This window comes from Panthera onca, chromosome C1, assembly GCF_046562875.1.
Source record: "Panthera onca isolate mPanOnc1 chromosome C1, mPanOnc1 haplotype 2, whole genome shotgun sequence".
In the NCBI taxonomy this organism is placed as follows: Eukaryota; Metazoa; Chordata; class Mammalia; order Carnivora; family Felidae; genus Panthera; species Panthera onca.
Window position 1 is genome coordinate 7,645,246 of NC_138346.1, and position 117,419 is coordinate 7,762,664.

General features: G+C 54.3%; 5 protein-coding genes, 5 long non-coding RNA genes and 1 other non-coding gene across 20 annotated transcripts; 3 read left to right on the top strand and 8 right to left on the bottom strand.

The window, feature by feature from the left end:
• Window positions 1-4,058: 4,058 nt before the first annotated feature.
• LOC132672299 (uncharacterized) lies at window positions 4,059-27,516 on the top strand. Of its 2 annotated transcripts, XR_013557150.2 has the most exons (3): window positions 4,059-4,268; window positions 18,947-21,515; window positions 27,460-27,516. It is a non-coding gene; the product is annotated as an uncharacterized LOC132672299 (long non-coding RNA). The 2 variants fall into 2 exon arrangements; XR_009607465.3 differs by lacking the exon at window positions 27,460-27,516 and having other exon boundaries at window positions 4,062-4,268; window positions 18,947-22,625.
• LOC132674011 (U6 spliceosomal RNA) lies at window positions 20,106-20,209 on the bottom strand. The gene has a single exon (XR_009608339.1). It is a non-coding gene; the product is annotated as a U6 spliceosomal RNA (small nuclear RNA).
• EIF4E2 (eukaryotic translation initiation factor 4E family member 2) lies at window positions 22,426-52,265 on the bottom strand. Of its 3 annotated transcripts, XM_078450781.1 has the most exons (8): window positions 52,143-52,265; window positions 45,265-45,379; window positions 43,186-43,320; window positions 39,469-39,573; window positions 37,912-38,064; window positions 37,678-37,814; window positions 30,926-31,003; window positions 22,426-25,040 (listed from the first exon to the last, which is right to left on the bottom strand). In XM_078450781.1, the coding sequence occupies exons 1-7, from the start codon at window positions 52,160-52,162 to the stop codon at window positions 30,958-30,960; spliced, it is 711 nt and encodes a 236-aa protein (XP_078306907.1). In that variant the 5' UTR covers window positions 52,163-52,265; the 3' UTR covers window positions 22,426-25,040; window positions 30,926-30,957. The 3 variants fall into 3 exon arrangements, with proteins under 3 accessions (XP_078306907.1, XP_078306908.1, XP_078306906.1); XM_078450782.1 differs by lacking the exon at window positions 30,926-31,003; XM_078450780.1 differs by lacking the exons at window positions 22,426-25,040; window positions 30,926-31,003 and adding an exon at window positions 35,674-35,939.
• Window positions 52,266-54,077: 1,812 nt separating this feature from the next.
• CHRNG (cholinergic receptor nicotinic gamma subunit) lies at window positions 54,078-59,745 on the bottom strand. The gene is made up of 12 exons (XM_060624165.3): window positions 59,423-59,745; window positions 59,082-59,221; window positions 58,776-58,820; window positions 58,505-58,614; window positions 57,887-58,042; window positions 56,986-57,083; window positions 56,459-56,659; window positions 56,164-56,278; window positions 55,836-55,950; window positions 54,875-55,091; window positions 54,525-54,658; window positions 54,078-54,251 (listed from the first exon to the last, which is right to left on the bottom strand). Exons 1-12 carry the CDS (start codon window positions 59,475-59,477, stop codon window positions 54,078-54,080), a joined length of 1,560 nt encoding a protein of 519 aa, XP_060480148.3. The 5' UTR covers window positions 59,478-59,745.
• A 64-nt stretch (window positions 59,746-59,809) lies between these two features.
• On the top strand, window positions 59,810-64,643 carry LOC132672296 (uncharacterized). Its single transcript, XR_009607464.3, has 3 exons — window positions 59,810-61,432; window positions 61,591-63,292; window positions 64,537-64,643. It is a non-coding gene; the product is annotated as an uncharacterized LOC132672296 (long non-coding RNA).
• On the bottom strand, window positions 64,362-72,109 carry CHRND (cholinergic receptor nicotinic delta subunit). Of its 2 annotated transcripts, XM_060624158.2 has the most exons (12): window positions 72,038-72,109; window positions 71,628-71,773; window positions 71,140-71,184; window positions 70,529-70,638; window positions 70,267-70,422; window positions 69,953-70,062; window positions 68,840-69,040; window positions 67,554-67,665; window positions 67,314-67,428; window positions 65,605-65,809; window positions 65,395-65,513; window positions 64,362-64,715 (listed from the first exon to the last, which is right to left on the bottom strand). In XM_060624158.2, exons 1-12 carry the CDS (start codon window positions 72,087-72,089, stop codon window positions 64,533-64,535), a joined length of 1,554 nt encoding a protein of 517 aa, XP_060480141.1. In that variant the 5' UTR covers window positions 72,090-72,109; the 3' UTR covers window positions 64,362-64,532. The 2 variants fall into 2 exon arrangements, with proteins under 2 accessions (XP_060480141.1, XP_060480140.2); XM_060624157.2 differs by having other exon boundaries at window positions 71,628-72,091.
• Window positions 72,110-72,483: 374 nt separating this feature from the next.
• On the bottom strand, window positions 72,484-79,359 carry PRSS56 (serine protease 56). 4 transcript variants are annotated; one of them, XM_060624153.3, is made up of 13 exons: window positions 76,877-77,378; window positions 76,479-76,526; window positions 76,173-76,362; window positions 75,686-75,785; window positions 75,438-75,597; window positions 75,054-75,196; window positions 74,654-74,816; window positions 74,290-74,466; window positions 74,039-74,203; window positions 73,895-73,957; window positions 73,422-73,528; window positions 72,836-73,047; window positions 72,484-72,592 (listed from the first exon to the last, which is right to left on the bottom strand). In XM_060624153.3, the coding sequence occupies exons 1-13, from the start codon at window positions 77,286-77,288 to the stop codon at window positions 72,589-72,591; spliced, it is 1,944 nt and encodes a 647-aa protein (XP_060480136.2). In that variant the 5' UTR covers window positions 77,289-77,378; the 3' UTR covers window positions 72,484-72,588. The 4 variants fall into 4 exon arrangements, with proteins under 4 accessions (XP_060480136.2, XP_060480137.1, XP_060480138.1 ...); XM_060624154.3 differs by lacking the exon at window positions 72,484-72,592 and adding an exon at window positions 77,643-79,358 and having other exon boundaries at window positions 72,602-73,047; window positions 76,877-77,014; XM_060624155.3 differs by lacking the exon at window positions 72,484-72,592 and adding an exon at window positions 77,643-79,357 and having other exon boundaries at window positions 72,602-73,047; window positions 76,479-76,523; window positions 76,877-77,014.
• Window positions 79,360-80,812: 1,453 nt separating this feature from the next.
• Window positions 80,813-84,533, bottom strand: LOC145715653 (uncharacterized). The gene is made up of 2 exons (XR_014138038.1): window positions 82,009-84,533; window positions 80,813-81,922 (listed from the first exon to the last, which is right to left on the bottom strand). It is a non-coding gene; the product is annotated as an uncharacterized LOC145715653 (long non-coding RNA).
• Window positions 84,534-84,916: 383 nt separating this feature from the next.
• LOC144617043 (uncharacterized) lies at window positions 84,917-92,617 on the bottom strand. The gene is made up of 3 exons (XR_013557034.2): window positions 92,307-92,617; window positions 90,908-91,263; window positions 84,917-84,965 (listed from the first exon to the last, which is right to left on the bottom strand). It is a non-coding gene; the product is annotated as an uncharacterized LOC144617043 (long non-coding RNA).
• A 12,721-nt stretch (window positions 92,618-105,338) lies between these two features.
• Window positions 105,339-107,306, bottom strand: LOC132673700 (uncharacterized). Its single transcript, XR_009608167.3, has 3 exons — window positions 106,504-107,306; window positions 106,292-106,401; window positions 105,339-106,047 (listed from the first exon to the last, which is right to left on the bottom strand). It is a non-coding gene; the product is annotated as an uncharacterized LOC132673700 (long non-coding RNA).
• A 537-nt stretch (window positions 107,307-107,843) lies between these two features.
• On the top strand, window positions 107,844-116,828 carry ECEL1 (endothelin converting enzyme like 1). 3 transcript variants are annotated; one of them, XM_060624151.3, is made up of 18 exons: window positions 107,844-108,095; window positions 109,301-110,186; window positions 110,795-110,863; window positions 110,978-111,088; window positions 111,264-111,356; window positions 111,546-111,670; window positions 112,331-112,553; window positions 113,007-113,105; window positions 113,325-113,399; window positions 113,603-113,706; window positions 114,018-114,076; window positions 114,152-114,203; window positions 114,777-114,844; window positions 115,023-115,147; window positions 115,439-115,504; window positions 115,878-115,973; window positions 116,194-116,270; window positions 116,401-116,828. In XM_060624151.3, exons 2-18 carry the CDS (start codon window positions 109,401-109,403, stop codon window positions 116,498-116,500), a joined length of 2,328 nt encoding a protein of 775 aa, XP_060480134.1. In that variant the 5' UTR covers window positions 107,844-108,095; window positions 109,301-109,400; the 3' UTR covers window positions 116,501-116,828. The 3 variants fall into 3 exon arrangements, with proteins under 3 accessions (XP_060480134.1, XP_060480135.1, XP_060480133.1); XM_060624152.3 differs by lacking the exon at window positions 107,844-108,095 and adding an exon at window positions 108,138-108,330 and having other exon boundaries at window positions 115,858-115,973; window positions 116,401-116,512; XM_060624150.3 differs by lacking the exon at window positions 107,844-108,095 and adding an exon at window positions 108,140-108,330.
• Window positions 116,829-117,419: the final 591 nt, after the last annotated feature.

The following is a 117,419-nucleotide window of genomic DNA, read 5'->3' on the forward strand; positions in this document are numbered from 1 at the left end:
GCACTTGATCTTCCTCCTGCCCTGACCTGCAGGCATGTTCACCTATGGACTCTTCTAGAATATTTAAGAAAAAAAAATTTTTTAACGTTTATTTATTTTTGAGAGATAGAGGCAGAGCATGAGCAGAGGAGGGGGAGAGAGAGACACACACACAGAATCCAAAGGAGGCTCCAGGCTCTGAGCTGTTTGTTAGCACAGAGCCTGATGCGGGGCCCAAACTCACGAACCACAAGACAATGACCTGAGCCAAAGTCGGATGCTCAACCGACTGAGCCACCCAGGTGCCCCCCTTCTAGAATATTTTTAAATGCAGAAGAGAAAGACAACCCACATAGAACTACAAAGGAAACCAATTTTATTGAAATACAATGATTAAAATATGTGAGAGTGTGTTATGTGGTGCTTCTTGGTTAATCCATTAGCAGCATAATAATGTCAGTATTTTCAAAACAGAGTAACATAGGGGTGCCTGGGTGGCTCAGTCGGTTGAGCATCTGACTTTGGCTCAGATCACGATCTCGCGGTTTGTGAGTTCGAGCCCCGCGTCGGGCTCTGTGCTGATGGCTCAGAGCCTGGAGCCTGTTTCACATTCTGTGTCTCCCTCTGTCTCTGTGCCTCCCTTGCTCATGCTCTGTCTCTCTCTGTCTCAAAAATAAATAAAACATTTTAAAAAAATTAAAAAACAAAACAAAACAAAAAACAGAGTAACATAAAAGGTATTTGCAGATCCCTGCAATGATTGCAAGGTGATACAATTCCTGCTAGGTTGCTGGCATACACAATTGAAGAAAACGCTAGATCTCCATTGGAAGTTAATGAAGACGAAGCTGTAATTTTTTTTCCAATCCAAGTTTACAACCCCCCTGGATTCTCTCCACAGCTGCCCGGGGGGCCCATGGACCCCAGGTTGAAACCCTGGCACAAAAGAAAAAGAGGGGCAAATCTGAGGACACAGCCATCACGCTGGTACAGACATGCAGCATGAAGGTTTCACTGCAAATCCTCCCTGGCGTCAGGCTCATTCCACAGAATTGGCCTCATGCATCTTGAAAGTCACCTGGCCAGGTGCACAGACATCAGGGGCCACAGATCAAGCCAGGCCAGACTGACAAGAGGCCAGCTTCCCTCGCTTCCTGCCTTCCCATAGGCAGTACCCTCCGTGAGGAGAGTCTGGGCCAAATCAAGTTCCCCAGGTGTTGGAGAACGCACCCTCTCTGACCTCCTATCGACCCTCATCCTGGATCCTGGTCCTCCCTCCTCCCATCCCCTCAAGACGGCCTCAGGGGCCTTTGGATTTCCGCCTGCATCTGCTCCCGGCCCTCTGCATTTCTAGGTCCGGATTTTGGGGTGAGGAAGGGCGTCCTCCTCTGCTGACAGCCCCCTCCTTCTCCTCCTCCTCTTCATTAAAATTTGTTGTTGTTGTTGTTAAAGTTTGTTTATTTATTTTGACAGAGAGAGAGCGGGAGGGGCAGGGAGAGAGGAGAGAGACAGGATCCCCAGCAGGTTCCACACTGTCAGCATGAGCCTGATGTGGGTTATCAAAATTTTAAAAAATATTTGTAAATGTATGTATGTATGTATTTATATTTGAGAGAGAAAGAGAGAGAGGGAGACACAGAATCCCAAGCAGGTTCCTTGCTGTCAGCACAGAGCCCGATTCAGGGCTCAAACCCACGAACCATGCGATCGTGGCCTGAGCTGAAAATAAGAGTCAGACGCTTAATTGATTGGGCCACCCAGGTGCCCCATCCTTTTCCTCTTCAGACCAGCACTTTTTTATTTTTTTAATTTTTAATTTTTATTTTTGAGAGACAGGGAGAGAGAGACAGAGTGTGAGCAGGGGAGGGGCAGAGAGAGAGAGGGAGACAGAATCCGAAGCAGGCTCCAGGCTCTGAGCTGTCAGCACAGAGCCTGACGTGGGGCTCGAACCACAAACTGTGAGATCATGACCTGAGCCAAAGTCGGACGCGCAACCAACTGAGCCACCCAAGTGCCTCCAGACCAGCATTTCCATGCTTAGTCACCACCAAGAGCTGATGGGCAGGCAGCAGGCAGATTCCTCTGGAGCCTCAGCCTAGCTGAACAATTGCCCTGTGGACATAAATGAACAGTGAGACACAAGCAAGCTTCAGTCTGAATTGTCCCCATTTCCCTGACCCTGGGGACTTTCGAGAAGTATTCCACAGGGACAAAATATCCCCTCTTGGCATGTGATGGGACCACGCTGCCCTGAGCCCTCGCCTTCCATCTTCAGGGATGTAAGGATTGGGACATGTAAGCCATTCTGGAAACTTTACCCCCAGAATTCTAGAGGGAGTTGACTACAACGACCTTGGTGAGTATCCAAAGCAAATGTCAGCACTTCTGTGTTTAGTCTCTTCTCAGATAAAGTGGACCTGGAGGGCCCTCAGCCACCCCTCACCTGGCCAGGTAACTGTAGACACTTCTTCGGTGCCCACCCAGAGAGCCCTTGTGTTGTTTACTTTTCTAGCTAAGCGGAAATGGCGAAAAGAGAAAGATTTATTGTGTATTACATTCAGCCACTGGAGGAAGTGGCCGGGGGCAGGGCCCACAACCACAGGTAGAGATTGTTTCCGGCTCGGGAGGGACAGGTGAGTCTTGCATCGAGGTAAATGCACAGCATGAAGGTGAAGGAGCAGGAGAGAGACACGGAACAGGTAGGCGTGACCCAGATGAGGAGAGCAAGCCTTCCTCCTCAGCTGCCCTTGGCTTTAACACCCATTAAGGTGGATGTAACCCCTGTTGTAATGAATACATCTCTCCTTCCCACTGGGGGGGGGGGTACCTGGGGGAGGCTTAGTCCATTCCTCTCTGGATCCCTGGTCCCCAAGACAGTGCCTGAGCCACTGTGGCGTTAAAAAAATAATAGTGATGATGGAGGAAAGAGAGGGAATCAATGAATAATTGAAGTGGAGTTTTATATTTCACTTAACCTTGCCTTCCCTGATCACAGCATGTTTACATATGACCTGTTCAACCTCGTTTTCATTTTAAGGGCCTTATGCTTCTCCTGCTTTTTAAAATTTATTTATTTTTAATGTTTATGAGACAGAGAGAGAGAGATGGGGGGAGGGGCAGAGAGAAAGGGAGACACAGAATCGAAGCAGGCTCCAGGCTCTGAGCTGTCAGCACAGAGCCCAAGGAGGGGCTTGAACTCACAAACCTGAGATCATGACCTGAGTCGAAGTCTGAGGCTTAACCGACTGAGCCATCCAGGAGCCCCCGCCCCCTTTTGAAAAAAACGTTGTCTTGTAACAGAAGAGTTAAACCTACGTAAATGCATTATGATAATGAATATGTTTGAAGTTACTTTGTCATTGTACTTCATGCTTCCCCCCGTTTTTCCTTTCCTCTCTTTTGCTATAAAAGTCAAGTGTTTGTTTTTTTTTTTTTCTTTTCCCCTAGCAATTGCAATGTTATTGCAATGTTATTCTACTGGTGGTTGCGTTAAATTTTTTTTTTTTTTTTTTAATTTTTTTTTTCAACGTTTTTTATTTTATTTTTGGGACAGAGAGAGACAGAGCATGAACTGGGGAGGGGCAGAGAGAGAGGGAGACACAGAATCGGAAACAGGCTCCAGGCTCCGAGCCATCAGCCCAGAGCCTGATGCGGGGCTCGAACTCACGGACCGCGAGATCGTGACCTGGCTGAAGTCGGACGCTTAACCGACTGCGCCACCCAGGCGCCCCGCGTTAAATTTTTAAAAAAGAAATAAAATATCTGAAAAAAATATATAAAGTTTATGCCCACCGTGGGGCTTAAACTCCCCACCCTGAGATCAAGAGTGGTTCAGCAGCCATTTATCGGGTGTCTACTCTGTGCTGACACAGTCCCAGGGGCTTGAACGGCTAACTGCTAACCCTGAAAATAATAAAAGCTCCCCTTTGACGGACACCCACTATGCGCTCGCCGCAAGCAGTGCTAAGACGCTCACACACAGGGCCTCGCTCCGCTTCCCCGGACTCCGGCAGACGGGGTGTGGTCTTCGTCTTCTCGGCAACCTCCGGCTGGAACCGGAATCTCCGGAGGCGGAGCCTGGGAACCTCTATTTTAGAAATAAGCTGTTCCGGGGTGTCTCCAGCCTGGGGTGCGCCCTAACTTAAAACACCGGGGTCAGTGCCGCGCGGAACGTGCGCGCAGCCCCTGTAGCCCCGCCCACCCTCCGCACGCGACCCGCCGGGTGAGCGCCGGGGAGGCCGCAGCCGAGGAGCCGCGCGGCGCGTCTCCCCCTCTCTCCGCCGTTCCAGGTGAGTGCGACTGCGGACGTCAACACCCCTGGCCCCCCGACTGCAGGAGGCCGTGGGGTCTGGCAAGCTTTCAGGTCCCGATTCTCTCTTCCGCCGGGACAAACCCGGCTTCAGCGGTAGAGGATTTCACACCTCGCGCCGGGCGGGGGACTTACAAGCCGCAGTGCCGCCTAGTGGTCGTGGTGAGGAATCCCCGCGTCCCTGCGCCCAACCGGAACAGAAATTGGGGGGTTAAATACCGTAAATGAAATTTGCTAAGGGAGCGGAACTTAAACGTTCTCACACACAAAGTAGGTAACACTTACGTGAGGTGACTGATGTGTTTAATTAACTAGGGGGAATTCTTTCACAATGTATACATATATCAAATAACCATGTGTGCTTGAAATATCTTACAGTTTTTAAAAAACGCACCTAGTAGGTGGCACCTGATATTCCTCTGTCCCACGACTGGTGGTAATAACAGTCCACTTGATAGAGGTGGTACTTGCCAGATTCTAACACTATAGAGTTTCTCTTATTCCCTATGCGTTTGACAAATGCTTGGTGGGGTGAAACTTTGAGACCATGTAAGATTCCCATTTCTTGCCCCCTTTTACTAGTTTTAGTGTGTACTTTCATAATGTTTCTTGCTAGCATTAATTGTTACTGTGGTGGCTGCCAGTGTTGTTCTTTTTCTTCTCTCTCTCTCTCTCTCTCTTTTTTTTTTTTTTTTTTTTTTTTTGATGTTTATTTTGAGAGAGAGAGCGAGAGAGCAGGGAAGGGGCAGGGAGGGAGAGAGAGAGAATCCTAAGCAGGCTCTGTACTGCCAGAGCCTCATGTGGGGCTTGAGCCCCTGAACCGTGAGATCATGACCTGAGCTGAAACCAAGAGTCAGAAGCTTAACCAACTGAGTCACCCAGGTGCCCCTCTTTTTTTTAAGATGAAAAAAAATGTTTTATTTATTTATTTAGAGAGAGAACGAGCAGGGGAGGGGCAGAGAGAGAGGGGGAAAGGGGATCTGAAGTGGCTCTGTGCTCACAGCAGAGAGCCTATGTGGTCTTGAACCCATGAACTATGAGTTCATGACCTGAGCAGATGATGGACACTTAACTGAGCCATCCAGGAGCCCCTACTTAAAGAATCATTTAAAAGCGGAAGAAGTTATTGCGGAGTTAGTCAATTTCTCCTCTGTTGAAAAGTAGTGGAAGATGAAGGAGACTTCTGGAAGGGGGAATGGGGAGGATGCGCTCCCTTTCAGACCTGTTTGATCTGGGGTGACATTAAAATCTCACGTCTAGCGGGAAGGTGGGAAGAGACGGGACCTGGACACTCCAGGTGACACCCATATAGCTCAAGCCCTGCCTATCCTCTCTCAGTGGCCCCCAGAGGCCATCCCCGCTGGATACAGGGTCCTGGGGTATCCGTGGCCTTGACTTGTTCTGTAGGTTTCCCTGAAGAGGGCCGAAATGCAGCAAAGGGGAGTGACCGCCAGATGGCGCTGCCGTGCCCCTTACATTCCTCTCTCCTGGGGCACAGGAACCATGGCCCCCACTTAGCTCCAACATTTATTGGTAATCGCTGCGGCTCATTGATCCCCACTCCGTCCCCGGCACTGCCCCGGCTTCTTCGGGACTTTACTTGATCCTAACGGAGCTTCAGGGGGTAGAGAATCACTACCTTCCCAGATGAGGACCTGAGGTCAGAGCTGCGTGAGGCCACATAGCTAGCAAGCTCCTGACCCCAAAGCCTGTGTCCACTCCACCTGTCCTGTACCGCTTGCCTCCAGGTATTAAACTTCCATGTTGAAGTTATTTTTCTAGATAATGGGGAGTCACAACAAGAAATCCCACCTCCCCAAAAGCCACCTTTCTATGGTAAAGGGGGGGCTGAGACTTTGGGGGCCACAGGATTTTGACAGCTTGGTCCTTTTCTATTTTTAAGATTTATTAGTCTATTCCATTCCATTCCATTCTATTCTATTCTATTCTATTCTATTCTATTCATAGGCTCCACACCCAACATGTGGATCTAACTCACAACCCTGAGACTGAGTCACATGCTCTACTGACTAAACTAGCCGGGTACCATCATTGATCACTTGGTCCTTAATTCCCTAACATCCCTCCAAGATCGGGGCTGTGGGTTAGTGTTTGGGTGTCTGACTTCATCACCAGCTGAGGAAGAAAATGGAGCAGGAGACAAACCAGACAGTGAGACATCCAGGGACCTGGGACAGACCCTGGAGGGAAGGGTCCGCTGAGGAAGGGGTGCCTGAGGCGTCCCCACCTCTTCTTAGCCTCCGAAATTACTGGATACCTGATCTGGTAAATTGCTTCCTTTCCTAAAGCCTCAGCTTCCTTATCTGTAAAATGGGATCACTGTTACCAGGCTCTCAGGGCTTGGAGGGACAGAATGAGAATATGTATCAAAGGCTCAACTACATAGTGACATCAGTGCTAGTAAGAGAGCTTTCCAGGCACCAAGGGGAAAGGGCAGCTATGAGAAGCGTGCCCAAGAAAATTAAGAGGACTTGCAAGAGCGACAGAGGGGTGCCACTGTTCCCGAGTCCAGGCCACGTGGGGTGACGGGTTCTTTCAGACCTGCAGAATATGGGGTGACAGTGACATCTCATGTCAAGCGGGCAGGTGGGGAGAGGAAGCAAGAGCCTGGACGTTAATCTGAGATCCTGTTGATGGTGGGAAGAGCCCAGAGAAAGAGGGGCAGAAGGGGAAGATTTGACTTGTGGTCCTGGGAGGAACAGAGAAGTGGGGGCAGGGAACCCGGGGCGGAGAAGCCCACCCAGAAAGCCGAGTGAGATGAGGTCACCCGAGGCCAGGGAGAATGCGGAGGGAGAATGCGGAGGACGGGAAGTGGCTTCTGGGCTTCGGGAGAGGGGGTGAGGTAGTGGTGCCTGCTGGCCTAGACCATTCATTTCAGAGGCTGGGAAGGGAAGGAGAGAGAGACAAAGGGTGGGGGCATGGGAAGTCGTTTTTAGTTGGGAAGAGACAAAGCAGTGCAGAAGAAGATAAATAAATGGAGAAGAGGAGGGGGAACCCTCGGAGCAGTCTGGCCGGGGGTGCTAATGCGTGCAGATGTTACCAAATCAAATCCTGCATTTGACCTCAGTAAGGAACCTTCACAACCGAGTAGCTTTGTTCTGGGAATGCAGACATGGTTCAAGATTCGATAACCTGTGGCCCCTGGGTGGCTGAGTCAGTTAAGCGTCTGGCTCTTGATCTTGGCTCAGGTCATGATCTCATGGTTCATGAGTTCGAGCCCCCTGTTAGGGTTTGCACAGACAGTGTGGAGCCTGCTTGGGATTCTCTGTCTCTCTTGCTCTCTCTGCCCCCCCCCCCCAATAAATAAATAAACAAACAGACTTAAAAAAATATTTATTCATTTTTGAGAGAGAGAGAGAGCATGAGCAGGGGAGGGACAGAGAGAGAGAGGGAGACACAGAATCCGAAGCAGGCTCCAGGGGCTCCAGGCTCTGAGCTGTCAGCACAGAGCCAAACATGGGGCTCAAACCCACGAACTGAGAGATCATGACCTGAACCAAAGTCAGACGCTTAACCGACTAAGCCACCCAGGCACCCCAATAAATAAATATATATTTTTTTAACATTTATTTATTTTTGAGACAGAGAGAGACAGAGCATGAATGGGGGAGGGTCAGAGAGAGGGAGACACAGAATCTGAAACAGGCTCCAGGCTCTGAGCTGTCAGCACAGAGCCCGACGCGGGGCTCGAACTCACGGACCGTGAGATCATGGCCTGAGCCGAAGTTGGCCGCTTAACCGACTGAGCCACCCAGGCGCCCCAATAAATAAATATTTTTTAAAAATTCGATAACCTATTCATGAATTTTGTTCCATTAATATAGCAAAGGAAAATAAAAGATCATTTGATATCTATGAAGAAGCATTTAATGAAAGTCAAACCACTCCCGATAGAAGCTTTTTTTTTAATGTTTATTTATTTTTGAGAGAGAGAAAGAGTATCAGCAGGGGAGGGACAGAGAGAGAAAGAGACACAGAGTCCAAAGCAGGCTTCAGGCTCTGAGCTATCAGCACAGAGCAGATGTGGGGCTCGAACCCATGGACTGCGAGATCATGACCTGAGCCAAAGTAGGAAGCCCAACCGACTGAGCCACTCAGGCGCCCCAATAGCTTATTTCTTTTTATCGCTGAATAATAACCAATTGTATGGATGCCCCACAGTTTATCAAATGAACATTTTAAATTTTACTTATTTTTAAAATGTATTTATTTATTTTTGAGAGAGAGTGAGTGAGCAGGGGAGGGGCAGAGAGAGAAGAGAGACAGGGACAGAGGAGCGAAAGCGGGCTCCGCGAGGACAGCAGAGAGCCTGATGTGGGGCTCAAACCCATGAACCGTGAGATCATGACCTGAGCCAAAGGCGGACGCCTAGCCGACTGAGCCACCCAGGTGCCCCCAAATGAGCATTTTTTTAAAAATAAGAAATCATTTAGAAAGAGGGATGAAGTGTATTTGGTAGAGATGAGGCAGGAAAAAGTGTGTGCGGAGAGGCATCTGATAATGGTGCTGTTGTCCGGTGAGAAGGGAGGCTTGAGCACAGGGGAGGGGCACCGGGTTGCCTGGAGGGGAGAAGGGCGGTGGAAGGAAGGGCACGACCAGGAGGTACTTAGTGAGCCCTGGGCCTCTGGGTCTTGGGAGAGAAGGCAGAGGCACGACAGGTGCAGGACCAGTTGATATCTCACGTCATGTTGACTTGTGTCTTGAGGAATTTCCTGTGTAGCTCACGGTGGGTCTCAGAGCACCCCTGTCTACCCCTTCCTGGCAGCTGCAGTCTGGAAAAACTTACCACTGAGCCATCATTTTATAAATAAGCCATGAGCATTTCCCAGTTGGCCCGGGGCTCAGAGCCTGGACATTTAGCACCTTCGGGGCCAAACTGGCAGGCTGCCCGTTGCCACCGGTGCCAGGGCAGCTCCAGAAGGCAGCAGAGGTCAGCCCATCGTCCTCAGTTCTGACTCCCAGATTCTATTACAGCCATCTGGTCTACCCTTGGGTTGACCCGTTTTCCAACAGAGAAGGCAGTTTGTTCTTCCCCTGTTAATGTCACACCATTTGCCCCCAGTTCCTTTTATGCTCTGATCATCAATCAGACGGTCTTTTATATGGCCTGTGGTGAGTTTTGCAAGCCTCAGCTCATTTTGGATTTACATCTTGCCAGTAGTTGTTCTAGAGACCCAGCTTAGTGTTGGTATGGTGCCCCTTTCCTGCCTGTTGGCCATGATTCGGTTGATCTGTGACCACCTTAGCATGCCTTAACCCGGGAGGGGACAGTCTGACTACTGGCCCATCAGTGACCCACAGCAGGTGGCAGTGCCTCCTTCATTTAGACTCCAGCGCTCTGACATGTGCAGACCACCCAGAGCCCACCCAGAGTGGGGGATCAGGAGGGGCTCCTTGATGGGCAAAGTGGGTTATCCTTCCTAGTCTTGGGGCTGCCCACCTGTCTCCTTTCTGCTGGTCCTTCGGGAGCTGTGTCTCCTCGTTGGGGTTTCTTTCTTTACCACCTGCCACTTGAGGTCCTAAACACTTTTCCTCCTGCTGTGGCCAGGGTGGGGGTGGGTCCTATTTGGCCTCATAAGCATGGTCTTTTTTTTTTTTTTTTAAGTCGCTTGGATCACTTAAAAAATATTATTATTATTATTATTATTATTATTATTATTATTATTGAGAGAGTCAGAGATAGTGTGAGTGGAAAAGGGACAGAGAGAAGGAGAGAGAATCCCAGGGAGGCTCCTCTGTGCCAGCGCAAACCACACCTGGGCTTGAACCCACAAAACCATGAGATTATGACCTGAGTCAAAACAAAGAGCTGGGCGCTCAACCAACTGAGCCACCCAGGTGCCCCTCATTCTTTTTTTTTTTTTTTAATGTTTATTTATTTTTGAGAGACAGAGGGAGAGAGAGCGTGAGTGGAGGACAGGCAGAGAGAGAGAGAGACAGACAGAGGATCCAAAGCAGGCCCTGCACTGACAGCACAGAGCCCGATGTGGGGCCCAAACTCACGAACTGTGAGATCATGACCTGAGCCGAAGTCAGACACTTAACCTTCCGAGCCACCCAGGTGCCCCTAGCGTGGTCTCTTTTGACCTGAGGTCACAAAATGTTTCCCTTGTACCAAGCGGGGCTCACATTCATTTCTTGTCGGGCTAAACTTGCCCAGTCAGAGCTGGGAACCAAAAGTGCTTGCAAGCTGTGTGCTGACTTAGGACAAGGATCAGGGTAGGGGAGCCTGGTGGGTAGAGTAAGAGGCCTGTCTGCCAATGCCCTGCTACTGACACTGATGGAGCCTCAGGAACTTGCTCTGGAGAAGCAGGATCCCAGGCCCCACCTTGGAGCAAGATGGAGGCATTGAAATCAAGAATCACCCCCCATGCAAGATTTTGGACTTCTTAAAAATAATTTTCTTAAGTTTATTTATTTATTATTGAGAGAGAGAGAGCACAAGCTGGGGAGAAGCAGAGAGAGAGGGAGACACCGAATCCGAAGCAGGCTCCAGGCTCTGAGCTGTCAGCACAGAGCCCGACATGGGGCTCGAACTCACGGACAGCGAGATCATGACCTGAGCCAAAGTCAGGTACTTAACCGACTGAGCCACCCAGGCGCCCCTTGGAGTTTTTAGTTTGAAATAGTTTTATTTTGTTTTTTTTAATTGTTTATTGTTTTAATTTGAGAGAGCGTGAATTAGGGAGATGGGCACGGGGTGGGGGGAGAGAGAGAGAGAGAGAGATTGAGAGAGAGAGAGAATCTTAAGCAGGCTCTACACTCTGCATGGAGCCCAACGTGGGGCTCGATCCCATGATCCTGGGATTGAAATCAAGAGTTGGACGCTGAATTGACTGAGCCACCCAGCCACCCCTATTGTGAAATAATTGTATAGATTTACACAACAGTTGCAAAGATAGTTCACAAAATTCCTATACACCCTTCACCCAGCTTCTCCTAATGTTACTATCTTCCATAACCACGGTACATTGATTAGAACGAAGAAATTAGCATTGGTACACTGCCACTAGCTAAACTTCAGACTTTATCCAGATTTCCCCAGGTTTTCCACTGGCATCCTTTTTCTGGTCCAGGATCCCATGTCACATCTAGTCGTCATGTCTCCTTGGTTTCTCCTAATCTGTAACAGTTTCCAGGTCTTTTCTGGTCTTTCATGACGTTGACACTTTTGAATAGCATTGAATATTACTAAATAGGTCAGGTGTTCGGGAATTTTGTAGACTATCCCTCATTGTGGGCTTTTCTGATCTTTTCTCATGAGGAAACAGACAGGTTGCGGATTTGGGGAAGAGGACCTCAGAGGTGAAGTGTCCTCGTCACACCCTGTCCGGGCACAGGATATCAGCAAGACCCGCCGATGCTGTATACACACAGCCTGTATCTATTGCGGTCTCTCTCTCTCTGTGTACATATGTGTGTGCAGTTAAGTAAACATAATCCCAGGCTGATATCTCTTCCTCTCACCCGGCACTGTAGGGTTCACTCCAGCAGCTCCTAGCATTTTCCCGGGCTCTTTGACGGCAGTAAGAAATGCTGCACGTTGCAGGAAGGCTTCCATAAGCTGAAGTTCTCGGAGACGCCGGCTTTCATCTGCAGGTGCCCTTGACCTGGCAGATGCTTTGCTACCACACATTGGAGTCCAGGTGAGCTGACACGCTGCTGCAGTGACACTTCTGAGCCCAGGCTGGAGCCTAGATCCGCCCTGAGGCTGCGCGGGATCTAAGGTGACCACTGCTCAGGGGACTGCTTGCTCTGCGCTCATTGAGGCCTCAGACAAAGGCTGTGAAATCAGGGGGCCAGGCTCAGAAGAGCCACGGGGGCTCCCTGTCTTGTTTAATTCATGCTCCCCCCTTCCCCCCACCCCCCCCCCCCCACCCCCGCCGCCTTCCGTATCAAGGAAAGTAACAGGGACTTAAGCTAGGACAGTGATTTGTTAGAATCTCGGGTGCCTGGGCTCAGATACCAGCGAGCAGGGCGCACGTTCAGGGACGAGGTGTGTCCAGTTAAGCGATGGTGTCGGCCAGCAGGCGAGCTTTACCGTGGCTGTGATCTCCCTTTGCGCTTCATCCTGTGTCGTCACCAGGGAAGACGTCTCTGCCCCCACACATCTCCCCTCGTGGGTCCTCGGCCTCCCCTCCGTCAGCCGCCTCTCCCTGCCCACCCTCCGGTCTCTGCCATCTCCTGGAACCGCTGTCTTGCCGATCACGTACAGGTGGCCCTTTCCTTCCAGTCTTTTTCTGAATCTCTTACTCTGTCTGCCCACCCTGTTGCTCTGCCATGAGTCACCTTCTTCCTGCCTCCTGTGGCCTCTCGGCCAATCGAGTTAGGTACCGGTTGCCAGCGCCCTTCTCTGGTCTGTGCTCTCCGGTTGCAACCTCACCAGCTTGGCCAGTTCCTGAACGTGGAGCCCCTGCCTGCACTTGCTCCTTCCTGGTTTGGGGCAGCAAGCCAGGCCCTCCTTGAAATTCCTTCTGTGGCGGTACGATTGGTTTCCATCTCTCCACCGCTGACCTGTGATTCTTTCAAACCTTTGCCTTTCTCTGTCAGTACATCTGGAGAAGCCTTTTCAAGTAGGATTCAAACTCCAGAAGTCATAAAAAGAAAGACTGGCCAACTTGAATAGATGGGAGCATCAGGCGCCTGGGTGGCTCAGTCGGTTAAGCGTCCGACTTCAGCTCAGGTCATGATCTCGTAGTTCATGGGTTCGAGCCCCACATCGGGCTCTGTGCTGATAGCTCGGAGCCTGGAGCCTGGAGCCTGCTTTGGATTCTCTCCCTCTCTCTGCCCCTCCCCCCTGCTCACGTGCACGCTATTGCTCTCTCTCTCCCAAAAATAAACATTAAGAAAAAGATAGCAGCAAGACTCTGGATGTGAAAACGTCTTGGGCACAACCAGACAATCTAGAAAAGAATACTTGTTCCTCTGCTGGTCTGTGATTTTTTTTGGGGGGGGGGGGCAGCAGATGAAAGCACTCGACAACCCGGCAGATCAGAGCGGAGGGCTGTCCATAGGAGACAGTGATTACTGGACAGAGAAAGGAACTAAGTGTGTCGACAAATCATGGCCAGAACCCTTGCTCACACTGTCCAGAGGTACAGGAGACAGCAGAGCAAGACCTATCAGCAGCTACCACAAGCAAGGCACATTGTAGCTCCTCCCACTGAGAGGATGGGGGGCAGAAATGCTCGCACTGCCCTCATGGCACCTTGTCTTCTTATACCCTAGATTCCACAGTAAGTTATGCCGGCAGCCACTTTAGGGCCAAGCTTACCTGCATAAACAGATTTTCTTGTTAAGAAGATACAATCCATCCTGGATTCTCTTGCCCATCCTCGGCCACCAACAGAATGGCGGCTTCATCTCATCACATCGGGTGAGCCTCCCTGGACTCCTTGCACGGGTCAAGCTCATATCACAAAGGGATGGTCTCCTTAATACACCAAGAACTACTAGAAGTCAGTAAGAAAAAGACGATCCATCAGTTTAATAGAAAAATGGTCAATATATGATTAGAAAAGCAAAAACAAATCGTTCTTAAATATATGAAAGAAACTCAATCTCACTCATAAGAATGACATGGAGCTATTTTTTGACTTATCAAAATTAGCGTAAATCAAAAAGTTTTATAGGATACACATTTGATAGGTATTTGTGTTTTGCTCCTAATTCCAGTGTGTGTGTGTGTGTGTGTGTGCGGGGCGGGGGGGGGGGGGGACCGGGAGCTCCCCAAGAGAGCAAGCAATGCTCAGACACCAGCTGGGTGTCCTACAATTCCACTCAGTTCTGACACTATGCACCCACAGGTGCAGGGTTCAGTCCTAGAAGACTCCCCTCCTCTTCAGACACCAATCACAAGCCCGGGTTGCTACCTATGCTTCTGACTGACTGGCTTTTAATCAGAGGTCCCTACTAACCCTTCCTTGAGTTCGATTCATTTGCTAGAATGGCTCACAGAACTCAGAAAACCTGTTAACTCACCAGATTATCGAGGAATTGAAGGATATGAATCAACAGCCAGATAACGAGATACGTAGGGCAAATTCTGTGCCAAAGGAGCTTCTGTCCCTGAGGAGTCTGGGACCGACATTCCTGGCTCCCCAGGAAGCATCCCCAGCTTGGAAACTTTCCAAAGCCCCACCTTTTTGGGGTTTATGGTGGCCTCCTACAGAGTTGCGATTGATCAAATCCTTGGCCTTTGGTGATCAGCCCCCAGCCTCTTTCCCTCCCTGGAGGCCACGTATTCACATTGGTTTCCCAGGCAACCAGCCCTCAGATTTAGGTGCTTTCCTAAAGCCGCTCATTAACATACCCCAGAAAAGGGTTTGTGAATAACAAGACACCCATTCACCTTTGTGGCTGTGAATAGATTTCAGGAACTGAGGACAAAGACTGAGGGTCATACCAAAAGATGCTCCCATCACTCTTACTGCTCAGCAAATTCCAAAGGTTTTGGGAGCTATGAGCCAAGAGCGAAACCCAAACATATATGCAAAATATGTTTTGGTTGTCTGAATGACCAAATATATATATATTTCTTATAAATCACAATATCATGGTGCGGCTGTGAGGAAACAGGCACATCACTGGTAAGCGTGTAAGCTGATGAGAAACTTGGCCTTGATTATCAAGTCCTTCTACTCTGACCCTGCCTAGCAGTTCCGCTCCCGGGGATTTATCCTGCAGAGACTGTACATGTGCAAAATGATAGAGATAGACGCAAGTTAGTTATTGCAGGTTTCTTCCGATTAGCAAAAGATTAGAAATAAACCAAATGTGCATTATATAAAGGGAACTGGCTAAAAGAATTGTACATCCATGTGAGAAGCAAGTGAGATGATTTATTTTCAGAAATACCAAATGAAAGTTGTGCTGTCTAGTTAACAGTAGGTTTACATATTGGAAATATGTATGAGCCCCCCTCCCCCACCTCAGTGGAGTCCCAAACCCTTAGACACTTCACTTCCTGGTTCTTCTTCCCCCTCTTCATTTAGTAGGCTTGTTTTTCGAGGGCTTTGCCTGAGTATGTGCCAAAGAACTGAAGTCTGTGCATCACCTCAAGGAATGTATTTTTGGCCTTACCTGGGCATAGGCTACTTCTGGGTAAGGCTGTAAGCTCTGTAGTACTCAGCCAATGAGGAATCAAGGGAGGGGCTTGCCTCTGTAATGCTCACCCAATGAGGACTCAGGGGAGGGACTTGCATGCTAGGCGATACATTGCCTGCTGTAATTTCCCTGAGTGTGCCTGTCCATCAGACACCCTCTCTTGCAAGAATGTTGAGTAAAGCCTGGCTTCACTGTATTCCGAGTCTCTGAATCCGCCTTTGATTGGGTCCGTGGGCCTATTTCTCACAATCCGTGCGCTCTGCCCTGCAACGTTTACACTTTTTGTTCTCTTCTTTAACAGGATTGAATATATCTTAGCTCCAAACTCAGAATGGTATTTAATGGAGACTGTTAGATGCATTCCCGCCAAGTCAGGAGCAAAAGCAAAAGCCCACTAGTAGCAATATGATTTAAGAATGTACTGGAGGGGCGCCTGGTTGGCTCAGTCGGTTAAGCGTCCGACTCTTGATTTCAGCTCAGGTCGTGATCTCATAGTTGTGGGATCGAGCCCTGTGTTGAGCTTCATGCTGGGCATGGAGGCTGCTTGGGATTCTCTCTTCTCTCTCTCTCTCTCTCTCTCTCTCTCTGTCTCTCTCTGTCTCTGTCTCTGTCTCTCTCTCTGCCTGTCCCTGGCTTGCTTGCACGTGTGTGCATGCTCTCTCGCAAAATAAATAGTTAAAAATAAAATATTAAGAAATAATAAAAATAAAATTCTTAAAAAAAGAAAAAGAATGTACTGTAGGTGCTAACCAATGCAATCTGGGAAGAGAAGAGAGGGATATACAAATCTGAAAGGAGAAAGGAACCCTTTCACTATTAGAAAATAAGATTATCCGCATCCCTGGAAAATCCAAGCGAATCATCCGAACAACTACTACAAGCAGCAAGAATTCATGAATCCCCAGTGTACAAAACTCAAACACAGAAATCAGCAGCCTCACGCCCCGCTTCAGGGTGGTGGCCCATCCACAAGACCAGGGAAGCCCTGTCGCACAATCCCCGTAGCTGCACTTCAGTTGCTGTAAAATGAGTTCTTTGGGCAGAAGCAGTGCTGTGCAGAATACCACCATGACTAAGGCATTTTGTTCATCTGCTTTTGGCAAAGGTTCTTTGGGCAGCCAGTATCTGTGGGTGTCCGCTCCAACTCAGCCCCTGAGACAAGGGAGTGGCCCCTGCTATCACAGAACCCACCCCCAGCAGGAGGAACAGACAAGGGCACTGGCATGTGCCCAGCGCTATAGGAATGCAAGGAGTCTGTAATTCAGGCGGGAGGGGACCAGGAGGGCTCCCTGGAGGAAGCAAAATCGGAAGGGTGATAGAGGTGGGCAAAGGGTGGAGGGGGGGTGGTTTCCAACAGCAGGCAGGAAGAACAAGGGTGTATCTGGGGCACCCTAGGAACTCAGTCTGGCCAAAATATGACCTAGGAGGGCACTAACTGAAGAAATACGGGCAGCCCTTCAGTCAGCAGTGTTGGGCTCAGTCGAGTTGATGTGAAATGTTGGGGTTCGAGAGTGAATGGTCAAGAAAGAATTCTTGAGGCATCTTTGGTGCAGAAAGGTGGATTAATTAAAGCACGGGGACAGGACCTGTGGCTACAGCTGCACTGGGGGCGTGACTGACTGTAAACTTTCAAGTGAGGACGGGTTTAGGGAGAGCGTTAAATCTCTAAGGCATTTGGAGGCAAGGTTTCCAGGACCTCGAGGGGCTGGCTTCTGTTAGGATACGGTTATTTACTCCTGTCTAGTAAAACCTCAGTCGTGAGACCCTGCAGGTGTGCATCAGTGGGCCATCTGTTTGGAGGGCTAGCATGTATCTGAGGGCGGGGGTAGAGATAAAGGAAGCTTTTATATATTATATGAAGTTATTATAGAAAAGTTTATGTATTTTTTTATGTATTAAAGAAGACTTAGAGGATCCTGGAGGTCGGGCCAATGGCGAGCTAAGGTTGCCTTTTGCCTCTGGCAAAGTATTAACTTGAGGCAGCTGCGTTCCCAGAGGAAGGCCACTCTGTCTCAGGCACTTGTCAGCCGGCTGCAAAGGGTATTTCTTTCTTTCTTTTCTTCTACATTTCTTTTACCTTGTTCTCCACATCAGAGCAAGCCACTATTTGGGGTGGGACTGTGGAGGCTTGGGGGGGGGGGGCGGTGGGAACACACTGATTACATGAGGGGAAGACACTGGGGGTGCTAGGGAGACGTCGGCAGGTGGGAAGGAGGGCAGGAGGCACCTCTGAGACTGTGGTCCCAACCTTGGCTGCCTGTTGAAAGTCTCCCAAGAAGCACCATGCTGGGGGGGGGGGGGGGGGCAGGGACCTCTGGCCATTCTGTCACATGGGAGGGGCCAGCCCCCTAGCTTTTGAAATGAAGGGGCTTGGAGGTCAAAAGGGCCAAGTGGGAACCATCAAGAGACAGAAGGTGTGCATGGGGTCGGGTGGGGGAAGAGTAAGGCATACACACAGCTGAATTAGTGACAGCAATGAGGGGGCCAGGACCACAGCCTGGGGGCGGGGGGGGGGGAGGGGGCAGGAGCTGGGCACGGCGGACACTTCAAGGAGGGAGAAGAGAACTGAGAAAACAGATCATGGGGGTGGGGGACCAGCATGTAGTCAGCCTCTGTAGGACTCCCACCACCTTCCAGGAACCTTCCTGAAGGGGAGCAAGAGTGGTCTGGGGAGGGCAGAATGAGGCCAAGGCTGAGACAGGCCTCTGGCTCTTGGGGCGTCAACGTTGGCCATCCTCCAGCCGGGGACAGGAGGAAGATCTGCCGGCTGCGGAACATCTGGTTGGTCCACCTGCCTTCTTGGGCTCGTGGTCTGGACCTCCTTGATTCAGGTTTCTCTGTCCGTTCGGGTTGCTGATTGAGAGTGTGGTCGGTGGAGGGGTGCTCTGAGCCCCTGCCTGCCCGGATGGAGGTCAAGGTAGCGATCAGGTCAGTCCCTGGGTACAAACCTCATTGTCTGGGTTTGCTGGCTGGGGTGATGTGTAGAGACTTGGACGCTTTGCTCTCAGGGTGGGAATTCGCTTCCTGCAAAGCCAGTGCAGAGGCTCTGACGAGGTGATGGGCTACTGTAGACAGAATAATCTGGGCAGATATTCGTGGTTGTGGAACCCGCATGGTGTGGTCTGGGGTTGGAAGGATGGCGGGGGATTAGGGGAAGGATATAAACGTCACCCCGCCAGCACACGACTATGCCCTCTTGCCCCTTACTGGGGCCTCAGGGGAAGCTACCCTGCTTGCTTTCTCTTGATTCTCTGTGGCCGGCTGGGTGGGCCTCTCCCCACGGGGACCACCCTGCAGCAGCAGGGGTCAGTATGTAGCCAGAGGGCCTGGGTCCACTCTGGGCACGACCGTGTGCCATCAATCCAAGGAAGGCCTGCACACTAGGTGAGCCACAGCCTCCCTGCATGAGGTTTGGAACTCGGGGCTCAGCCGGCCCAAGGTCAACCTCCATCTCTGTCCTTACAAGACACATGACTTTGTGCAAGTTGCTGTTTCATCTGTAAACAGGGGACCATAACAATCTCTCCACAGGGCCGCTGGGAGACTAAGCGAAGCGTGTGTATGAAGTGATCCCAGCGCCTCGCGCGACGAACTGTTCATCGACTGGGACCATTTACTGCACGCGGTGGCAGCCTCACCGCAGGAACGCCTCCGGCACGGAGCCCACCGCTCCCACGTCTGCCCTTGCAGAGTCCGGGTGAGAGAGGGTTACCTGCCCGCCGGCCCGGGGAACCCGCCGACTGCATTCGAGCCCCAAATCCTCCAGGAGGCCTTGCTTCTTCCCCGGCCTTCTTGGGACGCCACAGCCCCCCAGAGTGGCCCCACGGCACTCTGCACGCCTGCCTTTGCACCCCACTTGCTGTGTCCTGGGGCTTCTCCCCTGCCGACTGTGAGCTCCGGGAGGGAACCGCCTCAGGCTTCCTGTTCGTCTCTACCACGTGCACCGCACTGCTCAGGCTCCCAGGCAGGAGGCCAGTGTTGGAGGAACATTCTGAGGTCTGCAGAAGCCAACTGTGGACTCTGTTCTTTTGCAGCAGACACGTCAGAGAGCTGTACTTTTATGAGTTGCGGGGGTGGAGATGATTATTTGTCCGGGACATTTGAACCTGAGTCAGAATGGTCTTAGAGGGCAGTTCAGCATCAGGGTCATGTGGAACTAGGCCCGGGGGACACTTTCGACTGGCACCACACAGGACTGTAGCTCAGGGAAAGCGGACCCAGGGCCCAGGGGCAGAGACAAAGGGAGATGAGAAATACCCAAACGCAGAGGCCATCCAGGTGGCCAGGGGACGGAGCTCAAAGAAAAGCAAGACGGCTGGATTTAGTTCCATTGGCCTCTGGCAAACCGAGTAGATGCGTCTCCTGGATGTGGATTTGCACTCCCTGCCCGTAATGCGTTTCCCAGCACGGCTGTCCGTGGACTGATGGAATGCCTATTTACCAGCATGGCATCCTGCATAGTACTTTTAATTAAAAAAACTCATTTCACAGCAAATGAAGTCAGGCAATGGACTTGTGATCACGTAACTCACGGGTTTTTACCGCATCCCTCACCGCGCAGAAACAGCTGGATAAATAGAAGAGTGAAATGGCCCATGGAAGACTCAGCTACAATGCCATGGGGACACAACATCCTGAAAGGGCAGAGTTCTGCCTTTTTTTCCCTCCGAAGGTTTTTTTTTTGAGAGAGAGAAATCTGGAACACTTCACTAATTTGCGCGTCAGCCTCGCACAGGGCCCGTGCTCATCTCTGCATCGTTCCAATTTTAGGATAGGTGCTGCCGAAGCGAGCACAGGGCAGAGTTCTACCTTAAAGGCTGCGGTATATGCTTTGCCTTTACTACTCTCCCCCAACCAGAATTCATGGGTCCAGGAATCCAGGGATGGGAGTGGGAGTGGCTCCTCTCGCGGGTCCACTCAAAGTGGCTCTGCTGACTTGGAGATTTTGGTTTTCAGAGCAGGAATGTTTCTACCAGGGAACACAGCAATGGTTCCATTTTTTTTTTTTTAATTTATTTATTTTGAGAGAGTGCGTGCATGCACATGCGCACAGCTGGGGAGGGGCAGAGAGGAGAGACAGAAGCCCAAGCAGTCTCCGTGCCATCAGTGCGGAGCCCGAAGCGGGGCTCGAACTCACGAACTGTGAGATCATGACCTGAGCCAATTCAGGAGTCAGACGCATACAGGCTGAGCCACCCAGGCGCCCAGCGATGGCTCCATTGGGTTGCATATTGAGGCTCACCTGGCTATCTGGGGCTCATCAGGACACTGAACCAACAAGCTAGTATGGGGATTAGTCTACTGGCTGAGAGTATTACCGAGGGAAGTCTGGGTGCTGCGATACAACAGGAGCAGGGAAGACCGTGGCTGGAACCTAGAAAATCCTGTAGGTCCCTCTCAGAAATAGCAACGATGAATGAAAAACTAAAAAAAATAAAGGCAGGACAATTAATTCAGACCCTTTAGGAATGAAGCTTTGGATCAACCATGCCAAAAGAATTCTGACCAGCTGAGATCCTCCTGGCTGAGGGCAAAGGAAATAGAGACCAGGTAGTGGAAACAGCGGTTATAAATACCAACTCCAGCTTCACAACACACTCTACATATTCTTTCTGGATTGTTCTGTGTGTACACACACACACACACATGTTCCTTTTCACTCCTCATTATCTCATGCTGTTTCTGTTGGAAGCTAACTTTGCCATGTAGTCTACTTTCCCCATTTTTTTTTTTTTTAATTTTTAGAGCAAGAGAATGGGGGAGAGGGGCGGAGGAGGGAGAGAGGGAGGGAGGGAATCATACGCAGGCTCCACATTCAGCACAGAGCCTGATGTGGGGCTTGGTCCCACGACTCTGGGATCATGACCTTAGCCAAAATCAACAGATGGATACCCGACTGACTGAGCCCCCCAGGCGCCCCTACCGTGTAGGGCTTAGGTCTCATTCTGTTCTCCTATGTTCTCCTCAGACCAGACTGTCACTGGATGGGAGGAATCGACATGGCCGAGATCCATACATCGATTGTTGGGTTTTACATTTCCTTAGTTTGGGAGAGAGTGCGTCCATCTTCTTAAAACCGGTTACGTCTTGGGCAGAAACAGTGAGTAGCTTTTGTGATCGTATTAAAGCTCAAATGTATGTCAAGGGGTGTGTACAGATGCTGTGTGGCTAAAGGGGAAGGCCGTACCAATTATGAAGCTCTTCTCAGCCTCACGCCCAGTATTTTTAACTGTTTGTGTGATGCTGGGCACGGAACTCTGCTGACATTTCTGCTCTGCCAGCTGGCATCCCATTGGGCCTCTCCAGCAGGATGCACCTGAGGGAGGCCTCAGTGCCAGAGGAAGAAAAGGGACCTGTTCCCTCCTGTCCCCATCAGCATCACCCCTGTTCAGCAGCAGCAGCAGCACGTTCCCAGAGCCACAGCCAGACCCAGTCGTCACTTCTGACCCCTCTGACCCCCCCGGAGCCGCTCTGTTGTGCCCCAGCGACACCAGCACCGGGCGAGCACCCATCCGGAGGCAGCCCTTCCTGGAGTTGCTGCTTCCTGGTTCTTCAAAAATCCTATCCTATTGTTAACATGACTTGCGTGGGTTCTGTCTTCTATTTGGACCATGACTGACAGACACAGGAAGCTTCTATCTATTGAAACGGAGTCCCAAGACTGTATCGTTTAAATCCTTCGTCAACAATGACTGAGGCTCTGCAACGTCTCTTTCTCCCATGGTTTTTCACACGGGCACTTGGGGATTTCCTCAAATTCTAATCCTTTGAATTTCCTTCTGTTCCAATATTCCTCACCCCAAGTTGAGAATTAAAATAAACTGTATTTAGATATTAAAATTTTGAATTGAGAATATTTTTAGAACACATGTCAAGGATACTGCATCGTCTGAACTGTCCTATACGTTTTGTTCCGGAATGGACTTAAAAGAGCCACGCACACAAGAGCAGAATTCGCAGCAACCACCGCCAGTGCCCCCATTTCCCTTCATTAAGAGTCCACAACCTGGTTCTTGCGGATAGTTTTCATTTATTACTGCAGTAGACAATCGCTCTGAAAGTGCAACACTAAATCACTTTGTCACAGCCTCTGCCCCTCCACTGGCAAATTCTTGGAAGTTCATTCTTGGAGCATCGCGGACCACAAGCTTCTCTCTAGGTGGATAATTATTGCCACTGCCAAGGTCACAGGAAAAAAAAAAAAAACCCACACACATGAATAGAAGGATAAAATGAGAAGAGCCCTCGAGAGTAGGGGCCAATTTCAAACGGGAAATCCAGCAGAGGGGTCAGGGGACAACAGCCCACCTGTGCAAAGTGGAAGGTGACTCCCCATCTCCAGGCAGCAACCTACCATGTTAGTGAGGTTGGTCTGGGCACACCTTTTGCCCGCTTTGTCCCCAGAGTAGGTGATCCCATAACCACTGCCGTGTCATACTGCAGTGTAGCAGAGGCCCATGGAGTCAAAAGGAAGTAAAAGGACCTCTCAAGCCAGTTTGGAAAATGGGTGCTTTGGCTAAACTGACTCTTCAACCTCCCGCTTAAAACTGCTGGACAGAATATCCGGGAGAGCCCTGCGGGTAGGACACTGCCTGAGAGAAATAACTCTTGTTCTGACCAGCACAGGGCCAGCATCTTTTGATGGGAAAAGATAACTTTCAAATACTGCAATGCCAAGGAAGAAGGAAAACATGAGCAGTTCTAGAAAACACGAGAGATTAAAAAATCTGAACGAGACCAAAAAAAAAAAAAAAAAAAAAGCGCAAAACTACGGACAGTACACCCAAGCACTCAGCCTGACAGAACCCTCCCTCACGAACACATCACACACATACGCACCTGCTTGCACACACACAACAGGTAGATGCCCCAAGGAGGGCAAATCCAAATGTCTGCTCTCTTTGGAATTCTCATGGCAAATCTGAGTGTAGGCAAACGTGAAGCCCTTCCTGGGGTCTAGACAAATACTCAGGAGGCAGCCTTCGCTCCCCGTTTTAGCCAATGTTGCTCCCCTGTTTGCCTGAGCCCTTCACAATTATCTGGGCACTACAATTCATTCTTCATACTCCTGGAGTTTAAATCATGGCTAGATCTTCTTATCCGATCTAACTTCACCTGTAATGGAAGCACCTCCCTTTTGGCTCCTGCACTCCCATTCTTTCGGGAAAAAGCATCCCAAGACAGTGGTAATTAGAGGGGGTTCAGGACTTGGAAAGTAGGAAGAGAGTGATATAAATACAATAAGGAAACGCCGATTACTCTCATAGGACTTCTCTGAGACCAGGTGGCGAAGGCCCTGGCCGGCAAGGACAGGTTTTAGGAGAGGCCTTAATTTAAGGTACTGCGATCTCTGCTCACAAGAGCCAAGTAAGACAGCGCTCCCTGCAGGCTGCTGTGGGACTCGTACTCAGTACTGATTTCAATCCTAGGTGCTCTTTTGACCTCTCTGACTTCAGTCCTTCTGGAGTCAGATCACCAGGCTTCTCTGATGCCTGACTGGTCTTTTTTAAAGCATGCTTGCAGTGGCCTGTCAGAGGTTTCTGTCTGGACATCATGGGTCAGCACGCATTACTAGCATTATCTACCAGGTGACAAGGACCGAAAGCAGGTCTCCTCAACCACTGCAGACAGGCACAGCCATGCAAAGAAAGCCACCCATCACGGTCACCTTCTCTTCGGATGCCCCAGTTTTGGGATCATAGAATTTACCATATTAAGTGTTCACACTGGGCAACAACCAAGCTTTCGCTTCCCTTCCTCAACGAGGGTCGTGCAACAGGCTGGACACGCAGGCCCTGCTCATCTGGTTTCAGACGTTGCCCTCAGCTCCCAATCCTGCACTTGGAACCGCTATTATAACCTAGCTCCTAATCAGACTGGATTCTGCGCCAGTTTGATTTACCAAGGCATACCTTCTGAGCTGCCTCAGTGAAACCAGTGTGGCCCACTGGATTAAAATTCTAAGTGCAGCAGTGCCTAAGAAGAAAGAGTCCCACAGGAGGGTAGAACTGGAGGGCATAAGGCAGGAGACTATACAAAATCAGTTAACACATTTTCAGGAAATGGTGGGCTTGGGGGAAAAGGGGAGAGAAATAAACAAAATGGCCCAATAACTTAATGGCAGAGCTAGAAGAGAGCATTTATAGCCATTCCGGGACTCTCCAACAAAAAGCTTTTCCTGGATGCACAGACATTCATAATACTGACAACTCTCGGTCGACAGCTCTGGCTTGTACACGTGGTCACGATGCCCTTCGTACAGCAGAGGAGAGCACACAGAACGCCCGACAGGCATCTGGACCGCACACAGCAAAACAAAAGGCTGAACTCCACCCCCCCACAGAACCCCATTAAAAAAGAAGTTTGTCTATTACAAAGTCACGTTTTCTGTTTTTCCGCTTTATAAAGTCAGCGATGCTGGAGGGTGTCTAGCGGAATCTGTCCTCCAGGAATGAGTGCAAAAGGGGAGCACACGGCTCAGGGACGTCCCTTCAGTGAGCAGATGGAAGGACCGGCTGGAGACCTCCCATCCATTTCGGACAAACACACACATACAGAAAAGGATTATTGCCAGCTTGTGTACTTTCACAATGTGATTTTTGTATTTCGAAAGCTTGAATTGTCCCTGAAAGAAAAAAATGGGAGAAAACAGAGCATTCAATACACAGATCTTCTATAGGCAACAGCACACATATGGGGCAGGGGATGGGAGTGGGGGTGGAAGCCTGAACTCCGCTGCTCCAGGGCCCTCCTGATAGATATACCTACCCCAGAACTTCCCTTCCTTGCTAATCTAATGCCAACATAGCAAACCGCCTCCCGAGTCCCTTTGAACACTTCAACTCAACTGTTTTCAAGAGCCAAAAATTAGAAACAACCCAAATACCTATAAAAAGGGCACTGGTTAAATATGAATATTATGGCACGTTCATCCAATGGGACACTTGTGCAGCTTAAAAACAACAAGCCAAGGAAGCTCACACTAATATGGAAAGCTCTCCAGGAGAAACTGAGAAGGTGCAAAACAGTGTGTGCCCATAGCACGCCACGTTTTGTGTAAGTGGGGGTGGGGGAAATAAGGTCAGAGTTCACATTGCTTGTATGGACATTGAGTCTATAAGGCTATACAAGAAACCAACAACAATTTGTTACGTGGGGCAGCAGACGGGGGAAGGGGGGGGAGCACAGCAGAGTCTGAGCAGATAGAGTGAGAGTGGGAGGGAAACCCCTTTCTTTCGCACACACAAACACACACATACATTAAAAAAAAAAAAATCCATGTGATTGTATCACGTATTTTTTAAAAAAATCAACCAACCAACCGAAAAATCTTTAGTTCAAAACTTATCGCTCCTTATAAAAGGGTGTTCCACGAAGTGAAATCTGAGTACCCTTAAGACACTCAGCTAGAATTCTTGAAAGAGAAGCATGGATGTATGCGACACATCATCAGAGGCGTCCTCTCAGTTGCCTTCTACTGGATGTGGGCAGGTTGGCCACCCACTAGAAACCTTTCCTGCTCCACACTAGAAATCCAACATCTCAGCAGCCCACACTGCCATTTGAATCCCCCAGTCTCAGGGCTACAAAGGGCCTTAAAGGCCCTCTGCTGTAGCCCAGAACTTCAGACTTTCAAATACCTGAAATTCTGAAACAGGAATTCCCATTAACCTGATTTTTGAGTCATTACTTCCCTTTAGTTTTGATAGGACATCCTAGAAGCTTTAGCTTTAACTGACCATCTTAATATTGCTACAATTTATTGGGCATACGGCTGTCAGTCTGGGGTAATTCTGAAAGAATATGCTCAGCCTAGACAAATGGCAGTTTCCAGTTACCAACTGGCTACCAGACTCTCCCCTGTGATGGCGGTCGGCTGCCTTCACTACCCAAGATGAATGACTGTAGACAAGTACACTGAGAGGGGAAACGAGGCGAACTCTGTCTGGGAAGAAACCGACATTATCTCAATAGTCCACTGGTATTTTTATAACTGGACGCATGACTATGTAGCTCATTTATCAATGGCTACTGAGTATTTTGATCTAAGGAGGGGAAGACTGAAGATGAAGAAAACTTAATGGGGTGATCATCTTTTTTAAAAGGGCTTTCACAAGGACAGATCCCACCGAGGCGCCACCAGTAACTAGCAAAGGATGATAAGGAACATTTCTGACTATAAAACAGAGAAAAGCAAGCGTAAGGGCCATGTGTGTGTGAGATCTCCCAGTCCCTTGGGGATGATGCGCTGTACTACTGAGACTACGTGTCAGAGAACCTCTCTAATAACACAGGAGTGGTTAGGAAGGAACAGTCTGCTCTGTTCCATTTCTTCCCTCTGCCCTCTACCCAGTTCCCTCTCTCCCCACAGAGCAAAAGTCAACCAGCAGGGGAAAATGAGTGAATAGAAAGGCAGGGTGTGGGAAGGTAGAATCACAGAATTTTCTAACAGTGGGAGAATGATCTGTCTTTGGAGTAAGAGAGACAGCAGGCAAGTGTCTGGACCCAGCCTTTTCATCCATTAGTGATACAGAAGAGAGAACTTTCTGGACAACTCATCACTGTAAACAGGTCACCTCTATCTTTTGGAAGAGTCCCTGTACTGTGCTGGGGTTGGGCCACAAACAAATTCTCTCTGTGGCAGGTAAACTGAAGAGCTCTACAACACTTTCCCGTCTAGATGTTTACTATTTATTCTAATTATTTCTGTCCTAGATCTCTTCACGGTCAGAAAATCTAAGAAATCACAATTATTCTAAGGTTTATTTGTAATGTGGAAAAGGGGAGAAGAATAAGAAGCCAGGATAATCTAGCTAAGTTCCCCCAGAGTTTGATTTAAAGGAAAACAAAGAGCAACGAGAATGGGTGACAGGCTGCTGACAATGACAATGACAGGCTGGTGGCAGCTGGTGGCTCTGGTCCAGCTTCTCTTAAAAAAAAAAAAAAAAAGTGGGCTGAGAACAGCTCGGTGCCAGATGTCGTCTGAGGAATGTGTTCTCTCAGACCAGCTGAGAACTAATCCTTGGTTATGTCCATTACCCCAGGCTGCAGTGCCAGAGAGATTAAGAGACAGAAAAAGGAAGAAGGAAGAAAGAAGAAAGGGAGTGGCAGGTCACAGGCAACGTTTAATTTTTCAAAAAAGATGGGCTTCTGTTCTCATAAAAGCAAACTATAATTTAGAAAATCCAGAGTGAGCTCCTAAAAGCTAGCCCCTCTAGCCACCTAGCAATGTTGTGATGGAGCATGGGCGACCGGGAAGGCTTTTCTGTTGTTTTCGTTTTTTCAAGAGACCTTTTAGAAGGAAATAAAAATTTTACATCCTCATCTATGAATTTATGAAATAAAAATATAAATTATATATAAATATATTGAGCCCAGTGTATTGATTTAAAGGGGCTTTTCAGACCTCAGTTTTTCCCTGTATCTTAATTTATCCCAGAGGATTTTTACACTCCAGGGCACAGGACACAGGAGCTAAAAGACCCACAATGCTAGAGAGGGGTCAAAAAGAACCTTTCTCGGGGCACCCGGGTGGCTCAGTTGGTTAAACCTCCAACTTCAGCTCAGGTCATGATCTCACGGTTCATGGGTTCGAGCCCCACATCAGGCTCTGTGCTGATAGCTTGGAACCTGGAGCCTGCTTCGGATTCTATGTCTCCCTCTCTCTCTGCCCCTCCCCTGCTTGCACGGTCTCTCTCTAAAATACATTAAAAAATTAAAAAGACCTTTCTTTACTGGATGACTCTTTATCCTGATAGCAGGACAGAAATACCAGCGCCCCATCCAAACTGGCTTCCAGCTTCACATTCCCAGGCATTTGGGGGGAAAACTGTTACCCAAATACTCTGTAACAGCTTTCTAATCTGCTCTGCCATTTCGTACTTCTCTAGAAAGGACAATTTCCAACTCCGGGAAGAATAAGCTGAGGTTGAGGCAAGCTCCTGAGGGTGGATAACACAGGAGCAAGGTGGTTGGTTCCTCAAAGGAATGCCTCTCCATTCTTGCAGGAAGTGGCCACAGTGATTCCGGGTCCTCGAGGGAAAACTGCGAGCTGAGCCACCGAGTAGGAGCCCTACCTGACTCTCTGCTCTGGAGGGGGATCTGAGAGTGCACTCACAAATCAGCCTACAGGCTTCCGTACAGTCTTCAGAGGAACATTCTCTGGCTATCAGCTGTCCACCACAGGCCAGCTCTGGCTTCCACCCCTCTCCCTCCCTGTATATTAAATAAAACTACAAACCCTTCCTAGGTTCAGTGGGGCAAGTTTCCATCTCTAATCTCCCACTGAGGGCCAACTTCATTCCCCAACAACACAGATCATTGCTCTGTGCATGCCAGCCCAGACATAAAAGTAACCTAAATCCTCCTCAGCAGCTAACTGGGACTTCTATTGAAGTCATGGTTAAAAGGGCAATACTGATTTGTAATGCAGATCAAATGAAATGGTTCTAGAATATTAGCAGCTATATGTCCTAGCATAAAATATCGGATCAACTGAGAAGTATTTGTGGTTCAAGAACAATTACTTAAATAGCAGTTTTTAGTTCCTCCTAGATCATGGTCTCCTTGGAGGGGGAAAAGAAAAGGTGAAGAGGACGAGGAGCCAAAGTGTTAGGAACCTTTAAAAGAGCAGTTCAGAGCTAGCGTAGCAGCTGAGAGCACCCCTTCAGGGGTAATGCGATAGGGATGAAATAGAGAGTCTTTTTCAAGTCTTTAAGACAATGACGTGAGTTGGTTTTTTTGTTCAGACTCTAATACTCCAAGTATTAGACTTCCAAGGCTGCGCTTTACGCAGGAGAACACCTAAACCATGAAGTGCTTCTTCATCTGCCAGATAAAAAAGATATAGGGGCAACAAAAACAAGAAACAAGAGACTGCAAAATGGCAACGATGCAAATACAGGATTTCAAGGCAATTCAGAGATCTCTTTCCCAAGGGATTCAGTGTTAGTGAAGGGGGAGGGACAGTTTTCCCCCATTCTGATTATTCCAATTTCATTTTAAAGCCTTTTCTCCCCCGATGGAACATAGATGCTATTGATTCTTAAAGATACCATCGTTTTCTGTACTCTAAGAAGTAAACGTTGCTAATTAAACTACGTCCAAAATCTTTCTTATCCCATTCACTGTGAGCACCCTGATTTTAGGGATATTGAAAACAGAACCAAAAAATATCCTAGAAATAATTAAATATGGTAATGTTATTAAAATGATTAAAACGATTGCATGATAGCACCAGGCCTCTGGAAATCCGACTTATTTATTCTAAGTGTCTGCCGTTTGCAGCCTGCATTTCAGTGTACCCAACATTACAGCCGATGCTTGTTTTTCATCCCTCCTTGTATATACTAGCAGCCACCTCTGACCTGTTAACTATATTTTACAGAGAAAACTTTTAAATTGAAATTTAAAACATCTAGTATGCCTAAAAATTGAATTCACAAGAAAAGAATTAAGCTTTAAAAAAAGACACGCCTGGCATCATGTTGTGTGCAGGACTTCTGAGACCGTTTATCCAAAGATGACCCAGCTCTGCAGAGTACTCAGACCCCGGGTCACCGCTCTGTCCCTCTGTGTCATCCTCTCTTGCTGTCTGAGGGATGCAGATCTCCTTTTCTCGGAAAAGCCTCATTTCCCTCCTGGGAAGGGGGAGTTCTGAAGCGGCTACTACAGCTGACACATTCTGTTCCAATTTTAGCAATTCTCTATTGCACAGGGATGGGGGTGGCGGGGCGGGAGGGTAGTTAACGCCCAGGACTATGCTCTCAGCGCAGGCACGTGCAGTTACTGTCTTCTCATCCAGAGTAAATTGACCCAATTCCCTCTGCTAGAGACACAGACACGGACTTGGCACTCTCTTCATTAACCGAAACGCAAATGTTCTTAAAGTCAATGTGTCAGCTGACCCAGCCTTCGATTTCCCGGGGCCTCTCCCTTCCAGTGACATGTGACGGTTTAGTCAAGCACGCCCCTGCATCTGTCCCAGCTCACTCTGTGAGACCCGCAGGTTCTGCCACTGTTTGCTCACACTTGATAGACACCACCAGCAGACAAGGGACATACCCCTCACCTAACCCACACCAGAGCCCACGGAACTGTCTTGTCAGTCACAGGACACTGCCAGATGGCTTGAAACGGCCACGTCTGGGCAAAAGACAAAGGATCTGTGGCACGTCTATAATCATGGTATGTTGGCGTTGGAAGAGATCGAAGACACTTTAGTCTGGGGAACCTCATTTTCCAAACGAAAACACGGGCACGGTAAGTTAAGCAATCCTCCCGGAGGGCCACCGGGAGACACGTGACCCTGGGAGGACGATCTAGTGGTTCTGGACTTGGTGCTTTTCTCTGAGACTGTGACAACCAGTCAAAGAGGAGAAGCTGGAGCAGGCTCCATGTTGGCAGAGGCAAGGCTGGGGGTAAACGGGGAGAGGGCACGCCCTTGGGAAGAGGGGGCCTGTGGCTGAGAGGTATGTCACAAGGTTACAGAGAAGATAGACAAGGCCCTACCCTGAGTGTGAGAGACAGAGGGGAGCGTCCGATCAGCGGCCGCTGCTGTTCACCAGGCCATGAAACTCCTCCCAGGCCCTGGCAAACCAGAGACAAAAAACACAATAGCACATTCAGATCAACAGCTTTTTAACAAAGAGAGCACAGACACGATAACCCCACATCCCACTTGAGATACCTCAAGGTCGGGCGGAGCGCACCAGTACCTGGAAGCAGCGGTCAGCCTTCCCCCTCTAGACGTTGCCCTCACATCAGCAGTGGCGGCCAGTTGGCACTGCTCCTGGCTGGCTTGACTAGCGAAGTCTGGCCCTGTCCCCTCAAGCAACTGCCACAGTCCTCCTACCTGCTGCTTCAAGTCTACAGGGAGGCCCAGGAGGTCAGAGCTAAGCTCAATCCTCCCTGGAGACACCCCCAATCACTGGGGTAGAGGGCTTTCTGCCCTTGGGGGCGTGAGGGCAGGTGGCAGGACTATTGTTCTTCATCAGGCCTCACTCTGCGGGTAAAGGCAGGTGCCCAGAAGCATTACGATGGCTGCAGATGCAATGAAGCAACTAAAGCGCTTTCTCTGCTCTCATTTCCAACTGTCGGGCCCTTCCCAACTCACACCCCAAATCTGTATCAGATTCCATCCGTTTCTGGAAATGCCCATGTAATTACTACCTTACACTGTGTAGGTCATAGCAGCTCAAATTTTTAGGGCTCAATGATCCTTGTAACTTTCATGCCAATTAACTTGATTTAGTGATTGGGGTTAGGAAGGAGTAAGAAACAGGACTGCAGGGTGCCCCGTCTCTCTGGATGCCGCTCCACGAAGAACAAGCCGTTGGTGACTGCTGGCCAAAGAACCGGGAGAAAACCAGATCCCTCACGTGTCCTTGAAGCCCTAAACCACTTCAAGTTTCCTCAGAGAAGCTGATGTCCTACCTTTCGGCCCCAGCCACTTTTCAGCTCTATTAGGGACAGACTACCTGGCAAATTCCTTGGGAACTTATATATATCATATAATGGGTAATTCAATGCTTGTAAATCTAAAATTCCTTACTGGCAATTATTCCATTCTCAGTTTAAAGGAATGACAGTATCTTGGGTGACAACACATGTGTCACTCACTACAGGTGTGATATGGCCAATAGAATATACTTCATTACCAGGCCTTCTACAGGTAGGTTTTCTTTAAGTAGGGAGGGATTTAAATACAGAGACCTGGTACAACAAATTCCTTCTTCCAGGTAATACTTATACCAGTTTCATTGGTTTTTTTTCCTTTTGAACAGGAGCAATTATAAGTTAATGATCTCTTAGAACAAGAGGTTGATCTGCAGGTAATGGTGTCTTTAGAGAGTATTACCAAAGCTACTAAGACATGCTAACGATTGAAGAAATACGTAAGACCGCTGATCAAGCGTGCCAGTCTTTGTCAATTCACAAACTCAGTCTCCAAAGCAAGACATCTGTTCCACAGCCCTTTCTGGAGATGCTGATGCGATGAACGTCCTGAGTCCACGAGTGAGATCAGAAGGCTATTTCATTCTTCCTTCCACATGAAGATTAAGGGTAAAGCAAATCCGATGTTTGGGCAGCGACCTAGGAAACCCCTCTTTCCTTCTAATAGTGAGATTTCAATCCTATTTTAAGCAACTTAGGCATCAACAAATTACGTGGCTGTGTTGAAGCTTCATCTCATTTATCCTTTTGTTTCCAGAAAGGCCTATGCTAGTCCAAAGAGAACAGTTCTCAGTGTTAAGAACCTGCAGAATTACAGATTTCAGAGCTCCCTCTAATCCATTCCAGTATGAAACTGCCCTCCCGTTTTCTTCAGAGGTATCTTCTTCAGGTGCTAAACCTCCACATGAAGAGGCTGGGTCTAGTAATTTCCTTACACGGACTCAATGGACACCAAACAGTTGGCCACAGTCACTGGAACAATCACACTTATGTAGGCCAATGCTTGGCTAAGAGGCAAGTCAACCACCTAAAGCCAAGTGCGCATATTCTAACTATTCTCCATCTGACATCCTATGCATACTAGGTAATATTAAAAATTGCTTCTTCTAAAGGTAAAGAACAAGTTAAATGTTACAAGTGTCCAATGAATGAATGGAGTTTCTTTAAAAAAAAATTACTCTGAGATTAGCAGAGTCTACAGGGGATTCTGAACAGATTCAAATGACAAAGTGACAGTCTTTTAAAGACCACTCTTGTCCCAGCTCGCTTACCAGAAAGCAAATTCTGAGAGCCGAGATCTCATTTCTCTGTAACTGTACTTGCCCCCACTCCACTCAAAGCCTGGTTCACAGCCTTGCATGCAGCTGGCCCTCAATACTCATGGACATGCTCCGCCTCCGCTAGCCTGGGCTTTCTTGGCTTTGAGCATCAGTATGGGGGAACATCTCCTAGACGCAAAGCCAGGCCAGCAATTATGCTGGTGTGACCTGGTGCCACCAGGCTACGATCCCATGATTTAGCCACGTCAGAGGAAGGGATGGTTGGTTCTTGCCTACAAACTTCAATGTCTACATACAATGGTATCTAGACGTGGTAAAGCAAAGTCCCCAGGTTTGACCCATCTCTCCTCTGGAATAAAGTAATAAAGAGAAGTCACCTACCCTCAACTTCCTCTGCAGAGGGGTCTGGTCAGACTCCCCAGTACTGTGGCCCACTGAGTGAAGCTGGCCCTGTCTTCCCCTTTTCCGTTCCAGGCCAGACGCACAAAGGAACTCAATGGGACTATTCCAAAGAGGAATTTCCTCACAAAAGACACTGCTGCTTTATGTGGCTCTGTGCCAAGTTTTATCCTGGTGGTCCCCTGGTGGTTGCAAGTCTGGCTGCATTATGAGACTTCTCCTCAAAAGAGGATACAGTTAGTTACTTGACGTCCGCAAGTACCCAAACCTATGAAAGCTCAGCTATGACTGGTCTCATTAAAAGGAGCCACGCACCTGAGCTAACGCCCAACTTAACAGGTTCCCCATTTCTCAATGGGACCTGCTCACCCTTCGGGGGCAAACTACTGGCAGTGAACAGGGGTAGGAAGCGGCAGGCAGGCGTCCCCTCTGCAGCGAAGCAGCTCACCACGCACTGTGCGCACCAGCGTTTGCCTCAGCTCACCTAAGAGGGCGGCAGGAAGAGGCCACAAGCAGGGTGAATAGGGGAAGGCTGGACAAACCAAACAGTTGAAAAAGGACACTGAAAACTGGACTGAAACATAGCAAGGTGGAGAAACCTGACTGAGAAACCTAGGCTACTCCTAAAAAAATGCCCCTTGCCGTTTCCAGCAGCCCCCTCGACTCCAGAGAACTGGGGGGAGAGCAACTGTTGGCCCTTTCTTCCTTCACTTCCCTTGAATTCTCAAGTCACAGCAGCTGCTGCTCCTTGGCTTAAACCAAGCCACACTTGTGGGAGAGCCACAAGGACTAGAACAAAGCAGAACAGTTCTGACTTCGGTTCACGTTTTGGTAAGGATCACAGGGGCCGCAGGGGAGGTTTGGTGCTTTCTGATCAACTCTTACTCTAGAAGGTGACATCAAGCTCATCTCCTGGACCGGTTTATACAGCTGAAATTAAGGTCAATACGTGTAAATAATATCGGAAGGCAAGAGGGAAAAGGCCATAGAAAGTAATTCTTCGACAAGCGCTGAAAACATAGAGAATAGGCATTTCCGTATGCCAACGAATCTCCCATTTTCTAGGTACTTCAACCAATTTTGGATACGCAGTAAACAGAGAAACAATGACACAAACACCTCCGGAATGTTGAGTGCTAGTCCCAGTGTGTGTTCTGTGAGATCCTGGGCCATATGGAGACTGCTGGTCAGTGTGTAAGCACGGGTGTTGCTGCCAAAACAGAATGGCCGCTTTGGAAAACTCCACATTACCCCCACGGCCACCTTCAAGATGCTATTAGGCAACCTGACCTCAAGTTCTATAAAAACGGTTCCTTTTTGGTTTTGGTAGTAGCTCCCAAGAAGACCTCAAGTAACATGAGGCCTGCTGGAATTCTACATGCAGGTTAGGCGCCTGAAGGCCGAGCTGCAGCGCGTACAAGCCAAGCCACAAAGCCACGAGGGGCCGGTATGTCCCACAGTCAGCCAGCCTACGGAGCGAACTCCTACAGGATGAAGACACTGCCCCGCCCTGGATCCTGATGCACAATAACCCTGGGAGAAGGGCTACAACCTTGAAACCTTGCAAGCAGGACTAGCTCAAAGAGGAAGATGATTTGGTTCTAGACGGAAAACAGAAGGGAGAAGGCTGGCAAAGAGCCTGTGGCTTGGGCAGCTTGGCACAGTGAGAAAACCCTGTTAACACAAAGCAAGGAAACTACAGACACACAGCCACACACAGACAGAAGCAGGGCTTTACCTCCGAGCAAGAGATTTCTTTGAAGTAAAGGCAAACAAAGCGAAGCAAAGGCCAAGGATCCCCCTTTCCAACCTTAACAGACTTTCAAGCTGAATTCGAATCCGAAATCACTCCGTTCTGGTTATCAGCGTGACCAGATGGGAACTACAATTCAAGTACCAGAAAATGGGGTCTCATTTTGAGAGCGAGATGTCACCTCATTATGTCAGACCTCAGCAGAACTGGAACAAAATACCATGTGACACTACAATGGGCTTATGGAAATGAGGCTGCATTCCCCAGATGGCCCTCCATGGAGAAGTCTGTGCCATTCCTTAATAAGGTGACAGTCAGTCTGAAAGGCCACTTCTTTGATGCACCGTAAAGAGCAAGAGCATGAGACAAGCTAGTTTAGCACCATTTATTAAGTGATCTCAGCTGTTGTTGTAGCTGCTGCGTGTCAGCCTGTTCTTAAAACATAAAATGCTCTTCCAATTCCTCTCGTCCAGGACAGAAGGATCTTCCAGGTAGCTCGCCAACAAAACAAGAGACTCCGATGAGGCCAGCTTCAATGATGGTGCCATCCAGAGAGGGAGAGGGTCATGGCACATTCAACCGCGGCTTCCAGAGGTTTTGAAAAAGGAGCCTTTGGGGGCCCAGCCTGCCTGGCATTCTAGTGGAAGTGCAAAAGGTGGGCACATTGGGAGAGGAAAGAGAGGGAGACGCAAGGGAAAGTAGCATCTGGGAATCAAGGAGGGTTTTCTGGTCCCTGTAGCTGCAGGGCTGGAGTGCTAGGCAGATCTCCTGATAAAGCAGCGAGCAGCCAACTAAGGCAAAAAGCCCACAGGCTCTCCTAGACTCATAAGGACTTGTACACCTTTCTATAAAAGTCAGGAAGAACCGCCTCAGGGTATTAGAGAGGGAGAACAGTGGAGAGGGGAGAGTTGAAAAATACCTCTTTCCCTTTCCTATCCAGGTGAAAAGGTTACTTTGGGGGGAAGTGGAGGGGGGAAGCATTTGGGAACCTTGAACATAAGAGTCCTAGAAAAAGCAGGTGTGGATCTCACCAGCCTGGACTGTGTCGGGCTGGAGGGCAGAAACTATTCTCTCCCAGAACAAAGAATAGGGAAAACCTGCCTAGAGAAAAACAATGCTAACTCCAGACTGCTAAGGCAAGCAACCGGGGCCATGGCTGGCTAACGCCTGTTGGTGGCTACGATGAGTCACACGCAGCCATTTGATTATGGACCAACTTTTGTGGCAGTGTTCCCAGGAGAAAACTGGCATTTAGCTAGTTTAAACCAACTCCACCCACACTGTCTATGAATGCATGGGAAGAAGATTCCCAAATGGTCTGCCTGCTGAACACCATCATTGGGCTCATTACTAGTCTTTAGTAAGAATAACATGATGATGATATTATTACTAATGATGACGATGATAGCAGTAATAATACTTGGCCCTGTAAGAGCATTCTCCACCTGAGGACCTTCAATTACAAAGATTAAATCAGCCTCACGACAACCCTGTTAGGTAAAGTATTATTTATCTCCCATTTTACAGATGGGGAAACTGAAGCAGAGCGGTAGAGACTTGCCAAAGGCACATACTGATACTGGAGTCAAAGAAGAGAGTTAAACCTAAAAGTCTTGACTCCTAGTTGGCTAGCTCTCCCTCTAGTTTTGAGAAAACCTAACAGCCACTCCCCACGACTTCTTCATAATAACCTGAATTTACTTATGACATTCAATCACTGAAGGAGCAATCCTAACCAGTGATTCTCATTTGTGGATGTCCAGCTCTAGGTACCCCAAGTCCTAGGTAGATCGCAAAGCTTACTTCCCCTTTGGCATTCCTGCTTTCCCCTTAGATTCTACTCTCACAAACACACTGTTCTGCTTCCTCTACAATTTCAGCTCTACACACAAGGAAGTGGAGTCATCGTTCCCAGTAAGAAGTCAATTTCCCAGGACAAAGAAAACAGACTGACGCTAAGAAGTTAAAAAGACATGCAAAAGTGGGGTGAGGGGCAGACAGGGAGGAGGACTTGATTGTTCAGTGAAATCATCTTAAAAAACAGCAAGAAAAGGAAAAGCACTTTGTCTTTCATTTTAAGATAGTGGTTAGTGAATGAAAGACAAGACAGCCTGTGTAAATAAAGCAAGCCCAGGCGGTGCAACTGGGGTTGTGCAGAAGGGCTCTCTCTGATGCAAAGCACCCCACAGTGTAGGCGGGCAGGGAGCCTCACCAGCAAAGAACTGCTACAAGTGGCCAGAAGCACTAGAGGGGAAGACTGGTCTGTCCCTTCTCTGTAAGTCAGGCTCCTGCATGACCATATTCCTCTGGGCCCAACTAAGGACCTACTTCTGCTAAGCTTAGGGACATGCCCCCCAAGCACCCCCAACACGTACTTGATGCTGTCGGTGTGGGTTTTGTACTCCATAATGGTGTTGGGAGGTAGGTTAAGCACTCGCCGAAGCGTATCCCGGATTCGGGCTGTGGTTGCTTGGTCACTGGCAGTCTTATTCCATATTGAAATAATGTCCTCCTACAGGAGGAACAGAAGCGATGGTCAAAGCAAGCCAGAGGCACTGAAGAGAGCAAAGGCAACACGAGAAAGCGGACCCGCCCATGGGGTGGCTTACCTGAAACCGGACAGAGACCACAGCCCCACAGATCTCCTCCCCGACCATGAACTGTTCCCCCAACATGGCCAGGATGAGATTCTCCCAGCAACGGGATGCCAAGCCCTTCCGCAGCCGAATAATCCACTTGCCACCATTTTTATTTGCATCATCCTGGAGAAAAGAGAAAGCATCAAAGTTAAAGTGTGGTTTCACAGCTCTTTTACTTTTGCATGAAGGCAAGAAAAAGCCAAGGATCCCTTGAATGCTAAGAAGTCCTGTCACTTTCCAGTTATTCAATTTTATAGGAAAAACGGTGGTAGGGCCAGGGAGACAAGAAATGGGGGGGGGGGGGGGGAGGGGAGGTGGGAATCCTGGGTATAAGCCATTACAATAAATGGCTACACTGACCTTTTAAAAAAAATCCTCTTTTTCTGGAACTACTTTAGGAATCAAAATGAAATGATGTCAGATTTCAAATACTGATCATTCCTTCCTTCATCCACTAAAAGTTTACCAAGTGTCACCAGGTCTCAAGTACACAGACACAGTCTCTACCTAGATTTGCTCTAGTGGAAGAACAGAGAGCCAAGAAAATGAACTGCAGCAATATAGTCTGATAAGAGATACACAAAGTTAAAGCGGAGCAAGACAGAAACACTCAAGAAAAGGAAACATTTAAGCTGGGTCTTGAGCGACATATGGATTAGGCAGGTAAAGCAGGTGAAGGCTTTGAGAAAAACTTGTCTGTGTACAAACTGAGACTGTGTGTCAGGGGGATGAAAAGAGGAAGGCGAGCTGCACTTGGAGGGAAGGCCTGGCCACGCTTCCCTTGGAGGGAGGTGAGGCCTGGAGGGTGACTGCAAGGTCATGTGAGCAATGCAGAGCGGCACAGGGCCTATAGCTGGGCGTGTGTGTGTGTGTGTTTTCACGTTTGTCTTCTAGAAAAATGCCCTGGCATCACAACAGAAGACGGATTACAGCAGGGTTCACAGAGCTCAGCTCTGGGTCTCCAGCTACAGCCTGTAAGCAAGCTTACTTTTTATCCACTTCAATCACGTGCACACACGACCAGTTTGATGGGAACAAAGGTACTTCTTTTTTTAAAGTTTATTTATTTTGAGAGAAAGTATGAGTGGGAGAGGGGCAGAGAGAGAGATTGGGAAAGAGAGAGAATCCTAAGCAGGTTCTGCACCGTGCAGAGCCCGATGCGGGACTCCAACTCATGTACTGTGAGATCATGACCTGAGCCGAAGGTGGACGTGTAACTTACTGAGCCACCCAGGTGCCCCAGAGGCAATTTTTTAAAAAGTATTTCAATATTGTTATAATACCATTTTAGTGATTAAAAAAAAAAAAAAAATCTCTGTAAACCACCCACACAGACAAGCAATGACATCAGTGCCTTTTCCTACAAGTGCCTTTTCCTACAAGTCCTGGCCCTAAGGATACACGAAATAGTGATGTAGCTTTGAGAGAAGACTTTAAATACTTTTAACCTTGGCAGGGCTAAACAACAACAACAACAACAACAACAACCACCACTCAGAAAAGTGGTCCAAGATCCTCAGTGCTCACCTCCCACATGGGTTTAATTCCTTCTTTGAAGAGATGGAAGTCGCTGTGGCCTGTCAGGTCCCCGGGACGGACCATGTGGCTGTAAAACCTCCAGAACTGCTCCACCTGCAGAGAGAAGGTCCCAGAGTACAAAAGATGGGTCTTTTTTCTTTGAATGAATGTGAGATCTAAGAGAACATAAACATGGAAGATACTGTGCTACAGACTCTACTTTTTGAAGGATACATTTTCACTAGGGGAAGTGAGAAGGAAGGCGTGTTGTATGGGAAGGAAAGTATGGAAAAATATCCTATTGTTGATACAAGAATAAACTCTTTAGGCAAAAAAATGCCAGCCTCAGCCAGGAGCCCTCACTGTGGAAGCCCTAGGATGATCATTACATGATGTAAGAGGACCTTGTTTTACACAGTGGAATCCTTTTATTTTATTTTAATTTAATTTATTATTTTTTTTTAAGCAGGCTCCACCCAACATGGGGCTTGAACTGACTAGCCTGAGATTAAGAGTCGCATGCTCTATAGACTGAGCCGGCCAGAAGCCCCGACACGGTGGAATTCTTTCAGTCTTGAGGTATATTAAGTTTCACATAACCTCAGCCTAAATGTATTTTTTTAAGGACCAAGTCACTTAAAAAAACTTTTTTAAGTTTATTTGAGAGAGCATGTGTGTGTGTGCACATGAGTGGGGGAGGGGCAGAGAGAGAGGGAGAGAGAATTCCAAGCAGGATCCGTGCTGACACAGTGCAGAGCCCGATGCAGGGCTCAAACCCGTGAACTGTGAGATCATGACCAGAGCTGAAATCAAGAGTTGATTGCTTGACCGACTGAACCACCCAGGTGTCCTGAACCAAGTCACTTTTTAAACAAAATAGAGTGTTATTAACTACAGTCATCATGCTGTATGTCATATCCCGATGACTTAATTTATTTTATTTTTTTAACGTTTATTTATCTTTGATAGAGAGAGAGCAAGTGAGCGTAAGCAGGGGAGGGACAGAGAGAGAGAGGAGACACAGAATCCGAAGCAGGCTCCAGGCTCTGAGCTGTCAGCACAGAGCCCGACATGGGGCTCGAACTCACAAACTGTGAGATCATGACCTGAGCCGAAGTCAGATGCTTAACTGACTGAGCCACCCAGGTGCCCTCCCCACCCATGACTTATTTTATAACCTCAAGTTTGATCATTTCTCAAAGACTATTTGTTGGCAGATACAGCATTAACTACAATGCATACATTTTAGTTGTGTTTGGTTACTGTGCAAAAGTGATGGCATCTACCACATGCATTACCGTAAACCATGGTGGCTGCTGCTAAGGCCAGGACAGCCAAAACCAAAAAGAACTTAGCCTCTTATACTTGGGGATTAAGTTCCTCCTCTTAGCTAGAAAATTTGTTTCTCTTTGCCCCTCCTTCACCATCCTGTTAGAAAACTAGATCTATTTCTCTATCAGATGCATGCTTATTCCTACTCTTCAAGTTATGCCCATTTACTTCCCTAGTCCTCTGTAACTCGCAGAGGACACCCACAGAGTACTGGCTGGTGAGGAGGCACGCTTTAGGAGGAAAGAAGAAACGTGAAGCAGTCTGAAGACAGTTGGAAATTGCCAACACACTGCTGAGGAGCAGCTGAAAATGGGTACTGAGTCGACACAGATTCAGGTCATACTTCTAGATGTGGACAGCAACTAAGGATAAACAGTGGAATCCTTTTATTTTCATAAAGTGTAAGGCTTTACACTTTATGAAATGGCTGTTGCTTCAATTCTTCTAGACAACAGAAACACAGAAATGTCTCATGTTACAAAGAAGTCAGGAAGAAATGCCATTCACAGGATTCTGAAGCAAGGTCTCATCTCAACAACTGCGATGTTTAACTGTATATGGTGATCAGGGACAGTAAGTGGTCACGTGCATACAATGAGCAGTAATTTTTTTCTCACTCTGACACACGGGGAAGAAACAAGATACAGCCACTAGAACCTGTGGTTCACCGTGGATTAGGAACTGGAGGTGGGGAGGTTAGGGAGAAAGTGTAACAACCACCCCTAATTCCCTCATCAAGCACTGCTTTTTTTTCTTAAAAAAATTTTTTTTTTTTTTAAAGACAAGAGTGTGAGCAGGCAAGGGGCAGAGAGACAGACTGAATCCAAAGCAGGCTCCAGTCTCTGAGCTGTCAGCACAGAGCCTGACATGGGGCTCGAACTCACAAACTGGGAGATCATGACCTGAACTGAAGTTGATGCTTAACCAACTGAGCCACCCAGGCGCCCCAAAATTTAAAAAAATTGTCAATTATTAGGATTAAGGACCACTGGGAAATACTGCTTTGGATTTCATTAAGTTTCATAATATGATTATTTCTCTGTGAGGAATTTAATATTGGGAGACATTTCCTGATGCCTTGAATTATACAACAGACAACTTTAAACACTGTCATCACACATCCAGTGAGTCTGGATAAGGCAGTGACCCCAGGTAATGCCGATCATGTTGCTCTAGTCAACTCAACATTTACGCCAAAAAAAGAAAAAAGAAAACCCTCTGTGCGCAAGTTGGGTGAATTCATAGATACCTTTGTTAAGAGGAAAAGAAAAACACTAGGAATATTCCTAATTACCCCCCAAATAACCGAATAGAACCCTGAATGAAAACTTCCTCCTCCCCAGCGTAGTCTCTGACCCCAAGTGGCCATCCACGTGTTCATAACGTAACAGCTGCCACCTTCCCTGTACTGTCTAATATTCCCACATGGCAGGTCACCAACATTTTGTGATAGATTCAGGAATGTTAGGAAGGCACTGATATTCTCAAAAGTTTATTTCTATCGTTTCCTTTGTCAAGAATTCATTTCTTTTCCTATCACCTCTTACCAATTTATTGTAATGTTTGCTGTCTGTTATAGTTTCCTTTTCCAGTGTCTACATTTTAAATAGGAAAAAAAAACCTCAATAATTTTAAGAAAATAACAAGTCCTGCATTTGATTTTGCCCAGAGATCAAATATACAGCACACAGGAAATGTGTGATAATTTTTGTTGAACAAAACTGGTTTTAGTTGCAGAGAACTCTCAGGGCACACACACCTAGATGCCTGTGAGGGAGACAAGACACAGCTGGGCTATCTCGGACAGTACCTACAAAAACAATTATCAGGATTTAATTTTCTTCCTGAACACAGGAAAAAGACACTACTTTATGCATAGTTACTAACATATCCAAAATCCTAATAGGAGGTTTTTTTTTGTTTGTTTGTTTGTTTTTTTAAGTAAGCTCTTTGCCCCCAAGATCAAGAGTCCCATGCTCCACTGACTGAGCCAGCCAGGCGCCCTGTCAATGGGAGGTTCTTAATACAAGAGAAACTTTCAAATTTTTACCGTCTTTACCGTCAAGCTTCATAAAAGTATATACAATGTATTATAAAATTTCGTATCCCCATGACACTTTGCACATAGTAAGGACCCAACAAATATCTGTTTAAACAAACCTGTATTTTGTACTGTCTACTTCTGGTCAATGCCATACTTATTGATACCTATGTATGTTACCTATGAATGTCTAATGAGGAATCTCAGAAGGAGCAAACCTGAGGGACTCAGGTCGGTCAAATAAAGAAAGCAGAACCCTAAACAGGTTACCAGAAGGTAAATAAACACAATGATAGAAGTACAGGCATGACTGTACCACCAAGGCTCACTACATTAAACCAGTAAGTACTCACAGAGGCAAAGGTGCCAATCTGTTTGATATTCTGTTCATAGCTCTGTGAGCTAGTGGGACGGCCAGGGGTTCTTCTGGAGTACCAGAAAGTATAGTTGTACTGCAGGGGATGCTCTGCTGGTCCAGGGACAACAGCCTGTGAATTCAATAAGGTGTGTTAATCTGGGGCACTTTTCACACGATCTGAGATTGAGAAAACATTTTCTCATAGTGTCACCCCTTACCACCTCCACAAAAAGGCTACATCTTTAATTCCCTGCAATATGCCCAAGATTCTGCTTACACAGTAAATTTTTTATGTTTGTTTATTTTTTTGTATTTTATTTTTTATTTTTAAAAATTTATATCCAAATTAGTTAGCATATAGTGCAACAATGACTTCGGGAGTAGATTCCTTAAGTGCCCCTTACCTATTTAGCCCATCTCCCCTCCCATAATCCTCTAGTAACCCTCAGTTTGTTCTCCATATTTATGAGTCTCTTCTGTTTTGTCCCTCTCCCTGATTTTATGTTATTTTTGTTTCCCTTATGTTCATCTGTTTTGTCTCTTAAAGTCCTCACATGAGTGAAGTCGTGTGATTTTTGTCTTTCTCTAATTTCGCTTAGCAGAATACCCTCTAGTTCCATCCACGTAGTTGTCAATGGCAAGATTTCATTCTTTTTGATTGCCGAGTAATACTCCATCATATATATATATACATATATATATGTATATATGTATATATGTATATATATATATGTATATATCTCACACCGTCTTTAGCCATTCATCCATCGATGGACATTTGGGCTCTTTCCATACTTTGGCTATTGTTAATAGTGCAGCTATAAATATGGGGGTGCATGTGTCCTTTGAAACAGCACACCTGTATCCCGTGGATAAATGCCTAGTGCAATTGCTGGGTCATAGGGTAGTTCTATTTTTAGTTTTTTGAGGAACCTCCATACTGTCTTCCAGAGTGGCTGCATCATCTTGCATTCCCATATGTTTGTTTATTTTTGAGAGAGAGAGAGAGAGAGAGAGAGAGAGAGGGAGGGAGGGAGGGAGGGAAGGGGAGAGAGACACACAGAGTGTGAGCAGGGGAGGGACAGAGAGAGGGGGAGATACAGAATCCAAAGGAGGCTCCAGGCTTTAAGCTATCAGCACAGAGCTTGATGTGGGGCTCGAACCCACAAACTGTGAGATCATGAGCTGAGCTGAACTGGGCTACCCAGGTGTCCCTACACTGTAAATTTCTTCAGTGGTTAGCGGATTCTAAGTTCCTCTAACATTTTATCTGTTTTCCTATGGCTTTTTAAACTTTTTTTCCTATTATAGGTATTTATGTTTATATCTTATCTCACCCAAGTACTCCCAGGCCAAGTATGCCTCCTCTATGACACCCTATCACTTACTGGCTAGTGACCTGGGCAAGCTGCTTAACCTGTTTGTGCCTCAGCTGCTTATCTGCAAAATGAAGAGAATAATATCGTAGAGTTGCTGAGAGGATCAAATAAGTTAACAGATGTAAAGTGCTTAGCACGGTGCCTGGCACATAGTAAGTGCTCAGTGTCGGCTACTATTAATATTGCTACTACTAAATGTAAGCCCCTTGATCCACAGTCTCATTCACCTTTGTGCTCTTTTAGCACCTACAATGCTCGATCTTGTCAGATAAACAAGTTTTAATATTAAAAAAAAACTGACCCATCAATCTCTCACTCTCTAAATTTTTTCCTTTCCAAGTCACTTTCAGCTTAGATTATTACTGACTAAAGAGTCTAAAATCTCAAGGATGTGTAGGATTTGAAATACTCAGCAACAGCTTAGAACTAACAGAGAGTCTCATTCAAGTCCACAGTTAATCCCTCATGCTGGGTGAATGCTGGAAAGCAAGGCACGATCTCAAGATCCTATGGCAAGGGAAAAGTTCTAACTCCCAACATGAACGCCAGTGATTCAACAATCTTTTTTTGAGAACAAAAGCAGATATTCCAAAATAGGGCACCATTGAGTTAATCTGGTATCTTTCACATAGATTCCACAAGATAACCGAGTCTCAAGTCCAAAGGCAACTATATCTATACAGCACAAAACTCACCTTCCTCTTACTGCTGCCCTGACTCTTGTCTCGTTCTGTTTTTTCCTTCTCACCATCTTTCTGTGTGCTGTTTTCTTCATTCTGATCATGGTCCCCACTGTCATCGTCTTTCAATCTGAGTGGGAAGGTAAAACAATGTTAGGTGACGACCGAGCTGATTCTTGCTTCCCCAACAAAGCCACCAGGTCAAATGAACTATACCATATAACCACCCCCCAAGTCACTCGAATACAGGCAATGAGATGTATATGAGATGAGGGAAGGGCAAGGGAGTGTAAAAAGGTAAGTAGGAAGAATTCCAAAAAAAACACTGTCTTCTAGTTTGCTAATAGGCAAAGAAGCAAGAGGCAAGCAGTTTAAGGGACTGTTTTTTTTTTAACTTGTTTTATTTTTTATTTTTTAAAATTTACATCCAAATTAGTTAGCATATAGTGCAACAATGATTTCAGGAGTAGATTTTAAGGGACTGTTTTCTTTGCCAAATATGAGTCAATAATGAGAAGAGTTTCTGGGTTATATAACTGCTTTGGCATTTCGAATGATGTTTAAAAAACTTAACCAGATTTCTTGCCACTTCTAACCATCCCTTCTATCTGTCCCCACTGCCACTGCTTTAACTTAGGCCCTCCTCTCTGTCACCTTCGTTATTACAATAAATTCCTAAATGGTCTCCCCGACACAAATCACCTCCACTCTCTATCCATCCTCCATATGGCCACTAGCATCTTTCTAAATGCAAATCTGATCATTTAACTTCCACGCTTAAAACTGTCAACTGTCCCTTGCCTTTTGATGCCCACCCTGTAGGATAAAGTAAAGATAAAATGTAAAATCCTCTAGAATCTGACTCCTGCCTACTGATATCCTCTTTTCCTTCCCATCTCCCAAAGCAACCCACAGTCCCACAGTTGTGCTATATGCAAACACTACCCCTCAGCCTAAGGTGCCATTCCTCCCATGTCTGTTTTTCCTATTAAATGAACGGATCTCTTGGATACATTTTATCAATGTCTGTATCTCCGGCACCGAGGACAAGAAGATGCCGCCCTAACACATAGCACAAGATGTTGAATCAATATTAAATGAAAAGAAAAAGAAATGACTGAAAGAAGGAATGAATGTTTTTTTGCCTAGTAAGTCTGGTCAAATGTATAGTAGGTGTTACCCTTCCAGAAGCAGTGCAACTACCCTAAGGCTTTCAGATACATGTAAAGTTCATAGGAGGGGCACCTGGTAGGCTAGGTCAGTTAAGCATCCGACTCTTGGTATCAGCTCAGGTAGTGATATCTCGGAGGTGATATCGAGCCCCACGCTCAGCTCAGTGTGGAGCCTGCTTGGGATTCTCTCTCTCTCTCTAAGATAAATAAAAATAAACTTTGGAAAAAAAAAATAAAGTTCACATGGGGCACCAGGGTGGCTCAGTTGGTTAAGCGTCCGACTTCTGCTCAGGTCATGATCTCCCAGTTTGTGAGTTCAAGCTCTGCGTTGGGCTCTGTGCTGACAGCTCAGAGCCTGGAGCCTGCTTCAGACTCTGTTTCTCCCTCTCTCTCTCTGCCCCTCACCTGCTTGCTCTCTCTCTCAAAAATAAACAAAAAGCATTAAAAAAAATAAAAAAATTAAAAAACCTCACTGCATTCAGACAAAAAGATAATCAGAAGGTGAATTCACAAGAATAATAAGAATGCCATTTGGTACACAGCTGGACCATTAGCTTATCATGGATCTTCTTCAAAATCACCTCTGGCCCTAGCGACTATCTCGTCAAATGGAACTGGGTAATTCTCAAGAAAGGAACTAGAAATGCTCAAATGATAACACAGATATTACCTTGCATACCTACAGAAACATATTGCAAAGCATTTTGCTTCTTTTTGGCCCACAAATCTCAGTGCCTCGCACATAAAAAACACTCAATAAATATTAGAATGCACAAACTAACCATGCGTTGAGGTGCACCTTCTGCCCATTTCACAGTCCTAGCTGTGGGATATATTCAGGTGCGCCACACCACGCCAGGAACGTCCCCATCCCCACCCTGGTCAAGACATGATTATAAAGGGCACTTGAACAAAGGGCAGCCCAGCCTGGCCAATAACCAATGCCTCGTGGTCTTGTTCAAAAGTATGAGCCGATTCCTTCCTCAGCTTTTCATCCAGGAGATCAAAGATCACACAGATTCGGGAGCTGGGGCAATCCTATGGGACCCATATGAGAAAAGCCATGAAGGAAAGACAATGAGCAAATGCAAAGAAAGCCAGTAGGGAGAAAGGGAATGGAGCAGAGATCAGGTGGGAGAGGAAAGTGGTTTTGTTGGTGATGCTACCACCTCATTGACTAAGTGTGACCTCCTCAGACTTCTGGGAGAACGTTATCTGTGCTTATGACACGCCTTCCCCTTTATTACACTTGAGCTGGTTTGCTTTACTTTCCAAAAGGAGCCTGGACAGCATACAAGTCCCATATTTTACCAAGCCACTTACTGTATCAGATGCTACAGAGCACCTGTCCCCAAGCACCTCACTGAGGAGAAAAGATAGATACGCACACTTGGGCCTCAGCATGGTACAAAGGTCCTTATGTGCGTATATGTGCCAAGATCACCTCCTGCCTGGTCCCAACAAACTCCTTGCACTCTAGTGTTATCAACTTATTTGAGTTCTCCAATCTCACCCCTCTGTTGTGCTCATCATGTGGTCTCCTCTCAGAGAGGCCCCCTTCCTCTACTTAACTTGTCCTTTAGGACTCGGGATGAGGGCCACTTTCTCTTAAAAATACTTCCTAATCTCTCCCTAGGCTGGATCAGGCTCCCCTCTTCTGAACCTTACCATATAAATGTTTGTACTTGTCCCCACTATGATGCCATAGCCAATTTTTTGGCTCCTGATCAAAAACATCTCATAGGTTTTTATATGGCATAGGCCCAAGACAGCTCTTAATTCTCTTCTTTATGGGATACCCCAGGACTCAAACCATTTCTCTCTCAATTCCCAGCCTCCACTATATCCTCTAGGGTCTCTTCCCTTTAAATCTTGAAGAGTCACCCCAGCATCTCTCATTTTTACTAGCCCCAAGAAAAGCAGAAGTTCCTTTCTTTTTAGTGGTTTTGCTGCTAATCACTACTAGGAAACAGAAAAGAAAAAAATAGCAAAAATTATTACATTCAAAAACAAACAGTGCTGTGATCCCTGGACCACACTTCTTGACTCCCTTTGGAGATGGTAAAAGGAAATCCTAATGGACCTTCATCTTGTATTGTTATTTCTAATAACAATAGAGCTAACCAGCCACCCCGCCCACTAAGCTTTCACTTAAGGCAAATCACTTGCATCCCATCTTCCAGAGGCTACTCTTCCCAACTTGAAGCTGGATTTGAGCCAAAATAGTCAGGACTAAAAATCTGTGCTCCATAGACACAGGCAAGCAATTAGCATCTCTAAGGCTGTCTAGACTGAGTGGCTCCAAGTCAGCTCACCAAACTTCCACCCAGGCTTGTCCTCATATTCTCTAACCAGACGGATTCCTTATGCATCTGGGAACTTGGTCTAATTCATCTTTACATGTCCAGCATCAGACAGAGGCAGAAAACAAACATGTTTAATGAATGGACTTCTAAAATCAAAGCAATACAAAGCAGAATAGCATGAGTGCCAAACAGGAGGTTCAGATAATACTTTAAGAGTGCGCCAAAAGCTAGCGAAGAGAGAACAGTGGGAAAATCAAGTATGGCATCTAGATCTGAAAACCAAGCTCATCGCAGCTGGGACTGCAGAACAGTGAAAGCATCTTAGAGTTTCACATGTCAACAGCAACAATGACAATGTAGCTAACTGACTTGATAAATGTGGGGGGTGGGGTGCAATTATAGTTCTAGGTTACGCTCATAGAAGTCGGACCCACAAAATAGAGGAGGTTAGAGCTCTTCTTTAACCTGAGCGCATCAGTTTAGACTACAGTACGCAACTCCGGGCACTGGACTTTTAGGATGCTGGCAAACTGGAATCTTAGGAACAGTCCTTAGGAACCATGTGGTGAAGAGTGTAAAAGCCAAACATGTATGGGACTGCAAGCTGATGCAGCCACTCTGGAAAACAGTATGGAGGTTCCTTAAAAAACTAAAAATAGAACTACCTTACAACCCAGCAACTGCACTACTAGGCATTTATCCAAGGGATACAGGTGTGCTGTTTCAAAGGGACACATGCACCCCGTGTTTATAGCAGCACTATCAACAATAGCCAAAGTATGGAAGGAACCCAAATGTCCATCGATGGATGAATGGATAAAGAAGATGTGGTATATATATACAATGGAGTATTACTCGGCAATCAAAAAGAATGAAATCTTGCCATTGGAGACTACGTGGATGGAACTAGAGGGTATTATGCTAAGTGAAATTAGTCAGAGAAAGATAAATATATGACTTCACTCATATGAGGAATTTAAGACACAGAACAGATAACATAAGGGAAGGGAAACAAAAATAATATAAAAACAGGGAGGGGAACAAAACAGAAGAGACTCATAAATATGGAGAACAAACTGAGGGTTACTGGAGGGGTTGTGGGAGGGGGGATGAGCTAAATGGGCCAGGGGCACTAAGGAATCTACTCCTGAAATCATTGTTGCACTATATGCTAACTGATTTGGGTGTAAATTAAAAAAAATGAAAAATAAAAAAATATATATATCTAAAATATATATATATATATATATATATATATATATATATATATATATATGCCAAACATGTAACAATGGTCTGAAAACTGCAGACTTTTGGGACACCTGGCTAACTCAGACAGAGGAGGATGTGACTCTTGGTTTCAGGGTCACGGGTTCACACTCCACATTGAGTGCAAAGATTACTTAAATAAATAAACTTAATACACCTCAGACTTTTCACATGAAAAACAAAAACAAAAGCAAAACCAGGGGCAGGAGTGAGGTCTCCAATTGCTAATTTCAAATAAACGAAAGCTTTGGTTCTTTTCCTACACAGCTAGAAGAGAGAGGTTAAAAAATTCGGGCATACTACAAGGACCAGTTAATAATTAGAACTAATTGAAAATGACCCAGGTTAATTTTTGCCAAGAGGTACATGAATCAAGGTTAAACAACAAACCTGGGTTTGAATCCCACCATATGGGCCTTTCTATCTGTAGGGCCTCATTTTCCCATTTGTAAAAGGAGGTAACATGATCCCCTTTGTAGGGTTAAGAGTAGAAATAATATATGAAAAGCATCTAGCAAGATGCCTATGGAAGCCATTATTACCATTCTTTTTTCTTTTTTAAGTATGTGTCACACCCAGTGTGGGGCTTGAACTCACAATGTTGAGATCAAGACCTGAGCTGAGATCAAGAGCCAGACGCTTAACAGACTGAGCCACCCAGGCGCCCCCCCACCCCCATTATTACCATTCTTAAATTAGCTTACTGCAATCCCCAAATCCAAATGATTTGGATGGGACTGGGCTAGATGACCCACAAAAACACCTTCCTAAGATGAAATCTTGACCGGTTCAATTCAGTGGAAGAACGGGTATAGGATTTGCAGAATCCTATAGGGACTTAGATCTGGAGTTAGGTGCTGCAGAGATTAAGACGAGGGGTACACATAGGGGAGCGGAGGGCAGGGTGGCCATTCCTACTGAAATGGGCTCAGCTAAGCAGCAGGCTGGGGAAACGTTCAGCCAAAGACTTCTTCCAAGCAGCAGAGACTTCTCAGCAACCAGAAACATTCCCGAGGAGCTGCGGACAGTGCTGGAATCTAGGACTCCTCAATTTGCAAACCAGCACTCATTGTACTGGAAAAAACCCAAAGTCCCATCAGCAGCAGGTCACAACCTAAATCAACAGCCATTCCACTTTACGTTTATTCCTCACTATTAGCAATTAACAATGTACCTTTAAGCACTGCTGAGTGTGATTTGGTCCTTACCACACTCAGAGCAGCAGCGGGGCACTAACCACTAACGTGGCTTAGGTAACAATGGTTGGGTAACTCTTCTACTGTCAAATAACTGGTAACTGGCTGGTCTGGTGCTGGAAACCTAGGTCTCTGGGGATCCGACAGATTTCCTAGACGGCTGGAAGAGAGGTAAGAACTACCTCAAGATACAAATCGCTAGAGGGGAAACATGCAAAAATACTCTGCATGTCCTTTTTGCATTTCCAATTGTCTGATGCTGGACCGAGGAACCAGATAGGGTACATACAGAAATGGGAGAAGGGGGCAATGGCAAGTACGCTCGTTGGGCAAGCTCGTTGCTCCTGGTGAGTGTGTTGGAAGAAGGGAAAAGGGGGAGGAGAAAGGAAGTGGGAAGGAGCCTCAGGAAGACGGAGCATTCCGTAACTGAGCAGCCACTAGGCGCCACAGCCACATTACCTCTCTGTATTCACAACTCTGCGACCCGGACTCTGTCACCGTCCCCACTCTGCAGATGAGGGGACTGAGTCAGAGAAGCGAGGTGACCTTCCTAGGCTAGAGCGTGTGTGGAAAGCTGGATTCAGAGGCAAGGAGGCCAGGCTGCGGAAACACCCAAACCGCTGCGGTCTCCGCCCTTCCACGCCGCTGGCAACCTGCATCCACCGGGGCGGGGCGTCCGCAAGTCTCCTTCCGGGCGGTACTGCCACCTCCTCCCCGGGACCCCGCGCTCCGCCCTCGGTCCGTACGACCCCGAAGTCTCTGGGGCCCCTGCATCACGCCTCCCCAGACCCCTCTTCGTCCCCGCTGGCCGCCTGGGCCGGGGAGGCCCGCAGCCCAAGCCCGGGAGGGAGGCCGGCGCCGGAGAGCTTCGTCGCCTCCAGCCCCGGTGGGGGCGGGCGCAGGGAACGGTTGGGGGAAGGGGCCCCGGGGGGCGGCCACGCGCCACTCACGCGTCGAACTTGTTGTTCATCCTCTCACCGCCGCCGTCGCCACTGCCTCACGGAGTGACTTCCGCTCCGCCAGGTCCCCTCCCGCTTAGGGCCCGGTCACTTCCGGCTGCGCACGGCGCAGCGGAACGTCTGCGCGCTGGCCCCGTGTGGGACAAGTATCCCGGGACGCCCGCCCGCGGCGGCTGCGCGGAGGCTGTGGCTTCGCGGTCCCTGCGGGCTGCGGGCCTCGGCGCCACCTGGGTTCCTGTCGCCCTCCTGCCCGCCTTCCCGGCGGCTCCAAGGAAACAGTTTCCGTCCGAGAGAGGGTCCCGACCCCCTCCCGCGGCGGCTGGGAGGAAGAGGCAGATCCGCGTCGCTGACTGTGCGGGCTCCGGACTGCCTGTTTCGTACAAATCCCGACTCCACGCCCTGTGCCGGCTGCACCATCCTGGACTGTGTTTTAACTTCCCCGAGACTGTTTCCTCTTCTGTACTGTCCATACTGTATTACAGTACCTGCCTCTTCGTGTTGCCGTGTGGATCTGACGGGATAATCAGTGCCAGGCGCTAGACACAGCAACCCTCAAGTGTAGTATTTTTAATTTTGCTTGTGCGAGGAGCTAAAGAGAACCACAGATGGGCCCACCATCATCAAATTGCCTCCAGGATCTAAGTCTCTGCTCCAAATACACAGGGGCAGCATGCACCTACACTGGAGTTAATGGAATGAACCTGCTGGTGATTGAGCACCAAAGCCAGCCACCCTGTACTTGGGAGAGGGGGGTTATTTCTGGGGTCCTCTCCCCTCCCCCAACAATGTCCCATGGTCAGGTCTTCATGTGGCATGTTCACATTTTTGAATCACTTTGATCTGCACCTTTGATCCTCTGATGAGGGGTAGATAGGAACTGAAACCTGTACCCATATTGACAGATGAAGTTGTTTCATCACAATCAGAACTCTGGCCGGAGCTGTACTCTCCAAATCAGGGCCTTGCCTCTCTCCCAGGAAGCCCTCAGCTGGCCATCTTGTTTCCTAAGTGGGGCCAAGCGAGGCTGGTCAGGGTCTCCTTCCAGAAGGCAAAGCCCAGAAGTTCCCTGTTACCTCCCAGCCTCTCTGCCTAGCTCTTCCTTGTCTTAACCAACCTTTGACACCAGTGCAAATGCCCTGGCCTTTGAGAAGAGAAGGAAGAGGGGTCTGTTTTCCAGGCCATGGAATGAATCTTCCTTGGAGTGTCTAAAACTGAGTTGGGAATTCTGGACTCCAAACTTTATTTGGCCACCAGTGTTCTGAGAAGCCCCTGTTACTCTGGGCCCCAATTTGCCCATCTGAAACATGGGGGGAGTAGTGACTTGCTTCTCCATGATGATGTGAAGAGCTCTTAACTCTGAAATCTTTTGTGATCAATGATAAAAAAATGCATATGGATGGAAAGGTCCCTGGTGCAGGTGAGTGTTGGGTACTCATAGCACCCAGAAGACAGGGGAGGGAGATGCCAGTGGGAGCGGGCTACTGCCATTCTTTTGAGAGAACATTGTCTGCTACTCTTCACATCTCTCTTGACTTCCTTCCTTTAGGAACCTGTGGGGAACTCGTAAAAAGGAAAGGGGGGCTAGGCCTAGAGGGATGGGACCTTGCCTAGCTGGGGACATTGTAAAACACAGAGTCCTTGGGGCTTCAGAAATGATGGGAGTTGCTAATGCTTTGCTGAAGTGAGGGGATTGCCAGGACTAGGTAGCTGGTGCCACGCGGATGCTGATCCCAACAGCACACCCTGCCCACAGCCGTTCTCAACCACTCCAGGACTCCAGCTCGGTCTCTTTATTTCCCATGCTTTTCTCAGGGCCTGTTGGCTCACATGGCCATGAAGGGCACTTCCCAAAGAGCACGCTCATGATCTCAGCCACTGAAGAACACAGCCAATCAGACTCCACGTAGCTGGCGGCCGATGGTTGGCTCAGTCAGGCGAGGGCAGGTAGGAGCGGGGGTCTCCAGGGAACGGAAGAGGGGGCACCTGGTTGTAGTGGGCCATGAGGAAGATGCCAGCAGTGCCACAGACAAAAAGGGAGAGCATGGCCAGGAAGCAGACACGGTCCAGCACGCGGCCCACCAAGAACCACTCCTCGCTCCCCTGAGGGCGGGAGGCAGGTGTGGGATGACCGGCAGGAACACCAAGCCTGCCCTGGATCATGTGCCATCCTTGGCCCACCAGCAGACCTCTCATTCTCCGTTTCTTTGGGTCCCTCTCACCTACTTCCAGGCCTTAACCTGTGTTCTGCCATAGTCCCCTGGCACTGATGTCCCCATTCCACTTTTTCCTTCCCTCTGCCCTGCCACGGCCACTCCACTCATCTTGCCCCCATCTTAAGTCCAAGTCCCTCACCGGGTACTCAGTTCCCCTTACACTGTCAAAGTGACTTTGCTGGTGGCGGGCAAGGGCAATGAGGTTGCAGGCTTCCACACAGGCCTGGATGGCCGGGGCGGCCTGCTTCAGGCTGCCACACAACTCTCGGCTCTGCCCTGACTCCGGGCCTTTCTCTGTTGAGAGAGGGTAAGGTTTGGGAATCGAGTGGAGAAGAAATAGTCTGAGAAGGTAGCCTCTCCTGAGCGACCCTAGTGTCTCTCTCCCCAGCTGGACACTTACCAACACTCATCGGCTGTGTCCGGTGCCTTGGCCAACAGATAGCCCTCCCCGTCAGATAGCAGGCCAGAGTGAGCACTGGAGTGTCCCCAGTGTCATACCTCCTGCCTCACCTAGCTTCTCCAGCGCCGCCCTCACCAGCCCGTTGCGCTGCCGCTGCCGGAAGAGAAGTTCACTGCGAGGCAGGCAGAGAGCAACCTCTTCCCCAGCTGTGATTGACCATCCCGGAGAGGAGCCGTTCTGCAGCCGGCGCCCCGTGTCTTGCACAGTCACTGGGACCAGTGGGCGAACGTGCATCTGCAACAGCTGGGGCAAGAGCCGCAGGAACACCTGGAGAGAGGATGTTCTGGGGCGCTTAGCTTAGTAGCCGGCAGACCTGGACGTGTGGGCAGCCGGGCTGGGCTTCAGAGCAAAGAGTGAAGGTTGGCATGGAGGGCTCAAGCTACCAGGGGCCCAGAGGCAGCACCTTAGGGACAGTGGCTTGACACTGGTACAGCTTGGCTGTTCTGTGCCAGGCACTGAGCCTAGGTCCCCAAACCTGTGTGCACATTCGAATCACCAGGGTACTTGCTGCACAGTCTTCACGAGGCCACAGGCTGGCCCCACCCTTGCTGTTCCAGCCCGCCTGAGGCGGGCCTGGGAATCTGCATTTGCAACAAGGGTCCCGGCTGACTGCTGCAGGTGGGCTGCAGATGGCCTGGAGCCATCTGGGTAGAGCCAGATGGCCTGGGTAGAATCTTGCTTCTCCTTCCCAGCCATGCAACCTTGGGTGAGCTAATGAACGTCTCTGTGTCTCAGTTTCCTCATTTGTAAAACGGAGGTGGCACTAATACCCACCTCATAAGAGTTTTATGAAGATCAAATGAGTTAGTATGTATGATGCACCTGCCACAAAGCAAGCACTCAGTATTATTATTAATCCGTCTGGATTAATCCACATGCTTCAAGATACACACAGGGCAGGTTTGTTGCTGAATGTGGCAGGTGAGTAGGGAAGGGCAAGGGGGTGGAGAGGAAGACGCATGTGAGTGGACTGGACTGGAGGATGCTGGAGTGGGCAGAGAGGGGCCTTGCCTTTCGGACCCTGCGGGCCATGGAGTGTGTATGGGGGGACCGCAAAGACACGTTGAGCACGACCACAGCATTCACAACAATGAGGATGGTCACCACCAGGAGGAAGGTCAGGTACCTGCCAGGGTCAGGTAGGCGGGAGGTGGGGCTGGCCCACTGGCACTGACTCCACCTCCAGACGCACCCCGCCCTTAGCAGCTGATTCCCCCAGATCTCTTAGGGTGAGGGGTTGGCATTGAGGATGGGAGGGTGGGAGTGGCAGAAGGGTAGTGCCCCGAATTCCAGGAAGGGGAGGGGGGGAGGGGGTGGTAGGCGTGAGGGCCGGCCTTACTTGCTGATAAGTGGCACTGCCTGGGAGGTCTCGGGCACCTTCTTGGCCACAAGGAAGAGGAAGACGGTCTGGGCCAGGAGCACGTTGATGGCGACGGTACACTTCTGGCCCCCCGCTGCCCGTAACCAAGAGACCCTCAGAGCAGATCTCAAGTTCCCTGCCATGGGGCTCCTCCCCCACCCCATTCCTGTCCCCGGGACAGGTGGTCTCGTGGGTGGTGCCACTCTGTGCCCTCCCAGCTAGCCCCTGTGCTGCCGGCCGGGGCCGTGGCTCCCCTCCCACGGGCTCCAGGTACCCTTGGCAGGAAGGAAGTAGATGAGAATGGCGACCGAGGAGATGAGCACACAGGGCGCGATGATGTTGATGATGTAGAAGAGGGGCTTGCGCTGGATGAGCAGGTAGAAGACCACCTTCTGGTGGCCCGCCTCCTCGGCGGGTGCCTCCACATCCAGCAGCATCTTGGCGGGCCGGTGCCGGATGGCCCACTCCCCGTTCTCTGCGGGCAGCGGACCAGAGTGAGCACTGGGAGCGCAGGCTGGGCAGATCCCCGCAGCCCCTGTGACCCGGCTGTGGGCGGCCAGCCGGGGCCCACAGCAGTGCCACCGAGGGATGGAAGCAGCAAAGGGAGATTGGATATCTGATCCTCCTCCCACCAAAACCGGAGACATTATCGTGGGGCAATCAGAACTCTGCTGGGTCTTTAAAAATCTAGTTTGTGTGGTTTAGTCTAGCCTTCATCTTGAGTTACAGGGGAGGGGGTCTGAACCGAGCCTGGCCCTGCCCTGGAGGTCAGGTGCGGCTGGGGTCCTGGGAAGAGGTTACCCGTGAAGGCCTCAGGGTCGATGAAAATCCACTCTATGGTCTGACCATCTTCCTGGCTGAGCTGCAAATTGATCTCATTGGTGCTGTAGGTCTGGGACCTGGGAAGGGGGACACATTTGAGGGCGTATAGATCCACCTACGAGGTCACGTACACAGTCATCTGGGGGCAACCGTGGGCGGTCTTGCCTCAAAAAGTACAGCTAGGAATTTCTGAGCCCTCCGCAGAGCCCTGGCCACGAGATGGGGGGCACGAAGGGGACCCGGGCTCCCTGGAGGTCAGGGAAGTTTTTGTTGAAGGGCCAGGAGGCTGCAGCTCAGTGCGCGTCACGGATGTTAAGAGCCCAAGGCCACTCTGTTCCTCCCTTCCACTGCCTCCAGGGCAGGAAGGGCCAATGGTTAGAACATAGAAAACACAGTCTGTACCTCTCAGATCTGTTTGTTACGGAGGGTCTCCTTGTGAAAAGACTGCTTCTCTAAAGCATGGGAACCCACTCACACAGACCTCCTTCCCCCCATTTCTGGAAGAGGAAAGTGAGAGCACCTCCACCTCTCCATGGGGAGTGGGGTGTAGCGTCTCGTGTGGGGTGGCGCTCGTGTGTGCATGCTGGTACCTCGCGGGCAGGTGTATGCCTTCTTGCCCACCCACCCCAGTCATTAACTCCTCCCTTGGGGCACAGGCAGGGAAACTGAGGCAGCGAAGGAGGATGAGCGAGGGGACTGCGGCTTAGCCGGGAGGGACGTGGGCACCTGCAGGTGTCTGGGCCTGAGACGGGCACAGAGGCCCCAGAGAGAGGGAGCCGCACCCCTGGCGAGAAGCCTCGCGTCCACCCCCCTCCCCAGCCAGGTTCCTCTTAGGGCAGCTCTCCAGGTCTGCACCCGCACCCCCGGTAAATGGCCTCACTGGAAGACGAGGGAGCAGTTCTGCCAGTCGAAGGGGAAGTAGGTGACGGAGACGGGGCAGGAGGAGCGGAAGATGGCGGGCGGCAGCCAGTAGACACATCCGTCAGGAGATACCAGCACGTTGCAGTAGAGGGCCACCTCGAACACGCCGTCCACGCTGCGCACAGGCCAGGCCCCGGGGCTGGGGGCTCACGTCTCCGGCGGCCCCGGCTCGGCCGAGTCCCACACCCCAGGCCTGCCAGCGTCCTGCGTGGATGGGGCCTGGGGACACCAGCCCCTCCCGGGCACAGGGTCCACTACCTCCCCGCCGCGCCCACCTCCAGGCTTCATCATCCCACCTCCTAATCACCACAGCTTCTATGGGAGCCGCCCTCACCCCCACGTTGGAGGGAGGGCCGCAGCCCAGCAGACGACCGAGCCCAGAGGAGATGGAGTGAGCCAGGTCGAGAGTCAGGTCTGCTGGCCAGGCCCTACCCTCGGCAGCACCTGCCGCATCCAGTATTTCCTGGCCCCGGAAAAGGGGGCCCGGTCTGCACCTTTCCCCAGAGCCCCCCTTGTCCTACCGGGCCCTGCCTTTGTATCGTTTTGTCCCCCCACCCCTGCCCGCACTCCTCCTCACTTGTTCTCCAGCACGACATCCGGCCGCCACACCATGGTGGACGGCACCCTCAGCACCCACAGTCCTTCGTAGTCTTGCGGATCCCAGCGCAGGCGATAGTCACACCACTGCTGCAGGGCGAGTGGGGTTGCCAGACTCCTGCTCTCCACGGAGTCACCCCCTCCCCAGAAGAGGCGGGGAGGGGGTGGGGGAAGACAGGGAGCTCCAAGGGCCTTGGGACCCCAGGGAGGGGGCCTGATCCAGGGTACAGGACTTCAGGGGGGCCTCTTACCATCTCTATCCACACATTGGTGGTGAGGGCCTCCTCTCGCTCATTCTGGGGGTTCAGAACAGAGGGTTGAGCCCCCATCGCTTGCTGTCTCTGGATGTTAGTCCCTACAGACCCCCATTGGGCGCTACAGGACCCCAGCCTCTTGGGCATCCTTCACCGGAGTTTTCTAGCTCCCCAGCCTCTCCCCTGTAGCGTCCTTCCTCCTCCTGGCTGCTAGAGCCAGCCCCTTCCTCTCCCCAGCAGGTCCCGGGGGCCAGGTGCACTGGGCCTCCGCCTCCCCTGCCGTCCTACAAGCCTATGGCTCACCAGGGAGATGAGGTTGGTGAGGGTGAGTTTCAGGCTGACGTTGACCACGTCCGAATCGCGCTCCGCGGGCCGCAGGTGGGGGTCGTAGTTGTGCATCAGGTCCGCGAGCAGACGCTCCTCCTGGTTCCGGCCCTGGGCTCCTGCAACCGACAGCAGTGAGCCCGGGTGCAGGGGCTTTGGGGCAGAAAGAGTTGGGGGGGGGGTCACAAGAGGGTGTGATGTGGAGAGGTAGGGAACTAGAGGTGCAGAGCAGGTCTCAATAGCCCTCCAGACCCTCTATCCCCTGAGGCCTTGGATCTCTACTCCAGGCCTCCCCAGGCTCCTGAGCCCCTGGTCCACACCCAGGCAGACAGCCAGCAGCGGCAGGAGGAGCAGCAGCCCCTGGTCCCTGTACATGGTGCCGCAGCTCTACAGTGTTGGCTGGGACAGCAGCTCTCCGACTCAGGGTAGAGAGATGTGGACTCCGGGTCTCATGTAACAGCCCATGCTCCCACCCCAGCCAGCCTGGCCAGGCCAGCTAGGCCCCACCAGCTGTCTGACCACAGCAGCGTCAGCTGTTCCAAGATGGACAAAATGCCAGGCTCGGGTTACCTGGGCTGGGGAGGGGACAGAGGGGCCCCATCTGCCCCAACAGAGATGGCTCAGCCTCCATCCCCGCTCTCTGACTCCGTTGGCCCAGCCCGTGTTCCTTCCATCTGGGGTGGGGGGGGGGGCGACTGGAGACACAGCCTTGGACGGACAGGTGTGGGAGGGAGGCAGAGTGCGAGGAAGCGCCCCAAATTGGGCTCCCTCCTTTTGCTCCCTCTGGCGGGTCAGGATTTGGGGAGGTTTAGAGGGGCGTTTTGGACCTGAGCCATGACATGGTTGAGGACCATGAACCTGTCCCACTAGCCTAACATCTTCATGGGTTATTCCACTGGGCCGGGGCACTGGGGACAAGCCTAAGAGGGAGATGCACTAGGTCCCCCGGGCTTGGATACCTTAATGCAAATTAGGGTGTTCTTCAGGGTCCTTCAGATAACTTGAACTTCAGGCAGTTCAGGGCCCTCCCAGGCTCTGAGGCATAAGACACAGGCCTGGTAAGCTTTGGAAGAAGGAGGGTTGAGGAGGGTCTGGAGCTTGGGGCTCTTGGGAACAGAACAGCCCCTGAATAGGGGCTCCTCAGTGTGGCCTCGGTATTTATTAAATTATCCACAGACTAAGGGAGTCTCCAGCATGTGGCAGGCACAAGGCTAGGTGGGCTGCAGGGGACTCGCAGGGGACTGTGAGGAGGCAGGGATAAGCCTGAGCGGCTCATAGGAACTCAGAGTTCAGTAAGGCAGGCGGTCAAGATCAAGGTTGCGGCCTCCGGAGAGTCAGATGAGGGGACCCAGAAGGGCCAGAAAACACACTCCATCGGCTTTGTAGTTTGAGGTCAGGGAAAGGGTGGGGCTGAGGCTAGTTTAGGAACAAGGGTCCCTGCTGCTGGCTGTGACCATGACCATGGGCTCAGGCCACCTGTCGTTTGACCATCTATTCTAAGCAGACAGGTCAGGACCTCCCAGCAAGTTTGCAAGACAAAGAACGCAGCTTCGACTAAGTGCTACCAACCCTTGGGCATCCTGGGGGACAGGGTGGTGGAGGCCTCTGAGGGCTGGAGGAAAAGTGCCACCTACCTCCTGCCCCACAAACAAATGAGGTCTCCAGCATTTCTTCACATTTCTAATGTGTCAGTACATTGGAAATCAGCCTACTACTTTTAGTCCTTGGGGATCCGTGTGTGAGGTTGGCTCAGACCCCAGCCTCTATAGCCACAAATCCCTCCTGTCTGTCCTCACCGTGATTCTGGGGTCGGGGGGACAGTGGTGGTGGCACCTGCCTTCCCTGTCATCTACTTGTGTCCTTGTGTTCAGTCCTGCTCTGGGCCCCACCCCTAAGCGTTGCTCTCAATGTGCATCTAGGTGTGTAGCCAGCCCCCTTTCCCTGGAGATTACAAAGCCAGGTGCCCCTTCTCCCCAGTTTGCCCTTTGGTCCTCCCCAGATTCGGGTCCCTCACCCATTTTGGAGAGCAGAACCTCTTCCCCTCTCTGCTCCCCCTCCCCCAAGACCACACTTAGGCAAGACCATTCATGGCTCCTGCTAAGTGACGGACCACCTATTCACCACCTCCCAAACCCTCTGACCCAGGCAGTGGTGGTCTGGCTGTTGCTCTGACATTTCCGACTTTCCCTTTCCCCTTCCCTACAAGTGTCGGGGAGGAAAAAGGAAGATTGTGGAGCATGACTTCCCTCTGGTATGAATTATGCCGCCTCCCTACGTATGAAGAGATTTCAACTCCTGTTTTTTCACCTTCTCTCTGCTGTGGGAGAGAGGTCAGGTCTCTCTGGTGTTCTCAGGAGGGCGGGTCAGCTGAGGAGCTGGTGGTTTTGTCCTGAAGGGGTTAAAGGGAGGCAACTTTAAGAGAAAAATCTTCTGTAGACATGATTTGTGTCTAATAGCTACTCCCCCTTTGTCACCTTCTATGCTGGAGGCTGGAAAAGTGAAATGCTCTACTCCCAGTCTCCCTTGAGGAAGGGGTGGCCACGTGATAACATCTTGACCCATGAGACGTCTGCAGAAATCAGCCAAGGGGCTCCAGGAGAGAGCTTTTGCTTCCTGATAAAAGGGGTCAGGAATGTCTGGCCCCTTTCCTGCCTCGAACACAGATGAGAAGTGTGGATCTGCGGCAGTGAGCTTGTGAGCAGGGCAACAACATGAGGACAAAGCCAACACGCCAAGGAGGGAGGACGGGGCAGAAAGCACAGAACCCGGGTCCCTGGGAGCTCTGTGGGACAGCCCAGCCAACCACTGTCTCGTGAAGAGGAAGCCTTATTTCTTTGAACCACAGTTCTTTGTGTTTCTGTTCCTTGAAGCCCAGTGCATCCCTAAAAGACTCATCACTGTTTGAAGGAGGGTGAGTAGCCTTGCTGGCCTGGGGAGACTGTGTAGGGACACCCTTTGGTTTCACAGGAAGCTGGCCCCTTGTGGGTGTGACTTCCTGGGGAGGAAGGAGCTATATCACCTCTATCACTTCCATATCACCTATAAAGGGGACCGGTGCAGACAGCACCCTGGGGCTGCAGTGCTGGAGGAATGGGTGCCATTGGGGGTCCTTCTGTGACCCCGGGAAACTGGGCAAGGGGCACCCTTGGTCGGGCGTGGCATTTGGGGTGGTTTCTCTGGAAGGGTCGCTGCCACCTGAGCAGAGCCTGAAACCGGGGTTCACCTGGCGGTTGGCAACAGTGCCATCGTGTGGCAGAGAGAAGCAAGGACAGTGGCTGAGGGGTCTGGTTCAGGGCCTCTTGGGGCTCGGACGGGGTCCCTCCCGTAGAGGGCGATTCCAGGGAAGTCTTGGACTTCCTGCTCATCTGATGGGTGTAAGTCCAAGCCGCTTTCCCTACCCAGAGGGACAAAATTAAAGATTCGTACCTTGAACCTGTGCACGGTTCATATTGGAAGGCAGAAGTAACCAGGGTCAGTTTTGACGCTAGATGGTTTGTCTTTTGTTCATTTCCTTTGACAGACAAAAAAATCCCACCTTATGTATACCTGGGCCAATGAGGTCACCAACTCCCTCTGAGGGAGACGGGTTGATCTGTGAAGACCTTCGGTGTGTCCATCCAGGAGGCGATTAGTTGGGCCCTCTGTGCTTGCTCCAGTCTGCCTACAGACTCCCTGTCAGCCTTGGATGTGGGAGACCACAGGCCCATCCCCTGTGACTCAGGCTCACAACTGAGGAATGAGTTAAATAACCACCGCTTACATTTGTAGGACACGTGCAAGTACCTTTATGCCCACTAGCAGATTCTATTTTCACAGCCCCTCACAGACGGGACTTATGATACACACATTTTGCTGGCAAGAAAACAGCTAATAGATGAGGGTGGCTCACCCAAGGTCACCCCGCTGGTGTAACAAAGCATCCCAAAACTTTGTCTCTTAAAACAGCAAACATTTACTATCCCACACAGTTTCTGAGGGTCGGGAATCCAGGAGCAGCTTAGCTGGGTGGTTCTGGCTCAAGAACTGGCTGTGCCCAAGATGTTCACCAGGGTTGTGATCTCATCTGAAGGCCCAGCAGGGCTGGAGGATCCACTTCCAAGGTCACTCATGTGGCTGCAGGCAGAGAGCCTCAGTTCCTTGCCGTGTGGGCCTCTCCGCAGGGCTGCTCTTATACCAGCTGCTTCCCCAGAGTGAGAGATCCAACTTTCAGTTGCTTTCAGCAAGAGTGATGGGGGTGGGGAGCAAAGGAGGTGCCACAGTGTCTTTTAGAGCCTGATCTCAGAGGTGCTGCACCGTCACTGCTGCCTCGTTCCGTTGGTCACGCAGACCAAGCCTGGTTCAGTGTGGAGGGAGGCTACCCAGGGTGTGGATACCAGGAGGTGGGGATCACTGGGGCTGTCTTGGAGGTAGGCTCTCATGTCTCCCAGCCAGCACCTGCAGCCTCAGCCTTTGGCCCTTGGGACAGGATTGTTGGGGGCATCTTTTGGGGCAGAGGTGCCAAATTTAGCAAACAAAAAGACAGGATTCCCAGTTGAGTTTGAATTTCAGATAAACGATGACTAATTTTTTTGGTAAACGTATGTCCCGAATATTGTATGGAAGCCCTACTTTGGGGTGGAGAATAGGTGTCCAAGAGGGGACACGTCTTGGGGGAGGGCTGAGTTCTGGGGCTCTAGGATTGCGCATATGACCTGAGGTTGATAAGCTGACCTCTGGTCTTTGTGGGTGCTGAGCCCAACACTTCCGGGTGGAAGTGTCCTGGTCCTCGGCTTCCCTGAGGGACCCAGACAGCATCACCAAGGCAGAACGGGCTAGGGAAGACCATTTTGCAACTCTGGTGCCCCCACCCCTGCTGAAAGCCTCCTTCCTTAGGAGCCCTGGAGAGGGAGGTGTCCCCACCTCAGCTCCAGGTGGGGCTTCAGAAGCTGAAGACTGAGGGGTAGTTGAGAGGAGGGTGGCTAGGGAGCAGGGAAGTGAAGGCACAGGATCCCACCTGCTCTAGCCTCACCCGGGGGACGGGGAGGCAAGAAGTGGCCTCTGCCTTTCTGACTCCTCACAGAGGGGTCCTAAAAGGCTGGCCTGAGTGGCATCCTCCCTGGCCCCTGAGCCAGCCCCCTTCCCCCCTGCCAAATTGTCCTGCCCTGACCGCCAGCTGATGTCCACTCTCAGACCTCCTCGGCAGCTCCTGTCTTCAGCTACAGAGGACTGTGGTTGAGGAGTGAGGCGTCTCTCTTCCTTCCTTAATCTCAGGAAAGCCCAGCTCTTCCGGCCCCAGCCCTGCAGAACCAGCTGGCCTCGAGTCTCAGGGCCAGAAGTTGGCCTTCCCAGGAAGGGCTTGTCCTCTCTCAGACATCCCTGTCCACGTGACTACACCCGCCCCAAACCCGAAGCTGCCTGGGAGTTGGGCCAGCAGGGCAGAGCAGGCCTACCCTAGGCGAAGCGCTTATCTTTCTCATGGTAGGAGAAGGGGTCCCCGGGGAAGGGCTGAGGTGGGGGCTGGTTGTAGGCGCCCTGCAGGAAGATCCAGGCCGTGCCCACCACCATGATGGGCGTCACCACAAACAGGCAGAGTCGGTCCACTGTGCGGGCCACTCGGTTCCAGCAGTCCTTTTCCTGGGGGCAGGGAGACGGAGACAGTGGGGGTGAGGAAGGGCCTCAAACCACAGACCCACAGCCCAAGCTGGGGCCGGTGACGGAGGCGTGGCCTCGGTGTATCTGCGGGGCTTGCCTCAGGCTTGCGGTGGATGGGATGTGCTGGTGTGTCCCCAGCAGGGCCCAGGCCCCCCTGAAGTCAAGGCCTCTGTCTGTCCCTCCTCACCCCACTGGAGGGCTCCAGGGGCTGAAGAGGAGCTGGGGGTGCCTGGAGTCTCTCTCAGGGGGCTAAGGACGGTAAGTCGTCCCCTCTCCTCCCTCTTCACCCCTCCCAGCTAGCCCCTACATGAACTGGAAAATGGTGCCCCTTTCTCAAGAGAGAAGTTCGAAAAATTGTGTGATACTGAACAACCACCTAAGTCTGCCTTTGAAATGTCTGAGTATGTCTGGAGTATCAGACTTGGGGTTGAGCAGGGACAGAAAATGGTTGGCAGCCCGGACAAAGAAGGGACCCTAAGGGAGCTATGTTCCTGGCCCAGCGTGCTGCTCTGGGGTTCTAGGCGGGGGCTGTCCCTCCCAGGGTGCTTGGAGTCTGCACCCACTGTGAACTCCTTCATCTAGGTGGGTTCGTGTCTCACGTGGAACCGAGCCCCCTTAAGACAGGATACACCCGATGTGTGGCAGGCCTGTGGCTACTCACCTCATTGTAATTGTTCTGGTCCCTCATGTGGTTGACGATGAAGTTGGCCCCATCCACGGCTGGCTTCAGCTGACTGAAGAGCTCCTGCTGGGCTTGCTCAGAGCCTGCTGGGGGCTGGCCTGTGGATACCCGGCCAGAGGAGGGCATGAGGCCTGGCCCCAGCCCACCTCCCACGGACGGGCCAAAGTCCCAGGCCACACGGGGACCCACGTGCGCTGGTGAGGCGCCGGGCCAGCCCGTGCCGCTCCGACTGCTTCTCAAACATGAGGTCACTTCGGGACTTGAGCAGGAAGTACTCCTCGGCCTTGGAGATGTAGCCCAGGGAACTGCTTCTCCGGACGAGAGCCCCCGGGCTGGGCCCATCCTCTGCTGGGCGGGACATGTGTAGGAGTTTGGGCAGGGTCTCCAGGAAGAGCTGCGGCAGGTCAGGGGAGCACAGGAAAGCTATTTGACAGACATGGGTCACCTTCACACACCCAAGCGCCTTGACCCTCTGCCCGGCTGCCACAAAGTCCTCCCGAGTCTGACGCTGTTATCCATTTTCCCGATCCCCCGCTGATGGACACTCAGGTTGCTTCCAACTCTCCCCATTACTCACAGCACAAAGCACAACTCATTTGTTGAAAATGAATTATATATGAACAACAAAAAAGTAAGAAAAATGCCCCGACTGCTGAGCTCTCTTCTCCAAATGGTAAAGATCAAGCAAGTTGCTAAGGCACCTTCACATCCCAGAACAGCTAGTGGCCCTGCAGCGGCTGAGAGGGAAGGACAGCCCCCTCCTGGGTATGCTGCCCCCACATTCCTCACCTTTTTTTTTTAATTAAAAAATTTTTATTTTATTTTTGAGAGACAGACGGAGCATGAGCGAGGGAGGGGCAAGAGACAGGGAGACACAGAATCCAAAGCACGCTCCAGGCTCTGAGCTGTCAGCACAGAGCCCGACACGGGTCTTGAACCCACGAACCGTGAGATCATGACCTGAGCTGAAGTTGGCGCTCAACCGACTGAGCCACTCAGGCGTCCCCCTCACCTTCTTTTTTTATTTTTTTCTCTTTTTAAAAAAAAATTTTTTTTTAATGTTTATTTATTTTTGAGACAGAGAAAGACAGAATGAGCAGGGAAGGGGCAGAGAGAGAGGGAGACACAGAATGTGAAGCAGGCTCCAGCCTCCGTGCTGTCAGCACAGAGCCCGACGTGGGGCTTGAACTCACGAACTGTGAGATCATGACCTGAGCCGAAGTCAGACGCTTAACCGACTAAGCCACCCAGGCGCCCCTCACCTTCTTTTTTTTTTTAATCAGGGTGAGGGGCTCAGGTCATGATCTCATGGTCTGTGAGTTTGAGCCCCATGTCGGGTTCTGTGCTGACGGCTCAGAGCCTGGAGCCTGTTTCAGATTCTGTGTCTCCCCCTCTCTCTGACCCTCCCCCATTCATGCTCTGTCTCTCTCTGTCTCAAAAATAAATAAACATTAAAAAAAATTAAAAAAAATAATCAGGGTGTAACACATCCAGCAGACTGAGCAAATCTTAAGTGTAGAGCCAGATGGAGTTTTACAGACACATTCAACTGCGTAAACGCCACCCAGGTGAGATATCAACCCAACACCGTCCCAAGGGTTCCCTCGTGGCTCCTGCCGTCACTTCCTACCCACCCCCAGGGGTAACCACCATCTTGATTTCTATCACTGATGGCTGGCTGTTGCCTGACCTTGAACTTTCGGGAGAGAAAACTGTGCGGCCTGTGCTCTTTAGTGTCCGGCTCCTTCCAAGCCCCCGTGTGCTAGGAGAGCCGTCCACGCCGCGTGGGGGGCAGCACGTGGCGCTTCTGCATGGCTGGGTGGCACTCCCCTGTGTGAGCACGTTCTCCTGGAGAGGGACGGCCAGACAACCTCCAGCGTTTGGCCTGGGCCCCTCACCTTCTTGACCCCCTCAGACAGCACGTGGGTGCTGGGTGTGCGAAAGTGGATGTTGAGCACGATGACACAGATCACCACGACCATGGTCACCAGCACCATGCCGAAGAGCAGGAACCTGTAGGCACACACTCAGCCTGGAGCCCACGGGGCAGGGCGAGGCGTGCTGGGGCTGTTGGGGCGGGGGAGGGCGAGGGGTAGGGCGGGGTGGGTGAAGCGTGGCGTGGCATAGCCGTCACTCACTTGCCGATGAGGGGGATGGCCATGGATGTGGCGGGCAGCCGCTTGGAGATGAGCAGCAGGAAGACCGACTGGGCCAGGAGCACCGAGATGGCCATCGACGTCTTCTCGCCACCTGGGGGAGCCCGGACTTAGCTGCTACCTCTGGTCTTGACCCCAGCGGGTCCCACTGTGGCCCCCTCACCACCATTCGCGATGCCACAGTACCTTGATCGACATCATGGGCTTTGGAGCTAGGGCACCTAGCTCTTCCACTTACTGGCTGGGTGACCTTCGGCAAGTAGCCTAACCTCTCTGTGCCTCAGTTGTCCCAACTGCTAAATGTCGTGAGGACAAAGTGAGAGAGCGTTTCACACTCCTCACTCTGCCAGGCGCTGGGCAAGCGCTCAGCGAACACCGGCTATCACTGTTGGCCAGCTCCCTGCCACGCAGCCCTCCCCAAATCACAGATCTGTGTGTCCCACCCTGTACAGAAAGCTCCGGGACATCCTCATAGCACCGATGATACCCTAACTCCTAGTCCTCCACTCAGAGACCCCAGCCGGGCACTGCCAGCTCTTCCCACCTGAGGTCCTGAGCATGTGGGGCCGTGGCCACTGTGGTCACAGGTCCCCAGCCCTGCCCCAGGGCCCCTTCTCTATCTGCAGGGTGCCCACCAACCCACCTCCAGCTCAAGCAGCGCCTCTTCCAGGAAGGCTTCCCCCATTTTACTGCCCCTCAGACTGTGCTCCTAGTTCTGTGGCTTCTACAGTCTCTGCCAGCAGCAGAGGCTAGATTGCGTTTGTCCCTGGGGCTCACTGTGCCTTGCTTACAGTAAGCATTTGAAACGATTCTGAAACCAAGTGAGCGAAGATTACACATGTCCTTCTAGAACCAGGTGAGCGTAGATTGCACGCTTCCATGCCTGGCTTCCTGGAGATCCCGTTTTCCGCCCACTCGTTCAAAGTGGATGGCCTTCTGTGTGTCAGGCCCATGGTCACACGTGGTGGCCAGGACAGACCTGTTTCTGTTCAGAGAGATGGTCTAGGGGTTCTCCCTAGGGTCCTGGGGAGGCCTGCTGTGAGCAGCAGAAGCAGGGTCCAAGAGGGACTGTCCATTTGGGGATATCGGACACGGTCACAAAACCCTCCCCTTGGCTGGCCACCCCCCCCCATGCCTGGACCGTGGGCAGGGAGCCCCGGGAGTGGTGACCCCGTTGTGGCTCCTGGAGGAGGTGAGGGGAGGGCTGGGGAGGCCCATGCGCAGATGCCCTCAGGGACAGGGAGGGGCTGGGGCAGGCTCAGGCTCACTGTCAGCCGGCAGGTAGAAGACCAGGTTGATCATGAAGGAGATGAGCACGCAGGGCACCAGGATGTTGATGATGTAGAAGAGGGGCTTGCGGCGGATGATGAGGTAGAAGGTGACGTCCTGGTGGCCGGGACTGTCCAGCGGGACACTGGGGTCCACGTTGATCCTGGCTGGCCGGTGCACTATCTCCCACTCCCCGTTCTCTGAGGAGGGCAGGAGGACACCTCGGTGTCAGGCCAGGCAAGGGGGCGGGTTGGGGGGGGGCGGCGGGGAAGGACAGAGGTGGGGTGGGGTGGGGGGGCTGGGTGGAGTGAGCCAGCCCGAGGGCGCGCGCAGAGGAGTGTTTAGGTTCTGGAGGTGGGCGTCTTTCCCTGGGGCTTGGGAAGGAGGTTTCAATCTGCAAGGGGGAAATTCTGCCTTGGGAGTGTGGTTTTTTGTTTGTTTTGAAAATAGAGAAGCTGAGGCTGTGTGTGGCTCAAACAAGGAGTCTTAGAGATAATGATGTGGTGAGAGTAACACCAATGCCCCCCCCCCCCCCAAACCCCGGTGATGTAGCCGCCTTGGGACCGGTGTGACATAGGTTTTCTCTGATGAACAGGGGTGTGTGGTGGGGAGCCCCATAGAAGACCTGAGCCCGGTCATAGATAGGAGTGTGGGGCGTTGGCAGGGGGCAGCATACACAACATTAGGATCGGTGGCTAAAGCCGCAACCACGCCTCTCGGCTTCCTGGGAACAGAAGACTAACTACCCCCCTCATTTGTCAGTTACATCCATCCCTAGGGACCCTGTCCAGACCCAGGAGGGTCTTCTGGCCCGGGGAAAAGGAAGGGTGGGGCCAGTGTCTGTCTCTGCCTTTGGGACACAATCCCCTCCTGGGGATTTCTTTCCTTTCAATGTGCTAGATTTACGTCGCTAAGTATGTCTGCGTGTGTTTGCAGGTCGGTATGTGTCTGTGCATCTGGGTCTCCCCGCCCGTCAGTGTGCCTGTATGTCCACGTTCCAGGTGTACATGGGTGTGCCCACGTGCATCTCTGGCGGGGAGGCGTTGGTGCGACCGTACCCACGGGTGTGCGTCTGAGGGGCCTGCCCACCCACCAGCTGCTACTCTCAGCACCTGTGAAACCCGCAGGGTCGATGATGATCCACTCCACAGGATAGGAGCGGCCCTCTTTCTCCTCCTGCTTCAGACTCAGGGTGATCTCCTTGGCCGTGTACTTGAGTGAACTGGGGAGAGCAGCGGGGAGAGGGTGGTCCTCAGCCACTGGCTGCGGCCACTGAGGGCGGAAAGGCCAGTACAGGAGGTTCACGGTCAGAGGCGCCCTTGTGGGTCTGGGGGAGCTCTAATCAGGACTGAGGGTGCCTCGAGCACCTCTCTCAGCCCCTGGCACGGTGCCCGGGGGTGAGGGCTGCCTGGAGAAGTGGGTGCACCTGAACTTGAGGGAGCAGTTCTGCCAGTCGAAGGGGAAGTAGGTGACGGAGATGGGGCAAGAGGAGCGGAAGATGGCGGGCGGCAGCCAGTACACGTAGCCCGAAGGGTAGACGAGCACGTTGCAGGCGTAGGAAATCTGGAAGGAGCCGTCGTTGCTGAGGGACAAGGACAGAGGCCACCATGAATGCCAGCCAGCTGGGAGCTGGCAGAGATGGGGGAGGCGGAGGGTCGAGGGGATGCCAGGGAGGGTTGTGGCTCAACTTGTTCTCCAGCACAATCTCTGGGAGCCACAGCATGTCAGGGGGCAGGCGCAGGACACTGATATTTCCAAATTCTTCAGCATCCCACTGCAGCCGGGGGTCCGTCCAGCCCTGGAACCCGAAAGGTATGTCAGCAGTCGGCTCTGCTGTCGTCCAGGCTCCCCCTGCTCTCCTCACTTCCCTGGGGGAACACTGGACAGGGTCTGGGAACTGTGACAAAAGAAGTTTGGGGGAGGTGGGTGCAGAGTTAGGACTCAGGTCCGTCACGTACAGCTGTGTAGAACGTACACTGCACGACAAAGGGAGCATATTTCATTATGGACACAGAAGACTTACGTCTATATTATGAACTTCTGATGGATGGCAGAAGAGTGTTTTCTAATAAAATCAGAATACCGTGACAACCTTCCCGTAGGTAAAGAATCCCAATTCACCGGAAGTCTCCATCTGAGCTTGTGGCTGTACAAGGTGGTGGGAAGGGCAGCTGGGCCTGTGGGTGGGAGCCAGCTCCTCCTGGAGGCCAGGAGGATCCCCTCCTGGAGATCCCTAAGCAGAAGGAAGCATGGGCCCTACACCCTCACCCCCCGGCTGTGAGCGGGGTCGTCTCCTTACGTGCTCAATCCACACGTTAGTGGTGAGGGTCTCCTCAACTTCTTTCTGTAATCACACAAGAGCACTGTCCCCTAGGGCCCGCACTGCTCACCTGCACACATTCAGCAGGCAGCTACTTCCCGCCACCCCCCGGAGGAAACCACGGCAACTGGCCTGACCAGACTCCTGGCCCAAGCACGCACAGTCAGGAGGGGCTGGGCAGACCAAGGAGCAGGGAGGGGACAGCCCTGAAGTATGTCATGGGTCTGATATGGGGCACACCCCAGAGCTGAAGCTGGAGGGGAAGGGGCATCGGCTCGAGGCCTGTGGGCAGCAGTGAACCTGGAGAACGCTGGAGCGTGCTTCCCCGGGAGAGGAGCTACCACAGGAGCTACCAGGCTGGGACCTTGAGCTTCGTCCGTGGCCATCCCAGGCCAGGAGACAGCCAGGCCTCCAGGAAGCCGTCCCCGCCCTCGGGTCCCCAGCCCAGCCACAGAGGGGCCTCTCACCAGAGAGATGAGATTGGAGAGTGTGAGGGCCAGCGAGACCTCCACACTCTCATCTTTGTGAGCCACAGGCCGGAGCTCCTTGCTGTAGCCCTTCTCTTCAAACAGGTGCCGAATCAGCCGCTCCTCCTCGTTCAGGCCCCAGCTGCCTGGAGAGGGACAGGAAGAGGGATGGGGTGCTGGGAGGGGGGACCGGGAAGGGGGCTGCCGTGAAATCCTGCCAGGCCATGGGGCTGGGCTGAGCTGCGGGGATCCGACCACTCCCCAGGAAGGGGTCCTGGCGGTCAACCCCCTCCAGAGTTGGGGTGGGAGCTGGGCCTGATGCAGGGGAGGAGTAGGAGGGGACCATGCAGCAGGGACCCTGGGTGCAAGTCCTGAGGGACCCTTCGGGGCAGGGTGATGCCCACTCTTACCACACACGACCAGGGCAGCCAGCAGCCCCAGCGTTAACACCGGCCCCTCCATCCTGTCCCTCTGACTAGGTCTTGTGGCCCCTCCAGTCTACAGGGCTGGGGAATGTGGGTGGGTAGGAGAGGGGACAGGTGCTGGGTTGGGAGGGGGGGAGTGTGAAGGGAAGAGGCTGCCGGGAACGCAATCTGACACCTCTGGGCATGACTGCTGGGTAGAAAACCCAAGGCAGGTGACAAGGGGGTGGGGACAAGGACTGGCTGCCCAAGGACATGAGGCAAAGATCCCAGGCTGGAATTCTCTGCAATTAGCGGTAGGGCTGGGGGCTGGGTAGGGGCCCTGGACACTGGGGGCAGTGCTGGTCAGTCATGCCTAGGGGAGTGGTGGCACTCAGCTGTGGCTGTTTCTTGGAGGGGGGGGCAGACAGTATGCTGAGCTGGGGGCTTAGCAGCCTCTCTCCAGTGTCTTTGTGACCTCCGCCAACTGCTTCTGGGGGCAGGGCCCTGTCTGGCCCTGTCTAACGTCCACCCATCCAGTTCCCAAGAAAGCTCCAGAGTCATCTGTGTAGATCATAAATAATGTTTATTGAAGCAGCTGTGATTTTCCGATGGCACATCTGGGAAGACACACGGACCCAGGTCCCCCGCCCCCCACACCCAGCCAACTGTGGCTGTGACTGTTTGTCATCATAGGAGCCCCTGGGAGCAGTAGGTCCTGACGGGGGGGTTAGGGGTCCAGATGTGGTTCATGGCCCCCAGGCCGAAGGAATCTGAGGGCTCGGTGGGTGGTGCCCCCCACTCTACCCTGCACCCATCTGGGGTCCCTCTGCCTCTGCCAGGGCGGCCAAGCGGAAGGCCTGCAGGGCCTGCACCAGCAACCGGGGAAGGCTGCGGGCCATCGTGGCTGGCTCCAGGCCCACCAGGCCACCAAAGACCACATGCTGGCCCCCCAAGCCTGCCCGCACCCAGGCTCGGAAGAGGCCGGTCAGTGTCTTGGAGCCCAGATCTGCCAGGACCTGCAGAAGGAGAATCGGGGCTCACAACCTCACTGGGTCTCCCCCCTTGTGGCCCCCAGAAACTCTCACCCAGATCCACTCCCCTCCATAGCCCCCGATCCTGCACGCTTCTGCTCACTTGGACCCCCCCACGCACCCTTCCACTCACACCTTTCCCTCACAAGTTCCCATCCACCCCACCTAGCACCCAGCTTACACACAGCTGCCCTCCCCACCCTTTTCTCCCAAGACACCCCTGCCTCCACTGCAAGCTGCTGGCAGGTCCTCCCTCTTGCTGTGGAGGGTGCCCTTTCTGTCCCTCCTACCTGCTAGGGCTGACCCAGGTCGGCCTTCTGAGGCCACTGTGAGCAAATGTGGGAAGCCTGAGGACCTACCTCATGGAAGTCCATGGCCAAGTGCTCTGATGGGACCTGTAGGATCCAGGCATGGGTGCCTTGAAGTGTGGCCAACTTCTGTTGCAGCGTCTCCAACCCAGGGCAGCCTGAAGGAAGGGGAGAGGTCCCGGGAATAACAGAAAACTGACACCAGCAAGGAGCTGGGAGAGGGATTCCCACCAGGACCCCAGAATGGCCTCCCAGTGGGCAGATTTCTTGTCATGCTACACACGGGGAAACTGAGGTTCAGCAAATGGTCTCTGCTGACCCTGAGGGCGGCCCAAAGCCACAAGTGCCCCCAAAGAGTCATCCTCCCTGCTGCAGGGGGAGGGGTCGGGTGGGGAGAGCTAGTCTGCTGGTTGCCCCATGGGTGGGTAACCGCTTCCCAGAGCGGACCTTGGGAGAATCCCCGCAGGGTTGGCCGCCCTTGGCCTGCTACTCTCCCCGCAAAGGCCGGCAGGGGGCGCCCTTACCGTTCCCTTCCTGGCGCTGCTCTGGTCTCCGCTTCGGGAACCGCGCGCCTGCAGCCCGCGATCCTGGGGAGACGCGGGGTTAGGGGATCGCCTCCGCCGCGCGGAGTCGGCGTGCGGGGGCTGGAATATGAAGGCATGGGGTACCTGGGTGCAGCCGCTGCTCGCGGGCAGGGTGCCTGGGAGGCTCTAGGAGCGACAGAGCGGAGCGAGCCAGGGCTGGGGCCAGACGCCGCATCCCTGGGCTCGGGCCGAGCAGGTCCTGAGCGCCCCGCAGCAGGTCCAGGAGGGTGTGCGCCAGCGAGCGCAGCTCTGCGGGCAGGACAAGCGTCCGGGCGGAGGTCAGACGTGGGCCAGGTCCCCTGCCCTCCCGGCCCAGCCCTGGGAACTGGACTGACCGCATCGCCTCCGGCGCTGCAGGCACTGCTGTTGCGCCAGACGCGCACAGGCGACCGCGGGCCCGGAGCACAGGCGGGAGTAGAAGGCGCACGGCGGGGCGGCGTCTGCCTGCGGCTCCGCGGGCGGGTCCCAGGCCAGAAGCTCCCGGCAGCTGGGTTCCCGGCTGGAGGGGATTGCTACAGGGGTCGACGGGGACCATCTCAGCCCTGGCTTTGGGACCTAGCGTCCGCAGCCCTCCCCTGAAGGGAGACAGGCTTTCTTGACGCCCTAAGGGGCTGGGGGGCGGGCGGGGTGAAGATGGGCTTGTTCCAGGGCTGTTAGCGGGACACTTCGGGGAGGGGGGAATAGGAATGGGGCGCTCACCGCTCATCTGCTCCTGGAGCCAGTCCTTGAACACGGCCACTCGAGTGTAGACTCCGGGCTTCCCTGGCTCTCCGCATCCGTCCCCCCAGGAGGTGACCCCGTACAGGACCTCCTTGGGGCGGGGGCCAGGCTCAGAACATGTCAGGGGGCCTCCGGAGTCACCCTGCGGGACCCGAGTCAAAAGAGAGGGTACTACATTGACCTGCCCCCTCCTATGCCAGCTTTACACTTGGCAGGCAGCTTTGAATTCTCCTGGGGTTACTTCTTGTACCCATTTTAGCAATGAGAACACAGAGGCTCAGACAAGTTGAATGACAGCCTGACTGTGGAAGGAAAGAGGCTATTCTTTCCCTGGGGAACCAGGACCCTCCGGCACCCTCCAGTCAATCAGGGCTCATACCTGGCATGAGTCGATGCCCCCGGCCAGGTAGCCGGCACAGAGCATGCTGCTGGGGTGCAGCTCGGGCCCCAAGGCCCTTTTGCAGGTGTCAGCACTGAGCAGGGGCACTCGGGCCTCCCTGACCGCCTCAGCCTCAGGCCCGTCTACAGGGAAACGGTGGAGGGGGCTCAGGCCTTCAGGGCAGGAGCGTCGCTTCGGGGGGACCCCCCTCCCCCGCCCTGCCCTCCTTGATTCCTACCTCCCTGCAAGACCAGGCAGCATTTTGCGAAGCAAGGAAGTCAGATTCGCTACACCCCCGGCCTTCCTAAACTCCATCACCCCAGCACCCCATTCTTCCCACCCACTCACACTCGCGCCTCACCCAGGCCCGGGCCTGCCCCATACCTTCGAAGAGGGCCCCCCAGCCCGCGATGGCGCAAGCCGTGCCGGCTGGGGGCTCCCGGGGCCCCTGGGGCAGGCACACAGGGCGCACCGCCCCTGCCCAGCTCACCGGCGTCCACAGCTGCACGAGGGCCAGGTCGTTGTGGAAGGTCCGCGGGTCAAACTGCGGAGGGGGTGGCGGCGCAATATCAATGAAGCGTGGGGTGGGGGTGCTGTTCCCGACTCTGAGAGCCCGGGAACTGTCCTCTCACCTTGGGGTGGGGCAAGATGCGGTTCACCGGCACCTCCTCCGCTTGCTCTCCCCGGGGGTCCTCGGCCAGCGTCACCGTCCACAGAAGCTCGTTCTGGGCGCTGCGGGGAGAGCGGCGGGTGATACGCAGGACAAGGGTGCAGCGGGTCCCTTGGAGACCCTGCCCTCCGCCCACAGGCACCACCCAGCAAGCCCGCACGCCGGGCTCTTTCTCCGCTGTTACTCGCGGGGCAGGGAGGGTGGGCCAGCCAGAGCGAGGCGGCGGTCCCCAGGAGGCCCCCGAGCCGGGCGGGTGGTCCCCTGATAGCGGCTCCCTGGCTGGGGTGCGTGGGCGCCTCGAGGCCCGGGAGCTGGGCAGGGCAGTGGCCGCCGCCAGGGGGCAGCAGAGACCGGCCCTCGCACGTGTCGCCCGCCCGACGATCCCGGAAGGAAGTGTTGGACCAAGCGTTGGGGATCTGGGCCGGTCAGGGGCCTGGGGCCCAACGTACCCCGCGAAGCAGTGCGCCGCGGTGAGTACCCAGGACGCCGCCACCAGGACGCCGCCGCACAGAGGCTGCCCCCCGACTTGCAGCCTCACCAGCCAGGGCCAGGCCCCCGGCGGCGCAGCGCTACCTCCGACAATGCGGCCGTGGGCACGCGTCACGTTGACAGTGCTCGGGCGCCGCTCGCCACACGGCCCTAGAAAGGTGGCATCGGAGTCACAAGGGACAAGTCCTTGCCGCCCTGACCCTTGAGGCCCCTCCAGGGTTCGCCCTGCCCTCAGCCCTAACCCCCTCGAGCCCTTTCAGCCTTACCTGGGGCGGCTGGATCCTGCGCTTGTGGCCTAGGACGCCCAGGTCCTGCTGGGACACAGACCTTTGAGCCTCACTACTACCCTCCCACCCTCCCTACCTGCACCCCCCGGCAGAGCCTGGGCCCTCTCCCTGCGCTGCCGCTCCCCTTCTGTTACTCCACCCCTCCAGGAGTCAGGGTCCGTTTCAGCAGCCATAAACTTCTCACTGTCCCTGCCCTCCTGCCTTGGCACGACGCGCTGTGCCCCATGCCTGGCATGCTCTTGCCTCTTGGAGAGACCTTCTTAAGCATCATCTCTGTTGTAGCCCCACCTAGTTTCTGTCTCCGAGAGGGAGTCAAGTCTGGAGGGAAGGGATGGGGTGGACAGGAGAACGGACGCAGGTAGTCAGTGCGAGCTCACCCGGGCACGGGACCGTGTGGTTGGCACAGCCTCTGCACTCGTGGAGTCTGTGCTGGATCTCCATTGCCACTCGATTTACTGCCCACTGGGCGCTCCTCTGGGCAGCCTGCAGCGCTTTCGTCCCCTGGGCTGACAGAGCTGCTGGGACAGAGGGTACAATCATGCATGGCTGGGGAAGGACCTCAGGCTCCAGCCCTGAGCCTGCCTTGGGAGACTGGGGGAAGCAGGTCAGGCTCCAGGAGCACCGGGCAGAATGGGGAGGAGAGAGAGCCCCAGGGGCCTGAGGGCCCAGCGCTCGGAGCAGATGGTCCCGGATTCTCAACCCACTTGACCTGAGCTGGGCTGGAATCTTTAAAGAGGGACTTGCCTTAAACATCTTGAAGGAAAAACAGCACCTCAAAGGTAGAGACATCACAAAACTCAGGCTTACAGACAAAATGACTCACCGAGTTGCCTACCTTTGGGCCCAGATAGCCAAGGAGCTGCCCGCCTGGACCCCTTCCTCCTGCTAAACCCGCTAACCCGGAACCTTCCCCAAAGCATACCCCTTGGCAGTGGCTGCCAGGTCCCCTTCCCTGTGCACCCTGGTCCTCCCCCTCCCTCTCCCACCCGTGCCTCTGTTTCTGGCCCCTTCTCCCTGCAGGGTGGGCGGAGGGGGCCAAAGGCCTCAATGAGTGGGGGTGGCAAGGTCATGCTCGCCAGCCCCACCCCACTTCCTCTGAGCTCCTCCCACCTCTGCCGCCCCCTCAGAGCAGCCCGGGCTCACCTTGCAGGGTGCTGGGGGGCAGGCGCATGTACAGTGGGTGCCCAGCGACAGACGGTAGGTCTGGGAAGGGCAGCAGCAGCAGCAACACAGGCAGCAGCATGGTGACCAACAGCCAGGGCGAGCGACCCCGTCCTCTTTCCCCCTCGGAGTCTGCCCTCCAGGTGCTTATCCTTGGGTGTCTGCCTCCCACTGCCTTTCTGTCCCTGGGCCCTGAATTTGTGTCCCTCAAATCATCCGACTCTGTTCTCGTACATCAAAATCACCCGCTTCCCTCAGTCGGTCCCTCACCTGGCCCTTAACTCCCGGGAGCCCACAGGGGACTGGGGCTTGGGGGGCTATATAGAGGACAGGCTGGGGGGGTACTCGGGAGGGGGGCCAGGGCTGGGGGAGGGATCGGGATGGGGGCCCGACCCTCACCTTTGAAGTCCCACGGTCCCAGCTCTGAGGCCCCCCTTCTGTCAAAGGAACCCTTGTTTCTGCGGCTCCATCAAAGGGGCCTGGACAGGCCAGAAGAGCTGACAGTTGGGCTGGGGGCCAGGCAGAGGGGGGCTGGTGGGCAGGGGCTGGCCCTGTCTCCGAGGCTCTGATGGCGGGGGGAGTCCCATCTGCCTCTATTCCCTGAGGAGTTTAGGACTGTGCTGGGGGCACACACTCCTGGAGGGAGGAGGGCAGGGGGTGTGTGAGGGTCCTCGGCAGCCCCACCCCCTGAGGAGGTGCCCGAGCTCCCAGCCCCTGTGCCCCTAATTGCTTGGCAGCGTCTCTCCCCGATGTAGCCATTTCTAAAGATGATCAAAGAGCCCTAATTAGCGCCGTAATTGCCGCACTGGGGGTGGTGGGGTGGGAAGAGGCAAAGGCAGGCCCTGAGAGGAAGGCAGACATGAAAGGCCCCACCAGTGGCCCAGTTTGGGTAGGACCGGCCCCAGCAGCTTCTGACGCTCTCCCAGACCCCCTGCCCCTACGCAGTGCTCGCTCGGCCTGTCCAGCATTGTTCTCAGTTGCTATGACCCTGATCTGGCCGGAGGGAATCTTCTGGAGTCTCACGGGAAGGGCCACAAACGAGCAGCTCTCCTGGGACCAAGCTCCCACCTGGGGCAGAGAGGAGGTGCCCTTCTGCCTCCACAGAATGTCCTGGGGCCAAGAAAAAGGATCTTGGCACCCCAATTCATGCCGGTGACCCAGGGTGACTTTGGCAGGCCTGGTGCCTTCCCAGACCAGATTCTGCCATGACGTTGCCCCTGTAACACAGTATCCTGTCTTCTCCAGCCCTTTCTCCTTCTGCGCAGGTGAACGAGCCTCCGATCGGAACCTGCCTTGCTTCGTAAGACAGAGCCCCAGACCTGCAGAGATAGCCTTGAGCCTGGGGTCCCGGGGGTGATGGGTGAGATGCAGGGAAGGGGGGCAGCCAGTTCCAGCAGCTTCTCCAACTTCCTCCTTCTATGCCGCTGGCCAGCAGAGAATGTGCGTGGCCTCTTTTTCCTCTCTGAAACTCTCTTCCTACTTGATCACCGAGATGTCCCATCATTTTGATTCTCCACTCCCCCCATCCTTGGGCGCTGGCCACAAAGAGGTTTCCACCCGCTGGAGCCCCGCTGGAGGTTGCCACCCACCCAGTGTTGGGCTGGAGTTGCTCATGTTGGCTCTGGAGGGCTGAACATAGACGTCTCTTCCCAAGTCTGCACTGGGTGACATCATATTGGTAGCTTGAAAGCAGCCACTGTGGGAGGATTTACACCACGGAAACCAGCACCCAGTACAAATCAGAGCCTCCCTGCCTTCCGCCCCGCAAGAGCCAGGTCAACATTACCCAGCACACCACTGTATATGCCCCCTTCCCCTCCCCGTTACCACCGCACCTCATGAAGACAATCCCTCTGGTTCAGGAATGCCATGAAATAGTGTCTGAGTATGGGTTATTGTGAGTGAATATTATAAAGTTGGAAATTACTTGTATTCATCAGAATATCTATCCATCTCAACAGGGTGTATGTCTAGATAGGGGATACCTATCTTCTTTTTTTTTTTTAACTTTAACAAAATGTTTATTTACTTTTGAGAGAGAGAGAGGGAGAGGGAGAGAGGGAGCTCAAGCAGGGGAGGGGCAGAGAGAGACGGGGACACAGAATCCAAAGCAGGCTCCAGGCTCTGAGCTGTCAGCACAGAGCCCGATGTGGGGCTGGAATCCACAAACCTTGAGATCATGACCTGAGCCGAAGTCAGACGCTCAGCTGACTAAGCCACCCACGAGCCCTGGGGCTATCTATTTTCTTATCTACCATCTCCAAATTCTTGGCAGAGAGGGTGTTAACTCTCAACACAGCCTATACTTGAAGAAAGTGTCCAAAGCAAATGATCTGTGGTTCCAAGAAAGAGCCGCCAAGGTAGGGGACCCAGAAAGCAGAGAAGGTGGTTGGAAAGCCTCATAGGCCCCTGGGCGGAGAGGCCAACGCCACCCTCGGAGCCGGAGCCAGCGTCCAAGCTGGAGAGATTAAGGCCTGGAGCGAGCTCCCCCCAAGACGGAGCCCCCTGTGGCCGCTCTCACTGGAGAATGCCACAAGGAGGGGCACACTTTGTCGGCATTTGGCACCTCGGTCCCTCAGCCACTTGGATCCTGCCAAAGCCAGGCGGGCCAGGCCGGAGCCTTTGAGCCACCTCCCCCCCACCCCTGCCCCCGCCCCCCCTTCTGCCTCTGCTGGTCTTCAAGGACTGGTGGGAGGCCGAAAAAGACCAGAAGCTGCTGGTCTGTTTACTGCCTCTCCTGCCCCAGCGCCACTGCCAGAGAAAATTAGGGGCCTTACAGCACAGATGGTGATTCACTCAACCCCGCCTCCCTCTGCTGCTTCCCTGCACCGCCCCCCCCCCCCCTGCCAGCCAGGGCCCTGCCCTCTCCTCTCCTCTCCTCTCCTCTCCTCTCCTCTCCTCTCCTCCCCTCCCCTCCCCTCCCCTCCCCTCTCCTCTCCTCTCTCCTCCCCTCTCCTCCCCTCTCCTCCCCTCTCCTCCCCTCTCCTCTCCTCTCCTCTCCTCTCCACCCCTCTCCTCCCCTCCTCTCCCCTCTCCTCCCCTCCCCTCCTCTGCCCTCCCCTCCCCTCTCCTCTCCTCCAGGTATACCCGAAGTCTGGTCAGTTTCATCCCCTTCCTCAGGTCGCCTCTTGAGAACCAGGTCGAAACCCACGTTTCGTGCAGCTTTTTTTTATTACTGATGACTGGTCCTCCTGGTTGTCCTTGGCCTCTTCCACTGGAATGGCCACCATCCCGACAGCGTGTCCTCTTCTCTGCCACATCCCCTCTGGCACCTTCTTCAGAGCAGTTGCTGCTCTGTTGCCGGCTGTCTGGTGGGGACTTGCCTGTCCCAAGGGGCTGGGTCTCCCACAGGCTAGTCGAGTGGCAGACCCTCCCAGACCTCCTTGTCACTGCAGGGCTCACGGCCGGGCCCTGTCAGACCCACATCCTCCCCAAAGGCCCTCGCCCACGTGCAGAGCAGAAGAGGTGGGGGCTGGTGGGGGAGAGCCTTGGGGACTGCACAGATTTGAGGGAGAGAGCATCTTCCCTCACATCTGCAGCAGAGCTGGAAGGAAGGGCAGGGACCCCGGAAGGATGAAGGAATCCTTTGTTCAGGAATCAAGGGAGCCGGCAGGAGGGAGAGGCTGGCATTTCAGTGTCCCATTGGAGTTCAGCTTAGCCAGAGGACCCGCCGTCCGGCCCGGGGGACTCCTGAGGATGGTGGGGTGGGGGCTGCCTAGTGAGGAGAGGCTGATACCCACACCCTGAGGTTCCTGGTCCCTCACGTACAGGGGGCAATCTCACTTGTGCCCACAGCCCGGAGAGCCGGCCTGGAGAGTGGATGAGTCTGCGGCTTCAGGCTTTTGGGGACTGTTGTAGCGTTGGGGGTGGAGCGCAGTGTGGAGTGATGTGGCCAGCTGGACGCAGCTGTAACACGCATGTCTGGCAGGCTATGTACGTTGTAACGGTCTGGGTGAAAAATGCAAATGCAGGGCCCCTTGCTCCACAATTGTTGAGAATTTCAAGACATGGCAGCAGCATGTTAAACCAAGTGTGGGGCCTTGCTGAGCACGGGGAGTGCCCCAAGTGAACACTCCGTTGGTGAGCAAGTTGGACCCCTGGTACTGTTCACAGAAAAGGAGCCGTGGTTCTGGGGCTCCCTGGCCCAGGAACATCGGGAGCAGATTCCTCTTTCTCTCTCTCCCTACCCAACAGTGGAGAACTGAGGGCCAGGGGAGCCCTCCACCCACCAGCTCATCGGCATAGAGCTTCTGAAGGTCCACCTGAGCACAGGGAGGAGAGAAGAGGTTTCCATCAAGCGAGAAACTGGGGTTTCACCGGGCAATGCCCAAAAGGAGAAGATTCTAACCTGGCAGGTGGAGAAGGCTCAGAATCCGGCCAGGTGTTGGCCAGGGAGCTGCCGCTTCCAGCCGGAAAGCAGCCTCTGCCAGCACAGCCAGGGCTGTGCCTGGCAGAATGAAACAATTTCACGTCTATTTCCCAGCCAGGCGAGATTCCCCAACAATCTGGTTAGAGCCCTCTGCAATTGTGAGCTTGGTTATTTGTCGTCTGTCTGCCGCAGGGTGGCAGGGCTTTGCGCCCCGTCCCTGTGGTGTCCCCAGCACCTAGAACAGAGCCTGACACACTGTGTTTGTTAAACAACTGAAGAAATGGATGGTCAGTACTGGCCCCTCTCCCGGCTCCAGCGTCAAATCACCTGCCTCCTGCACATGAACCTCAGCCTGTCCCAAGCAGTCCTGGTGTCTCCTGTTCCCCCATCGGCTCCTCCTGTGCAGGGGCTTGGGCCCCCTCCTTGCACACCTATGTCCAGTCTGTGCAGTGCTGTCCTTCTCCCTGGAGCGTAGCTGGGAGAGACAAGTGACATCTTCTGGGGGCTGGATGGCACCAGCATCTCTCCCGGTTGGTGATCTTGGGACCCGGCAGAGCTGGGGACTTCCCCCTTCTGCTCTTCCCACATCCCTTCCTCTTTGCTGCCATGTTTTGGGGAGTGGGAGGGGCAGGATGACTGTCCAGGGTGAAGGAGGGCCTGGAGGGACTTTTAGTGGCATCCACAGTCCCCGGTTTCTCCACCCACACCCCCGTGGTCACAGCCGCCCACCTCAACCCCTCCCACAGGTGCAGGCAACGCTTCAGCCCCAAGCTCCTGCTTCAAAAGAGGGATGGAAAGAAACTTGGACCTTTTGTTGATATTTCTGGAAAAGTCCAGCAGGTCCATGTGAGGAAGCTCCAGCCCTGTAGCTTTCCCACCGGCACAGAGGCTGCTTTTGTGTTCTGAGGATGGTGGGGGTATCCTGGGCCTCTGGAAACGGGAAGGAGAGACCTGGACACTTGCCGCTCTAGGTCTCTATACTTGTCCTCTGGGGATGACCTTCCTCTTCATCCCTCCTCAGGCCCCTTCTGCCATGATGTGCTCACCCCTCCCTCCACCCCAAACCCTCCTGATCTCCTGGCCCCTGCCGGGGGAGTGGGCAAAAGGGCAGGAAGGAGATTCAGCTAACAGCCGAGCAGGCCACCTTCGGGGGCAGTGTCTCTGGACAGACTAGCGGGACCCACAGCCATGATCCAAAGTGGCCTGCTAGGCACAAAAGTGCCACGAGCCAGATTCTGATGCAGATTCTGAAGAGAGAGAGAACGGGCATGAGCAGGGGAGGGGCAGAGAGAGAGGGGGAGAGAGAATCTCAAGCAGGCTCCAAGCCCAGCGTGGTGCCCAGAGCCCAACACATGGCTCCATCCCACAACCATGAGATCGTGACCTGAGTCGAAGCCAAGAGTCAGATGCTTAACCAACCGAGCCACCCAGGTGCCTCCTGCCGGCACCTTGATTTTGGACGTCTAGCCTCCAGGACTGTGAGAGAACAAATTTCTGTTGTTTGAAGCCAGTGACGGCAGCTCCAGGAAACTAATACTCATCATCCTCTCTCAACCTCAAGTTCTCAATCTGTGAAATAGGATGATAACAGCCATCTCTCTGGGAGAATTAAAGAACACCTGTCAGGCTTCCTGCAAAGGGCTGGCAGGAGTTATCGTCATTGCTCTAGATCAGCGCTTGATGAATGTGCCGGAATTGATAGGATGCTATTTCCCTGCATGGACACAGCGAGGGCAGAGAGGCCTGATCCCGCAGGGCAGCACGGGAGATGTGGGAGCCCAGAGGACAAGAGAGAATGGGATACAGGGCCGTGGGGGAGGGGGGGCTCCCCAGGCTGTGTGTGGCCTTTCGCTCAGAGGGTGTCTGTGTAGGGGGCTCCCTGGCCCTGTGGGGCCTTCCTCATGGGTTGCCTGGTTCCTTCAGCTTGTCAGCTCTACTTGCTGCTGTGACCTTCCCCCTCCCTCTGGGCTGAACTTGACTTTAAGAGGGAGAGGCAAGGCTGCTGCCTGGGGCGGGGGTTGCTGAGGCAGGGGCTGCCCCCCCGCAGGCCGAATGGGTCTCTGAGAATGGGAATGTCCTAGAACCTGCACGTGGGGCTCTCTGAGGTTGGCGAGACCCCTGGCCTCCCACCTCACTTTTCACCTAATATTCTGGGCAGGAGCCACAGAGCGTGGGTGCATCCAGTCCACTCCCACGGCCCCCTTTCAGATCACAACATTTTGTACACACCCCACGATCTCCTTGGGCTCCACCCCTTCTCACCACCCTTTCCCGTCAGCCTCTTCTGAAGGGCTTGGGAGGGGAAGGGGGTCATCCCCACCACTCCCCTCCTCCCAGGCCAGTCCTCCCTTCTCCTGTGGGGCCACCCCTCTACCTTGGCCACTGGCATCCCTGGGGGGCGGGGAGGGGGGGAGAATCTGCTTTTCTGTTTTAATCAGAGACCCCAACTTATTTTCATTTAGTGAGAGAAGTTGGAGAGGTCAAAGGAATTTTGTAAAAATTTCCAGGAAAACAGAAACGAAGAGGCGTGAGGTCACCTGGGTTTATAGAGGACGCAGGCTCGCTCCGCCGCGACAGCTGCTGGGGTGAGTGCCGCTGTAGGCCGGCTCTGGGCTGGGCGGTTCACCTCTCCGGTTGCACCATGTGAAATTGCCATTCCGGGGCGCCTGGGTGGCGCAGTCGGTTAAGCGTCCGACTTCAGCCAGGTCACGATCTCGCGGTCCGTGAGTTCGAGCCCCGCGTCAGGCTCTGGGCTGATGGCTCGGAGCCTGGAGCCTGTTTCCGATTCTGTGTCTCCCTCTCTCTCTGCCCCTCCCCGGTTCATGCTCTGTCTCTCTCTGTCCCAAAAATAAATAAAAAAAAAAAGTTGAAAAAAAAAGAAAAAAAAGAAATTGCCATTCTGTTCTTCGAAATGGTCAGGTCCATTCAGAAAAGACCTGTAACAGTTTTTAAATTTTTTAAAAAATGTTTTATTTATTCTTGAGAGAGAGACAGAGCATGAGCAGGGGAGGGGCAGAGAGAGAGGGACACAGAATCCGAAGCAGGCTCCAGGCTCCGAGCTGTCAGCACAGGGCCCCACGCGGGGCTCAAACTCACAAGCGGTGAGATCATGACCTGAGCCGAAGTCGGACGCTCAACCGACTGAGCCACCCAGGCTCCCCAAGACCTGTAACGGTTTTATCTAAAAGCCTGGGTGGCTCAGTCAGCTGAGCTTCTGACTCTTGGTTTTGGCTCAGGTCATGATCCCAGGATCATGGGATTGAGCCCCACCCAGCATGCAGCCTGCTTGAGATTCTCTCTCTCTCTCTCTCTCTCTCTCTCTCGTTCTCTCCCTCTGCCCCTCTTCCCCACTCTGCTCTCCCTCTCTCTAAAAAAAAGGGGGGGGGAGTCAATATTTATAACATGCCAGAAACTGTCTTTTTTTTTTTTTTTTTTTTTTTTTTTACCATTTAAACATGATGGAAACCTTTAGAGAAGGAGGGTGTCTAGGCAAAACTCTTTTAAGTTGAAAAGGTGCAAAATTTTGCATACCACTGCTCAGCCTTGTGGGGGAAAGAATGCAGACCCTTTCCAGGGTTCTGCCTGCCTCCTCTCTTTTGTGTCTATTGTCTTTCTTTCCTGTGGTTTCTCTCCATACGTTTTCCTTCCCTTTTCTCTATTTTGCTGTCAGTTGTGTTTCTTTGAAACTTGCTAATTTAATGCCCTCGATTTCGACTGTAATATTCACATTTCTTCCTCTCCTACATGATCGATTATCCCTAATCAATAATTTTTCTTGTTGCTTTCAAATCTTTTTGTTACCATGAGATGATCTTTTTAGAAAACACGGTCTTTCTGATGAAGAGATATTTACTGGAGTCATGTGGTTTCCTTCAGTGTTACTTCCGTTTATTTTCTTTTGTTAAGATAAACCGAAATTAGATTTAATACATTATATTTAAAATATTCAATCAGGTCCCTTTATAGCAATACTTCTATCAATTTATCTCTCTAAACGTCTTACCCGCATCAATGCAAAAAGAGATTACTGGAAACGGTGGTTATTCATTAATTACAGCTATTTTTGATAGGGAGATTTATTTTTATTTTGTTTTGCTTTTTGCTTTCTTCTTTGTGCTTCCTTGCCTCGCTTGAATTCTTTAAAACCAGCAGGTAGCATTTAGCCAAATGTAAAACATGAAGAATGTAACAAGAACCGTGTGGGCACAAGGAGGAAACTTATCAATGATACAAAGTTTGTTCCTGCAGTGTTTCATCCAATAAATATTAATGCCAAAAATTGGTTGAATATAGGGCAATTTCCTGTGGTTCGATGTATTACAATGACTTTATAATGACTGTTTGAGGTAAGTGTTATCAGACCCATTTTACAGATAAGGCCACTGAGGCTCAGAGGAGCTGAGTGGTGTGCCCAAGACCACACCAATAGAAACTGGAAGAGCAGAGACTAAAAGCAGTCCTGCTTGTTGTTGAAGGCCACACCCTTGACCACTGCCCAGCCCTGCCTCCTCCTGAGTCCACGGGTGCCTTCTGACTGTGTCAACCAGCTGGGATTTGCTCAGGGCACAACACAAAGGTGGAAGGCTCTTCTTGAAAGGGTGGAGGGCTTGGCCCCCTCCTCAGGAGGCCTGGCTGTGCCCCAGAGGGGCAGGAGGGGACAAGGTGGAGCAGTTGTGATGACATCTGGGGGTGGGCGAGATCTGCAATGATGGACAAAGTAGCCGGCAGAGACGAGGGGCCAGGAGGAGTTGGAGCGAGGAGGCAAAGGAGAAATCAAGGCCCGGATGCCTGACACCAAAGTCCTTCCAGCACCCATCTTGCACCCCCAGGGCCCCTGAGATCTGGAAGGCCATGTCAGGGGTGCCTCAGCCACTGTGTCCTGTCTGAGTCCAGCTACCAGGCATGGAGTAGAAGGGGAGTGCACACACATCAGGGCCCCTCCGTAACCACATTCCAGCTGGGCACATTCTGCCCCCTGTGCCCCCTACACGGAGCTCCAGGCCCCATCACCTGGGGACCAGCAGAGGCCAGCAGCTTGGGCAGGGGACAAGAGGCTGGGGGGCGGAGGGAGGGGGCCTGCAGAGGGTGCAGCCAATAAATCTCCTGAGACAATTATGGCGGTAAGGCATAAACAAGGCGCTTTGCCTGCTGCAGCCGCCCCCTCTCCTGCATACACGCGGGCACGCGCGCGCACACACACACACACACACACACACACACACACACACACTAAAGCGCGGCCCATTTGCAGGGTAATGGCTTTGCGACAGGAGGAATTATCTGCAGCATTAGAGGTAGCCAGGCCAGGCACTGGGCCTAACGGATACCAAGGGAAGAAGCAGGTGCCCAGGTGCTGAGGCCTGCACCCCCGAGGAGGCTGCGGGGGTGGGAGGCATGGGTAAGGGCTGCTGACGGCTTGGTGAGGGCCAGTGCCAGGTAGATTGCCCGTACCACTGCTGCCCCCAGTCCTTTCTGCTTCCAAGGCTACAAGTGGACAGACGAGCGGGTGGCACTAACTCAGCACTTGAAATCATAACAAAGCAGACCCCCCTCACTCCCCCACCACTGTTCCTGTTCTGCCTCAGGGCTCTTCAGCCCCAGACCGCCTCATCCTGCTGACAGCCTAGAGAAAGAGGCCAAGAGTGACCAAAGGGAACACACAAAGGAGGACACATGTTATAGGTGTGGCGACAGGGGCGGCTCTGTGACTGTCATAGGAATTGTCCAGCATCGCCAGGGAGGAGGGGTTCGGGGGGGAGGGCCCCTTCCTTCCCCAGGTCAGGAAATGCCTCTGAATGCCTGTTTCAGGGTGGGAATATTGGGGGCTCATCTCCTGGCCCCGTTAACCAGCTAACCCTGGTAGGGGCAGCAAAGCCCCAGTAAAGAAAGTGAGGCAAGCTCTTTCAGGCTGCTTGGGACGCTGAGGTCATGGTGATGCGGGGGTGGGCCGGTCCTTGGGGGCCTTCGCGTCCCACCCCGGGGCTCAGCCAGGCCTGCTGACTGACGGCGGGGAGGGGGCGGGTGGCGAATCACGCCTGCCAGCCTGACAATAGAGCCGGGCTCCGTGACTCTGGCAGCAACAGAGCACCCTGCCCACCTGCGGGCACACCCAGATTGCATTTGCTGAAATAAATTGCTGAAGAAAATAAATCCTGCACACGTGATTAATGGGAGGCAGGGAGGCAGGCAGCCGCCGCAAAGAGCCGCTGGGGAACAGAGTGACAGTCGGGCACAAAGCCAGCGCTGCCGTGGGGCCTCAGGGAAGGGGCTCTGATGGCTGCATAGTCACGGGGGTCACCGGAGCCCTGGCATAGCCACCAAACAGCGGGGCTGAGCCCGCAGGCAGAAGAGGCCCCCCGGGGCTCAGGCCAGCCCCCAGCATGGCTCTGCATCATTGCAGGTGGTGTGGAGGGGGCTGACCCCGAGCTTGGAGTTACCCTGACCTGGTCCGACTGCTTCTGGAAATTGGGGGTTCCCATGGGCCAGAGGAGGGAAAAAGTAAAGCTAGGATCTCAGAAGGAGGGACAAGGGCTGAGGAGAAGGGGCTTCCCTACTGGCCAGCTCTGAGTTCCTGAGCAAATCACTTCCTGTCTGAGCCTCAGTCTCCTGGTCTGCTCAATGGAACTAGTGTCTGTGCCTCCCTCGTAAAGTGGTTCAGAGGCACAGTTGAAGCCACCCAGGCAAAGTGCCTCCTCGGGTCCGGTGCTCACAGGGGGCCATCCCAGCTAACAAAGGGGTATTCAGCACCTCTGATGTGCCCGTGTTGTGCTGGGAACTGGGGTACAGTCTCTGCCTGCATGGAGCCTAGAGGCAAACACTGAAAATGACATAATATGTAAGTCTTCTCAAATGCACAAGGTGCTGTGAAGGAGAAGGCCGGAGTGCTGGGGGGAAATGGGTGGTAGGGCCACAGTCTGGAGGTCAAGGCAGGCTTCCTGGGGGCACCCGACACAAGGAGACTTGTGGCAAAAATGCAGAAGCCTGACAGTACACTCTGTTGGTGAGGCTGCTGAAAAACAGTCTTGTCGCTGTGTGTGGGGCACCCGACACACCGGCTCAATCCCTACCTGAATTACAAGCACTCTTATTCCACAACTGGCTCTCCACTTAGGGCATTTTATCCTACAGATAGGTGCAAAAGCACATTTAGGAAATGATGGAGGTACACGGATGTTCACTGCATTGTTGTTAACAGGAGCAAAAAAAAAAAAAAAAGCAACAACAACCCAGAGACTCATCGAGAAAGGGCGGGGTTAAATAAACTGCAAACAGCCACACAGTGGAAGACTATGCAGCTGTGAAAAAGGAACAAGGAATCTACTGTTCCGGAAAGAATGTTGAGATACATTTAGTGAAAACAAAATGCAGAAGAGCATGCATAGTATGCTTCCTTTTGTGTAAGAAAAGAGGGAAAATAAGAGCATAGATGTTTATTTTCTTTAGAAGACTATACAGTAAATTAATAAAAGTAGCCATCTGGGGTTATGTGGGAGGAAACCAGGCACATGGGGACAGCATGGCAGGAAGGCTTTTTACTTTGTATTGCTTCAATTTTTGAAGCAATTGGGGCAGTATTATCTACTGCCAACAAATATTTGTAAAATCATATTTTAGGGTCTTTGTTTCTTCCTGGAGGGCAGAGGGCTCCTGGATGGCATCTCAGTAACTAGAAACGCCAGAGGAAGGAGCTAGTTAAATTTTACTGATTCCAGGCCCGCCCTCAAGCTGGTACACAAGCGCTGGCCGGCTCTGAACAAAACACGTTTGGGGACAGTTAGCTAATACACCCAACCTTCTGGGAGGGATCTGAGGCTCAGCACGTGTGGCCCCAACCAGGCCCGGACTTGGCCTTGTGCTCCAAGGAAGGCCCAGGACTTCACGGGCGGGGCCTGGAGGAGCGACCCGAGCTACGGAGCAGCGGACCGCGGACGGAGGGGGGGGGGGGGGGGAACAGCACCGTGACGTGTCTGGTGGAACACCCGCCACCCGATGGGGGTTCAGGAGAGAAGAAGGGTGCTCGGCTCTGCGAAGACGCGCTCTTTCCGGGGCCGATCCCCGGCTGTAAGCGGCGCTCTCTCCCGACCCGGGGCCCGCAGGAAGCCCCTCCTCCTGACGGATGGGCCCGGCGACCCGGCTCGGGAGGGCAGAGAAGGTGCGGGGCGCCTCCTGGTGGTGCTCCGTGAGAGACGCGGGGCTTGAAGGACAGAAAAGCCCTGGACCAGGTCCCAAGGAGGCTTGGGGGGCTCAGTAAACCACAGGGTCGCACATCTGGGACAAGGGATTCGAACCCAGGCTTCGGGGTGGGGGAGACCTTGGAGCAATCGAAGATCTCTGACTGTGACCAACCCAGTAGACCCCCAGCCGATGGGAGTCTGACCCTTCCCCCCCAAGTCCCCTCTTTCAGGCCCACCCATCAAAAGGGCACCGCCGCGCTGCCTGGCGTTCTTCTGGGGCTCAGAGAGGTGAACCTCCTGCGTTTTCTGCCCTTCCCATGATCTTTCCGCCTTGTCCTCCCCCCACCCCCACCCCCTTTTCCTAAGGCAGCCCCTTTTTGTTTTCTGAATCACCCTCCCTGCTCAAGCCACAGACCAGGGCAGCTTGGGAGCTTAATCCCTAGGGAGCAAAGTGTAGGACGAGCTGCATAATTTGCTGGGCCCCTTGTTTAACAATTACTACGAATTTCAAAATGATGCTGGCAGAGCATTCAATCAAGTGGAGCATCTGAGTGCAGCTCTGGGAAGCTGAGTGGGACCAGAAGCCAGGGACGCTGGTGAAGGTGGTGCTGGAAGGAGGGGGCGCAGAGAGTGGGGTGCTAGGCTTCCTACCCCTAATCCCCAGTACACGGGCCCCTAGGCCTGGGATCGGGGGCTTCCCCTACCTCATCATCGTTTCTGAGCGTCTCCTCTGGGAGCGTCTTCACTGCTCCCCAGCTCGTGTGGACGCACGTGTACATGACCATGCAAATGTGCATGCCAGGTCAGGGAGGTCCTCAGAGCAGAGGGCTGGGCCATCTGAGCCCCACCGCTGCAGGCTTTATTAAGTGCTTACATGCACTAGCCTCACTAGGCCTAAAGGTATGCCCATTTTGCAGATGAAGAAACTGAGGCATGGAGAGGCTGATGGCTTACCAAGGTGAGCCATGTTTCCCAGGTCTGGTCTCCCCACTGGGGACACCCCTCCGAGGGATTAAAGGGGGTGCAGGAATCCTCTCGCTTACACAGTCCTGGCTGGGGCCTGGGGGAAATAAAACAACCATGATCTGTGAAGTTCAATGAACCATTAGCAAGTGCCAGGGTCCATTCTACGCATCTTACAGGGCGTGACTCAGGGATCCCTCACAGAAGCTTCGCGCAGCAGGGGCCATAATCACCCCACTTTGCAGGCATGGAGCATGTGAGGCACAGCCAGTTCACACAGCCTGCTGGGGGACACACCACAGAAAGGGTAGAGGCAGGATTTGAATCCAGGCAGGCAAGGTCTGCTGTCTGAGTTGGTACTTGAGCACAGCTCCGAGGGTGCCAGGGGAGGCTACACATGGGGACAGAGGGACAGGCTGCCCCGTGGTCTCTTGGGTCCATCTGGCTCTTGGCCCCTCAACTCTGAGCCATGCTGCCTCTAAGTTCTGCTCTGGGCCTGGCTCCTTCTTTGCCTCCAGGGGTCCCTCCAACTCTCAGGCCCTGCATCATGGGACTCAGGCTATGGGGGCCCTGGGGCTGGGTGAGGGAGGGGCTTCTCAAGCAGCACTGGTGCTTGGGGCCGGAACACTGGGGTCTGGTCCCCTTTCCCCCAAGAAGTGGGCTGCCCGGGGAAGGGTGCTTTCCATGTGGCCAGAGGCCCTGCCCCCCAGACTCAGCCAGTAGGATGTCCCCCCAGTGCCTCCCCAGCCCAGAGGCTCAGGATCCAGTAAGAGGGACATATGGCATCCTTGCCTCTCTACACACCACCCCCCAAGTCCTTATCTGTCTCTCTGTCCCTCTCTCCTTCTCTCAGCCCTCCCCCCCACCTTGTCTCTCAGCGAGCCTGTGTCTCTATTACTGTCTCACTCCCTCCCCCCGTCTCTTCTGTCTCTGCTGTATCTGTGTCTCTTGTTCTCTCTCTGTGTGCCCCCCCACAACTTCCCACATCTTCTCTTGAACCCCCTCAGCAGCCCCCAGCCTTCCCAGGGCTTGGCTCTCAGGAAGCCCCCTCCTCTCCCCGACCTTATTGGAGCAGAGAGGGAGCGAGAGCACATTTCTTCTCGTCCAGGCCTAATATCTTAATGCAAGGCCATTACTCACCCAGAGTCCAGGCAGGGCAGGCCTCTCCCCTCCTCGTTTGTCATCCAGAGTGAAGCCTCTGCGTTGTTCCTCGGGGATCAGATTAAGGGACTGACAGTCAGGATGAACAAATTTAGCGGCCAGCGCCGCCTCCTTCCTCCCTCCCACCCCAGCCTCCCAGGCTCCGAGTCCCTGAACTTTGAGTAGGGGAGGTCTGAGGCCTCTGCGAGTCCTGTTTCCTGGTTCTGCTCCTCCTCAAAGTGCCCAGCAAGGGATGAGGGGGACCAGGAGCTTTTCTCCTCAGAGAGGAAGAGAAACAAAAGAGGAGCGGGGTCCAGAGGAACCTCTACACCCTGGGGACTGTTGAGCATTTAGTGTAAAAATAGAACAGCCAACACTATATATAGTTCCTTAAAGCCCTGTTCAAAGCCCTTTTACGTGGTTCACTCACATAATCCTTACAACATCCCTATGAGGTAGGTACTGTTATTATCCCATTTTACAGGGACTCAGAGAGGCTAAGTGACTTGCCCAATGCCACACAGCTAGTGAAGTCTGTCAGCCATGGTGCTTTGTATCTTGGTTCATTTTCTCAACACAGTAGCTGGGGGAGAGGGACTCATGTCACCCCCCTGTTACAGATGAGAACAGAGTTGTTCGTTCACGTCTGGAACACTCACCACGGCTCTGTTCTCTGTTCCCCACTGTGGTCCTGCCCTCCCTCCTTCTGGTTTCCCTGCCCTCTCCCCGCCCCCCCAGCTCTGCACTGCCCTCAGCAGCAGAGCTGGTGTGACTGGAGCCATTTGGGGGAAGAAGGAGTGAGAGGCTCTCTGGCCTGGCCTGTCTGCCCCTCAGTTCCATCGCTGGGGCCACAGCCTCTACCAGGGCTCTTGGTCTGGGGGCTGTGTCGAGAGTAACCTGCTATCATCACCCCTCTTTCTGGCCTTGTCACTGAGCAACTGCTGCCTGGAACCCAGACCCCAGAGCTGAAAGCCAAGCGCTGCCTTCATGGGAGGGGCAGGAAGGGGCTGTGGAGCCCACCTGGAGCCTTCCCACTGCTGTCTGGACACCAACTCTTTCCACTTTCCACATCAGCCAGGTTCCCATAGTAACCACTGGCTTGCTGTCTCCTAGCAACTGAGTGGTCCTCGGAGGGGGAGGCAGAGCAGTGGAGAGTGGCTGACATTTGAGGCCAGAGAACTTGGGTTCACATTTTGGCTATGTGAGGTCATAGCTGTGCAGTCTTTAGCAAGTCACTTAACCTCTCTGAACCTCTACTTTCCCTTCTGTGAAATGGAGATGATACTGCTCAAGGATGAAGCACTTAGGATAAAGTTGACAATCCATGAAACTCTAAGGAGTCTGCCAAGGTATGGAATTAATGAGAGAAGGCCAGTGGGGCACCGTTGGGCCTGGACGGGAGCTGAGGGAGGTAAAGCCCGGGTCCTGGGGGAGCCTAGTGTGTCTGGGCCTCCCCGTCATGAAGGACCCCAGCGGTGGCCCCACCCAGACTCCTTGGCCCTAGAGATGGCCACAGGCCTCAGTGCCGTGCTTTCTCGCATCAAGTAAGTGCCCAGGGACTCTTCCAGAGACGCCACACCTTCGTGATAGTTCTGCCTCCTCCGCTTACGAAACTACAATGCACTGGCTACCAGAACCAGATATGTCCCATGCCTTTTGCATTTGTTTCATCTTACCCAACCAGCTAGGTTCATTTTATTGTTGCCCAGTGTCAGTTGTGGAAACTGGGCTCAGAGAGGTTCTGTGCTCAAGTCTGGCAAGAGACTCACAAGACGCAGGGCTGGGGCTGGAGCCCCGACTCTGAGCGCCAGGTTCTTGACACATCGAAAGGACGAAGGGACGAGTGAGAGAGGGAGGGTGACTAAGGGTGGAGGTGTGCGGAGAGGGAGGGAGGGAGACCTCGGAACAGGTCCCCGGAGGCCTCCGCCCTCCCCCGAGGGGACACAGGGCCAGGGGGACAGGATGGAGCTCGGAGCGGGAGGAAATCTCCCTGGCGCTTGAAGGGACAAATGGCCCGGCGGTGGCTCATCCCGAGATGCCCCGGAACGCGCTCCCGGGAGGGCCGGGGTGGGGAGACCGTGAGCCCCGGGCTCGGGAATTTGCAGCGTTTCTCGGCACCGGTGGGCGGAGGCGAGGCTAGAAGGGAGGGGCCAAGCCCGAGGGGCCGGTGCCCGGAGAGGGGGAGCCTGCGGGCCCGAGGGCGGCGGGCCAGGGGCGGCCTGGGGGAGGGAGAGACCCCTCCGCCCTGTGCCCCGAGGCCCGGGCCGCACCCAGCCTGCCAGCTCCACCGGCTGGCGCCAGGCCCTCGGTCCCGGTCTTCGCTGGGTTGGGGCAGGGGCTGAGCCGGACGTTGACCCATATTCCCGAGGGAGCTCGGTCTCCACGCTCCAGTCTAGGTAGGCCCCCTCCCCCACGCCGGCCTCCAGGCTGAGCCTTCCCCGCCTCCCCCTCCCGGCAGCTCAGCCTCCTTCTGGGCCAGGGCCGAGGTCGCTGCGGCAGCTCGGGCCGCTTGATTCAATTAACTAATTCCCGACAAGACAGATGTGCGATTCCCCGCCGCCTGCCATTGGGCGGAGATGGAGCTCCCGGCGGGCGGGGGCGGGGCGGTGACGTCACGGACGGCCGCTGACGTCACGGGCGCCCGGCCAGGAGTCCCGCGGCGACCCGGCCCCCTCCGGCCTCTGCAGTGAGTGCCTGCTGGCGCCCGCGGTGTGCGCACCTGTGTCTTCACGCGCCACTCCTCTGGGGGACGCCCTGGGCCTCAGAGGTCTCCACTGGGTCCACGGTTTGGCCCAACTGGGCTGACTCCTAAGTGCGACCCCTCCATCCCTCCTCCCCGCCCTTCTCCTCTCTGCCCTCTGAATCTGCCACCCTCCCCTGGCCCTGCCCCCCACGTCTCTTACCTTGGTGGAGCTTTCTGGTGAGGGCGTGCACAGTGAGGTCCACGCGTGCTCGTACACACCCAGGCACGCACACATATGTGCACACGGGGCCTACTTGGACACACAGGTATATATATGCCCGTGGAGCATGCTTCCAGACAGGCACACAGTGGCGCCCATGTTGCACACATAGGGACACAGGGAGCCACAGTAGTATCCCAGCCACACGTGTGCACACATGTGTCCCCATATGCATGCCTGCAGGCCCCCAGGCCCTTGGCCCCTGGCCTCTGCCTTTACTCAGGCTCCTGGGCCTCCTACGGGGCTTTGAGGAAGGGGCAGCAGAGGGGGAAGGGAGGCATTGTCAAGGACACCAGCAAGGAAAGGAAAAAAAAAAAAAAAAAAAATGAAGTGGAAGAAATAAAATCAAAAGGCTTTTAAGGCTGCTCTCCCCAAGTAGTTGATGTCTTGGCTGCGATTGCCGGCAATGAAATATTGTGCTCTCTGATCGCTTAATGCACAGAGCACAGCAGCCCCTCCCCCTGCTCAGAGGCAGTCCCTTCCCCTGCCCCTCCACTCCACTCCCCTCCTCATCCTCCCTGGCAGATCTGCCTCCTTGCTCCCAAAGGGCCCAGAGTGTGTGGTAGAGGGCACAGCTGATGCTCACTTCCAGCCTGGCATCGACCCCAGGAGGGACTCCAGAAGCCACAGCTGGCATGGGGGCCCCAGCCCACAGCCTGGGTACGAGGGGAGAGCCCAGCTTTGGGCTGGGACCCCTGCCCATGCCTGGCAGTTGTGGACCTCAGGGCTCTTCCTGCAGAGATGCTGGGTCTAGGGGTGCACGTGTGCCTGGTGGGACTCTTGAGCAGCCTCAGAGGCTGAGACTCCTGGAGCGTGTGTGTGTGTGTGTGTGTGTGTGTGTGTGTGTGTGTGTTGGGGGGGGGGTGCATGGGGTGGGGGAAAGGTGTCCTGGCCTAATTCTGCACCTTTAGCTAAAAACTGATCTCACTCATGGTTAAAAGGCCTGGCTTTCAGCCTCGGCTCACACTCAGCTCCATCAGTTCCTGGCTTTGTGACCTTGGGCAAGCTCTGAGCCCGAGTTCCACACCGGGAAGGCTGGAGCAAATAATAGAACTGGCCGCATAGGGTTATTGGAGGATTAAAAGAAAACATATGCAAAGTGCATAGCCCGGGGCCTATGCAGGGGTGGGAGGAGGGCGAGCGGAGGGCGAGAGGCCTGCCCCCTGGCTCCACCCCACTTGCCCAGGACTTGGAGGGGCCCGGCGGGAGCCGTCTGAGAAGTGGGCTGCCCGCCGCCGCCCCTTCCCCTTCCCAAGGCCCTCTCCTCTGCCCTCCTTGCTTCCACACCCCGCCCCGCCCCCAGGCAACGGTTCACTCTCTGCGCCTCTCTCAGGGCTGCCAAATTGGCCAAATCTCCGTAATGCTAAAAAATTGGCCCATTAGCCGGCAGGGAACATTGACAGGAGCGGGGAGCCGTGTGTACTGCCTGCCACAGATGTGCCAAGAGGGCTGGAGGGAGGGGGCTCCAGGGCTCCCCAGAGACGCCAGCAACGCCCAGGGAATGGTCAGCCGCCAGTGTGTGTGTGCGGGCTTGTGTATGGCCCTAGTCTATGCCAGACTTACTGCTGGGGGCTTTCACAACATCACAACATACCTGAGAGGTCGGTCCTGTAAATATTCCCATGTTACAGATGAGGAAAATGAGGCTCAGAGACAAAAAGGGCTGGGGCAAGGTGGCTCAGTGTGTATCAGGGAGAGGACCTATGTCTGGTGTGAAATTCCACTGGCCTCCATGGAGCCCCCATCCTGGGTGTCCCAGTGACCCCCAGGTACCTCAGGAGCCTTGCTCCTGAAGTCTCTGCCCTCTGTCCCGTCTCCTGGCCCTGTCCCAAGGGGGTGTCTCACCGCACTGGGCAGCGGGCCGGGAAGTTGGTCTTGTTGGGATCAGCTATGCCCAGCTGCTCCTCGGTGGAGAGAAATGAGGTGTGGGGAGGAGGTCACTGGGTGCCTGGAGGAGGATGGAGGAGAGAGGTTCAGAGCTTCTGGCTGGCCCTCGCCTTCCCTCCTGGTGGTGCTTAGACAGGAGCTGCCCACCTGAGCCACTCTCCGGGCTGGGGGCTTGGTCATGGGACCAGGCTCTCCCCTGACCTCCTTGTTCAGGGTCTCAGACAGATACTTGGCTCCACTTTTGGGTAAGGAAACTGAGGCTTAAAGAGGCCCAGTGACCTGTGCACAGCTAGGAAATGGTAGCTCTGGCTTTTAATCCAGATTAGTCTGACAACAGAGCCTGAGGTTTTAATCCTATTGCTCTAGTGATGGGGGACTACCTCACCGGGTGTCATGTCCTATTAAGGGACAGTTTTAATCCTGAAAATGTTTTCATTCATTCTTTCATCCCTTAAACGTTAAGTACCTCCTAATGCCAGCACTGTGCACTGGGGATACAAGATGAAAAGGCCCTTCTGTACCCCCAGGCCTGGCCGCTCCACGCAGTAGAGATCACCCCGCCTCGCTCTGCAGACCCAAGAAAGTCCCCCTAATCTGTGCCTCTGCTCTCCCTCCCTTTCTGCATCTAGTTGTGTATAGATATGTCATTGCGCTGAGCTACATGGGGTCTCCATGCCTGCCCTTGAGAGGCTGAGGCACCTGCTAGTGGGTCTCGGGACCCCTTTGGTCCTTCCTCTGCAGTCCCCAACGTCCCACCCCCCCCACTCCCCACACACGTCAGGCAGAGTGGCAAGTACTTGATGATGACGATGGTGATGATGAGAGACGTTGATGATGGCGATGATGGTGGGTGGTGATGGTGGTGTGGGTGGGGTGGAGAAGGGGAGGATGAAAAGGACAGGGTGATGCAACTCCAGGTCCAAGGGAAGGGGAAGAACAGGAGAGAGAAAGGGGGTCCAGTGCGGAGGGGTGCTTTCACCTGCCCCACCCATGTCCCCGGCCAGCTCAGGGGAAGGCGGGGGCCTTGCTCCTTTCCGCCCTGACTCTGGCTGGGCACTGGGCTCGGCTCCGGTCTGGCCACGGCCTCTTGGCCCTGCCAGGCATCTGGAGCATGTCCACAGGTCCTGAGGGACAGGGCAAACCCCGGCTCTCCTGCCCCAGAGGACCTGTCAGCAGGGGACCGTGGAGTCCAGAGTGGCAGGCAGGGTACAGGTGCATGGGCCTGGGCAAGGGCTCTGAGGAGGGGCAGGGCAGGGCCGTGGAACAAGGTGGGCTCTGTAGGAAGGGACAGCTGTGTGGGCTGGAGTGGGTGGGTTGACACAGTGCTTCTGAGTTTGGGGTCAGATCAGTTCAAATCCAGTTCCAGCACCTACAGGCCGGGGGTCTTGCTGTTTCTTGATCTGAGTCTCCGCTTCATACACATGGGGTGACAGTGGTATCCACCGAGCAGTGATTTTTGCAACAATTCTGCAAGTTGGCAGCTCAGCAAAATGCCCGGCATGTAGGAGGCACTCTGGAGATGCCACTGACTCCATTCTCGTGGCCTCTTTGGCTGCAGCGGGCCGCGCAGATCCTGGCCAGCACTAGACCCCAGGTGCTCACCGCTGGGGGAGGGGCTGGGTTGGGGACTCCCGCCATGGGGCCTCTTGGCAGGTGGGCTGGGCTGGCCGCCTGGGCTCAGAAGGGCCACCTCCCCGTCCCCTCCCTGTGCCAGGCAGCCCGGCCCTCTATTGCCCCCACCTCCTGGCCTCCCCCTGCGCCCTCTCCGCAGGCTGGTGAGGGCTCTGACGTGTGAAATAAAAAGGGATTTTAATTACCTCTCAGCAAAACAGCAATTAGAGAGAATCACCGCACAACAGCAGTCCCCTCCTCCACTGCCCCCGCCAGGTCTTTCTCCCCCTTTTCTCCAGCCGCCACCCCGGCTCTGAGGCAGGAAGGCATAGGAAGTCCTCTGATTCAGCTCAGGCCCCCTGTGCCCCAGGTCTGGGGATGGGGGGCCACGGGACACGAGCGGGTCTGTGCTAGGGACAGGGCAGAGGGGAGCTGTGCGGGGAAGCACCCCGATGGCTGGTCACTCAGGTGGGACCTCCCTGTGCGTCTGCACCTTGGCGACAGCCAGTACCCATATCTTCGGGGTCCACATGTGCCCTGGTACATGCCCATCTGTGTGTGTGTGTGTGTGACCACTCGTGTGTGCATGCAAGCGTGTCAGCAACCTGGGGCAGCGCAACCCTCAGGATGAGCCCTCTGCACTGGGGAACCCGCACAGTTTTCAACAGGCTTTTAAAATAATTGCCTGTGACCCTGAGCTGAAGCTCTCTGTCCACTGGCCTCCCCCTTCCCAGACCCCTGCTGCCGGAGGGGTCACTTCTTGGTCCGTGGGCACAGCCTGCAGCCCCTGTGCTGCATTTGGGGAGGGGGCCGGGGAGGGTTGGGGAGGGGTGTGTCCCCACAGGTGGCCTGAGGCTGGGGGCGGTGGTGGTGGGTGGCTGATTGAAGAGGTAATTGCAGGCAGCAGGCCCTAGCTAATGCATGTTATGATTAAGCCCCATTACTGAGGGAGGCCGCTCAAGCATGGGGGCGGGGGCGGGGGGCGGGGGAGGCTGATTCTGGGGGGGGGGGGGGGCTGCGCCAAGGCTGACTGATAGTCCTTCTCATGGGGAGGGGGAGCGGGCTGCCACAGCCGCCTCTGCGGTCCCTTCCCCCTCCAGAGCTGTAGCCCACGGGAGCCTGCCCCTGAGAGGGGCGAGCCCGAGTTTAGAGGTGGGAGAGGCACCCCCCCCCCCCAACACACACCCTCACCCCTGGGCAAAGGTCTGAAAGCCCCTATTGTGTGTTCTAAGGGGCCCAACCCGCTCGGGTGAACAGCAATTTCCTGGCCATTAATCTTGGGGTTCCTGTGGCTGTCAGGGGCCCCCTGGCAACCATAAGTCTCCGTGCCGGGTAATATTATGTCTTTGGGTTGCAGAAGCCAGAAGGGCCGCAATTAGATGGCTGACATCAGAGACCCCAGCCCCGCCTCATCTCATTGGTTACCACGAGTGCCCATCAGGCACACCTCCTGCCCATTGGCTGAGGAGGGGCCAGGCCTGAGCCCCCTGATCCCCTGTGGGCCTTGGAATCTGGCTTCCTGGTTGGTGGGGAATGGGCCTCAGAACCTTTCGTTTCACGAGAAAGCGAAAGTTACTCACTTTCCCAAGAACACACGGTAAGGCCTGGATCAGACCTTGTGTTACCCCAGTATCCTAGCTTGGCCACTTACCAGCTGTGTGACTTTGCGACTGTCACCTAACTTCAGGGCCTCAGGTTCTCCCTCTGTAAAATGGGGATATAGTAGCATCTACGCCCAGAATTGCTATGAGGATTAAACAGGACAAATTAGCACTGGAAGCGCGGGACTTTTTCCAGATGGCAGCTACCGCTATTTTTACCTTTGCTCTTTGCTCCTTTGTGGGAGGCAGAATTCTAAGATGCCCCCCGGTTTTCCTGGCCCCTAGTGTACGTGCACACTCTCCCCATCGTTCAAGCAAACACAAATCCAGGTACTGTTATGAAGGGATTTTGCAGTTGTTACTAAGATTCCGAATTAGCTGAACTTAAGAGAGGGAGCTTAATAGACCTCATTACTCGGGCCCTTTAAAGGAGTTTCTCTGGCTGGTGGAGGCGAGGAAGACAGATTCGAAGCACGACAAGGATTCAGTGCCAAGGAGACTGTCCGCTGATGACTTTGGAGGTGGAGGGGCCACAAGGCAAGGGGTGCAGCTGAGTTCTAGTTGCTGAGAACAGCCCCCAGTTAACAGCCACTAAAGAAGGGACGCCTTGGTTCTATACCGATGCTGGCTCCCCCAGCAAGCTTGGAAGAGAAGCCTCAGCCCCCCCCAACCCCGACTTCAGCCCAGTGAGGCCCCGAGTGGAGAACCCAGCCTCGTGGAGCCTGGACTTCTGACCGACACAAACTGAGATCATAAATTTGCTGTTTTAAGTTGCTACGTTTGTGGAAGTTTGTTACGGGGCAATGGAAAACGAATAACCGTGTTTGGTAGTTTCAACGTTTTTTTTTTTTTTTTTTTTTTTTTTTTTAATTTATTTTTGGGACAGAGAGAGACAGACAGAGCATGAACGGGGGAGGGGCAGAGAGAGGGAGACACAGAATCGGAAACAGGCTCCAGGCTCTGGGCCATCAGCCCAGAGCCCGACGCGGGGCTCGAACTCACGGACCGCGAGATCGTGACCTGGCTGAAGTCGGACGCTTAACCGACTGCGCCACCCAGGCGCCCCCCGTGTTTGGTAGTTTCTATGGAAGGTCCTGGAACATCCTGCTGGGGTGGGGGTGGGGTGGCGGGGGGAGCTTGGTGCTGGGCTCTGGGCAGCCCCAGGTGAGGCTGCTACTGTCGAATGTGTGGATGTATACCAGCTGCTGGCATCTCTGCGAGGGGAGGCGGGGAGGCAGAGATTGGCAGCCAGGCTTCCTGCTTGGGGGGCCAGTGTGGGGCTGGGGCCCCTGGTCTTCTGCTGGCTGTCCTCAGATCTGGCCTGTCGCTGCATCCACGGGATGTCTGTGGGGGCTTTGTGCCACTCACCACCTCAGCCCACAACCCTGGGTGGCCGGCTGTGGGTAGAGGTGGGCATGGATGTTCCCCGTGACACGTAGGTGTTCAATGGGAACTCTGATTCGGGCACTCTTGTCCTCTATCCCACAATTCCACTTCAGGGAGTCTGTGACAGGGCCCCCCTCCAAAACACAGTCTGCAGGGAGGTCCTACCCAGGGCCTATGCCCGGCCCCCCTGCGTCCCTCTGAGCCCCTCTGTCTCCTTCCCTCCACAGCCCTGCTCTCCTACAAGGGGCAATTAGTGGCCTCAGCTTTAATTAGCTAACGATCCCCTTCGGTTCCAATCACTTGAAATGATGATGGAGTGCTGGGGGAGGGGAGCTCGGCCCAGTGACCCTGTGAAGCAAGGAAGAGGTCCTTCAGGTCCTGCTGGCTTTTCTGGGCTCTGCCCAGCTCCAGCCCACCCCGCTTCTCGCGATGGGCCTTGGCAATCCCGACAGGAAGTACCCCAGGCTCTGGGGCCTACCTTCCTATATGCCCCAAACACTTGTGGCTTTATTTGCATCTTTTTTTTTTTTTTTAGTTTATTCATTTTGAGAGAGAAAGAGAGAGAGGGTACAGGTGAGGGGCAGAGAAAGAGGGAGAGAGAGAGAGAATCCTAAGCAGGCTCTGCACTGACAGCACAGAGCCTGAGGCAGGGCTCGAACCCACAAACTGAGATCATGACCTGAACTGAAATCAAGAGTGGGACGCCTAACTGACTGAGCCACCCAGGCTCCCTATTTGCATAGGAGACCAGCTCCCTGTCATGGCCTGTCCATCAAACAGTAAACCCAAGGGGCCTGGTTGTCAGAACCAGAGACCCACAGGCTTCAGACTCTCTACCCCCTTTCCTCCCTGCCCCCCGCTGCCACCACTCTGCTTTAACTCTGTCAATCTGGCTTCCTCCCCCAACTGCATTGTGGTCAAGGTCTTGACACTCAGGCAAGGACAGGGTGATGGGAAAAATCCAGGGTCCCCACAGCTAAGGAAGAGAGACCATGAGAATGCCAAGTCATAGATAATGTCAGGTGGGGACAAATGCTGTACAAGATGTACCCAGGGCAACAGAGAGAAAACAACTGGGTGCTTCAGACAGGGACATCCAGGAAGAGCCCTTGAAGGTGGGGACATGTGGAAGGGAGGCCAAGGGCCTGGCTGCAGGCCCTGAGTTTCTTCCTGAGGTCTCTGGCCAAAGCCACCTTGGCACCTGCCTGGTCCCCTGGATTCAGCACCTCCCACCCAGCACAGTTCCTGGGCTGAGATCACAGCTGGGCCTTCACTCAGGTTCTAAGTGCCCTGCCTGTCCCTTCATCTCCCGGCTGGTAGTGTGCGTGCCCCCGAGATACTGAATGCAGCAGATAGGTTCAAAGGTCAACTTCAGGGCTGTGAGCTGGGTGAACTGGAGCACCTTTCTTTCGGTGTCTGGCCTTCATTTTCCTATGTGTGCACTGGGGTCAGTGACAGGGCCCCCAGGGGGTTTCTAAGACTCAGTGTGGTAAAGCAGGTGGAATGCTTGGCACAGAGCTTGGCACTTAGGAGGGTTCCATGTGTTTTATTATGGGGGCTCCAGCCACAGCACTGGGAGTGGCCGAGGCCACTAACTGTCCCTTGTAGGAGAGCAGGGCTGTGGAGGGAAGGAGACAGAGGGGCTCACAGGGACGCAGTGGGGCTGGGCATAGGGCCTGGCTAGGACCTCCCTGTGGATTGGGGCATGGGCCTGCTCCATCCAGCCCAGTCCATGCCCCAGGTTCTGGGCTGGGCACATGGCACAGACCTCTCTGGCAACGAGAGACCCTCGGGCAGGCTCCTTCAGGTAGGGACCTGCCCAGCCAGGGGGACTATCAGGGGATCCTGGAGAGGGGACTGATGAAGGACAGGAGGGCTGGGGATGGGCTGAGGGGATGGCTAGAACAAAGGCATAGAAGTGGGGGTTCAATCCCTTGGAAAGGAGGGACATTTGGGGGAGCACGGGCCAGGAGGCTGGAAGGGGGTCTGAGGCCAGACCGAGGAGGCCCCGGAAACCGCAACGAGGGGTCACAGAGGGTGTGGGGCGGGAATGGGCAGGACAGAGCAGCACCTGGTGAGCAAGCAGAAGGAAGACGCCACTTTCCTCCAGCAAGGAAAGGAGAGCTGAGGACTAGAACTGAGACAGGTTGGATGGGAAGGAGAGGAAGAAGGACTTCTGGTGATGGAGAGGAGCTGGAGCCGGGGCAGGGTGGGCCCAGGGGGCGGGTGAGAGGCCGGGAGCCATGGAAGGCCTCAGTCTCTGATGACCAGACGGGTTGTGCGTCCTAGACAACCTGCGTCCTTCCGTTGGGGATGTGACCCTGAGGACTGCTGGGTGGGAAGTGGTGCTGTGGGCCAGTGGGTGCAGGGTGCTAACCCTCACATCTGTGGTGTCCCATTCGGGCCTGGAGGCTGAAGTGAGGGGCTTGTGTGGGGGAGGCCTGGGAGGGCGACAGGTATGGAGGAGGGATTTCACATTTGCCTTCTGCCCGTTTGTGTAGTTTAAGTCTCTTAAAACAAGAATATACTTATACATTTCTTTTAAGAAAAGGAAAAAACAGATCCAGAGGTTGGTAGGTGACCCCAGAGAAGAGTCTGTGCATCGTGGGACAGACCAGGTAGTGGGAGAACAGGTGAGGGGAGCATCGGGTGTGTATGTGTGTGGGGGGAAGGAGTGGCCCCCTCTTGTCATCTGATGGGTCCCAAGGCCAAGGAGAAGCATGTGGAGGCTCTGAGAGCCCGGGCAGGTTTGTAGGTGGGGGCCCCCAGCCTGCAGACGTAGCACCCGACCAGACAAGGGAGGCTGACATCCCAAGAAGACGAGTGGCAACTGGCTAACGGAAGAGGTGACGGGAGAAGGGTGTTTCAGTAGCAGGACAGCAAGTGCTAAGGCCCTGAGGTGCATGAGAGGCAGCTAAGTTCCAGGAAATGAAACTAGGTCAGAGTGACCAGAAAAAGAGAGAGGTTGGAGGTGGGGAGACAGAGCAGGAAGGGCAGAGAAGGGTGGGAAGAGGTCACTGCCTCGTGGGCACACTAGGTATGTGAGTTCTATCGTGAGGGGTGAGGAGGGCCACTGGGAGCCTGCGGCCCGTGGGGAGGCTGGGCAGCTGTCCAGGTTGGAGTGGGCATGCCATGGTGTTGGGACCTAGCAGAGAAGCTCAGCTAGGGGTCTGCATGGGGGTGATTCTTGAGCCCAGCTTAGTGAGGGCCAGGCGGTTTGGGGAGGAGGCCAAAAAGCCCGAGTGCTACCCTTGAGGTCCAAACATCTGAAATAAGTGGGGTGCAGGTCCAGCCCTCCCTACCCCCCTCTCTGGCCAAAGGCATACCCCACTGGGAGCTCAGGCAGGAAAGATAGGCACCCCCTCACACCATGGAGTCACCGCGACAGGGCAGAATGAAGGTAGCAGCTGGGTGATGGGCCTTGTGGACCTCTGGGGCCCCCCAGGTCTGCTGTGGGCACCCAGCTTTCCCACAAGAGTCTGAGTCAGCACCGTGGTGGCCGCCTAGAGGCTCTGGCCTTCCCCCGCCCCCTCCCCGCCACCCCGGCCACTTGGGAGAGTCATTTCATTTCTCAAATTAAAAATCCATTTTGTGCTGTGAATAATAGATGGGGTGAGCACTGGGAGGCTGGGCAGAGGACAGGAAGCTGGCTGGGGGGCGTTTTCCAGGACACGGAAGATACTGCAGAGCTGTCTGTGGTGGAGAGGGGGAGCTGGGTGGGCAGGGTGGAGGCGGTGGGGGGGCATCTCGCAGAGCACAGGCAGGGGTAGGGGCTCCTAGGCCTGTGCACTGGAGTGGCAGGCCCAGTCTATCCCCACTTACATGCAGGCCAGAGGGGCGCCGCGACGGTTCTGATCACGGCTGGGCTCCAGGCTGACCCAGGCCTGGCTTCAGGTTGGCAGCCCCCTTGGAGTGGAGCATTTTGCCCCTCACTTAGTGAAGGCTCAACAGATGTGTCACTGGTGCGAGCACTGCGGTCCCCAGGGAGTGGGCGGTCTTCGCGAACCCTTCTCCGGAACCCAGACCTGGTGATGCCCACCCAGGAGGAGTGGGCTGGGATCTGGTCTTCGGTCAGGGAAGGGGCTGAAGTGAGGGTTTCAGGACCGACCCGCACCCCTCCCCTCTGCTCCTTGCACACCCTCAGCCCTTCTCTCTCCAAGGCGGCTCTGGGGGCAGATGCTCCCCAGCTCCTGCCTACCTGGCCCCTAAGCTGGGCATCCCGTTGCCTGGCTCCGGGCTTGGCTGGGTGCTGCTGTGTCCTGTCATTCTCTTGCTCCTCAGTCAGGAGGTCACCTTGACAATCGGGTGGGGGGGGGGTGGGGGGGAGGGGAGCTGGAACTGGATGCCTCAAGGAGAGTGCACGGGAGCTGGAGGCCAGACCCCTGGTGTCCTCCCCCACTTGCTTCTCTTTCTGAGAAGGGACAAAGGGCAAAGAAGCGAAGGGCCTGGTCGCTCTTTGCTGGTGGGCTGTATAGGGGGTCTAGGACTGAGCGCTCACGGGCCCAATCCCCAGGCCACTCTGGAGGGCCCTGGTTACCTTGCTCGGGGGCTGGGTTGTCCTGGGAGTCTCTGAGGTTGGGTGTTCTGTGCGGGGTGCGGTGCTGAACAGAGCAGGCAAGATGGAGTGAGGCAGGCAGGTAGGGTGGCCTGGCCGAGAGCGGGGAGGCAGAGGAACAGATCAATGGCAGCTGGGAGTCTGGGAGAGGGATGGCCAGGGATGGCTCTCAGGGGGTCCGACAGAGAGCTGACCTGGCAGGGAGGAGGGGCTGAGGGCTCAGGTCCCCCACCCCCTAGTGGCTGGCACAGCAGGGTCCCCAGGGAAGCCTGTTTGCTTTGTGCCTTTCTGTCGGAAGAGAGTCGGCTCCCTGAGACAATATCCATTTTTATATTTCTTGGAAATTTCACGGCATTCATTTCAGGGAAAATAAAAGCTGTCATTGCTGGAGAAATGATACCAATCAGGGCCTGAAAAGGCTGGAAAATTATCCTCCTGGAGACGGAACGTTGAGGGAAAAAATGCAGATTAAAAGCACAAAGAACCACTTTGCCACCGCCCTGCCCTCCCCTCCTCCCTTACGGAATCACCACATTTTACATAATTCCACCTCTCCTCAGTAGAATTAATTGGACCCAAGAAGAATGTGTGGGGCAGAGGAGGACCCTGGGATGGCCGGAGGTGGAGGCAGAGAGTATCCAGAGCAGTGGTATAGAGATGGATGGATGGACAGACACAGGAGAGGCAGCACGGGGGCAGAGGAGGCCACTCAGGGCCAGGGGCCCAGGACCCAGGCTGCTGAAAAGCCCCAGGGAGGGGACAAGGTGATGGGTCCTTTGAGCCCTTGTCTTGTCGGTGTTATCAGCTGGGGCTCCATGGCAGTCTTGGGCTGTCTCGCTGTTGAGGCCAGTCCTACAGGCTGGAACTGGCAGGTCTGGGAGCACTGGTGCCTTGCAGGGTCCTGTGCTAGGAAATGAGAAAGCAGAGAGACTCGAGAGACAGTAGCATTGGTCCAAGAAGCCCTGAGATCCCTGTGCCTCACATGGCCAGGGCCTGAGGGTACTGTGGTGAGCCAGGCAGAAGCGGACCCTGTTTCAGGGGCTGGGGGCCGTGGGAGGGAGGTCCCACATTAAAAAAGCAAGTTGTAAGGGAAGAAGGTGGTGGGTAACCCCCCCACCCCCACCCCAGCCAGTCCCCTCCCTCCACCAGTCCGCATGGCAGGGGCCTGAGGCCTACATCTGAGGACAAGGGCTGCTGGGCAGGGCAGCCTCCCTCCTTGTTCTCAGCGGGGAGGGGCTCACGCATGACTCTCCAGTCCTTTTCTCTCTTCCTGGCCAGGGACTTCCAGAGCAGTGGGGGCAGAGGCCAGCCAAGGATTGGGGGAAGGGTGCAGTTTCAGCCCTGAGGCCCCCTTCCTGGTTGCATGGCCAACCAAAACCCCAGACGGCCTCCCGCGAGGCATGGGTAAGGTCAGGGCTAAGGGAGAAGACCAGAAAGACCACGTATTGAAGCCTGCTCAGTGCCAGGCACCTTGCCAGGAGCGTGCAGGAGCTATTTCAGCACACCCCATAGTCTTTCTGGGAGTTCTCCCTGGGCGGTCTCCAGTCCTGTGGGCTCGGCTGGGACAATCCACGCACCTCCTGATCTCCAGCTTGAGCCCTTTTCGGGCTGGCGGGAGTGGGGGCATCAGATCAAAGGGGAACCCTTTCCTGGGAATAGCAGGCGCCCTCACTCTTCCCGGGACACAGTTGTACCTGGAATCCCCGATCCCGGAGCCTGCGCAAGACCTTCGGGAGCGTGTCCCGCAGCCGCCGTCCCCGCCCCCGAGCTGCCACCGAGCTGACAGGTAGCTGGGATGAAGGGTGGAAGAAGGAGGGGGCGCGGGGGGCGGGCGGAGGAGGGTGGAGCCGCCGGCGCGCCCCCTCCCTCGGGGCCGGCGGGCTGCGCGGCGCGCCGGCAGAGGAGGCGGCGGGCGCACGGAGAGAGCTCCCGCCCGCCCGGCTCCGCTCCGGCTCTGGCTCCGGCTCCGGCCCGGGCTCGACCCGCTCAGTTCCAGCTCGGCCCGGGCGCGCACCTGCCGGGTAAGTGGCATCCGAGTCCGCTGCCGCCGCGGCCAGCAACGCGGCCACATCCGCCGCCGCCGCCGCCGCTGCGCCGAGCCTCCAGGCTTTGTCTGTGTCCTCGCAGCTCCGGCTCCGGCTGCGGCTGCGACTCCCGGGCTCGGCTCTCCGGCTCCGCGGACTGCGCGGCGAGGCTCCGCGCCCAGAGTATGGGGCGCTTGGGGTCAGCTCGCTCCGCGCCGGGGGTGAAACTTCACTCAAGTTTGGGTTCCGAGGAAAACCTGTTGAAGCCAGGAGTGGCCCAGGGCGGGGACGGAGGGGCGGGGGACGGAACCGGTTCTAGTTTCTTAAGGCCGTCGGGGTTTCTCTCCGATGCGGGGCCGGTTGGAGCGCACCGCTTGGGAAAGGGGCTGGTGGCATTATGGCCACCGAATAGAAGACGGGGCTGGGGGCGGCCCTACGGACATCCGCGAGGACAAAGTTTGGTTCTTTAGCCGCTTTCTTGAACGTCTGGTTCCAGGGCAGCTTCTGGGGCCGCGTAGACGCGCCCTTGACCGCACCTCCTTTCTCCAGTCTCCGTTTCCCCCCTCCCCCACCCGGCCTTCGCCGTAGCAGGTCGCAGACGAGAAAGGCAAAGGGAAGAGAAACAGTCCTTCATTGAGGGCCTACTGTGTGAGAGGCCCCGTGCACGCTGCTCCCCTACTTTATATCCGGGACCTCCCAAATATGCGGCAGGCATGTGTTTGCAGTGGGAGAGGAGTTAGGTTAAAAAAAAGGACGACACTGTGCGTGTGCGAGGTGGTGGCCACTCTGAGCCTTCCCCTGACTCATTCTTGAGTAGCTGGGGGAGGCCAGGCCCCAGACCCGTTAGCGGTTGGAGACACGGGGTGGCCTCCAGCCTCTGGACCTAGGCCTGCGCCCCTCCAGTCGTGCTTGTGGGCCCCGTCGGGGGCCCAGGGCCTCTCTGAACCTGCGTCTACCCTTCCCGCAGCTGCAGCCCGTGAGCCATGCGGAGGTTCGCCGGGAGGCCGACGGTCCGCGCATCCTGTAGCTGAGATCGCCGAGGGCTGCGTGGCGGGGCCAGCGGCACCATGGAGACCCCATATTCGATGACGGCTCACTACGACGAGTTCCAGGAGGTCAAATACGTGAGCCGGTGCGGCACGGGAGGAGCGCGCGGGGCCTCGCTGCCCCCCGGCTTCCCGCTGGGCGCGGGGCGCAGCGCCACCGGGGCCCGAGCGGGGCTGCCGCGCTGGAACCGGCGCGAGGTGTGCCTGCTGTCGGGACTGGTGTTCGCCGCCGGCCTCTGCGCCATCCTGGCCGCCATGCTGGCGCTCAAGTACCTGGGTCCCGGCGCCGCGGGCGGCGGCGCCTGCTCCGAGGGCTGCCCGGAGCGCAAGGCCTTCGCGCGCGCCGCCCGCTTCCTGGCCGCCAACCTGGACGCCAGCATAGACCCGTGCCAGGATTTCTACTCCTTCGCGTGCGGTGGCTGGCTGCGGCGCCACGCCATCCCCGACGACAAGCTCACCTACGGTACCATCGCTGCCATCGGCGAGCAGAACGAGGAGCGACTGCGGCGCCTGCTGGCGCGGCCCGGGGGTGGGCCGGGGGGTGCGGCCCAGCGCAAGGTGCGCGCCTTCTTCCGCTCGTGCCTCGACATGCGTGAGATCGAGCGGCTCGGCCCACGGCCCATGCTCGAAGTCATCGAGGACTGCGGGGGCTGGGACCTGGGCGGTGCCGCCGAGCGCCCGGGGGCCGCCGCGCTCTGGGACCTCAACCGGCTGCTGTACAAGGCCCAGGGCGTGTACAGCGCCGCCGCGCTCTTCTCGCTCACCGTCAGCCTGGACGACAGGAATTCCTCGCGCTACGTCATCCGCGTGAGTGCGTCCCCCTCCCCGGTCACCCCAGCAGCAGCCTGGGACCGGGGGCGCCGCCGCCCCGCTCGCGCGCCCCCAGCGCAAGGCGACCTATGCGTAAAGGGAGGGAGCGCAAGGGGAGGGGAGCGCGCACCCGCATAGCGCGGGAGGAGGGCGCGAGTAATTTCCCTCGGGTAATTGCCGTGCTTAGCGGAGCCGCGGGAGCCGCAATTTCCCAGTCCTGTGGCAGGCTGTGAGAGCACGCAAGGAGGGGTGTGCCAGTGGGCTCGGGCGGGCCAGAATGTCAGGGGCCTCGGCTCTCGGTGTGGGCTCCGAGAGTGCCCCGTATAGGTGGGGAAGGTTGAAGGCTTACGGAAGGAAGGGTGGGGGGACTGGGTCCTCCTCCGCTCCCCGAATCTCCAGGCGAGACTGATTAGGGGTGGAGGTTTCCACCAACTTCTCTGGGTGGAAGGAGGGCTAATGTGCTTTTGTGCTGCTCCTGGGGCTTGCGACAGTAGGTGTCTGCTACGTCCTCTGTTTGGGCATTTGGATGGAACTTCAGTCTGTGTGCAAGAGCCTGACATGTTGCCCGCTGATCTCTGACCTCTGACCCCCGTCACTCTCCCCAGATTGACCAGGATGGGCTCACTCTGCCGGAGAGGACCCTGTACTTAGCTCAGGATGAGGAGAGTGAGAAGGTGTGGGGGCATGGGGTGGGACTGCAGGGAAGGCCTGGGGCTCCAGGAGGGACGGACTAGGGCCTGACACGGACCCCCCCCCCCCCCCCTGCGAAATGTCCCATCTTGGTGCAGATCCTGGCAGCATACCGGGTGTTCATGGAGCGCCTGCTCAGCCTACTGGGGGCCGATGCTGTGGAGCAGAAGGCACAGGAGATCCTGCAGCTGGAGCAGCGGCTGGCCAACGTGAGCGGGGGCGGGGGAGGGCTGCCATGGGCCCACATGAGTGGGGGGGGGGCTGCCATGGGCCCACATGAGTGGGGGGGGCTGCCATGGGCCCACATGAGTGGGGGGGGGCTGCCATGGGCCGAGGGATGGCGCCGTTAGGCAGGGCCCTGTCAACTCCAATCTCCACCTCCAGATCACAGTGTCAGAGTACGATGACCTCCGGCGGGATGTCAGCTCCATGTACAACAAGGTGACGCTGGGGCAGTTGCAGAAGATCACCCCTCACGTGAGTGCGGCCCGCCGCGGTGCGGAGGCATTGATGCTGGGACTCCAGGGCCGTTGTTCCCCAGGGTGGGGCGAGGCCTTCCACGGCCATGGATTCCTGTGTCCTCCCGTGCGTCTCCCGGACTCCCTCCCCGTCCTCTGTGCTCCCTGCAACACCCAGCCCTACTGTCCCCCACCCTCGGCCCCACAGCTGCAGTGGAAGTGGCTGCTGGACCAGATCTTCCAGGAGGACTTCTCGGAGGATGAGGAGGTGGTGCTGTTGGCCACAGACTACATGCAGCAGGTGTCCCAGCTCATCCGCTCCACACCCCGCAGGTACAGCTGCTGATCACCCCCCCCCCCCACCTGCCCCTCCACATCCCTCACCCGCACCCCAGATGTGTCTGCTTGGTAAGGTTTGAATTCCCGTTTCACCTCCGTCCAGTAGCCACACTGGGGAGGCATGTGAAGAGCACTGGAATAGGAGTCCAGATCCCTAGGTGCAGAGGTGGCTCTCCCACCTTCTCTCTGGGACCCTGGGCAGGGCTTGTGAGCTCCCTGAGCGGCGGTTTCTTCATCTGGGGAGAGTGAGGCCGACTGAGTCCGGACTCCAGAAACGGAAGGTGTGGGTGCAGTTCTGCTGCCCCAGGGCCACCTTGGGGAGCGCCTCCCTGGTCTCTGCCCGGAGGCCCCCCAAGGCCAGTCCTGAGGCAGACAGTCACCCCGAGTGCCCACCCTCCTAATGCATAGCAGGTCGGCATCAGGCACTCGTCTCAGGGGCCAGAGATGTGTCCTGCTTCGTGTGGGCCCTTTTCCCTGACTGGGGCTCAGGCCACTCCAGGTTCCGGCTCCATGGATCTGGAGTGACCCCCGCTCCTGCGCGGGTGCCGGGTGTAACCCCAGGCCGAGGGGTCTGGAGTGGCGTGGCACGGAACCCTTGGGTGGCCCTTGCGTATGAGCCTGTGTGGACACCCAGCCGTTTGCCCTGGCCCTCAGGATCCTGCACAACTACCTGGTGTGGCGCGTAGTGGTGGTCCTGAGTGAGCACCTGTCACCACCGTTCCGAGAGGCGCTGCACGAGCTGGCACGGGAGATGGAGGGCAGTGACAAGCCACAGGAGCTGGCCCGTGTCTGCCTGGGCCAGGCCAACCGCCACTTTGGCATGGCGCTTGGAGCTCTCTTTGTACATGAGCACTTCTCAGCTGCCAGCAAGGCCAAGGTCAGGCTGCCCTGGGCTTGGGGGTTGGGTGTGGGTGCAGGTGCTGGGCAGGGCGTAGAGTCCTCCCATGGCCTTGCGCTGAGAATGGGGAGCCCACATATTCCCTTGCAGATAGGGGCGCTCCGAAGCTCCAGACTTCTCACCAGGCCACCTCCCCCAGGAAGCCTACCTCATCTATCAGCCACAGGAGGGCTAGCCCCCCAGGCTCCTGCCCCCCCTTCTCTGCCATGCTCAGTAGATTGTTGCTGGGGCAGTTTGTGCTTCCAGACTGTGAGCTTTTTGTAAGGGGGGCCAGGCCTGGATCCCCACCTCCAAGGTCCCGCTTGGCGCTCAGGACCAAGCCTTAGGCTGGGAAGTGGTACTGAATCAGTGGTATCCCTCGTGCCAGGTGCTGGGGGCCCAGAGTTAAGGCCTCCTGAGTTGACCCTTGATCCCTGACCCCTGGCCCTATAGGTGCAGCAGCTTGTGGAAGACATCAAGTACATCTTGGGCCGGCGCCTGGAGGAGTTGGACTGGATGGATGCTGAGACCAAGGCAGCTGCTCGGGCCAAGGTGAAGTGGACCCTTTCCCATCTGTAGATTCCACGAACACTTATGGAGTGCCTACTGCATGCCAGGCTCCAGTGACAGAAGAGGCGGAGATGCCCCTTGTGGAGCTGGCATCACCTGGTCTGGTCTCGCCTGTCCTTGAGCCCTGCCTCTAGACTACAGCCTCTCCCTTGGGGGGCGGGGGGCTGTCTCCTGAGGCCCTGGCTGCCCTCTCGCCCGCAGCTCCAGTACATGATGGTGATGGTAGGCTACCCCGACTTCCTGCTCAAACCCGAGGCTGTGGACAAGGAGTACGAGGTGGGTCTGCCTCTGGCCCCACCCTGCCTAACCAGCTGGGCTTCTCCCGGCCTTTGGCCAAGACCCCCAGGGAGGCCCACCACCACCGAAGAGAAGGAACCATGACCCTCGGCTGAGGGCCCCTGGGGGGACGTGGGGCCCGCCCAGCGCTGGTCTGGCCATGCCCGTCGCCTGCCACTGAGCGCTGCCCATCCCCTGTGCAGTTTGAGGTCCACGAGAAGACCTACTTCAAGAACATCTTGAACAGCATCCGCTTCAGCATCCAGCTCTCAGTCAAGAAGATCCGGCAGGAGGTGGACAAATCCACGTGGGTGCCTGGCCCAGAGCGGGGCGAGTCAGGGAGGGAGGTTCCATGGGGAGAGGCTCCTTAGCCAAGGCCAGGAGGCTGGGAGCGGGCGGGTGGAGGGGGGGGGCAAACCGCCTCAAAGTCATGCTGGTGCAGAGGTCATGGGGCCCGGGCGGGTGGTGGTGGGGGCCGTGAGGGTGGGGGCTCAGCCTAGAGGAGGCGCGGGGCGTGGCCACAGGCTGGGTCACTAGGGTAGCTTTTAAGGAGGAGGGGGCTGGGAGGTGGGGGGGGGAGCGTGGGTCTCCCTAGCTGACCCCCACCTCCCTCCACAGGTGGCTGCTCCCACCACAGGCCCTCAATGCCTACTATCTACCCAACAAGAACCAGATGGGTAAGGGGGCGTGCCCCACAAGGGGCGGGGCCTGGAGGCGGGGCCAGTCTCCTGCTGACCACGCCCTCTCTGTAGTGTTCCCGGCAGGTATTCTGCAGCCCACGCTCTATGACCCTGACTTTCCACAGTGAGTACCCAACCCAGCATGAGCCAGAGCCAGCTCTGCAGCCCTGTCTGCTGGGTGCATGAAAGCTGCCGGGACTGTCCCGATCCGGGCTGGGCCCAGGGGTCATGACAGTGGCAGATCCTGGGTCCCCATAGTCTTACCTCATCCTTGATTATTTAGAAAAATGTGTAGGTTTTTTTTCTTTCTTTCTTTCTTTTAAATGTCCTGAGTTCCCCCTTACCTGGTTTGAGGCTTCTTTTAGGGGTTTCAAAAGTGGCTTAGTGATGAGGAAACAGGCCAAATCCAAGGTGGGGTGCCTCAGTTTCCCTCATGTCTTCGTCCAACCTGGTCTCTTCCCCTGTCCCAGCTCTGTTAGAGGTTATTTCCTACAGAGCAGCTGCAAAGGTATTGTTGGCCCCTTTTACATGTTGTATGAGGACTCTAAGGCACCAGTGCCCCAAGACCGTGGGGACACCACTGTGGCCTCCCTAGGCCACCTCTGGCTTGACCGGGGCCTTCCAGGGCCCAGGCAGCAGCGTGGAGCTCTCGGAGGGCGGGTGAGGCTGGGGCCTGACGCTGCTGCCGTGGGCCCAGGTCTTTGAACTACGGGGGCATCGGCACCATCATTGGACATGAGCTGACCCACGGCTATGACGACTGGGGTGAGGCCCGAGGGTGGCCAGAGGGGGTGTCGGGGGAAGGGAAAGGCAGACAGCGGGGGGCAAGGCGATGCCGGGTGGATCGAGACCCCACAGCCCCCCTGTCCCCATTGGCCGGTGGGTGGGAGAGGGGGCTTCGGGCATGAGAGTCCGTCTCCACCACTCTGCCTGCTGCCCACAGGGGGCCAGTATGATCGCTCAGGCAACCTGCTGCACTGGTGGACGGAGGCCTCCTACAGCCGCTTCTTGCGCAAGGCGGAGTGCATCGTGCACCTGTATGACAACTTCACCGTCTACAACCAGCGCGTAAGATGCCCTTGCTGCCCCTCAGGCCCGGCTGGGCGTGGACGAGGAGCATGCGTGCCCACGTGTTCACACATGTGCCCAGGGCCCAGCTCACATGCCCAGGGTGTGCATGCGCACTCACGTGGGTACGTGGAGGAGTTCACGCAGACTCACATGAGGCACGAGGGGGTCGGGGCCGCATCTAAATCCTCTGGGAAAGGGAAGGGGAGTGTGGGCGGGGGCCCAGGGTGGCAAGGCCTGAGGAAGGCCAGTGGGCGGCAGACGGACCCCGGCCCCTTCCCTTCTCGGCAGGTGAACGGGAAGCACACGCTTGGTGAGAACATCGCGGACATGGGCGGCCTCAAGCTGGCCTATTATGTGAGCTGCCCCCGCCTGGCCCTTCGTTCCTGTGGGGGGAAGGATGGGGGCTGATGAGGACTCCACGAGGGACGTGGGCACCCCAGCCTCCCCATCACATGGCGCTTTGGCTTGGGGGAGCGGGGGCCTGTGACTGGCACAGGGTCCACTGGAAAAGGAGGGACTCCCGGGCTGCTTTGGGGAGAGCAAGGAGGGCTGCCTGGGGTTAGCCTTCCCAGGAGGGAGCACAGCTCAGGAAAGGCGGAAGGCAGGGAGCCTGGGGCTCGGCATGGTGGGTGGTGTGCAGAACAGGGGCCGGTGAGGGGCTGACTGGGTGGAGGGTGAGTCAGGTCACCGCACTGGGGGCACCGCAGCTCCACACTGTCACCCCCAGGCCTATCAGAAGTGGGTGCGGGAGCACGGCCCGGAGCACCCGCTGCACCGGCTCAAGTACACGCACAACCAGCTCTTCTTCATTGCCTTTGCCCAGGTGGGCCAGGTGGGGGCCAGGTGGGGGGTGGGCAGGGGTGGGGACATAGCTCTCGGCCTGCCTCTCATCAGCCACCCTCAGAGGCAATGGTCCCATGGGTTCTGATGAGGGCTCAAGGCCTAGTGCGCTGGGGTGGGGGGAGGTTTGCAAGGCTTGCTCAATGGACTCCTTGGCTTCAATTTCCCCTCTCCTCCCCTCCCCTCCCCACCATGGGGCCCAGAACTGGTGCATCAAGCGACGGTCACAGTCCATCTACCTGCAGGTGCTGACCGACAAGCACGCACCTGAGCACTACAGGTGGGCCTGCCTGCCTGGGCCTCATCCCCTTGTGTCTGGGGTGGGAGCAGGTGGGGATGGGGAGGGGCAGCTGGGGGGTAGTGGCCGTTGGAACCCACACCTGCTGGGTCTCTCCTCCTGCCTGCCCCAGGGTGCTGGGCAGCGTGTCCCAGTTCGAGGAGTTTGGCCGGGCCTTCCATTGCCCCAAGGACTCACCCATGAACCCTGCCCACAAGTGCTCTGTGTGGTGAGCCTGGCCATCGGCCCGCACGCCCTCACCACCCGCCCTGCACGAATTGCCTCCCTGCCAGCCGCCGGGGCAGGCATGGACCCGGCACTGGTCTGCTCTGGGCGCCACCCACCTTAAGGCCTCCAGGACCTGGCCTTCTTGCTGTCCCTCACTTCCGGAGGGGCCCGGAGCAGGGATGGGGCTGGGCTCCAGGAGGCCGTGGGGGTGAGATGCTGGGGTCCCCAGTCTTGGCTCTAAGGAGCCAGACCCCCTGGCCAGGGTGGATTGTACAGGCCCCACCTTCAGTCTGTTCTTGCTGCTAAGTCTGGTCAATAAACTGCTGTACCGTTGTCTTGGTTTCTTCAGGGGCCTCCGGAGCAGGTAGGGCTGAAGGGGTCCCTTTGTGGGGAAGCTCAGGCCCTCAGCACCGCGGGGACCCTAAGAAGACCTTCTCGTCCCTTCCTGTCCCCCCTCCCTGGCTCTTCTGTCTCTCCCACCAACCACCTGCTCCTCCCTCCCCCAGAGTCCCGCCTAGGCTCCTGTCCAGCTCCAGACCAGGCTCGTGGGAGCCAGAACACCAAGCCCGCTGGTCTGTGCTCCAGCATGACACTGGGACTCACTTCCCCTCAAAGTGTAGATATCACAGGCCAGGCCTTGGGCTCAGCGTGTCCAAGAAAGAGGAGCTATGAGACACGCTTACATGGAGGTAGGGGCCACTCTGTACATACAACACTGAGTCGTGCTCTCCGGTCTGGAGTGGACGCTCCAGGGATGACAGAAAGAGAAGAGCTGTCAGGGGCTGGCCTGTGACGTGGCCGTGAGGCGCTAGGCCCCGCCCATGGTGGGAGGGGGAGGAGGGAGGGCTGCCCCATCACACATAGGATGGTGGGGTGCGGGGAGGAGGTCACATGGGGCAGCCCCACTGGGGGATCCAGGTGCCT

Coding starts and splice junctions, on each gene's coding strand:
- EIF4E2 (XM_078450780.1), bottom strand. CDS start 52,162: ATGAACAACAAGTTCGACGC. Junction 39,574..43,185: donor AGATTGGCACCTTTGCCTCT/GTGAGTACTTAC, acceptor TTCTCTCTGCAG/GTGGAGCAGTTCTGGAGGTT. Junction 37,815..37,911: donor TGGTCTCTGTCCGGTTTCAG/GTAAGCCACCCC, acceptor TTCCTCCTGTAG/GAGGACATTATTTCAATATG.
- CHRNG (XM_060624165.3), bottom strand. CDS start 59,477: ATGTACAGGGACCAGGGGCTGCTGCTCCTCCTGCCGCTGCTGGCTGTC. Junction 56,279..56,458: donor CTACTTCCTTCCTGCCAAGG/GTACCTGGAGCC, acceptor GGTTACGGGCAG/CGGGGGGCCAGAAGTGTACC. Junction 55,951..56,163: donor GCAGTGCCACTTATCAGCAA/GTAAGGCCGGCC, acceptor TGACCCTGGCAG/GTACCTGACCTTCCTCCTGG.
- CHRND (XM_060624157.2), bottom strand. CDS start 72,089: ATGGAGGGGCCGGTGTTAACGCTGGGGCTGCTGGCTGCCCTGGTCGTG. Junction 70,063..70,266: donor AACTGCTCCCTCAAGTTCAG/GTGCACCCACTT, acceptor TGCTCTCCCCAG/TTCACTCAAGTACACGGCCA. Junction 69,041..69,952: donor CGACCCTGCGGGTTTCACAG/GTGCTGAGAGTA, acceptor TGCCCTCCTCAG/AGAACGGGGAGTGGGAGATA.
- PRSS56 (XM_060624153.3), bottom strand. CDS start 77,288: ATGTCTCTACCTTTGAGGTGCTGTTTTTCCTTCAAGATGTTTAAGGCA. Junction 74,817..75,053: donor GGGGCATCGACTCATGCCAG/GTATGAGCCCTG, acceptor CGGGTCCCGCAG/GGTGACTCCGGAGGCCCCCT. Junction 73,048..73,421: donor TGGCCATGGACTTCCATGAG/GTAGGTCCTCAG, acceptor CTCCTTCTGCAG/GTCCTGGCAGATCTGGGCTC.
- ECEL1 (XM_060624151.3), top strand. CDS start 109,401: ATGGAGACCCCATATTCGATGACGGCTCACTACGACGAGTTCCAGGAG. Junction 112,554..113,006: donor CAGCTGCCAGCAAGGCCAAG/GTCAGGCTGCCC, acceptor CTGGCCCTATAG/GTGCAGCAGCTTGTGGAAGA. Junction 113,707..114,017: donor CAGGAGGTGGACAAATCCAC/GTGGGTGCCTGG, acceptor CTCCCTCCACAG/GTGGCTGCTCCCACCACAGG.